The sequence below is a fragment of the Dasypus novemcinctus genome, chromosome 1, assembly GCF_030445035.2.
Source record: "Dasypus novemcinctus isolate mDasNov1 chromosome 1, mDasNov1.1.hap2, whole genome shotgun sequence".
NCBI classification, from domain to species: domain Eukaryota; kingdom Metazoa; phylum Chordata; class Mammalia; order Cingulata; family Dasypodidae; genus Dasypus; species Dasypus novemcinctus.
Window position 1 is genome coordinate 8,892,477 of NC_080673.1, and position 144,179 is coordinate 9,036,655.

Here is a 144,179-nt window from a genome sequence, read left to right on the forward strand (position 1 = left end):
CTGAGTCACTCATCCTCACTTGTTTTTAACTTTGCTACCTCAGGTAGCTCTCACAATTTTATCTCCTCCATCTCTAATTCTGTTAAATTTACTATTTAAGTAATTAATTAATTTTTACTTAAAATGACACAACTGGAGTGGGTGTAGCTCAGTGGTTGAATGCCTGCTTCATATGGACGAGGTCATTCCTTGGTACCTCTACAACAAAACAAAACAAAACAAGACAAACAAACAAACATAAAAAAGAAAATAGCATTAAATAGTAAATAAAAACACCATGGCAATTTGGAAGAGAGAGAGAGAGAGAAAGAAAGGCAAACATTAACATATTAATACTTTTGACAGCATTATTTTCCTGCTTTACAAAAAGAGTCTCCATATTTCCATTTTGCACTGGTTCCTAAAAATTATGCAGCGAGCCCTAGCCTTTGCTCCATTAAAGGAACTCAGCCATTTTTCAGATCTGGTACCCACTGACTGAAGAACTAGCTAGATATCAATGTGGATGAACCCTCCCATACACAGCAAGAGTAAACTATAAAATTCTTCCAGGCCTTAAATATAAACATATCCATTTATGTCAATGGCTACACACTGAGAAAAGGAGAATACCCAGACCATTTGTGAATTATGGGACGCAGAATGTGAGTTGACATTGAAAACAGGAGAACTGAAGCAACATAATTGCCTTCTAGTTAGAGTGGGAGGATAGAGGGCCGGATAATAAACGGAGTCCTGACTAAAATCTGGCTTACAATGGGTCCACTGCTACTGCGTATCCATGAGCTGGCCAACAAATAGCACTAATTCCCAAGTTTAAAATTTGTTCTTATGTAATTGGCACTTGGAGTAACTCCTTAATATTTTAAGGGTGAAAGCCTCTGAAATTCCTTTTCCAGCCAAGGTTGTATGTAGATCAAACGCAACGTCTCATCTCATCCCATTACGTGTATATGTTTATGGGGGAGGAAGAGTGGCAGAGATTAATATTCCCCTTAAAGATTTAAGATTCATGCATAGGTGAATGATCCCTATCATGTCTTTTTTTGATTCACCATATTGAGCCCAGAAGGAATCAGATAGATCATGGAGAATTCTTGTTGATTACTGCAAGCTCAATCAAATAATAGCTCTGGCTGTTTCTCACATAACAGAGGTGGTACTATTGCTGCAGAATAGTGACTCAGGTACTTGGTATATGAAAATTAATTGGGCGAATCCATTCTTTTCTATTACAATCAATAAAACAATCAAACAGTTAACTATCATGTGTAAAGAACAAGATTTACTCACAGTTTTTTCTTAGGGTTATATTAACTTTCCCGCCCTCTATCATAATAAAATTTGAAGAGTCCAGGCCATCGGAGCATCATGTAGTACTTCCTGTTGACCCATTATATTGATAAGATTATGTTGATAGGGCAGGAAGAGCAAGGTCTCATATGTTGAAGGATGTTGAAGGCTTGATAAGACACCTGAAGTCCAGAGAATGAAAGATAAACCTGAGCAAGATTCAAAGATACACAACGCGTAAGTCAAGTTGCTTTGGGTCCAGTGGTCAGGGATGTGCCAGAACATCTCCACCAATGTAAAAGTCAAATTGCTGCACATTGTATCTACTACAAGAAAAGGAAGAATAATCTCTGATGAGCTATTTGTTTCCTGGAGGCACTAAAGGAGAAACAGAATCATTTTTCAGAAACGGGTTCTTTTTTTACCCAATTTTTATGTGCTATATGTCAAAATGTTCCACGAGTCATTTAGTAAAAAAAAAAAAAGTTCATGTACATACACCAGTTACTTGGTGCATAATAAAGAAATGGGGAGGTAGAGAAAATGGTACAAAAGTAATAAAGATACAGAGGAATAAAATTATTTATTAATTGAAGATGTGTTTTTTCTGTAGAAACAAAATTATAAGGTATCAACATATATATATTTTTTGGTACACAAGCCTGCCTGCTACTGTAACAAATCAATTTTCCTTTTTTTTCATTCCTCCATTTCCCACTGTTCTGCTGTCCCCTTTACTGGATCACCACACACCAATTCGGAATCTGATCTGCCTCATTGGCAAATTGTCATTTATAAGAGACTTTCATTAGTTTACTAATTGCCACGCCTCTTAATCTTAAACTGCACCATAGAACCATTCTGTCCTGCCACCTGCACATTAACCATTTTTTCAGTCTTGAACACTTCCTTGTTTTTTCACAGTCCATGGCCAGCAACAGAGGCTTTTCCGCTGCTGCTTCCTGAGGAGGCACCAGATTTCCATGGAATGAGCATGCTAGCAGAATCATGGGAAGCAGAAAATGGAGGAAGTAGTGGGGAAGTCTAATTATTTTATCTTTTATGTAATTTGATCTTTTGCCTATCATTGGAGGATATTAACTTTGTCATTAACTTTGATAATTTTATTAAGATATATGCCAGGGTTGATCATTCCATAATTCCGGGTCAACTTTTATTTGGTCTTCATTTGTGAGATAGTTTTGTCTTTATCCTTAATTTTTTTTCTTACTTCAGTCAACTCTCATTGCACCTTTTCTTCTTTATCGTTCCATTTCTGGTCTTGGTTTTTGCATTTCTGATTCTAGTTAGTTATCTCCATATGCTTTTGATGAGGCTTTCATTAAGTTTGGAATGTTATGTTACAGCTTTCTTTGGCCTCTGTTTTATTTTATTTGAGGAGGGTAGAGAGAGAGAGGGTTAAATGTTATCAGTTACAATGCTTCAGTTCACATTTTCTGTTTTACTTCTCCTATAGTGGAGTTGCATCCTTTGAATTCGTTTTTGTTGTTGTTTGTTTTTCTAATGTCTGCACAAGTGGTAGAAAGGACATCCTTCACTGTACAATAGTGAAGTTAAGTTTTCTTAATGGAAGAAGTTGGTCTCAGAGGTGAAAGAGGAAGAAAGGTGGGCTTGGGGAATTCTTTTCCCCTTTTGGTTCCTCCCGAGTCTTCTTTTCTTTCACTGCCACGCCTTCAAGGATCATCCTCTCTGTCTGTGTCTCCTTCAGAAGATGTGCTTCGTTGTTGCTGGTACCTCAGTTCCTTCATTTTCAATCCCCTTCCCTTGTAGTCAGAATCGTGAACTACATGTCCCAGATCTGTGCTGAATATTCGGAGGCTCTTGAAATTGCGGGGGTGGGGTGGGGAGGATTTTCCCTTTGGTTTGTCATGTCATTTGTTTTCCTCTTCCCGTTGCCATGGCATCTCTTAAACTTCCTCTACACTTACAGACTTGAATTAGCAGGGAGACCTCTGTTGATTTAGAATTTATTTTTCTACTTACAGATCATTTGAATGTTGTGGTGCTCCCTTTCTCCTAGTAATTCTGAAGGTATGAATCACAAGGGTTCATTTGTCCTTTTTTGCTGAATTTATGGGATTCGGGGAGGATATGTGAAGAAATTTGGGTTCAAGTGGCTCCCATTATCTTTCACATCTGAAGCTCTATGTTTTCATATTGTCTGGCTAAGAATATTTGCCTTTGAGTGACTTGCATTTTCCTATATTTTTCTTAACTCTTTTGCCCTTAGAATTTTTCTTATTTATTGAGTCAAACTATTCTTGTACTAAAGATATTGACCCTTTGTTTGAAGTAGTTGCTATAAATGTGTTTACACAATATATTCTTTCCAATTTTAATTGGCTAAGTTCTCATTAGGTCATTAATTATTAAACAGCCTTTGACTTAGTAGTAACCTCTTGGGAACTATTTTTGCAAGGAAACAATGCTATGACTAAAGCATATTTATTATATCCATGGATTATTGGGAGGCACCTCAAAAGACAGAAAATATTTATTGCCTACCTGACTACCAAAATTTCCTAACTTCTCCCTCATGTATAAGCATTGGGAGTGTATTACAAAATTTATATGGCATTGCAGAATTTTAGAACGTTTTTTTAAGCAACTCAATTTTATTGATACATATTAATAAAGCATACAACTCATCCAAAGTGTACAATCAATGGTATTTCTATGATCCCAGAGTTGTACATTCATCACTTCAATCATTATTAGAACATTTTCATTATTTCATTAATAATAATAAGCAAAAACCAGACAAACAAACAAGCATACAAGAAAATTTTTCACCTCTTGATCATTCTGTTTTCCCTGCTGTATATAGCAACTATTTCTGGCTATTCTTGCACATTTTAAAAATTACTTAATTAATTTATAGGGAGGGCAGTATTATTGAGATACATTCACATAGCATACAATCTATCAGATGTGTATAATCGGTGGTTTTTAGTGTAATCACTGTGTTGTGCCTTCATCACCACAAAAAATTTTAGAACAATTTCTTTACTCCAAAAAGAAAAACTCCACACCCCCTAGCATTCACCTCTCAATCCCTCCACCCTTCCCCAGCCCTAAATAAGCACTAATCTAATTTCATCTTTGTAAATTGATATATATTTACATTTTATATAAATGCAATCATACAGTATGAAGTACTTTGTGTCTGGTTTCTTATATTTAGCATAATGTATTTTTTTGTCTAATATTATCATCTTGTAGTACTAACATATATTAGTACAGTTTGAAAGAAAAAGTGTCTTATACACACAATTTTACCTGTATGTATATTTCACAGTTGGTTTATTCTGCTCTACAGTCCCATGCTGTATTTTTTAGCATACCCTTTAGTAATATTTGTAACCTTAGACTTTCCCTTTATACCACTATCATACCCATATGACAGCACTGCTAGCTATAAACATTATGTTGGGCTTTCACCTTTTCTATTCATTTCCAAATATTAACACACATCCTTTTTACAATTCTGCACAGGTTAATCCTCGGCTTTCCATTCTCTAACATCATTTTATTTTCTGGTGACGCATACTCAAGTTATGAACTCCATGATTTTATACAACACGATATATTTTGTTCATAATAGTGTAATCATACTGTACTTGTCCTTTTGTGACTGGCTTGCTTCACTCAACATAATGTCCTCCAGGTTCATCCATACTGTCATACGCTTTAAAAATTCATTTCTTTATACAGCTGCATAATAGTGCATCAAGTGAATACACCACAGTCTGTTTATTCATTGGTTGATGGACACCTGGGCTGTTTCCATCTTTTGGCAATCATGAGTACTGTGGTGAATATCGGTGTGCAGATGTCTGTTTGTGTCACTGCTCTCAATTCTTCTGGGTATGTACCCAGTAGTGGTATTGCCGGTCACATGGCAAATCTGTATTCAACTTCTTTAGGAACTGTCAAATAGTGCTTCACAGTGCATGTACCAATCTATATACCCATAAACAGTGAATAAGTATTCTTAGTCTCTCCACATCCTCTCCAGCACTTATAGTTCTCTGTCTTTTTAATAGTGGCCATTCTAACAGGAGTGAAATGATATCTCCTTGTAGCTTTGATTGCATTTCTCTAATTGCCAGTGATGTTAAACAGTTTTTTCATGTGTTTTTTGTTGTTGTTGTTGTTGCCATTTTTATTTCTTTTTTGGACAAATGTCTATTTAAGTCTTTTGCCCACTTTTTAATCAGGTCATCAATCTCTTTATTGTTGAGTTGTAGGATCTCTTTATATATCATGGATAGTAAACCATTGTTGGATATGTGATTTCTAAATATTTTTCCCATTGAGTTGGCTGCCTCTTCACCCATTTGATAAAGACCTTTGAGGTACAAAAGTATTTGATTTTGAGGTGGTTCCATTTATCTATATTTTCTTTTGTTGCTCATGCTTTGGGTGTAAGGTCCAAGAAATCACCACCTAACACAGTCTTTAAGATATTTCCCTACATTTTCTTCCAGTTATTTTATAGTCATGGCTTTTATATTTGGGTCTTTGATCCATTTTGAGTTGATTCTTACATAGGGACTGAGATAGCAGTCCTCTTTCATTTTTTGGGGGCGGTGATGTTCTCCCAAATGGTTCTCTCAGCACCTTTTGTTGAAAAGACAGTTTTGTCCCATTAGCATGGCTTTGGTAGGTTCGTTTAAAACCAGTTAGTCATAAAGGTGAGGGTTTATTTCTGGACTCTCAATTCCATTCCACTGATGAATTTGTCTATCTTTATACCAACTACCATACTGATTTGACCACTGTAGATTTGTAATATATTTCAAGGTTAGGCAATGATAGTTCTCCCACATTGCTCTTCTTTTTAGAATGTGTTTGGCTATTCAGGTGCACTTTCCCTTCCAAATGAATTTGGTAATTATCTTTTTTATTTCTGTAAAGTAGGCTAATGGAATTTTGATTAACAATGCATGAAATCTATAAATCAGTTTAGGTAGGATTGACATCTTCACAATATTTAGTCTTCCAATCCATGACCATGGAATGTCTTTCCATGTTTAGGTCTTCGTTGATTTCTTGTAGCATTGTTTTGTAGTTTTCTGCATATAGGGACTATACTTCTCTGGTTAATTGACTCCTAGATATTTGAGTCTTTTTGTTGCTATTGTCGATGGAATTTTTTCCTGATTTCCTCTTCAGATTGTTCAGTATAAGTGTACGGAAACGTTACTGATTTTTGCATGTTGATCTTGTATTCTGCCATTTTGCTGAATTCATTTATTATATCAAGTTGCTTTGTTGTAGACATTTCAGGATTTTCAAAATATAGGTTCATGTCATCTGGGAATAGTGAGCTTTTTATATTTGGTGCCTTTTATTTATTTTTCTTGTCTAATTGCTCTACCTATAACTTCCAGCACAATGTTGAATAACAGTAACAGTAGGTATCCTTGTCTTTTTCCAGATCTTAGAAGGAAAACTTTCATCCTTTCCCTGATTAGTACCATGTTGACTATGGGTTTTTTGTATACATCCTTTATCATATTGAGGAAATTTCCTTCTATTCCTATTTTTCAAAGTGTTTTTATCAAGAAAGAATGCTGGAATTTGTTGAATGGCTTTACTGCATTGATTGAGATGATCATGCATTTTTTTCCCCTTCAATTTGTTAATGTGGTATATTATGTTAATTGATTTTCTAATGTTGAACCACCCTTAATACCAGAAATAAATCCCACTTGGTTGTGGTGTATAAATATTTTTATATGTTGTTGGATTCTATTTGCATGTATCTTGTTGAGAATTTTTTCATCTATGTTCATTAGGGAGATTGGTCTGTAATTTTCTTTTCTTATAGTGTCTTTGTCTGGCTTTGGTATTAGGGTGATGTTGGCTTCATGATGTGTATTAGGTAATTTTCCCTCCTCTTCAATTTTTTGGAAGAGTTTAAACAGGATTTGTGTTAATTGTTCTCAAAATGTTTGGCAGAATTCATCTGTGAAGCTATCTGGTCCTGGACTTTTCTTTCTTGGGAGATTTCTTTAAATGTGATTTTTTTTTGAGTTCTTGTACTACTTGTAGGGTCAATGTACGTTGTGCATTTTTAGGAATTTGTCCATTTCATGTAGGTTGTCTAGTTTGTTGGCATACAGATTCTCTTAATATCCCCTTATGATCCTTTTTATTTCTGTGGGATCAGTTGTAACTTCCCTCCTTTCATTCCTGTTTCTATTTATTTGTGACTTCTCTCTTTTTCTCTTTGCTAGTCTAGCAAAGTGTTTGTCAACTTTATTGATCTTCTCAAAGAACCAGCTTTTGGTTTCCTTTATTTTCTCTATTTTTTTTGTTCTCAATTTCATCATTTCTGCTGTAATCCATATTATTTCCTTCTTTCTCCTGGATTTGGAAATGGTTTGCTCTTCTTTTTCTAGGTTCTCCTGTTGTTCAGTTAGATCTATGGTTTTAGCTCCTTCATTTTTAACATAGGCATTTAGGACTATGAATTTCCCTCTCAGCATTGTTTTTACTATATCCCATAAGTTTTGATAAGCTGTATGCTCGTTTTCATTCATCTCAATATATTTATTATTTCACTTACAATTTCTCCTTTGACTCATTGATTATATAGGAGTGTGTTGTTCAACCTCTGCACATTTGCTATTTTACCTCTTTCCTGTATGTTATTATCCAGTTTCATTCCATTATGATCTAAGAAGGTGCTTTGTATAATTTCAATCTTTTTATATTTATTGAGACCTGCCTTGTGACCTAACATGTGATCTATCCTGGAGAAAGATCCATGAGTACCTGAGAAGAATGTATAACCCACTGAGTTCAGGTGCAACATTCTATTCATGTCTGTTATGTCTAGCTTGTTTATCATATTGTTCAAATTCTTTTTCTTTGTTGATCTTCTGTCTAGTTCTATCTAATGATGTGAGTAATGTGTTGAAGTCTCTAATGATTATTGTAGAGATGTCTATTTCTCCATTCTGTTTTGCTAGAATTTGCCACATGTATTTCGGGGCAACCCCGAAATAAATATTTATGACAGTTAATTTTTGCTGGTTTTATTAATATATAAAGGCTTTTTGTATCTCTTATACCTTTTTTTTTTTAAAATCTGTTCTGTCCAGTATTAATATAGCTATACCCCTGCTCTGTATTGGTTATGGTTCGCATGGAGTATCTTTTTTCAGACTTTCACTTTCAGCTGTTTTGTATCCCTGGGTTTAAGATGAGTCTCTTGTAGGCAGCATATAGATGGCTCTTTTTATTATTTTTATTTTTTTAATCCATTCTCTCAGCCTATATCTTATGATTGGGGAGTTTAATACATTCACATTCAATGATATGACTGTACATGCATTATTTACTTTACCATTTTATTCTTTGTTTTTCAAATGTCATATCTTATTTCTGTCTGTCATTTTACTCTTTTGGTTATCCTTTCTGCTATTCTTGTCTTCTGTACTCTCCTTCAAAGCTCTCTCTCTCTTTTATTTTTCTTTCCGGTTGTAAGGTTCTCTGTAATATTTCCTGCAAAGGTGGATTCTTTCTTAAGAAGTCTCTTAGTTTCTGTTTGTTTTTGAATATTTTATGCTCACTTTCATATTTGAAGGACAATTTTGCTGGATAAAGGATTCTCAACTGACAGTTTTCCTCTTTCAGTATCCTAATTGTATCACACCATTGTCCTCCTGCCTCTAGGGTATCTGATGTGAAATAATACTAAGCCTTACTCAGGGTCACTTATATATGTCTGTTTGCTTCTCCCTTGCTGCTCTCAGAAGTTTCTCTTTATTTTTGACATTTGACATTCTGAGTATTATGTGTCTTTAGTAGGTCTATTTGCATTTTTAAAAAAAGATTTATTTATCTATTTATTTCTCTCCCCTTCCCTGCCAACCCCACCCCCCCAACTGCCTGCTCTGTGTCCATTTGCTGTGTGTTCTTCTGTGTCAACTTGTATTCTTGTCAGCGGCACCTGGAATCTGTGTCTCTTTTTTGTCATGTCATCTTGCTGCATCAGCTCTCCCTGTGTGTGGCACCATTCCTGGGCAGTCCCCCAGTCCCGCACTGGGGGACTCTCCCCATGGGGTACACTCCCTGCACATGGGGCTCCCCCACACGGGGGACACCCTTGCTTGGCACAGCTTTCCCCACCTGCATCAGCACTGCATGTGGGCCAGCCCATTACACAGGTCAGGAGGCCCTGGGTTTGAACCTTGGACCTCGTATGTGGTACGCAGATGCCTTATCCACTGGGCCAAATCCACCTCCCTCTATTTGCATTTTTTGGGAGTACACTGCACTTCTTGGACATGTAAGTTTGTTTCTTTCATGAAAATAGGAAAACTTTAAGTCATTATTTCCTCAAAAACTCTTTCTGCCCTTTTTCCCTCCTCTTTTCCTCCTGGAACTCCCATGACATATATGTTGTTGCATTCAACTCTTTGTGCACCTGCTCTATTTTTACATTCTTTTCTCTCTTTGTTCTTTTCTCTCTTAAACTTCAGCTTTTCTGATTCTGTCTTACTTATTCTTTATTCTCTAGTTTAGTTTGCTGTTCTTGCCTCTAATGTGCTTTTGATCTCACTTATTGAGTGTTTCATTCCCATGAGCTCTATTAATTTTCTATTCAGGTTTTCAAATTCTTCTTTGTGGTCTCTCATTATGGCTAAGAACATAAGTCTTTTTGATGTCCTTTATCTCTTTAGCCATATTTTCTTTCAACCCATTAATTTGATTTTGGAAGTTTGTGTGCATCTTGTTAATTAGTTGCCTCAAATCCTGTGACTTTTCTGGAGCTCTGCTATATTCCTTTTCATGGGCCAGTTCTTCTATTTTCTTAGTATGGCTTGTAATTTTTTGCTGTTATCTAGGCATCTAAGCATCTGATTAGGATGGTGTGTTTACTCAGATGTTCAATTTCTCTCTCCTTTGTAAGGATTTAGTAGCAGGAGGCTATGTGTTAAAGCTGTCCTTTGATACTTGGTTCAACCTGTTCCGGATCTTTAAGATTGTCCCTGTTAGTTGCTCAAATCTGGGCCCTGGACCCAGTACTGTGTTACAGACCCACTTCCAAGGGTCTTGGAAAGGGAGGTCGTAAAGGATAAAGCCTCTCTTACTTATTTACTTTTAACTTCCTTACATGCCCTTCCTTGATCTACCAGCAGATGGCAATCATTAGCAGCTCCCGCAGTTCAAAGCCTGGTCAGAGCATTGAATTGAGGGACTGGCTCAATGTGATAGAGGCTCCTGCCTGGAGACAAAGAGCCTTGTAATTCAAACTTTGTCAAAGGCAGTTCTCCAATCTTTCCTTGCAGCCCCCTCCCTTTTGCACTCCTCTCTCTATCCTGGTCAGCAGAATGGGAGTTTGGGAGGGTCAGGTATCTTTAGTCCCTTGCTGGCCCTCAAGACAAAAAATGGTGCAGCTTCACCCAGCCTGGAAAGGCTCGTGGGACACGGCAGAACAAATTTGTGGGTCAAGAGCTGAATCAGCCTTAGTCTGTGACCCTTTCTCTCACCTTTCCTTGGGAGGTGGATCCCTGAGGCCCCTTTCGTCTGTAGCTTCCAGCCCCAAGGCCTGAAAATTCGAAAGTGTCTATAGGGGAGTAGATGGTGTAACTCAAGTGGTTGAGAGCCTACTTCCCGTGTACAAGACTTGGGGTTCAATCCCTGGTATCTCCTATAAACAAAACAAACAAATGAAGAAAACAACTCTCTTTGGGGTTGGTTGTAGCTCAGCTCCTTAAAAAAAAGTGTCTGCAGGGTGGGGAGAATGCCAGCAGTTACAGTTGCAACTTTTAACTCACAGTTTTACCATGGAGGATTCTTTGCCTTTACTCTTCTCTCTTCTAGGCAGTGTCAGACTTCCCCTGGTGTTCTAAAGCCTAGATTTCTTTCCAGCTTGTTTCCATCTATACCTCTAGCTATTTTTCTGGAGAGAAGAGAGTTCTGTGTCTTTCTACTCCACCATCTTCCTGGAAGTCCATAGAACTATTTTATACCACCAAAGTTGTATAATTCTTTTATAGAAGGTCCTCAAGAACAAAGAAAAAAATTAAGAGATATGTTTTTCACTTGACAGGAATTTGATGGTCTCGAAAGCATAAGGCAGTTAGCTATGCTGAAAGCAAGTTGCTTGTTAGGCTAACAATTTCTCTAAGTTACTGACAGAAATTCATTGTGTTACCAATTCTAGGGTTTTTTACTATTTCATGGTACCACTTTGAGGCTCAATTAACTCCAAGGAAAATCATTCATGTGCAGGCAATTTTAAAAACTGTAACTTAGAGAAAGTAAAGACATTCAAAGATCAGGATATTTTTATTTCCCTTCCAATCCCGACTCATGGGAAACGCCTATGCCATCTGGGTTTATGGCTTTTTCTTCCTATCTTCTTTCAGTCCTTCTCCTGACCCCCCACTCTCATGCTTGCTCTCAGATAGGAGCACATAATATATAACTTAGGGATAACAAAGCCTAATATTTTTTTAAATATTTTCAGCAAATTTTCTAGTTAATTTTGTATGCTTGGTTTTAAAGCCATATTTGGTAAAAAGTTGAGATCAAAATATTAGATCAAGGGGAAGACAATTCTGTATGGATTACGATAACAATAGCAAAATAATAATAGCAATAATGATAATGCTTTTCAAGTATCTAATATGTGTTAGTTGAAGACCTTTTCTTATATTATTTCCTTAGTAATAAAAAATACCTCTGTTTTGGCAGATGTTTGATTATTTCTGTCAGTGATAGATAAGAAAGCTTGACTAATGAGGTCCAGACTTCTACTAAAATAAGATGATCCAAGAAATATGTATATATTTTCTTTCAAGCATTCCCAAATCCTTTAGCTGTGCTGGCTTTTGCTATTTGATCATTTGTGGTCAAGGGACCATAAGAGGTACTGTCTTAGCCGCAGTTTGGTGCTTTGTGTTGACACAAGATGGCAGGTGATATCTGCGAAGGTTTAGCCTTCCACTTGCCTCTTTTTTTTTTTTTTTTTAAAGATTTATTTATTTATTTAATTTCCCCCCCTCCCCGGGTTGTCTGTTCTTGGTGTCTATTTGCTGCGTCTTGTTTCTTTGTCCACTTCTGTTGTCGTCAGCGGCACGGGAAGTGTGGGCGGCACCATTCCTGGGCAGGCTGCTCTTTCTTTTCATGCTGGGCGGCTCTCCTCACAGGCGCACTCCTTGCGCGTGGGGCTCCCCCACGCGGGGGACACCCCTGTGTGGCAGGGCAGTCCTTGCACGCATCAGCACTGCGCATGGGCCAGCTCCACACGGGTCAAGGAGGCCCGGGGTTTGAACCGCGGACCTCCCATATGGTAGACGGATGCCCTAACCACTGGGCCAAAGTCCGTTTCCCTCCACTTGCCTCTTAAGCCTCCATGTTTCTTCTCATCTCAGCTGTGGGCTGGCATTAGGCTTGTTACTTTTCCTGAGGCTCGTTCGTTTCTTTCTGGCTCAGCTGCTCTCTTCGCGCCACAAGGTCAGCTCTAGAATATCAGGCCTCTCTCTCTTCCTGGATTGGTGTCTATGGAGCCCTCTCTCTTCCTGCGTATCTGCTTCTGTGTGTCTACTTCTGTGTGAGTCTGTTTCATCAACCCAAGGGGGCTGGTATTTGACACTGAGTTGCGCTCTAATGACATGTTTGGATCAGAACTCTAAGCTTAACATAATTTAATCCAACATCGCAGCTAAATCTAATGCACTCAAAGGGTTATCACAGCAGAGGAACCAACCAGTTTACAAACATAATCTATACTTCTCTTTGGAATTCATAAATAATATCAAACTATTACAGATGTGAAAATAATTTAGTGTCTGGAAAGAAAATTAGCTCTTGCTAAGTTTTACTTTTCATAAAACGATATTAAACAGTATTAAGAGAATATGTGAATATAGGTAATTGGGAAGTCTAGTGCACTACTGTGGACATATGAATTTTTTTATCTTCTTTGGAACCATCTATAACACTAGTTTTAACTATGAAAAGCTCACATAATTTTGATGAAGTGTTTTAGTCTGTGGAGATCCCCAAAGCAATATACTAGAGATGGGTGGGTTTTACAATGGGGATTTATCAGCACATAAGCTTAGATTTCTGAGACCCTGAAATTCCAAATCAAGGCATCATCAGGCGATACTTTTTTCCTAAAACTGGCGCCAGCAATCCTTTGTCATATGGCAGGGCGTGTGATAGTGTTGGTGGATCTCTCCCTTCTCTTTAGGGTTTCTTTGCTTCAACTTCTTGCTTTGCTGTCTTTATTTATTTCTTTGTCTGAAACTCTTTCTCTTATAAAGGAACAAGAGTAAAAGGATGAAGACCCACCTCGGGTCAAACCTTACTGAAGTAGTTAATGAAAGACCCTACTTAAAAAAGGTATACCCACAGGAATGGGTAAGCATTAAGAACATTTTCTAGGGTACATAAAGCTTCAAACTATTACACTAAGCAATCCTAAGAATATTCACGAAAACATGGTATGTGATGTGTAGCCATTTATTTATTTATTTTAATAAAAGATTTATTAATTTTATTTGTTTCGCTTCCCTTCCCCCTCCTTCCCCTGCCATCATCTGCTCTCCATGTTCATTTGCTGCATGTTCTTCTGTGTCTGCTTGCATTCTCAGTGGCACCGGGAATCTGGGTTTCTCTTTTTGTTGCGTTATCTTGCTGCATCAGCTCTCTGTGTGTGCAGTGCCACTCCTGGCCAGGCTGCACACTTTTTGCGTGGGGCGGCTCTCCTTGCGGGGGTGCACTCCTTGTGCGTGGGGCTCCTCTACAGGGCGGACACCCCTGCGTGGCAGGGCACTCCTTGCACACATCATCATTGTGCGTGGACCAACTCACCACATAGGTCAGGAGGCCCTGGGTTTGAACCCTGGGCCTCCCATATGGTAGGTGAATGCTCTATCAGTTGAGCCAAATCTGCTTCCCTGTAGCCATTTAAATATCCATCAAAATGAGACATTTGAAAGCTTTTTAGTATCACTAACATGTGTAACTTGCATAAATTTTACTACGAGAATGGCTCTGTTCAAATGCATGCAATCATCACAACCATCTCTGTGGAGGTACTGTGATTATCTCCCTTTCACAGATGAATAAACAGAACCACAGGAAGATTAAGTAATTTGGCCAGGTTTATACAATTAATATATAGCAAATTAGAACTTAAAACAAGCCAGTCTGACTCTAGATCTCATTCCCTACATTACATTCTCTGGAGATCCTGATCAAAAGTTTCAAATAATTTCCTAGGACAAAAAAACACTATTTCAGTATAAGGAACTCGAAATAAAAATTAAGAACACTAACGAACTGAAGGAAAATCATTCTTCAAATGCACTCAATTTACATTATCAATAGAAAATTTAAGAATTCATTCTGAAATATCCAAATTTAGGTATGTTCTATGTCTTCAAGTTTCCTCAAGGGCAATGACATAAATTCATTCAATCTATCAGCTTAAGTGGGGGAGAGGCATTAATGAAGCATTTTCTCCCCAAATAAAGTACTTACAGTCCTTAAAAACCTTATGTGGAGGATTTTCAATTTTCAAAATGTAAAATTCAGGTTCGATTAGACATTCATTACCAGATCAAAGGTACTAATTTTTCTCAGTGTATTGCTTTGGGCATATTTCCTTAAATTTTAGAATGTACTATAATCACACAAAACCTGTCCTTCCTTTTGAATTGAGAAATTCGTTAACTAAAAAAATATCACAATGATTCCGTATTTCTTTGCTTCTCATTTTGTTATACAGTGTAGTTTTATTATTGTATCTGTAAAGTCACTTTTTGAGGTTTTCTTTATGCTTCGAGTCTAGTTTGGAACCACTTTTCTAAAAGCTAAATGACCATTTGAATAAGGCGTACCCCATTGATTTAGTGTGCATCCATTAAAAAGTGTGTATTGTCTTTATAGTATAAATACATTCAATATTATTGCTCCTGCTGTAAATTAAATATAATAAAAAATTGCATTAGGCTTCATCTGAAGAAATGTTTATTTACTTGTCCCTCTTTCATCCACTCAGTGAGTACCTTTGAGACAGAAGCTGTGCTAGCAATGAGGGTCCAAACCTTGGTAGAGTCAGACCCCTTCCTGGACCTCTTGTTCTTCACAGCCAGTGGAGAGGGGTCCACTCACCCTCAAAGGAGTTACATTTATCACATGGAGTAATGCTTCTCTGAGAGTAGGCAACAGAAACATCTAGTGAGGCTTCCTAGTGGACAAGGTTCTGAACTGTGGGATAACTGGGGGAGGCATTGGCAGTGTGGGCTGCCGTGGGCGTTTGCTTAGCTTTCCAGGCGGGGCCACCGTCGGTGTGGGTCATCGGAACTAGAAGGAAAGATCAGTGAGCTCAGATGAACGCTTGAAGGAAAACAATGTAAAGTAACACTGGAGAGGGACCTCGGGGCTAGATCATATGAGGTTTTCTATGTTGTTGTTGTTCATGGTAATAATTTTGTACTTTGTCTGTAAAAGAAATAGAAAGCTGTTAGAGGTGCTTACATAGAAAAGTGATCCCATACTATTTTAATTTCAAAATGAGTGCCCTGGTTGCAAAATATTTTTTCAGCTATCCGTCTCTTGCGAGCTTGACAAATAAAACAAATCTTTGTCTGATTCTAAATGACAATATCATTTAGAAATATTGACTCTGAAGATAAATAAATAAACAAATAAATAAACAAAACCTCTAAAACCAGAAGGCAGTGTGACAAGTGGGAAGACATCTACAGGAGTAGTGAAGGTGAAAGACAATGCAGTATGTGGAGAAAAACTAACATGAAAAAGCTATTTAGGAGGTAAACAAAATACAGTTTAATGGACTGGATATGGGGAAATGAAAATTTGAGTGTTTTCTGATATAGGTGGTAATCAAAGCAATGTGTGGATTATAGAGTGAGAAAGTCCTTGGAAGTATATTTGAGAGACTCCAAAATTTAATGGTAGGAGCAGATGTTGCTCAGTGGTTTGAGCAACTGCTTCCCATGTACAAGGTCCTGGGTTCAATCTTGGCAATTCCTAAAAAAAAAAAAAAAATTAATGGTCTCATAGGACTCAGGGAGGATGATTGCAGGAATAATGGGAATATTAAGACACAGCTCTGTTATGAGTCATTAAAGAAGAGAGCTTCAAGAAGAAAATGCATATTAATTTTTGAATAAAATTCAAATTATTTAAAATAAATTAGGATCAGTTATGGAAATTTGGATATGACTAGATATTAGAAGATCTTGAAGAATTATTACCAAGTGTCCAATATTGTTTTAGTTGTGCTCATTTTTTTTTTTTTGTAAATAATCATGCTATTTAGGAGCAGAATATCTTGGTATCTGTAAAGTACTTTAAAACCTTTCAGAATTTTATAAAGTAAAATTAGCTATTTTAAGGTAATGCTAAATAGCATCATATTCTCTTGTGAGTCTGAGTTAAGTGATGATTGGAAAGTGTCTTGGTTTAACAATATAGATGTAAATATTGGCTTTGATGGAATGACAAGGAAGGAAGCCATGTGAGTAGGTTGAAAAATGGATAGAATAAAAAAGTATTGGCAATGAAAAGTTGAGATAATGCTGTCAACCAGTTTAGATCTAAAGAGAAGAAAAGTAATTTTGTTAGTTTTGCTGATTTTTGTTAAAACGAAAAGGACCTGACACAATGGTCTGTCTTCCTTCACTAGGCGATGACCTTATACTCGGGCAATTCTTGCTGTCCTATTAGAGAACGTAGCAGAACTCCCCAGGATGGAAATTTAATGTTCTTTCAGTTATTGTGTGAATCTCCACCCACCAAGACTATGTCCCATGACAACTTGAACATATTTGTATGCCTTAGAGGCATGCCCCAAGTAAACCCCTTCCCATGAATTCACTTTTCCCTGGCACTGAGGGATTACTACCAAGTACTAACTACATGCAACTGGAAAAAGACCTCGCCAAGAGGGGAAAAGGGTAAGCACAAATGAATGTCTATGGCTAATACACTTGAAAGTGAGTCAGGAGGTCATTCCAGAGGTTACACTTATGCATGTCTTAGCAGGATCTCATGACTGCTACAGGAAATATTGCCTCAAATAGTAGCATTCCTGAGGTCTCTGGAGACATCCAGACGCTATAGGCAGGGTAGATAGTTCAGGAGTTTGGCACTTGGCCAGCAGACCCTACTTGGGAATTGATGTTCCCCCATGTGACAGAGTTGGACTCAGTCATGGTTTCCTACACGTGGCTCTTCCTCTTCTTCCCCTTCTACTTGAACTTACAGTTAGTACTAGAGTTGATGGGTATATGTCCAACAGACTTAAATCTTTGGTCCATTCATGTACCAGCTGGACTGTGAATCTCAGCAGAGTTGCAGTACCTACTCTCCAGTTCACTGGACTCACCCAGGACAACTAGCAAGGAGATGATGATTGACAACGACCATCCCAAGGGGCAGAGAGTCTGTATCGTCAAGCCAGATAGTCCCATCCATCTGCCCCATGCCTCAATTAGAGGTGGAGTGGGCATCACCATCCCAGAATTCTCAGGAATGGGAAATGAACGATGGACTAGAGGACACTTACTGTTATTCTGTTATAGACTTATTGTGATTCTAACAATGGAAGAAGTTTTATCATTGATGTGGAGGCAGTGGCCACTGGAGGTTTTGAGGGGACATAGAGGGAAAAACAGGTATAATATGGGGGCGTTTTTGGAACTTGGGTATTGTCCTGAATGACATTGCACTGACAGATACAAACCATTATATATCTTGTCATAACTTCCAAAACTGTGCGGGAGAGCGTGCAAACTACAATGTAAACTATAATCGACGCTTAGTGGCAATGCTTCAAAATGTGTTCATCAATTGTAACAAATGTATCACACTGATGAAGGATGTTGTTAGTGTGGGAAAATATGGGAGGGATAGGGAGTGGGGCATATGGGAATTCCTCATGATTTTTATTTAAAATTTATGTAATATAAGTATCTTTCTCAAAAAATAAAAAAATACATATACATTTCTTTTACTTTAAATCCATTAATCACTTTATTTTCTTTGGAAAATTTTATCTTTTTCAAATTTGCTTTAGCATTTCATGCTAGATAATGATATTACAAACAACTGCACAAACCCATACAGTGGCTCTTGGAATTGAATCATGTCCCCCACTAAAGACATGTTCAGGCCCCAACACCTGGTACTGTGGGTGTGAACCCTTTTGTAAATAGGACCTTTGAAAACATTATTGAAGTGTGCCCAAACTGAATGAGGGTGGACTTTAACCCAATATGGCTGAATTCTTAAAAGCAGAGGAAGTTGGATACAGATAAAGAAGCTACTGGAAAGTATTATTTAAATTCCAGTGCAATTCAAAGCTTTAGAAACCTGTTTTAAAAGGTTCAATCTTATTCCATTTTATTCACATTTCACTCTGAGCTTTAGGGAAAATAAGTGTTTTAAAATCAGGAAAGTCTGTTAGGTAGAGCATTTTTTTCTCTATTTCTGATTCAGGCATTTTCGTATGGGTGTTAGGTTCATATAATACCCTCAGGTAGTATCAACAGAATACCAAACTGATTATTTGAAAAGAACTGGAAATCCCTCAAATATACTCTCAAAAGAAGACCAGGATAATAGAAGGCATAGTACTTAGTTTAGATGGTGTTACTTATAGGTAAAAGAGGATGCTGATGAAAAGGGAGACCATGGACAAATACAGGCTTTATGGTTTTATTTAAAAATTTTCACCTTTCATTTTCATAAGCCAAAATACAGACCTAGCTTTTTGTTCATTTACATTTTTACTATTACCGTTATTTATTTTTGTCAAGGCAGTTTTGGTGTTGAACTTTCAATTTTTCAATGGTTTGGAATAAGTATAGATTCAGATATTCATTATATGGTGTTTCTATATTCCTTAATGTTATAGTAATAAAATTTTAAAAATAGAAAAAAAAAAAAGAAAAAAAAGAAGCCATGGGGAGCAGCCAGAAGCTAGCATCAACAGAACCAGCTGAGAAAAGAGAAGACATCACCATATGCATGGTCAGTTTCATTGCCTTGTCACGGAAAACCCACGGAAACCCAAAGATTGCTGACACTTCCGAAGATACTGTAGCAGGTGGAAGCAAGTCTTCCAGACTCTGAAACCATGGACCAATAAATTCCTGTTGTTAAGTCATCGCATTGTATGAGATTTGTTTTAGCAGCATAGAAACCGAATCAGAGTGGCATTTATTAAAGGTCCGTATACTTGGTGTAAAATAAACTTTGTCTACTAATTGTGGGGATCAAGAAAAATAAAGTAATCATTTAATTTTTATTAGTCATTCTACCTACATTTGCCTTAGCTGGCCTCAGTTCCTGCAAAGTGTATGTAGCATAAATTTCTCATCTTAAAGTGCCGTGTATATTAATAAGATATATATCTACATATTTTTATCCATTGATTGACTGATATACAGTTATAAATCATACACAAGCTTAGAAATGTGAACAAACTCTTTCAATTATAATATTTACAAAACTATAAAATACTACAGGGTAAATTTAATGAGAAGAGCCAGGAACTATTTGAAGAAAAGTATTAAAAAAAATGGAAGGTCATAAAATTTCTGAACAAAATTTCTGGGAATGTATTAATGAATTCTTTGATAGGAAGTCTTAAGATAATAAAAATGTTAGTTTACCCCAAATTAATATAGAAATGTAATCCAATTTCAATTAGAGTCCCAATAGGGATTACTTAATGGCTAAAATAATCTGAAAATATTTGTGGAAAGCTAAATACCTAAAAGTGATTAAGAAATGTATGAATAAAGAAGAGTAAAGGAGAACTTTCTTACCTGATTTTAGAACACACTATATAATTAAATACAATAAATTATATACTTTAAAACCAAATTGATGCAATATTGTTATAGGACTAGATAGAAATACATACGTACATATTATTAGTGATACATATGTACATATATATTTATATGGATAGATGTAAGAATGTAATTCATTTCCATTAATGTGAATTCTTAAATGTACTGACAAAACTGATACTCCATTTGCAATAAAGTAAAAATACACTAATTTTTACCATATTCAAAAATAAATTCCAGATAAATAAAGAACTTATTTTTTTTAAAACTTAAAGACTTGGAATAATTTCTAGAACACTATATATACAACCTAGCTATGAAAAGATATGCACATTATATGTAACAAAATGTTTGTTTGAAAAAGGATACTGTAAACCAACCAATGGATCAATGACGGACATGAAAAATATTATAAAAGAGATGTCAACAGAGTTTAAATATGTATAATATAAAGAAATTTATCAACATGAATGAGAAAAATTGGCAAAAACAACAATGAAAAAAAGAGGATTTGAATAGTTTTATCACCAAGGGCCAAATTCTCATGGACAATAAAACATATCATAAGTGGATCAAATTCATTTGTTGTCTGGGAATTGCTAATTAAAGTTACTAGGCAATCTCACAATATGACCATAAAACTGATAGAAAGTATAAAGAGCTACAACATCTACTGCTGTTGGGATATGAGGAAAAGATGGTTTTGGTTATTACCAGCAGAAATATGCAGGGCTATAGCCTTTTTGGAAAGACAACAGGCAATATCTAGTGTAATTAAAAATACATAGACCCTTTGATACAATCATGCAATTTTTTGGAATCCACCCCATAGAAATAACAGCCTCAGTACAAGGGACATGTGTACAAGGATGATTATTATAATATTACAGTATTTTTAAAAAATAAATGAAAATCTTTCTAATGTCCATGGATAATGCAATGGCTGGGAAAATTGTGGTAAATTTGAACTTTACGACATCATGAAGTGACAAAAAATAGTGAATTTATACTCTTTTCATTTATTTGGAGAGGTGTACAAAGGAATCATTTAATGCAGCAAGTGATATGCAGAGAAATGTGCATGATATGGCAAAACATGTATGTTTGTATATAAATACAAAACAAATATGTATGTATATATGATTTTATGTAACTATATTATCAGGTAATAAATATGGAAGAATGATTACTTGGGCAAATTTGAGTTACCTGATTCAAGGCAGCATGGGCTGGTGTGGGCAGTAGGACAAAGTCAGGGAAATGGTGGAGTCATATGAAAAGGAAAAGGGGAAATAAAGATGGCATTAAAAGAAAGGCATATATAAAATGAACCCCATAATGAAGTCATATAAAAGTATACAAAACTCAATAGTCACCAGGGAAATGCAAACCATGTCCACAATGAAATTCTACTTAACACCCACTAGAATGGGTAGAATCAAAAGACAGATAACAACATATTGGTGAGAATGAAGAGAAATTAGAACTGTCCTATACTGCTGATAGGAATGTAAAATAGTGCAACTCCTTTGGAAAACAGTCTGGCATTTCTTCAAATGTTTAAACATAGAGTTAACATATGATAAAGTAATTACCCTAGTTACATAACCAAGAGAACTAGAAACATATGTACACAAAAAACTTGTACACACATTTGCATAAAGTATTATTCATAATAGCCAAAATTTGAGACAGACCAAATAGCCATCAACTGATAAATAGTTATATAAAATGTAAAATATCCATACAATGGAATATTTATTTTGCAAAAAAGTACATTAGTGTTACAACATGGATGAACCTTCAGAGCATTATACTAGGTAAAAGAAGCTAGTCATAAAGGACTGCATAGTTATATACTATATGGTATATGTATATACACACACACATATAGTATATATATAGTACATACACAAAATATATATGCATAGCTACATACCATGTACATAGTGTATTATATACATGCATACATATATATACATAGTATATATATTTTATATATACATATATATACATAGTATATACATAGTTATATACTGTGGAATTTGTATATATTTTCCATTTATATGAAACATCAAGAATAGGCACATTTATAGAGGCAGAAAGTAGATTAGTGGTTGCCTAGAGTTTTGGGGAGAGACAATGATTAGGGAGAGGTAGCAGAGGGTACTGGTGTTTCATTTGGGAATAATGAAAATGTTTTAAAATTGGCTGTGATGATATAAGCACAACTCTGTGAATATACTAAAAGCCATTGAATTGTACATTGAAAATGCTGAATTGTATGGTATATGGGTTGATATCTCAATAAAGCTTTTAAAACTATATGTATACACAAAAAATGTATAAATCAATCTTTGTTAAGCCAGAAGTACCTATGTGTCATAATAAACTACCAGCTAAAGGAAAATTTTTTTTTGTTACACTTAAAATAAAAAGATAATTTAGCCAATATTTCTCTTGCTTGTCCATTTTCAAAATTTGTTCAGCTTTATATAGAGAACCACCAATACAAAATTTTAAGTCAAGATTTTAACCCATGAGAAAATATAGTGCTGATATCATTGCATATATGTTTAGTATCCTGATTCGTTCATTTGAGATATTGTTTATTGGATATGCAAAAATATCTGAGTGAATTTCTTATTGATCCATAGCTGCAGGCTATGATATGCCAGTGCTGGAAACTTCTGGCTCCCAAAAGCCAGTTGTGTGCCTTTCTTCCCAATTCTAAGTTTTCTGATATTACATTGATAGCTTAAAATAGATCTTATTGGGGCATTTACACCAGACATATTGCAAATGGTACAGGTCAGATCTCCACTCACACCCATTCCAGTGCTAACTTATTAGCACATTACTTGCTGCATGTAAGGCCCAAGAGTGAGAAACAAAAGGTTTCCAGTCTGCCACCAGTAGCTCACCCTGCAACTTCCCAGAAGGGCTTGCTGTACTCAACCATTTCCACCCACTGCATTTTTACCCCTGCCTCCCCCATGGAAAAGCCCATTGTGGGCTTTGCTCTTGTGGCAGGTGAGAGAGGCTCAGTCCTCCCTGAAACCAACCGAATGGAGGTCCAAGAGAATTCCTTGAAAACTTGATGTGCACCTCCTAAAACAAGATACTTAAATCTCCCTGCTTGCAAAGCTGCTGCATGCACATGTCCATCCTGGTGTCACCCCTGGAGCAAAGTGTGCTCAGAGATATCTTGAAAAGGTGCTTGGGGGAATTTCAGAGCATGGTACAGTTTCCTTTTCAGAGCTTCCATGAATATGAGGAAGATGTGGGGAGTTTTTTCACATACCCTGTGAATATGAGGTGAATACTCGCAAATAAAGATTGTCCGTTTCAGGGGAGGGTTCTGTATGTAGGAAGCCTTGTAGTATAATAAGTTCTGGCAGGCTGTGAGGACCCAAGGCTTATTGTTCCTGGGAGGAATTAGGAACAATCTCTGCATGTCTATTCTCTGTCATCCTCTAAGGGTATAGAAGAAAACCTCAGAGTTGCTTTCAACTCCATGAGTTAAAGCAAAAGTCTACCCAGTTGGCTATTGAGTCAAACTATGGCATGCCCAACCCAGGAACATGTTGAGGACTCATCTCTGGAGGGCTGAAGAGAGTCATGGCTGATCCACCAAAGGCATCAGCAACAGTAAGGGTGATGTGTAAAGGTGGATACCATTCCAAGATGATGTTGACTTAACCTACCGGGAACAAACAGAAGGGGAGAGGGGATGATGAATAGGCTTGAAGCAAGCCTTGTCTCCCTACAAGCAGCACTGCAGTCATGAAAGGAGACATCAGTCTCCTCTCTTCACCCACACCCCTTTCCTGGCTCCTAACAACACCACTTAGAAGGAAGAGTTGAAGTAATCTCAGAGAGAGATCCTGCCCTCCCACCTCATGACGCAAAGTTGCCAGGCTCACAGATGAAGTGTCCCTGGAAATTAAGCAGGGGCCGAGATTGAATCAAGATTGTGACTGAAGTTTTAAAAATGAATAGGACTGATACTTAAGAAAGATAATGAAACAGGATAAGTAATTGAAAGTGGCAGGAAATTTAAAGAACACAAAGAAACTATCATTAAGTAACCTATGATGAGGTGGGGAAGTGTAGGTTCCACAGCACAGTAAAAAGCTCCAGTTGGGCAAAATAATATTATTTCATATGACTGTCCCACAGAGTTGAGATTTTTCAATAAATTATCTACAGTATTTATTATTATTCTCTCTCCCCACCCCAACCTGGACCCTTTCCACAATCTTTTAAAGATGTACCTGTATTTTTAAATTTTTTTAAAAAGAAGCTTTAGATTACATAAATGTTACATAAAAAGTATAAGTGATTCTCACATTCCCCACTCCCACCCCTCCCCCACCTTCCAACATTTACAACCTCATTCTTTACTTTGGTAATTCGTTAAAATTGATGAACACATATTGAAGCATTGTTGCTAACCATGGACTACAGTCCACACCATAGTTACACTTTGTCCTGCACAATTCCAAAAGTCATGAAAAAATATACCAAGGCCTGTTTCCATCTGCAGTATTATGCAGGACAGATCCAGTGTCCTGTAAATGCCCCATATTCTACCTATTTTTCTCTCTCCCATCCTTGAGAACCTCTGGTAGCTACCACCTTAACATCAATGATAAGAGTTCTTCCATTGCTAGAATAATAAGTCTATAATAGAATAATAATGTCTACTTTAGCCCATTGTTCATTCCCCAATCTTGAGAATTTTGGGATGGTGATACCCACTCTGCTTCTAATTGAAATGGAGCTTAGATCCCATGGGGCAGGTGGCTGGAACTATCTTGCTTGCAGTTGCAGACACTCTCTGTTCCTTGGGACAGGTGATTGTTGTCCATGCATCTTCTCCTTGTTAGTTGTCCTGGGTGAGTCCAAAGAAATGGAGAGTAGGTGTTGCAACTCTGCTGAGATTCAGGGCTCAAATGGCACATGGATGGACCAAAGATTTAAGTCTCTGGGACATATATTCATTAAATATGGTGTTAATTATAGGTTCAAATAAAAGGATAAGAACCACGTGTAGAGAAACTATAAAGAGTCTAACTCTGTTATACTGGGGAGCGTAAACTTCAAAGTATGGCCTATTGACAGGGTGTTGAATTCCTGAGCTGTATGCCCTGCTTATAGTTTCTGGATGCCTCTAGAGCCCTCAGGAGCCCTGCTATTTGAGGCACTGTTTACTGTGGCAGTCAATGAGATCCTATTGAGACTTGCGTAAGCATAACCTGTGTAGTGACCTCCTGACTCACTTTGAAAGCTCTTAGCCATAAAAACTCATTTGTATTTACCATTTTCCCCTTTTGGTCAAGGTCTTTATCCAGATGCATTGATAGTTGGTGCTTGGTAATAATCCCTTAGTGCCAGGGAGGCTCATCCCCGTTAGTATGTCCCACTCTGGGGGGGTGGAGGGGAAGGTATTGTATTTGTATTCTGAGTTTGGCTTAAAGATTAGCTACATTTGAGCAAAAAAGAGCCTCTCAGGAGGTAACTCTTAGGCACCTTACAATACTAGGCTAAGTTTCAATTTCAAATGTAAAGGTTCATAAAAAAGGTCATCAATATCAATGGCTTGTTGTATTTCTTAATTGCATATGAAGTCTCCACAAATAAGAACTAATACTAAATTTTGGCAAAAAGACATTGGTATTGCTTGTTTTTTTTTTTTTGCATGAAAAGAGTTCATAATTCATTCATTTATTGAGTCAATCATTTATTTACATAACAAATAATTATTAAACAATTTTATGTGCAACATGAATGTCCTTGCTTTCTTGGAGCACTAATTTTAGCTCAGGTTTATAAGGGGAACTATATAATAAGCAAAATAAATAAATTTTGTTGAAGATAAGTGCTAAGGGGAAAAATAAAATAAGGTAGAGGATTGGAATGTAAGGAGCAGTAATATAGGAGTATCTTCCATAGGGTGTCTAGGAAAGTCTCACTGAGAAATTATTATTTGAGTGGAAGATCTGGTGAACCATGCTGATATGTGACTGGGAAAATTCTAAGGAGGGGAACCAGGAAGGGTAAACTATCATTTTTTGTATGAATATATGTTCACACTATTTATTAGTTCCATTTGTTTCTCTATAAAGCATTTTTTTCTTTTAGAGGAATTACTTGCAATGATTGTTTCCAGATGCTTTGACACTGGCTTAAATGTTTCAGTTTTTCCGCAAAGATTACACTAGGAAATTTACTGTAAAGTATTTGCTTATTCTATTGTATTGGAATCAGTGTCTGGTGAATCTTAATCTTTATGAAGCTGGAGGACAGGTAAATGCTGCTATAATTTTATGTATCTAGAGCTAGATGTTCAGTGTATCTTTGGCAGCCTTCCTTTTGTTTGGGGAAATAGCTCTTACTGTTATCCCTAAGATATGTAAACATCAAACCAGGAGCCTCATTGATCTTGGAGGAAAGTGTGAAGTCACCATTAACCAGAATTCAGTAATTCAAACTAGGCTTATTAACAGAAACATGTCACTGAAACACTGAAGATTTGTTTTTCTCTCTCGAATCTGAATTGAGGGTGCCCAGTACCTAAAATGTATTGTTATTGGTAAATGTCCATACTTTTTGTTTAATTGCTTGATCCCAAGACTTTGGAGACCAGACCAAGTGGCCTGTATTTCCTGATAGTCTTTTCTTCTCAAAATGGAGGAAAAATTAACCCAATGCAAATGACTGAGCTGGGTGCAAGCCTGCCTTTACAGAAGTGGCCACGTTTAGATCCGTTATAAATGTCAAATTTGATGCAGTTAAGAAATCTTGGGGAAGAGTGAGAGTGGCTACAGCTTGATCCTACACATATGACAGCTGCTGGTTCAAAAGTACCAGATGAGTATGCAGATATCATTAGGATCACTTGTTGCCAGAGGTCTACTCTGATCTGAAAACCACAACTCAATTACGTGCGCGCTAACCATTCTACTGTGGTTAAACCTTGGGGGTGATTACCCCCTCAGCAGGGCATGGGTGATATTTTGTGGCATAGTGAGGAGGTGCTAGTGAGGACGATAGATCCCCCTGGTTCGTCAAGTGTGACGAACATGAGGTGCAGTAGAAAGGTTGTTCACACAGAACCTGTACTTGTAGAAGGTTTATTAGCAACAACGATAAAGAAAGTTATAGCAACGTTTTTCATTTTCCCCTATTTTTTCACCATAAGAATTACTTTTCCTGGAAATACTATGTTATTCTTCGTACTCTGTCTTCTTATGCTTTTATTCAGGAGTTTTCTCCCTGGCACTTCAAATCTTCTTTCCAAGCTCTCCGATCAGATAGTCAATTTTCCTGGCAGTCTAGTCTCTCCTGAAGTAGAGAGAAATTACCTATCATTCTGTTATCATAAATCACAACCCAAAAAACAAATACTGCCTCCAATCTTATCTTCCCAGCCTATGCTCTTCTTACTGCCTTTTCTTCTAGAGTCTCACTACAATTTAAAGAAGAGTTAAAAATTCTTCTCTCTTTGACCCCCATACTTCAATATTTGTCTGCTTTCAAGATTCATTTCCAAGTGAAACAATATTAAAAATCCTCCTGATTCCACAAAGAACAAATTGTTTTACATGTAGATTTGTCTGGAAATGAGCCATTTTAGAATATCTCCGAAGGGGTATTTACTCTAACTCTAGACATGTGAAGAATAAACTTGAAATATAAATAACTTAAATACACATAAACTTGAAACAAAGATGAAATTAAGCATTTTCATTCTTTAAATTATGTTCTATTGTTTAGTACTATTCTGGTTCTAAAATTAAAATGGCAATAGAGACACATTGGCCTTTTCTGCTTCTGTCATAACTTCCCCTTTAATGTTTCCCTGTTTCCTTTCCATTTATGTTCACTTGCACTTGGGAAAAATACATTTCACAAAGAACTCCTTTGCATGTCTGTTTTCTTTGACTATCTTGGAATGGAAGCTCCTTGGAGGGAGGACCTATATCTTTTACATGTTAAAAACCTGACACAGATGAGCCCTAAATAAATGTTAAAACATCATTAGACCAAACACTTCAATCACTCTCTGTTTGAAACAAGGACTGGGGATGTGGTGACAGCTGGAGTCTACTTGAGATGTCAATACCTTTGGGTGCCTTTGTCAAACTACAGCCTGAGGCCCCTTCTGGTGAAGAGATAATAGAAAATATTAAATGTGCTGACAGGTATCTTAAACAAGAAAGGGAGAGAAATGAAGGAAAGGGCTTATGGGACAATACATTGAAAAATAGTTTATTGAGAAGAGAAGAAAGAAAAAGCATACAGTAGAAAACTACTTTTTAAAATTTCTGTGAAAAGTAAACAAAATAGTTTTGATGAAGTTTGAGTGCTTTTTAAAATAAAGACCAAAACTAAACCGAATACGATTTGACCTGCTCCCTTTGACATAAATGGGTCAAGATGACTGCATACCGGGACAAAAAGAATTTCTAAAATACTGAAAGCATTAATTGTGAGAGATGTCTGGGTATGTGAAATGTTATAATTCCTGAAATACTAGAAATGTGAACAGGATGAGGAAATTCTTGGTAACAAAAATAAAATTATGGGAGAAAAAAATGGTCCCTGTAATTTATTTATTAATTATTACAGGGCTAATCTAGTAGAGTTCCAAGACTGGAGAAAGTCAGTAATGGAAGAACAATTGAGGTTTCTTTTTAGAGAGAGGGAGAGCGATAAACATGTTTGTCAGCATATATACTTCTTTGCAATGTTTCTGTATTCTCTTGATTATTTTATCCCACAATATTGCAAATGAAATAAGCTAGGTTTTCTAATAAAAATTAAATACACAACCAATATCTAAGAATGAAAATTTAAGAATAATTTTAATCTTTAGACCAATCCTTTTTAAATCCAGAGTGTGACTATTTAACTAGCATTGAATGGATCCATGTATCAAAGATGAAGCACAGTCCTTCCCCTCCTTTAGTAAGATGGATCTTCATTATTTTGCTCTTGCAAAAGAAAATAACTTATTTCATTGTAAGTTAAGAGTAAGACTGAGAACCACAAAATAGGTGTGTTTTATACATATATACATACATGCATAAATACATCCATCCATATATATGTATGTGCATAACTAAAAATATAATGTTTTCTCATAATATTCAAAGCTTAGTTTTAAGAAAACAGGAAATAATTTTCATTAAGAGTGTTCTTGATTCTTTAGATTCTGTTATTTCTCATTACTTAAGATAGTTTTTACTGGTTAATGCCTTACTGATATTTCTTATCACACAAGGCCTTGCTGAAGGCAAGGCAAAACACAGAGACTGTTCTGATGATGTGTTTGGTGAGAATTTTTAAATTTGTATGCACACTTTGAGCCAGAACAAAATCATATCTGATGGCAAACTGCAAATTTTCATATTCTAAATTCAATTTTGCCACCAAATAAGTGTTAGGTCATTGTGAAAATACGGTTTTTAATGTATGTATTCCCTGTGGGGTAACATCCAATCTGGCATCAACAGGAAAAGGTAATGAGAAGTGTAATTACCTAATATCAATGAGCTCAGCAGTAGATGTTTTCCATTTGAAAATACCACCTGTTTCTATTAGTATTTACAGACTTCCCAGTTCTGATGCACTATCTGGAATTGAGAATATAGACAACATCTAACTGTAAACTTAGGAGCTATGCTGGTCTGCAACAATTCATAAACACAATAAAGATTATATAACTTAAAGTTAAATGATGAAGTTAATCTTCATTATGATGGAAAATGTGTATTTTATTCAGTGCCAAGAATTTTGTTACAATAGAAAATAGAAAGTCAAGTTTATAATGTACCTTAAAAAGAGGGATAAAACATGGTACTGTGAAGCCATGTGGTTAATAAGTACAATTGAGAACTTGATAAATTTCCCCTGTCAAATGAAAGTAGAATGCATATTCTTCAGGTTCCATACATTTTGCAGCATTTTAATTTCCCCTTGCACCTCTAAAAAGCAGAACTGTTTCATAATACTGTGTAATATATAGATGGTAGCTAGTGTGAATATAGACTAGATTTTCTAATAACAAATAAGTGGAAGGTACCCTTGAAATAAAAAATATATATATAGAGATTTTTTTTTACTTTTATCTTTTCTGTTAATAAGTTGAGCAACCATGCTTTGCCATTCCTTTAGAATAGCAAAATAATTGTTTTACAATATGGGGGTCAGAGTAAATATCTGTAATTCTTTAGTATATTTTTTATGGAAAACAGTTATGAACACAGAAAAGTCAAATTTATCACTGAATATACAATTTGGTGTGAATAAACTAATTAACATTCATGAAATCCAGCATATACATTTGTAATGCAGGGCATTTTCCTGTGGCTATGCTTTGATAGTCTTCTAACATTAAAATTCAACAAAGTAAATTGAGCACAATAGCAATAGTAAAATTTCACAGTTCAATTAGGTATCCGTTTATATATTTAGCTTGTCTGCCTCTCTGAAGAAACACTTTAGCAAAGTCCCTACCACATAGTCTTTTATGTTTTAAATGAATCTGAATATGAACTAAAAAATGAGTTAACTTTAGTAAATAACTTTAGAATAATAAACATGCTACTTCTAAAAGTTGAATATGAAAAGGTTATAAAGTTTTTCTGATGATATATTACTTTGGTATGGTCCCAGGCCAGTACATGGTCAATAGAAGCAATACCTGTGTGTGTGATAGTCCCATTTCTCAGATAAGTTCATTAAGTAGTCACTTACTGAATGTCTGAGAAAATGATTAATTTTGCTGACCCATGCCTCTACCTACCCTTTGAATCGTATCTCCTTCACATCAATTATTAACAACACTCTGTGGCATCAGTCTTTTTCTTTGCATTTCACAGATATATGCTCTACTTTTTGAAAATTTAAGCCATTCAACATTTTAACAATAATAAAAACAACTCACCCAACATTCCTCTCCAGTTACCACCTTTATCATTCTCTCCTTTCTCTTCCCCCTCCTCGTTTTTAAACAAGGGTCTTAGTTTCCCAGCTATTAAAACAAATACTATACAGTGGGTTGGCTTCAACAATGGTAATAGACTGGCTCACAATTTTGAGGCTAGGAGAAGATCCAAACTGGAGGCATCAGTAAGGCAATACCTTCTTCCCCCAAACGGTGCCATTCTGGGGCTGGCTGCTCTGGACTTCCTGTCCTTGGCTTTTCTGTCACAGGGTGATGCCCACCTTCCTCTTCTGGGTTCCATTGACGTCAGCTTCTCCTCCTCTAAGTGAGTTCTTTTTCACAAAGCCTCCAGTAATAGGATTAAGACCCAATGTCAATCATTTGGGTCACACCCTAACAAAAAATAACATCATCAAAGGATCTTATCTACAATGGGTTCACAACCACAAGAATGGATTAAGAACATTTTCTCTGGGGAACACAAACCAACCTACCAAACCAATCTTATTGAAAGATGTGTCTGTATTCACTATAGGTGAGTGCTTACTGACCACCCTGTCTCAACTCCTCAACCCCCATCAGTCTTCCATCCCCTGGAGATTTTCTCTTAAAATAATTTTCATAAGACTGGCTATGACTTTGATGACATTAAATTCAATGAACATTTTTCAAAACTCTTACTTGAAATGTTAAAATAATTCCAATATGTTTGCAGTTTTCTCGACAGACCCTCTTACACATGCTTTAGCTTTTCTTCCCATCTCTTTCTGCTTGATCCTTTTCAATCTCCTTTGCACATTCTCATTGCCTACCTGACCATTCAATTTTGGAAGTTTTGTATTATTTCTTGTCTTAAAGATATTTCCATAAGTACCCCCGTATGTACATTCATTTTTATTTTCCATCTATTGTATGTTGACTCTCAATTTTATATAGGAACCCCTGAATTCTCCCATGAACTTCCAATCTATTTATAATTTTATTTGATGTATGCTTCCATGGTACAACTCAAACTGAACATGTACTATACTTATATCTTTTTCTCCAAACCACAAGTACATCTTGTATTTCTAATCAAGAACAATACCACCATGGGTTAAAGTGACCAAGTCAGATACATAGTTATTATATGTGACACCACTGTCTCTCTCATTGACTGTAAATGGGTTCTAAATATATCTCTACAACGTCTACTACTTTCTTAGTTGAAGCTATTATCACCTGCAACCTGGACAATAAAAATACCCCGGTACCCTCACTTCTCCTCTACCATACCCCTAATTCCTTGTCCAATTTGCAATCAGAGTGACATTTTCAAAACACACATTTGATCATAAAATTCTTCAATGGCCTCCCATTGTTTATATAATAAAAACCCAAAATTGTTGTCAAGGTATTTCTGATCTGTGCTTTCTGACTTTACATCTATTTTTCCCTCTCCTCTCAATATCTGCTCTCCAGCCAAACTAGCCTTCTACCAGTTCCTTATCTCTTCCCTCTGAAATAGGGATTCTAAACAAGGGGTCCATGAGCTTGAATTTTAATGAAAAATAAACATTATTTTTGTGGGGGCATGTTAGTGCAGGTGTGATATATTTATTAAATAATACACAGTATACTGTGGACTTAGAAAGGGGTCCGTGGTTTTCACCTGATTGGCAAATGGGTCTGTGGAATGAAAAAGGTTAAGAACCTTTGCTCTCAAAGATCACACAATGGGGATTTGGACACTGGTGGAAGAATAAAAGTCTTTTCAAGTCTCCTAATTTACTAAAATCTTTGTACAGAGTCTAATCTGGGCCTCCTTCAAGATGATCAACTCTTAATAATTTCTGTTGGCTCAGTATTACCCCATTATTGTTGACCCTAAGAATGGGACCTAAATACTGTGGTCCTTTTGATTAGAAATCTCTCCCACCAGTCTTTTACTTGGTTAACTAACCATTCTACAAATCTCATAGGAGATACACTCTGTAAGGAAGTCTTCCCTGAAATCCCAGTTCTCTTTCCACAAGGAAAAAAATCAATCGAGATCATTTTCTTTTGTAATATGCTCTCAATGCATTTACCTTAGTTAGAAGCCTTACAAGTATTAATGGTGGTAATTTTATTATTATCATTCTCCTCCACTAAGTGTGTCGATATAATGAGATAAGGACTTAATCAGTTTTTATTTGCCATTGTATCCCTAGAGTCTAACACAAATCTTTGCACATAGTTGGTGCTTAATAAATATTTGTTTAGTGAATAATTGAATGAATCAATAAGGCAATTCATTACCAAGTGTAGGTGTCTGAGGCTGATAAGTAATCAGTTCTTTCTCTCCTTTAAATTCTAAACCAGTAGAAAAAAATGTACACAAGAGGAATAATAAAGATCAAGCAATCTGGAAAAGCTAGACTGTGGAATGAGACTTTGTCCTAGAGTCAAAACGTTCATCTCCTTACCTTCTTAGTTGAAATTCTCCGAAATCACGGAGAGAACAGAGCTAATACTCAGTTCTTTCTCTTTTCGGTCATTCTGTACCACTCAGGTTTTGCTGATGTGAACCACTATATTAACATTCCTCAGAATATAGGTGAAGAACAGGCATTCAATATCAAAATAAGTTGGATCATGGGATTTTTTTTAATATGTAAATTTTTATCATCCAAGACTGGGATTATGCATATTAAACGCCATACAAGAGATGATATTCCCTTCATAAACCAAGATGCTTTCACAGGTGGTCAGCAAAAAGTTAATGTCCTTTCTTTCTAGAAACATCCTATCAGGACATGTGGTTCCTAGTTATGGTCTAAATAAACCCAACTCTGTTTTTTTCTCACTAATTTAAAGGAATGCATATGGTCCTTATTATGGTCCTGAATTACACTACACTTAAATTAAAACTTCTTATGATGAAGTGAATACTTAATCAAGACCAGGAGAACTTCTTTATTATAGTACAAAATATGGATTAAAATGAAGAAAACATTATTCAGCATTTTGTTTAAATAAGTAAACATTGTACGGCCAAGAAACAAACAACAAAGCACATAGACGTGCAAATCCATTCAACACTATATACAAACTATGTGTTTCTCACTGACCTTTTAAGTTAAGGAAAATGATATTTGGAAAATCAATAAGAAAGGAAAGTGACAAGGCTACTAATGTTGATTATATCAGACCCAAGAGGGACTCTTAAGAAGTCATTAGCTAAAGAGTCAGCAAGCCTGCTTTCTTAGTCAGATTTACCTATCTGATATTTTAACATTCTAGTTAGCTTGGCAATTGATTACAAGGACACTGATGGCATATCTGAATTGTTTAGTTTACAGAAGGATGATTTTACCTGATACAGTGCAATCAGGCATCTATTTATACGCCTCCTCTCCCATAATCATATATAAAGCTGTAATTTTTTTTTTTAGTAAATTACAAATCTACAGAAGTAGGCATATTTCTGGGGGTAGCAAGAAGTAGTTACTTTCCCCTAGGTAAAATTCCCTTATACCTATGAGAGGTATAAAGGAAATTTTCCACCCTGAATATATTATAAAGTAACCTAAATTTAATTTGCATTCTGAAAATATTAAAGAGCTTCCAAAATAAACAAACAAACAAACAAAAAACAGAGGCATTTTCTGCCTATAATTTTCTTTGACATATCTACGCATATTTTTAATTTTGTCTAAATTAGTGAAGAATTACTTAAAAATATGAAATTGTAGACTCATAATATCCCTTATACTCTGGAAAATGTTCTTGATTTAGTAATTTTCAAATTACTATATAATCCTTTGGTACGATTTAGTCAGTTTAGGAGTCTGTAATTTCTCCTGAAATAAATGTATTTTAGATATTTTCTAACCTTCCTCATGTTGCTTCCCAGTTGCATTTTAACGTAGTTAGACATAAACTAGGAAACAAGGTCAGGTTCAGTTTTCTCCTGTTTATGAAAGTTTCTAAGACCATGAAACCGTGGTCTTTTTGGTTCTTCCCAAAAAGTGATGAGATTACAAAGAAAACACATCTCCAAGTTATCTTAGGTCATAATAATTCCTAGACACAACATTTGTATGAACAGTTGTCTAAATATAGATCCCAAAAGGGAGAAACTCAGCTATAAATATGTGAAGCAAAGGATTTCTTCTGGTACATGGTAACTGAACATAAGTGTGTTTTATATTCTAATGCAGTAAAATGAATGAGATTTATAATTTGGAAATTCCCAGCATTAGCTTTCTGAGCTATTGTGTGTATCAGATAGGATTCATTAAGTTTACAACTTTATATATATATATACATATATACATATATGTATATATATGTAAACCAAGGTGCTTTCACATGTGGTCAGCATAGAAATTGTCTAGGCTACAACAGATTAATTTCCTTTCCTTCCAGAAATATCCTATCAGGGACATAAATACAGTTTTACAAAGTTGTTGTGAACCCAAATTAGCAAATACTGAACCACTGATCCTAGGGAAAATACAGGGTTAGGTTTTTGTGAATCTCCAGTCATAATATTTTTTGTCAACTGATCAGTACATAATCTTCTGTAAAGCAACATAAGAGCCTTCTTGTGTTAGAAGCACTAGACAATACTTCCGATCTATACCTGGGGCCATTTTAAAAAATGACATTGTCAAAAAAGAACAAAAATGTGAAAAACATGGCACCAAAATACTCTTTAAAGAGTACATGTTTGTTGTATGAGAGCTGAAAAAAGAGGGTGGCACGTAGCCTTGTTAGACTCGAACCGAGAACTTACAGGTTGAGAGACTCAGGTTTATCACCACTCTGCACAAGTCCACAAATGACCATGCAAGTCATTACTTTTGGGGTTTAAAAATAAATTTTAACAAGTAGTTAAATTCAAAATACAAAGTCTGTGAATAATAAGAGTCCACTGCATATGAATTTGTTTCATTGGTGTTTAATCTTATGCAATTTTAGCAACTGGTTAAGGAGTCTTCTCATCTGATGCTGATACTGAAAGGCTGATACTTAGGAGGAGAAGATGAATGTTAGATGGTAAAGTGAGAACAATCTGGAGTCCACATGCACCAGTTAGAACCCAAGGAAATGAACTGAGTCCATGGCAATTCTTTGCCCATTCGTCTGGGTGGTATTAGTTTCATGGAGAAGCTGAGGGCTTTGTCATGAAGGCACACATGCATAGCTGGCCCAGGGGTGAGGAAAACAAAGGAACAGGAGAAGGTAGAGCAGTTTCAGCCCCCGTGAGGCAGGCCTGCAGATCAGCAACAGTGTGTAAGAGCAAGATTTCCATCCTCCAAATCTTCACAGTATTCTCATGTGAACTATCCTAATAAGAAACATACGGCAAAGGGAAATCTGCAAAATAATTTGATGCTTAGACATTAAATCCCTGCAATCTACCCCTTATCACCTTAGCGCCTATGTACATTTCTTTCAACCATGCTTAATCTCTAAAAAGACAGTAACATACTCAAGTTTCTGCTTAATATGAAAGTTATCCTGCATACAATTAAAAACATGTTACTCTTTCCCAGAGGAGGGGGTGAAGTTCACTCTTCTAGCTGAATTGCATCCCCCTTTTAATAACCTATAGCAAAATCGCTGATCACAGTATTTACTGAAAACATTAGTTACAGATAACATTAATTACTATCAATAGATCTTATTGTGCAAGAAGAGAAGAAAATAAAAATATTTGGTTTATATATATGTATATTTAAAAAACTATCAAACCTTCAAAATAGGAAGAAATAATCATAACTATTACAGTCTTCATTTCCGAAACGGATTACATGGTATTTATAACTACCTTCTTCCACTACCTATTCCAATTCCCTTTGCTCTTAACAACACACTGCTAATTCTTGTCAGTGGGATTACCCAAATCTTTATTTCCAAAGGACATTGGTCATTGTCAATATAACCTGAACTGGTTTGTTGTAATTTTCCATTTACTTTCATTACAATTATGAGAGTATTAGGTGGTATCCTAGAGGATCTTCTTGTTGCAGACATATTCCTTCGTATTCCTATTATACATTAGAAACCCAATATCCTGTGATATTCAGGACTAGTCCATACAGTAGCCCATTCATTTCCTGTTAATTCACTAGCAAGAAGTGCCCGAAAGAGCTAGGTAACTTTTTCAACTATCTTTTCGATGGAATTATTTTATGTCTCCAGGCAGCATTCCTCCTTTGGAACTAAGACCTCTAGGTAAGAAGATCCTGAAGACATGTGGATGATTAGCAAAACTTTTGCTAATGAATAAATAAGAATAATAATGAGGAAATCCCCTCCAATTTCCACCCTTTGATTCACAGACCCAAAAATTCTGGACATGGGAGAAATAGTACCACTTAATTGGAACATATACCACATCCTAGAAGACATTATACACTTAATTGGAACATATACCACATCCTAGAAGACATTACCACAACCACATGAGGAGTTGCCACTTTCATGATGCTGCAACCAGGCGTCAAGGAACCATTCTACCTTTCTATGAAGGCAGCTGCTTCAGGATCATGGAGAACATTGTAAAGTAGGTAAATTTCATTAGTGTGGGCTACTTACCATATTTAATTTGCTGTGAAATTAGTTTCTTGGTCAGAAGCAATAATGTCCGGAATATGAGGGTGGTGGATAAAGCATTATGTGATCCAAAGTTGACAGCTTAGTAGAAACATTATGGTTAGGTGAGGAAATGTCAGATCCAGAGCAAGCACCTATTCCAGTAAGAAAAAAACAAAACAAAAAACAAAACACAGCCCCTTCAATAAGAGAAGCTGTCTGATGTAATCAACCTGCCAATAGGTAGTTGGCTTGTCTCTCCATGGCATGGTGCCATATTGGGGGCTCAGGATTAGTTCTTACTGTTGGAAGAATAGGCACTTAGCAGGGACCGTAGCTACATGTGTCCTGGTGAATGGAAGTCCATGTTGTTGAGCCCCTTGCATAGCCTCCATCTACACCACATAGGTACTTTCTTCTTATGCTCTTCATACAATGACAGAAGCGACTAGGGGAAAAGGCTGCCTGGAATCATCTTATCTACTTGATTATTAAAATCTTCCTCTGTGGAAGTCATTATTTAATGAGCATTTCATGAGGAGTGCAAATATCTTTTGACCCAGTGTCCATTCAGAGATATATCCAGAGCTCTTCCCTACACTTCCTTTTTAACAATTATCTAATTATATTTCTCTCCAGTCCCTGACCATACAGCCAAAACATTCGCCATACTCCATGGATTGTTATAGATTCGTACCTTTGACCAGATATCTTTCCATCCAGGCCAAGTGATAACTGGGTACACTGTGCAAAGCTCTGCTCCTCTGGAAGGATTTTGCTTCACCTTTGCCTTTAGGGGAAATTCTGGAGTGTTAGTGTAGTGCTACACTGCCTACTTTTGTGTAATGCTTGCTTATCTTGCAGAACCATCTGTAAACCAAGCTCGAGGCTTTTCTTTCCAAAATTAACTGAACAAAGAGAATATCTCATGAGGCCATGATTGTATTTTGAGAGAGAAGGCTATGTACTAGTAACAGAGGACACAGGCATTTGTCTTACTCTCTTAACTTTCTCTTATTTGTGCCTTCAGGACCTGCCTGTGTCAGAACTCACAGAAACAACTTGCATTTGATGATGTAGTGTTTCTGTGCATGCCCAATTATTTACCATGCAACATTTACTTATTTAAATGCTCACTTCTCAAGTCAAATGGCAACTGGATGCCCCATGGTCAAGCATTCAATTTCTACTAAGTTCCATTAGGAAGCCACTTATCTTCCCAGTAGGAAGGTAAGAGTACTTATCCTCAGAGGATGGCTTTGTTTTGCTCCAAAACCCTAAGAGTTTCTATTCTGATGCACCAAAAGCTCCAAGCAGGCTCCCTATGCGCCACTGATCTTCCAGCCATGCAGTTTTCTGGGTCATATAGTCCAAGAGGCAGAGCCATTTGCATGGTAGCCTAGACCTGTTGCAGAGTCTTTTCTTGTTCTGGGTCCTACTCACAACTGGATGGCTTTCAGCACACTTAGTAAATGGACCAGAATAGCACATTTAAATAATGTTTATGTTGTCGCTAAATTTCAAAGAAATTCACTAAGCGCTGTGCCTCTATCTTAATAGTAGGAAGGACCAGACGCAGTAGATTATCCTGGAAGGGATATCTCGACATAACGCAGACCACAGGATTCCTTGACATTTCACCAATAGTATAGGCCCCCGTATTATTCTGGGCTTTATTTACCATTCTTTGGCATGCAAATATCATGCCACTGTGTCTAGAGTAGTTGCTAATTCCTGTTTATCAGGTCCCATCCGTCTAATATCACTGTAAGCGACTAGTGTGCTGTAGTGTGGAATGGACAGTCAGCAAGATGCCTTTAGAATGGAAAACGACATAGAGCTGGAGAGTTGGTGTGTCCCTGGGGTAGAACAGTGCAGGTGTATTACCAGAAGCAAACTGCTTCTGATGGTCTTTATTAACAGGTATAATTTAAAAACACTCCCCTGATCATTAGCCGAATGCCAAGTGCCAAGAAATGTTTTGATCTGCTCAAGCAATAAAACCATATCTGATCCAGTAGCTGCATTTAGAGGAATGACATAATAAATTTTTAAATAATCCACTCTCATTCTCCAAGATATATTTGTGTTCTGGAAAATCCAAACAGGTAAGTTGAAAGCGGATATGGTAGGAATGGCCCCCTGGCACTTTTTAAGTCCTTGTGGGTGGCACCCTGGAATCTCTACTGGCTTTTGGTTTAATATTTTCATAGGTAGAACCAGCCTAGGGGCTTCCACTTGGACTTTCCTACAGTAACAGCCCATACTCCGTGCATCACGGACATGTGTGCGGGCTCTGCAGGTTATGAATATTTCTGTTCCAATTATGCCTTCCATAACTAAGGACATAACCAAAGAGTAGGGTCCAAGGAACCACTGGGTTTATGGTGATATGGATGTGAGGCCCAACTCCATTCATCCCCTGAATTCCTCACACCCCTGTTCTGACTGGTAGACTATCGTGATGTCAAGAACTGGTGTCAATTCAGAGACAGTGTCTAGTAAATCCTGTAAACTTTGATTATTTCCCCCTCCTCAATAGAGCCACCCTGGTAAATGGCTGCAAGTTCCTTTGGAGAAACCTGGAACAAATATTAATGGTATAAATAATTGACAGTGTAGCAGGGTATTCTTCAAGGTAACCCAGCCTCTACTCCACATTTATGAATGGCCTAAATCTGGGAATTAATTGAGGGGCATTGACTCTCTGTTTTGGTGCTTCAAGTCAGATTTCTGATGGCTAGACATAGTGTCTTTTGGTTAATATGAATCAAGAAAGATCTTAGTAGGTTGTCCATCAATTTCAAATCTAGGAATACTATGATCAACCAGCCAAACCAAAAATTTCTGTGAGTCAGATTATTCTGACTATTGCTTTGACTCTCCTGTCCATTATGGTAACTGTTTTTGGCCGTTACATATTTCCATTTGCCCCTACCACACCAGATTCCATCAACGCACTGTGTTTAGGAAACACAATTTGATAGTAGCAGTCTCTGCTCTAATTTTTGATCTGAAGAGAAGATCTACCACAGAATTCTTTAGTAATGTGAAGGCTCTGTTCACAAGTTTATTTCTCCCTGCCGTGGTAAAAGGATTAGCCTCTGGACCTCTACCAGAGAAGGCAAACAGGTCTTATATGACAAATCCAATGTACAATTCCAATCTCCCTGTCATAGTCAAAATCCTAAATGGCTCTCTCCCAATGACCCTTAACCTTGTATAGTCTGATTCCTTTGAAAGCAAAGAGTACCTGAGACTATAATGAGATATCACTTGTGGTTATGTTACTTTATTTGGCAAAAGGGATTTTTTCAGATGTAATCAAGTTTCCAAGTCAGTTGACCTTGAGTAATCAAGGGGTGGATTTTTTTAATGGGCCTGATTTAATCAGATGGGTTCTTTAAAAGGAGACTATGTGCTCCTGCTAGACTGAGGAAGAGTAAAGTAAAAACAAACCAAGAAACAAAAAAACATGTTATTAAAATGCCTATGGAGAGGGAAGATCTCCAGGAGCTGAGAGAAATGTCCATTTGATACCTAGCAAGAAAACAGGGACCTCATTCATACAACCACAAGGAATGGAATTCTGTCAGTTATCTGAATGAGCACCAGATGAAAACCACAGCCCTGGGAAACACTTTGACTTTAATCTAGCAAAATCATGATCAGAAGACTCAACTAAACAATACTCAGGCTCTTGATCTATGGAAATAGATAATACATTTGTTCTGTTTTAAGTTTCCACTGTTTTGGTAATTTGTTGTGGCAACAATAGAAAATTAATATATTTCATTACCATTGGGATACATTCTTCTACAGTATACCAATGAAGTAAAAAAGACAAGTGTGGACTCAAGGGGAAGGGATTACATACATTTTTGAATAGAAGGAGGCAGGGATTACAGGAAACTATATGAGAGACTGCCTATCACATTGTGCACACAAAAAAAGTGTTAGTTTATATCAAAAAGTTTCAAGAAGTAAATTTTACCATCCCCTTAAATCAGTTGCCATTTTAAAATTTTCTCAAGTAAGGAAGTCCTAACTAAATTCACTTGAAAATCTATAATAGAGATTGCTTTTTTCTTTATTTTTAAAGATGTTTAAATCACATAAAAGTTATATTGAAAAAAGAAGGAATTCCCATATACCGCGCCCCTCTCCCAATACACATTATTTTTAATGATATTTATTCTTGTGTAAAACATGCATCTTTTAAGCAATTCCGACTCTTGTAGGTCTTTTGAAACTGGTAGAGAAGTAATAGGTAAAATTGGATGTAACTTACACAACAAGACCCAAAGATAAGGTTTCAAGTCCAGAAAACCTGGCTGTCCATAAACCCCCAAATTTCTTAAAACAAATGAACTAATAATACTTTTCTGGAAAGATATTTTGCTTACAGAAATTCTTAGTGTAGTTCTTGTAGTTTTAACTTAGCTTCCATCTGAGCCAAAATGTTTGGGATATATGTATCCTGTGTCAATTAAAAAGTATTTTTACTAGTGATTTGTTTTGCTAGGAACCCACTGTGATTTAACTTTGTACTTTCTAAGATTTTTTAAAAATCAAATGTACAAACATAAAATGTAGTTTTGGCTTTATGAATGTCACTTCTCCAAAATTTAATTTTGCTTTGTATACTCAAAGTATTAGCTACTGAATTATATCCCATCTCTGACAAAATAAAGAATCTGAGAAATAATTACATCCTTTGATTAGGAAAAGGGAAAAACAAATTAGTTTAAATCAAGTAGAAATTTCATAAAATCAAAATTGGTTAGAAGATAATATGTCCCCCGAGACAGCTGTTTGAAAGGAGTAAAGGTAGTGATGTAATTCTCCATTTAATTATGTGCCAAATTTGCAAATGTTTGTTATGGTAATTCTTAAATTGGTCCATATTATGCTTTTCTGGCTTTATATTTACAGGGCTATTCATCAGAGATTGAAAAAAAAGAGCTGAAATATATCCATGTTTTCAATAATGATGAGTAGTCTCTAATTTAGACATTAATTTTATTCCATATATTCTTTTTTATGTTCTTTTTTCTTTTTTTTTATTTTTAAAGAAACTTTAGATTATATAAATGTTACATTAAAATATAGAGGATTCCCATATGCCCTGCCCCTCCCCCTCTCACACCCTCCACAGCAAAATCTTTCATCAGTGTGACACATCTGTCACAATTAATGAACACATATTGAAGCACAGACATCAACCATGGACGATAGTTTACATTATAGTTTACACTATGTCCCACACAATTTTGTAGGTTATAACAAAATATATAATGGTCTGTATCCATCATTGCAATGTTGTGCAGGACAATTCCAATGTCCAGAAAATGCACCTATAATACACCTATTCTTCTCTCTCCCTCACTTCAGAAACTCTAGTGGCACTGCCTTTATATCAATGATAAAATTCTTCCATTGCTAGAATAATAATGTCTATAATAGAATAATAATAAGTCTACTTTAGTCCATTGTTCATTCCCCAATGTTGAGGATGTTGGGACCGTGATGCCCACTGTTTCTAACTGAGAGGTGGCTTAGATCCCAGGGACTGATAGATGGGACTGTCTTGCTTGCAGTTGCAGAATTTCTGTTCCTTGGGATGGGCATTGACCATCATCATCTTCTTGTCCTGGGTGAGTTCAATGAACTGGAGAGTAGCTGCTGCAACTCTGCTGTGATTCAGGGCTCAACTAACACAAGAATGGACCAAAGATTTAAGTCTCTGGGATATATTTAACATGTACCATGCTAATTATAGGATCAAGTAAAAGGGACAGAAGAGCCAAGTGTAGGGAAATTATAAATGAGTCTAACTCTGTTACATGGAAGAGCATCAATTCCAAAGTAAGGCCCCCTGACAAGGCGCTGAATTTCTGAACTCGTTTGGATATCTGTAGAGCCCTCAGGAGCAGCACTGTTTGAGGTACTGTTTACTGGGACAATCAATGAGATCCTGCTGAGATGTGGATAAGTGTAACTTTTGGAATGACCTCCGGACCCACTTTGAAATCTCTTAGGCATTAAAGCTCATTTGTATTTCATATTTCCCCCTTTTGGTCAAGGTCTTTCTCCAGATGCATTGCTTGTTGGCTTTTGGTAATAATCCAACCCTAAGCCTAACCCTAACTGTAACCCTATCCCAGGGAGTCATGTCCCAACCAGTGTAAGGTAGTGTGTTTATATGCTGGGTTTGGTTAGAGAGGGGCCACTTTTGAGCAACAATAGATGGAACATAGGACACTTTTAGGGCATTAGAATTGTTCTGCATTGTACTAGTCAGCCAAAGGGGTGCTGATGCAAAATACCAGAAATTAATTGGCTTTTATAAAGGATATTTATTTGGGGTAGGAGCTTACAGATACCAGGCCATAAAGCATAAGTTACTTCCCTCACCAAAGTCTATTTCCACAAGATGGCTGCTGACATCTGCCAGGGTTCAGGCTTCCTGGGTTCTTCCCTTACAGGGTCTTGCTTCTCTCTGGGTTCAAGGTTCCTTTCTTCCCAGGCCTTGCTTCTTCCTGGGCTCAGGGTACCTCTCTTCCAGGGGCTGACTTATTTTTCCTCTGCAAGTTTACTTTCTGGGGTTCCTGCTTAAGTCTTCAGCAGCAAACTCCAACATCAAAAACCCCCAAGCTCTCTCCTTTGCCATGCCTTTTATCTGTGAGTCCCCACCCTTGGTGGCTCTAATGACGTGGCCCAATCAAAGTCCCAATCCTAACTCAGTCATGCCCAGGTAGAGACCAGATTACAAACATAATCCGATATCTATTTTTGGAATTCATAACCATATCAAACTGCTACATGCATGATCTTGCAATAACAGATACAGGCCATTTTAAATTTCATCAAAACCTATATAACTGTAAGATCCAAAATATAAACCATTATGTAAACCATTCACCATGGTTAGTAGCAGTGCTTCAATATTTGTACATCAATTATAACGAATATACCATCTGCATGTAAAATGTTATTAAAAGGGAAGTGTGGAAAAGGGGGAGGGCATTGGTTATATGGGAATCCCCCATATTTAGTACACTACTTTTCTGTAACCTAGAGCTTCTTTGAAGATAAAATGAAGAAAATAAGACTCTGGGGGAATATTCAGAAGAAATTATCACTGCATAGACAAGACAACAGATCTTACAGTGATGAAAGATACATGTCTAAAAAATGTTTATATTATTCCAATTTTTTTCTTTTTTGTATTTTATTTGTTATTTTAAAAACCATTATTGTTACATTTTCTTATTAATTTTATTGGGTTATTTTGTTGGCTTCATTTTTGGAGGGTTTTGGATACAGAAGGTCACAACTATGGCAGGTAGGATCACTGGTGGTAGGATCACTGGTGGGGTGAGTTGGTAATGGCAGCATGTGTGGGGAAGGATGCGCTCGGGGCATGCCTTTTCAGCATATAAATACGTTCAAGTGATCATAGGGAATTATCACAGTGGATGGAGATCCACACAATTACCAAAAGAATATTGAATTCTCTCCTGGGGCGTTCTGCTCCATTCTCTAATAGAATGGCAAGAATCCCCTGAGTGCAAGGGCAGTGCCTAGTGAAGGAGGACAGACCCTTACACCAGCTGTTGATGTTGATGGTTGTACTTATGAGCCTTTCCTTGTGAAAGTGAAACTTAGCCTGGTATTATATATGGCCTAAGAGTTGCCTCCTGAGAGCCTCCACATATTCTTTATTTATTTGGCTTTGGGCAATAGCTTTCTTCCATACTTCTTATTTCTTCCCCACCTTCTTTGTTACACCTCTGTATGAAAATCTTTAGGAGTCTTCATTACTTACAGAGAGATTCTCCATCAATCCTTTGTGGCCCCGATCTACGCTTTAAAGAAAACCCTGATGTAGTTTTGATGCTGCTTTTGAGAAACGTTGATAAAATAAATCTGCTTTTGAAGGCATGCACCCTTTTCATGGTGTGTCACCTGTATACCTCATTGCCTCTCACCAGCACCTGCCCATTCTATATTTCCCATTCCAGATATATCAGACTATATGTCTTTCCCTAAGGAGATTTTTTCTCACACATCCTTATTTTTACACATGGTGCTCCCTTTCTGATTTAATACATAGATTGATTTGACTGTGTGTCATTTTACAAGCCTATCAGAAGAACACTACAATATATGCTACTTGGTTACTTGAGGCAATAGACTTCAGATCTATAAAAATTACTCATTTTATCAACTTGTAAATAGAATAATTGGGAGATTTACTAAAAGGTCATCTTTTATATGCTTTCTTCCCTGTCTTCTTACAACTCAATACTTGTTGATTGGTTGATTGATTTATATAATAAACTCTATGACCTTATAACTTGCAACACAATTTCTTTTTTATCCACATCAGTGCATCCAAATATAAATCTACTCAGTATTTGTACCTTCACACTTAGAAACCAAAAACAGTTCCACAAATGAATTTTCTAACTAGTAACTCAATTTACTATATTAATTTTGGTATTTTTACCCTTTGAAAATTTTATGACTGTTTTAATTTAAAAATTATATGTAAGTATTTTAGTCTCTTAGATTTATTTTTTAATTGATTTATGTGCTTATAATAAGTCTTAATATTTCACTTTTATCATCAGGAAAGGTGGGTAGTGCAGATTAAAATTTCTTAAACTAGAGATAAATTTAAACCTCTTGAAAAAAATGTAATATATATTTTTTTACAAGTCAATGGCATACTATTGATATTTGAATATCTCTTGGTATTTAGGTCTTTGCACTACTAATTGGAACAGGGTTGTATATATTCTTCATCTGTATTTGTCTTCCTCATGCATCTGTTTTCAGCCACATTCTATTAACTATGGTGCAAACTATTGGATATATACAGATTAGCATCATGATCTCTTCTCTTTGTGATTCGATGTGATTAAGAAGTGTAAGAGTAAAGGAGGTTAACTTTGTGGAGATCAGTTAACAGAGACAACAGGAAAGAACAGCATGCAAAGGGAGCATTTGGATGGATACCAAGACTCAATACCAAACTTGGAGTGCTGCAGAGCAGTGCTGACTATGATGTCCCAATCGCGTGGTCATGTTCTAGGGAAAGAGCTGTATGGGATAAATTAGAAATGCGATAATAACACTCAGATGTACAGCTCTAGTAGCCTAGAAGAGCTGAGGGCAGCCCTTATTGGAATATCTCCCCCAAGGAAATAGTCTACCCTCTCAGGATTGGGATGTGCATGGGAAAAGGTGTCATGGGCAGGATCTACCTCTAAATAGGTACCCAGGGTTTTAGCAGATCTACTGGAGGAGGGAAACTTGATTTAGCCAAAGAATAGACAAGATTCTCCTCAATGAGGAGTATTAGGTTACGGTCCCTAAAAGCAGAATCTGAAATGCAGATTTTTATGAATGTGACTTATTAAGAGAGTTTGGCGCAGTGGATAGGGCTTCTGTTTACCACATGGGAGGTCCAAGGTTCAAACCCAGGGCCTCCTTGACCCATGTGCAGCTGGCCCATGCACAGTGCTGATGCGCGCAAGGAGAACCCTGCCACACAGGGGTGTCCCCCGCATAGGGGAGCCCCACATCCCACATGCAAGGAGTGCACCCCGTAAAGAGAGCCGCCTGCCCAGGAGTGGCACTGCCCACATGGAGAGCTGATGCAGCAAGATGATGCAACAAAAACGAGACACAGATTCCGAGTGCCGCTGACACAAGTGGATACAGAAGAACACACAGTGAATGGACACAGAGAGCAGACAACTGGGGGCGGGGCGGGGCTGGGAAGGGGAGAGATATAAAGAAAAAAATCTTAACAACAACAACAAAAAAACAAGGTAGAGAAGGGGAGGAAGTCAAACAAAGAGGTGATCTGAGGATAGTTGTAGCCTAGTCCCACAGGGAGCTCTATAGCATGAATTTCATCATAAAAGTGGTCCCACCTTGAGGCAAGGGTGCTGGCCTTTTTGATCCCCATGTCCGGTATACTTTGTTTCCCGTCGAGGATCACTGAGTGCCAAGAGATTTCTTTTAGCTGGAGGGCCATTCTCTGCAGCTCTCAGGAGATGGAAATACCACCCTGGTGAGGAGGATATGGGCAAGGAGACCACAGAAACCAGGAACACGCAGCCCCAGACGTTCATCAGCACAGGAATCCTCAATGGCAGGGCCCCCTCCACTAGAGGAGCAGCATAGATTGGTCTCTTTCCCCCTGCCAAAGTGGGTGCACTGAGCCACCATCTATCCACTCAGACCTTCCCTCCACCCCGGAAGCCTAGCCCGTAAGGGACTTCTTTCCCTGCTCTTTTGGACTCTTTGCGCTGTGTAAGTGACAAGGAGATTGGTTTCCCTTTCTAGACTCTCTATTCTGTGCAATAACGGGATCATTTGCTGAAAGTTTCTGCTGTACCCTGGACTTGTGTTCCCATATGCACTGTTGCAGCAAGTACATCTCCAGTGAGGGCCAACTAACCACCATATTTTAAACTCCATGAGGGTGGAGTCTGTGTCAGAATCTGCTCATTAGTGTATTTCAAAAGCTTAATAAAGAGCCAGGCATGCAGTAGGTGCTCTGTAAATAACTACTGAATGAATCAAGGAATAAACATGGAGTACATAAAGGAAGCCATCATCAGAACTAATCTTTGCAGAACTTACATTTGAAAGAAAAGACAATTTTAATGAAACTCTTATAAATATATAGAAATCCCTTAATAATATTTCTATAATCCAACTATAATATTATTTTTCTGAGTCTTGGTATATTGCAATTTTCAATAATACCAGAATCCAAACCTGATTCTCAACTGTATAGTATGACGATTACTTGTCTCCTTTTTCTGTGCAGTTAAGAGTGTTTCCATATACCACTTAGAATAAATCTTTGAATGCAGCATAAATGACTCTGGAAATTTTTCTTTTTTCCATGTGAAATATTTCATAGCACAATCTCCAGAATGCTACCTTGAGAAATTGATATACTTGGTGTGTTTTCATTAAAATAGTGCCTTTGAGGATAATTTAAGAAAATGGCTGATATAAATAAAAGCCAATATTAAAAATTAATGTTGCAAATGGTGCTGGGAGAACTGGATATCCATCCAAAAGAATGAAAGAGGATCACTAGCTCATGCCCTACACAAAATAATTAACTCAAGAAGGATCAAAAACCTAAATATAAGAGCCAGAACCATACAATTCCTAGAAGATAATGTAAGGTAACATCTATAAGATCTTGTGGTAGCTAATGGTCTCATAATCTTTACACTTAATCCACAAACAATAAAAGAAAAAATAGATTAATAGGACTGTATTAGTCAGCCAAAGAGGTGCTAATGTAAAATACCAACCAGAAACTGGCTGGTTTTTATAAAGGGTATTTATCTGGGGTAGGAGCTTATAGATACCAGGCCATAAAGCCTAAGTTACTTCCCTCACCCTCATCAAAGTCTATTTGGAGCAAGATGGCTGCCGACGTCTGTGAGGGCTCAGGCTTCCTGGGTTCCTATGTTCCTGGGGCTTGCTTTTCTCTGGGTTCGAGGTTCCTTTCTTCCTGGTGCTGGCTTCTTTCCCTCTGCATGCTGACTTCCCAGGTCTTCAGCGTCAAACTGTAACATCAGAAATCCCCAGATCAAAAGCTCCAACTCTGTCCTTTGTCATGCCTTGTATCTGTGAGTCCCCACCCCACCAAGGGGTGGGGACTGGATGGGGACTCCATGCCCTAATGATAACTCAGTCATGCCCAGGTACAGATCAGATTACAAGCATAATTCAATGTATCTTTTTGAAATTCGTCAATTATATCAGGGACCTTTTCAAAGGTAAAAGAAACTTTTTTTTGTTTCAAAGGAGTTTGTCAAGAAAACCAAAAGACCTGAAGACTTTCTGAAGAAGAAATACAAATGGCTAAAAGCACATGAAAAGATGCTCAACTTGACTAGCTATTAAGGAAATGCATGTAAAAACTACGATGAGATATCATTTCAAACCTACAAGCCTGGATGCTATTGAAAAACCAGAAAACTACAAGTACTGGAGAGGATGTGGAGAAATAGGAACCCTCATTCATTGCTGGTGGGAATGTAGAATGTTGTATCTCCTGTGGAGGACTATTTCATGGTTCCTCAGAAAGTTAAGTATAGAATTACCATATGATCTGGCAATTCCACTACTAGGTATATATACCCAGAAGAATTGAAAGCAGGGACACGAACAGATATACACACACCAATATTCATAAAGGCTTTATTCACAATTGTCAAAAGATGGAAGCAACCCAAGTGTCCATCAACATATCAATGGAGGAAAAAAATGAATGGTATATGCATATTATGTAATATTATTCAACTATAAGAAGGAATGAAGTATGGACACATGCGACAACATGGATGAACCTTGAGGGCCTTAAGTTGAGTGAAATAAGACAGAAACAAAAAGACGAATATTGCATGATATTACTGATATGAACTAAGTATAGTGAGCAGACTTAGAGTTTGGAAGATATGTTCACAGGAGATAGAATGAGAGTAGAGATGATGAGCCGAGTTGTGCAGAATTTATGATTAGGTTGACTGTAATGGTTTGGAAATGAACAGAGGTGACGGTGGCACAGCAGTGTGAACAGTGTGTGTGAATGTGGTTGGAAGGGGAAGTTTTGAGTCCTACATGTTGCTATAAGGAAAGCTGGAGGATAACAGGGGAGGTATTTAGCACAGTAAATTCTGGGGTGGTGAAAGATTGTAGTTAATAATACAAATTGATACTATATACTGTATTTCATTTTCAAGCATGGTGACATCGGGAGTAATTGTGCCTTTGCGCATAGCTGAAGAGTCTGATACTCGTACATTTTTCCCATGTTCTTCTGCTACGATATGTGCCATAGGGGCCTGGTTTGCTTCTGCAACTCTTTGGCACCCGTGTTGTCATGTCTTATCCTTGCACTCTCTTCTTTGCAGTTTAAGAGTCGTGTTGTTTGCGGGCACTCACCTCTCTCCTTGTCTATTTTTCTTTACCGCAGTTTGGGACATTTTCTTCCCTTTTCTTCCTCTGCCTGATAACTTCTACTTTCATTTCCACCTGCACTTCCCTCAGGACACCAACTCTCTTTTATCTGGACTAGCTTAGATATCACCTCAGAATGCTCCCATAGTCACTTGTTATGCTATTTTTTTTTTTCAGGATGAAAAATATTTTTAAATATACAAAGACACTGACCATTAAATACCAGCAACAAAGTTATTCACCAAATGTTGACACGTGCTTTCTACGTACCAGGCCCTGTGTCAGATGAGAAAGAGGGAGAAAGAGGGAGAGGGAGAGAGAGAAAGAAACCTTATTATATTAGTGATAGTTATATGAGAAAATGAAAAAATCATTGGCCATGGTTAAATTTATTACGACAAAACACTTCATACATTGAGTTCTCTGGTATAGGAGTTAGAGAACAGTGAGCAGTGGAGGCAAAGAATTAATATTTTTGAACTTAAAATGACTTCCACTTTGGGCCATGTTCTCTATTACATCCTTTATTAACAGTACATTAGAGCAACCTGGTGAGAGAAATGTATGATTTTATATATTAGCAAGTATTTATAAACTATAAAACGCTGTGTAAATGTAAGATGCTCACTAGAATGTAAACTCCTTGATATTTGTTTCTTTTTCAACAATGTATAACCAATGCATAACACAATGCTTAATACATAATAGATAGTTAATAAATACTTGTCAAATGAAATGGTTGAATGAGTGTCTTGTAGATATATGGAAGAATTTAAGTCCTTGATCAAAAAAGTACTGATTTTACTGATTTGTCTACCAATAAAGTTTTGCCTGAGCACTTATCTTATATATTTACATATATGTACATTGAAATACTGATTTGGAGAAAATTTATTCTTTTAATAAATGAATAATCAACAAGATTATTTTAATAATATATGATCATATTAATACTATTTAAATAACTTCATTATTAATAATCTTAATAGTGAGAGCATTTTATTCATTTCAATTATCTAGTATTTGAATCATGATAGCCAAAAAAGTGAGAAAAGAAGTATCCTGGGGATGAGGAAGTCAGTGTTTAATCACTTTAAAATTTATCTAGGAAAAAATCATTCAGCAAAAACACTTACTGTTTTATCCTTCCAGTCCTATAATTAAGCATTCTACCTAAATATAGAACATTGCATATGTCTTAAATTAACTCATAAGTTTAAAAGAACAAAAATTTAAAGTCTATTTTATCTTCCATACATTTATTAATATGTATTTTATATTTATATGATTTTATTTTCTCCATCTCTTACTCCATGTTCCTCATGTAAAATCTATGTTACAATAGTGATGAAAAGTGGTATTGTTGCATTCATCATTTTTTTGCACCTTGTTCCAGTCAATCTGGTTCATGGCTGATGGTTGCGTCAACTTCAGTGTTTTCAATGTGTAAGAAAAAGTGAGATTAGTGTGCAGGTTCTGTTTTATCTTTATTCATGTCCCTTTGAGTGAATAACAGAGTCTCTTACATGTAACAGACATTTAATTAATATGTGTTGCATGGAAATAGTTTTAAGACTGGTAGAATTCCTATTTCTGAAATCAGTTATTCTCTGCTATTCAAATTGATTCTCACTTGTCAAAATATTATTTTTCAGAAAATTTCCCTCAGCTCATCAATTTTAACTAACCATGGTTTTAAGAAAATAAAAATACCTTATATTTCAGATGAGATGTATTTTAATAGTTTTACTACTTTATTTTTCATGATTTGCTGTTGTATTGCTTTGATCTGTGAATGTTAATGAGAGTAGTTCTGACAATGGTTATTTAAGTTGCTATTCTCAATCTAATTGTGCTGGAAGAGAACAACAAAATTACATGAGCTTTATAATATCAAAATATTTCAACAAAAGACTCAAGAACGAATTTGTTCTATCACAATGGACCTTATTGTGAGCTAGAGCCTTTCCTGTATAAAATTATGGGAAAAACTTAAATAAATGCATTTTAAAAAGTTACTCTTCTGTTTCATTAAGAAGAAATCTTATTCAATTAAGAAGAAATTTTAATTGAGAAGACTAATTTCTTGGGGTTTCTGAAATCACCCTAAAACTGCTTTGCCCCATGAGATAATTTGTGGAATGGTATTTTCCTTTAGACAAATTCAGAAAAGCAAAAGGATGTAAAGGATAAATCAGTAAAATTTGAAGCCAAATACAGTATCTTGTTAGTGTTTTGGTAAGAAAAGAAATTGACATTTTTATGTTTGCAATTTCCTGGATTTTTGTTTTAAATGTTTTTTTATTCCTTTCCACAATAACATGCTGTAATTGAGAATTTGTTGAGTATTTCTGTCTTAATGTGTTCCTTTGACTGGCATTGGTGTGAAATTACGCAAATTACATAGGGACTGGATGGGTTAAGCATCCTGCCTAAAACTAGATACATGGCTGTACAAAGACAGTATAATTGCTAACCAACCTCACCCCCCCAAGTACATATCTAGCTGTGTTAGGTCCAGTGGCTTTAAGTGAAAGAGGCACGTGTTCTTCATGATTGAAAAGATTCCCTTTGACTCTTAGGTAATCCATAAACCATCTGGGAACCACATCTGGAGGATGGCTTAACAGAATTTCTTCAAAAGCAAGTGACTATTCTCAAACTGTTTATTTTCAGTGAATTTCAAAGTTTCATTTTCCCAATTCAAAACGAACAAAATGAAACAAAAACTGTTTCAGATGTTCTCTGAAGGTTCTTCGGGTAATGAGGCGCAAACAGAGAGCCAGCCTGCCAAGCACATGAGAGGGCAGCTTCCTGAGACCAACGCCGGCAGGGGCAGGGCAGAGTGGGGCCCTGTCCTCCAGAGCCTGGACCCCCACTGGGAGCCCTGGGGGAGGCGAGGGGAGGAGCACAAGTGGGTCCTGGGCTCTGGCTCCACTGTGAGCCAGACGGGAGCCGTAGGGTTTTCCCACAGATACTGCAGGGTGGAGATTTCAAACAATCTGGTGTGAAAGGCAGAAGGGACGGCAGATTCCTGTCATCCAGACCAAATGGGAGCACCTGCCCTGCTAGTAAATCACTCGGCAGAAAGCGTAGAAGGGGCAGGGACGTTTCAGAAGGAAAAGGGTCAGGGGCCTGTGTTATACCAAATCATATGGAGGTGAAGGCCTGAGTGGTCAGGGGAGGGCTACCTGGGGTGGTCCCTTGGAAGGAAAACTTTATGACCAGTGCAGGCAGGAAGACGAGGCATCAAATGCAATTTCTTTTATGCCATTACACTAAGTTTGAACTCAGATAACTATTTCTTATATTACTAGGTGATCTGTTCTAAATTCAAACATAAGGAGCTCATTTGTATCTATGCATGTGTGTAAGCTAACATGTTAGCTCATGTATCGATTTACTAGAATGGGCCATATACACAGCAATGGTGCCTGTAAATCTGCTTTCCCAATCTAAATGCTCTTTTTCTTTTTTACTGATTGCACTGGTTAGGACGTGTACTATACTATTGAACACAAGTAAGGAGAGTATATATTGTTGCCATGTTCCTTACATTAGAGAGAAAACATTATGTCTATCATTCACCGTTAAATATCTTGTTAACTGTGTTATACGTAGTGGGTTTTTTTGGTAGACGCCCTTCATCAGGTTGAGGAAGTTCTCTTCTATTTATAACTTGCTAATAAATTTACTACAAATAGGTGCTGAATTTATCAAATGCTTTTTCTGCATTTGTTGAAATGATCATACGTTGTTTCTTTTTAGGACTGCTAATATGGTGCATTAGTGTGTTTGATTTTGGGATGTTAAACCAACTTTGCATTTCTACAATAAATTCATCTTGGTTATGGAGTATTATACTGTTTACATATTTTTTGGACTGGATTAACTAATATTCTGTAAAGGATGCTTGCGTCTATGTTTATAAGGTATACTGGTCTATATTGTCTTTTAAGTTGTACTTTTTCTTCTTTAAATGTTTGATCAAATTCACCAGTAAAGCTATCTGAAGCTGTAGCTTTTTTTGTAGAAATATTTCAAATTAAAATTAGATTTTAAAGTCTATGTTGTCAAACATAGTTTTTTTATAATGTTTTATTATCCTTTTAATATCTGTATGATCCATAATGATATCCCTTCATTCACTTCTGAAATGAGCAATTTGTGCATATCTTTTTTTGACCATTCTTGGTAGATAATTTATCAGTTTTATTGATCTTTTCCAAATGTAAAAAATTTTATTTTTATGGATTTACTCTAATATTTGTCTATTATTTAATTCTTGTTTATGCTCTTTTCCCTATTTCTTCCTCATATTTAAGTTTAAGCTGCTCTTATTTGTGTGCTTCTTAGCATGGAAACATAAATCCTCAATTTGAGTGATTTTATCTTCTTTTAAATATAAGCATTTAAAGCTTAAAATTTTCCTCTAACCAAAGAATGTACAGTATTCTGAAAGTTTCTAAGTTGGCTATTCATTATGCAATTTTTTTTTCTAATTTTTAAAATAATTTCTGCTTTGACCCATGTATTGTTTAGAAACGTGTTATTTAATATCTAAACATTTGAGGTTTTTCCTACTCATTGTTAGAAGCATAATTCCTCGGACAGTTTCAACAATAGATTTTTGCAGCACTTTTCCATGTCACAATCATATGGCAAAAGTGAATCCTTTATCCATGGTATATTTTTCAACGCACTTTATTGCAAGCTTACGCCAAAGGATATTTATGAATGAGATTAATGGGAAATTTGTAAAACAGCTAAATTTTTGGATTGATATCTCTTTATCTGTTCCTCTCCCACTCTCTCTCTCCTCCCCTTTCTCTTTCTCTCTCCCTGAACTTTGTTTCTCTCAACAAAATCTGAGGTAGCCGGCAGGAAATGTTTACTGATGTGTCCAAGTAGGAATATTTTCCTATTCCTGCCCAAATCCCGGTATAACTTTTTATCCTGTTCCAGTTAGAAAAATTTCTAGTTGCAGTTCTGATTGGTCTGACTTTAGTTGGTCTATCTGTACACATGTATCACATAGGAAACTCTAGTTTTAACCAGAATAACATAGTCATGCAGCACAAACTTGGTGAGTTATACTCTGGCTACCCCGGACCTTTCCCAGAGACTGGAGGTCATTTTGTCTTGGGCAACAACCACACAATCTGTCTTTTGCTATACAAAGACATTTAATATATTTTTTATTTTTAAAAAAGAAGCTTTATATTACATAAATGTTATATCAAAAGTATAGGGGATTCCCACATACCCCACATTAACAACTTTCATTAGCGTGGTACATTGTTATAATTGATGAACACACTGAAGTATTGTACTGACTGAGGACTATAGTTTACATTATAGTTTACACTTTGCCCCCCACAATTTTATAGGTTTTGACAAAATGTCTAATGACCTGTATCTGTCATTGCAATGTCATTCAGGACAACTCCAATGTCCGAAAAATGCCCCCGTGTTGCACCTATTCTTCCCTCTCTTTCCCTTCAGAACCTCTGGTGACCACTGCCTTTTTATCAGATACAAGTTCTTCCACTGCTAGAATAATAATGTGTACTTTAGTCCATATTGTTTCCCCCCCTTGTATTTGTTCATTCCTGTCTTGAGGGTTTAGGATGGTGATGCCCACCCTGCCTCCAAATGAGAGGGGGCTTAGATCCCACGGCGTAGAAGGATGGAACTGTCCTGCTTGTAATTTCAGACACTCTCTGCTTCCTGGGTTGGGCATTGTCCATCATCATCCTTTTGTTAGTTGTCCTGGGTGATTCTGATGAACTGAAGAGAAGGTGTTGCAACTCTGCTGGGATTCAGGGGTCAACTGGCATATGAACAGACCACAGACATAGGTATCTGGGGCATATATTTAACAAGTATTGTGCTAGTTATAGGTTCAAATAAAAGCAGCAGAAGAGCCATGTGGAAGGAAATTATAAATGAGTCTAACTCTGTTACACTGGCAAGCATATATTCCAAAGGAAGGCTCACTGACAGGCTACTGAATTCCTGGGATTGTCTGCCCTGCTTATAGTGTTTAGATGTCTCTAGAACCTTCAGGAGCCCCACTGGATATTTTATGGTTTATTTGCACATTTTCAAAAACTATCTAAAAGTCAAGGCCCACTTATTAGTTAAATTAAGCAAGAGAAAAGAGAATACAATTTATTTAGTGATATTTTATAATAACATTTGTATAGTACTTATCTCTTGAAAATCTATCTAAATTCACTTCTCCATAAAGCAAGCTGGCCTAGATTTTTGCTTTTCTCTAAGTTCTACCAATTATTCTTATCTATTCTGTATAAGACATTTTCAGAGTCATTAAAGACTGTCATGAGAAATGTCCCATGATCTTAGTGCTAAATTTCTAAAAAAGGAAAAAAGAAGTTTACATTAATAACATTATTCTCTATCTAAAATATGTCATTTATCCCCATCATGACTAGATTAAATACTTCTTTTTTGATTCCATAAGCCTATGTTTTGGAATATATTAGCAAGACTAAAATTTTGCATAGTGCATTTGTTTATTTATTTGAGTCTGCAATATACTCATTTAGTTATTCTTACTATGAATCTTTTTTTTTTGTCTTATATAAATCCATGTATGTATATTAATTGCTCTCTTACAGAGTTGGGGGGAGTTTCTGAGCTTACTGTTACTCCTTTTTTTCAGTCATTTAGCATTGGTGTTTCCCATCTTAATATTTGTTTTGAAAATTACATTGATTTTAATTTCTTGGAGTTTGTTTTCATTATCTTTGTTGATTCTACAGATTCTCCATCAACAAGACTGCAACTAGTGTTTGAAAGGCTCCACATTCTTCTATTATTCTAAAACTGTTTTTTTTTCACTGCTTTAAATACCTATTTTATAGTCATTTAAACACTACATTGATTGTATATATTGATTGTATACATTTTTATTTCATAAACATGGACACTAGTAAGATTGCTCATTTTAACAGGTTCAGATCATCAGATTTTCCTTCTTTTTCTTACAAATTTTAAAGTTTTAAAACTGCCTGCAATTTCTTTCCATGTGGATCACACACTGGAGGATGCCCACACTATGCATCCAGGTATAAATAAAGTAAAATTTGCAGGTTTATAATTGTACCATGGTTTTAAATCTGTTGTTTGCATTGAGTTTTATTAATGATTAAAAAGAATCATTTCTCTCAAGAGAACTAGATAAATTGCAATACCAATTACAGAATAATGATATACTACCAAACCCTAAATATATGGAATTAATATCTTATTTTCAGAATATCTCAAAAGCAAAAAATTGGAAGACTCTATGCAAACAATTAATATATTCTTCCATCCACCTTGCTTCACCTTTCCAGCACAATATACCACAAAATCAAAATGCTACTTGCAAAATCAAAATGCTACTTGTTTTGTGGTGGGTCTTAAACTTATTGTTCTAAATAGAATCACTTGAGTTTTAAAAATTCCCTTCCCTTTGTTCTTTCATCTGTGCTGCCATTTAATGGCACTTTAGACTTATGATCCACACGCATATTAGCATCTGATTTTTATCTAGACTGTGGGTCATACCCATGCTAACTGCAAATTGATCGGTATTTCTCTAAACTAAGTATTTAATTTAGACTTGAGGTTCTAACCCTAATCTAAAACATCTTACATGGTTAGTCACCTGAATATGCTTATGATTTGGTGTCTTTCTGGTCCTTAATGACTCTTCCTTACATACAGATCAACTTTACACTTGATCAAACATTAGCTGACATTTGGGAGGACAATTTTCTTTCTATGATTGCTTCATCTGAACATTATGTTTTGCAATCTGAAAGTTAGATAGGTACAGATACATCTAAAATATATATGAATTTGGGGAAAATATTCAGAGATTTATGTTTATTCAGCTCTTGTCTACTTATAATATGCTTATTTTCCTAGATTTTTGTGGCAGATATGTGGATACAGCCATGATAATTATAATTGCTAAATCTTTCTAAAATTAATGGGAGAGAGTTTATTAAAACTTCCCATTTACTTAATCAACATAAATTTTGAATTATGGTAGAGCCTGTTTAAATGTAATTATGATTTCTTAATGACTTCCAATTGATTTTTGTTATGCCTACCACAATTAGAGGCCACCTAATTAATTTATTTCACTAAATAAGTAAAACTGAGCATGAACAGTGTCAGACTACTGCAGTGCTTCTGTGTATTTATAGGAACAAAAACAAAGAATCAGTATATTTCAGAAATATCAGAGACTTTAAAGCTCATCCAACAAAATCCTTTCATTTTCACAAATAGGAAATGGAGACCTGAGAATTTACATGATTTGTCTGTCCCCAGACATAATAATGAAACAACTAGGAATAGAATCCAGTACACCTAATCCTTTCCACTACAACCAGCTCTTCCTAACCATATATATGGATTTACTATTTCATGTGAGAGGCTTATTTAGACTTACAGCTAAAGGTTGACTGTACATAGATGGTTATTCATTTGTTATTTTATTTTCCTTTTCTTAAACATACATGGCAGTGGAGAGATAGGTGGATCATGACATCTGATAACATTATATCTTTGCAATTTCATCATTGCTAATGAATCCAGTTGATACTGGAGTTGTTTATCATTTTGGGGGGCATAGGATATTCTACTGATTAATCCTTGAATCATATTTATGTACAAAACTTGGTTTATTAAAAATGTATTCTGCACTACACACAGAATGGATTTTAGGTGCAATATTTCCCAAATATTTCAAATTTGACAAATTTATTTGCCTGAGAAATATTAGGGACTGTGAAGTGATCTAAAATTTTGCATTTTCAATATTATGTCAGTCCTTGATTGAATAACTGATGTTATCTATTTAATCTGAGAAACAAAAAATGAGAATATCCCACTTTGAATGATAAACTTTAAAATAACTACATGATTATGGATATTTATTGTCATGTATTCTTTTCAAGGGTCAACTTTCCAGTGGTTCTCAAATCATGCTCCCCAGACCAGGAGAAACTGTTTAATCTGGTAACTTGTTAGAAATACTAATTATCTGGCCTCTGCCTAGCTCCCTTGATGAGTAATACATATTTTAACAAACCACCAGGTGATTTTGATGCACTCTAAAGTTTGAGAACCAGTGTTTTAAACTAATGATAAAAATAAGGTACGTGCACTTTCAACAGAAAAATTTCATGGGTAATGTAAAATTTTACACTGCTAATGAATGTGAAGGATTAAAACTATTATCCAGTAGGTGCTTGGAATTTGAGTTTTGAAATATTCTAAGCTGAATGAGATGTCCCATATATACCTCAGATTAAAAATAAATCACAAGAGGCATATGCAAATTTTGTTCAGTAGAGTTGGTGCATTAGGCAGGGTTCTCCAGGGATACAGAACCAACAGGAGATACCTGGAATAGTATGAGATTTTATAAAATTGTCTCATGACCGTGGGGACATTCATGTCCAAACTGCAAAGGGCAAGCTGTAAGCCAGGGACTCCAATGAAGGTCCTCGATGAGTTCCCAGGAGATGCTGACTGTTTGAAGTAGAATGGACATTCTCTCTCTGAATGCTGAAGTCACTTCTCCTTTTAAGACCTTCGACTGATTGGATGAGATGTCACTCATTGCTGAAGGCAATCTCCACATTTGACTCTAGACGTAACCAGTCATCTGTGCAATCAACTCACTGCTGATTAAAGTCCACAAAATGCCCTTGTATTACAATTAACCCAGTGCCTGCTTGAGCAAACAGCTGGGCACTATCACTTGGCCAAGTTGACACATTAGCTTATCCACCACAGTCGGCAAATTCAGTTTTGAAAATTTTTACAAATTCTTTCATTTCAGCATAAAAGATGAAGATCCAAAGGGTTACGATTATTAGATAAACTGTCTTAAATATCTCTAACCTAGGAAAAAATGATGTACCTCTTCAATACAGTACAAGTGAAAATATTATCAATTCTGTTTTCCCAAAACAATCTCCCTCTAAATTCTGGAAACTAGAATCTTCAGGATTGCCATAGTCCAGAAACCTGTTTAATTTTAACAACAAATTTCTTAAATTACTTTTTTACAAATAACTTACTAAGTAATACATTTTAACATTTCATAAAATCAGTGTTGTAGAGAAAATATTTTAAGAATTACCTAGCTAAACTTCATAGAAAGTCATAAACAATCAAATGCAATGATAGATATTCATAAATAGGCTCTCATAAATAGTAATATGTCTCCTTTATTGCAGCTACTGATCTTTGTACAAAGAACAGGAACAGAAATTCCCCAGTGAAATTTGTCCTTTAGTAAAAGTACAAATGCAGTGTCTTTTCATCACAATAGGTAGTTTTGCAGAGTGGTTAAAGACTTGGATTATGCTCTCAGCCTTACCTTCAGCAGCTGTGGAATCTTGTGCCTATTATTTATCATCTCTGTGCTTTTGCTAGTTCAAATATTAAATGTGAATGACCTTAGTACCTAACTCATAGAGATGATAAGAGATTTAAAGTAGTTTCTGGCACAGGGTACCATAGTTCCTGACATGCAATAGGTGTGGATGCATTGGAAGTTTTATTATTGTTGGTTTGACTAAATTTGTTGGCAGACCTACAAACCCTTACTTTATAGGAAAATGGGGGGAAGGGCATAGTTAGCCCTTACATAGTATTTTAAATGCTTTTCCGTCTTTATTTATACTTTCAGTTCTCCAAGAAAGAAACATGGAAAATATGATAAAATCTCTTTTTCTGTGTTTTTCTGATACAGAGAAAAGATATTGCCTATCTTTGTCAGAAGTCATAATAACGCAAGGCATTTTATTACCTGTTAATGCAGACTGTTAGGAGATTAGCTTTAAGAAAAATGAAATGAGAAATTCCAAGGTAATGAATAATTTAAAATATTAGAAACCTGATGCTAAATATTAGTAATGCAACAAATTGCAATGTACTTATCTGTAATATGAAAAACCAAAATGATTAATCTCTGTATACCTTAGGAACCATGCATTTTTTCCATTACTTGGAGTCCATCCCGAGCTCGCTTCTGAAGTTCTTGTCGAGGCTATGTTTCATTAGGATTGATGTGCAGTTGTCCCTGCGTTTTGGTTTGGCATAAACTGACACGAAAAAGGAGCGTTCACCAATTATTGGAAAAATAGTTGTAGCATGGGAAGTCACTGTAATAAAAGATCATAAGGAAAGGGAAAAATGGAATTTTTAAATTGGTCTTTCCTATTTATGTTTTCCTTAAAGCTAAGAATATATCCTGAATAGAATACCTCCTCAAGAATGATCTCTAAATGGGGAATAAGGATTTGAACTCTAAGCAACAAAACCCTTGCCTAAATGTATTAATCTTTTGGGATAACTATTGAGAATATTATCAAAAATGAAGCATCGGTTTAAATATCTGGTAAGAGCACACAGTCTTAGATGCACATGTATAAAGAACTACTCTGTTAAATGACTGTGTCACATTTCTTCACAGACAATGGTCACCTTTTCTTTTACATTGAGTAGAAATATTTGCTTAATTTACATATGTCTAAAATGGAAAATTCTTAAATATTTGAGTTATTAAATATGTAGGTATAAGTGAACAATTATGTCTGTCATTAGACAGTTCTAGACAAAATCTAGAGCATTCTGATGTGTGTTTTGTGCATATGCTTATAGTATATAAAGATCCAGGGAAACCGAAATTGCAAAATGAAGAGTTAAGCTTTTGCCATACTTGGCATCTTTTAAATTACCTGCAAGCAAATATAAGAAAAAAAAGAGAGAAAAGATTCAATAGAGAGCACCTAAGTTATTCATACAAACCTTATTATTTCTATTGATTTAGTAACTTGTAAACTTCATTTTCTACTCTGTGAACTGATAATGCCCCTGGCCACGAACTCTTTTATTTCAGAACTCTAATTTGAAATGTTTCAATCACCTCTGAAAGTTGCAGAATAATCCACATGCTGATCTCCCAGAAGGAATATCATAATGCACACGTGCTTTATTTTGCAAGTACAAACAGAATGTTAAAAGACCACGTTACCTCTCTTCCTGAAGGCTGCACTCCACCTAACATGTGAAATACAGCTTTTATTCGGCTGGAGGCTCTCAAGAGGTGCAGCTGCTGGTTGGCAATGCCATTAAGTAGGTTCAAGTTGGGAATGGAAGGTTAACAACAGTCTGTGTAATAGAAATGTAGACAAAAGTTAATCCAGGTTTCCAGCTTTCCAGGGATTCACCGGCGGTAGTGGACTGTGAGCTCTCAGCATTAAATCTAATAAAGTCCTCAGGCGAGCGGTGGTGGGGTTGTTACCTCTGAGAAATGGCACTGTGGTTTTCAGCATTTGAGGCAGAAATAGGCACCCCGGAAGATTTTCTGTTTTAAGGAAACCTGATCTGAAATCGAGATTTGTAATAATCTTATGGCTCCAGTGTTTATAAATGAACCACCATTTCCAGTATGAATGAAAATACCATTATGGCACTGCCGCCTCCAAGTTATTTTCCAAGTTATAAACTGATACAGACATTGATATATAAATTTTGCAACTGTACTTCATCAAACCAATCTTCTCTTCCATAATTTAATTTTCTCTTCGGCTAACGGGGTCATCACAGGAGGGATCTCTCATTTAAGTGCTAGTAATCACTTTGGATTTAATTTGAATATAAAGGAGAATATTAGAGAAGAAGAACCGGGTAGTGGGTCAAGGTTTAAAGGTGCAGTTAATCTGAAAGGTTCTGGTTTCAGTTTACTTTTTCAAGTTTCCCTTCATATGTTTCTTTCCAGTCATTGACAGGGAGTTAGTGCCTTGCAGATACTCCAGAATAATAGAGTGATGATGGAATTCTACGTCATTTTATCCAGGAGAGCTAAATTGGTACACTATATTCCTTGACAAGGGCTTAAAAGTCTCGCTGTGATTTCCTGCATTTGAAATCTTTACTTTTCATGAAGAATTTGCCTTACATTACCTTCACTTCTTATCTATTTTTTTTTTTAAAGAAGAGCAATCTGAGATCATCAAGAAAGATAGCACAGTATCAGCAGAACTGCAAGTTTTTAGGATAAAAATACAGACACAAACGAAAAATAAACAAACAGCGAGGGGAAAGGAGATCTTCTCCCCAACACAGCGCAGCGCAAACCCCGCTGCCACTGCCCTCTACGGGTCAATCGCCTGTGCTGCGTTCACTTTCAATTCCAAGACTTCTCTGCTATAAAAATTCTTTATGAAATGTAATTGATAGTTTAGCGCACCTTTAACAAGAGCTGGATTGAGATTTAGGGACCTTTTAAAATTTGCATTTAATCATTCTATCAAAAACTGGAGCAAAGGAAATCCATGGCAGTCCCTCTAATATGATGGAAAATGAAAATTTGATTTTCCAATGTAAATATGACAAAATCAGTGGAGAAGTCATGGAGAAAGAAAGATAACTAGACACACACACACACACACACACACACACACACACAAAAGGAAACTGTAAGGATTTCCTGAACAACGTCTGGGTCAGATAAATTAATCTTTGGTTTGTTTTACATTAGAGCCATTTTATGAACTGAGTACATTAACAAATACCTATCCAGGCCATCCTCTCGAGGCACGGCTTTTACACTAAATCAACCCAGGAGGAGTGTTCTCTGGTTCTCTGGTTCTCTTCAGCTCTGGTTGTCTATGAATCGGATGCTTTGCAAGCAGTAAAATACGTGGATTCCCTAGTTAGGGTATACATTGGAGGCAGAAGGCAATAGCAGGTGTGGAAATGCAAGGAATCCTCCCTCCCACCTCCTTTTTTTTGGCAATGAATCCTTTTAAAGGAGAATGTACTTACTTGCTATACTTATTTCTAATTCCTCACACATAATATATTGAAACAGAGCACATAAAAGATAGTAGAGAGCAAATAAGAAAGACTAATTTAAGATGATCCAAATTACTGCACTGCTTACACCCTGTATTGCTTGTATCAGGTACTGAGTGAAACAGCCTGCCTTCTTTCTTCATTGAGATGATATCTGGCAATATATACTCTAAGTCTAAGTCAGAAAATTGCTGATTTATAGCTCTGGTTTCACATCTGGCTGGTAGTTTGCACAAATATTCCCTAGAGAGAGCATATGGTCTTTGAAGACCTAGCTACTGTTGAAATTAATTGAATTTATATGACATCTGGATAAGCAGAAATATCGTGATAGCGCTAAATTGTCTTACTAAGCTTGCTCCATATATAGGTATCACAAAAAGATAAGGGCCAAGTGCACTTTGAAGATTTAATCACTGGCATTGTTCATATTAGCTCTATCATCTATGCCATGTTTTCATTGTCCTTTAAAAGTTCTCCTAATCTGACACATTTTTTGGGGCCAGGTTCTGACAAGGTCAGATCACTTTCTAATACAAATATAGAAAAACGTGTATGGCCCTACACAAAAGTGCAAGTTACGCTTTGCAACCAAAATGCCTTTCGTGATTATTTTACTGTTTAATTAATTGACTAAAGGAAAAGGAAAAATAAATGCTTCCATCCCAAAGCAAACAAAAGAACAAAGAATTAAACTCCAGTGAAACGGAAGGACCATTGACTGGATTCAGTTTTTGAAGGTTAAAAGGCAAAATCTTGGTTCCTCTAATTTTTTTCCTGCTTTCCTTCTGCAGACAGCAACTATTTGAAATAGAACACTGCCTCTACACAGCCATTTTTTGGCAAGGATAAGAAAGTCTATTGGATATTCAGTGATAGGACTGGGAGAAGTGGAAATATTTGTGTATATAAATGTTTTAAAGTATGTAGTGGTTTTTGATAAATTATAATATTCTTTGTTAAAATTGCAGAAACTTTAGGTTGAATTTAGCTTATTAAATATTCTGACAGCAGTTTTATCATGGTTCATGCTTCCAATATGCAAAAAATAGTTTAGCAAAAGACCTTTATTGGAGTGGGGTGGGGAGAATCACATGTGTAACTCAGTGGATGAGTGATCATTTTGACACTAATTTGGGCAATGCAAGACTAAGAAAAATATTTTCTACATTACTATCTAACAAAGGTATTGATGAAAAGGGAAATGGAAAGATTTATTAGTTCACCAAATTGTCTTTAACTGCAGAAGATAAATTTTTACAATCCATTTAAATATTTTGTGCTTAACAATGAAATTTCAAAATTTCAGAATTGAGGATGCTTTCTGAGTTTATTAAGAATTAAAAATCTTATTATTATCTAAAAACACTAGATATAAATTCCTCTTTTTAAAATTTAAGCATTTTAAATATTAACATGCTTCACAAACTTAACTATTGATATTCTGAAAACTGATCTGTATTTTATATTTAATACAGAATAATATCAATAAAAATGAGGGTCCTGTATTAATCCATTTGTAGGGGAAAAAGTGAAATCCATAAAACGATGTCACACCAACTAAAGCGCACCCACGAGGATGGATCATCTAAGTTGCCTGGGCTGGAGAGCCCCCAAGGAGATCATCTGCTTAACTCATTTTCTTTTGTTCGTTGGAAGATTTTTGCCATCAGCGTCTGCTCTTGCTAGAGATGTTATATCTTTCAATTCTGTTCAAACTGCTGGTAATCTCTTTGTTTTTCTTTTTTCCTTCCTCTTGTTTTTCCTCTTGGCTTTTTAAATTCACTGTTGTCTTCTATCACGTTGTTTAGCTTTTCTGTCAAAAATTCTTTCCCATTTTTAATAGACTTCATAAACCTGTAAGTGACTTCTTCCCCTTCTTTCGTGTTTGAAATAGGTCCTTTCTTTCTTTCCTCTTTTAGTGTTTTATTGACAGCAAAGCCAAAGAGGTTATCGGCTGTGTGTGAGGGGCAGTTTATAGTTGGTTTCTGAGATGTTCTAGAAAGCTGATCTTAAACTGAGATTTTACTACATTTACATAATAGGTGGCAATCCTTTGGTGCTTTTTTAAAAAAAAGTTGGTAAATGTTGAAAATATAAATTGATTCATAATTTTAGAATAATTCACAGAAAAACGTTTATTATAGTTCCACTATATATGACAACAATTTTTTTTTCATAGAAATGTTCCATTCCATTGTTACAATATTATTTTCCTAGGTGAATAGTAAGATCAGCAACTTATAATCATAACACAGGATTTAGTTTTATACTCTTCACATCTTTTGTGGTCATCACTGACCTTCTGCACTCCAAAAAAAGTTTAAGGTATTAGTACCCCTGTAAATAATTCAAGAATAACAGCTCGTATGCAAATGAAAAGTTCTACCAATATATCAGATGGTGACAACTTTTGAATTTGTTCCTCCAGAAGTAATTTATTTAACCTTTCCATTTAAATATATTTTCGCTTTTAATAGAATAGGCAATACTATGTTTTAAAGAAAAGTTAACCTATTTGATCTATGAATATATTGGGAATGGCTTGAACCTTGCATAATAACAGTTTTAATTGTTCCTGCTTATCTTATATTTTCTTTTTATCATGGAGTCTCTGATTCCCAGAAACGAGGAGTTAACTGCAAACTAAATTGCTTAAGGGGAGAAAAAAATGATGCTCTGAAATTGTTTTTAAATCAATCTGTATTGCACTTAGAATACAGTTAAGTGCTGAGGTGAGATACTTCCCTAGACGATCAGGTGAGACATGGCAAGAAGCCACGGCAGCTCTCAGGGTGCTCTGTGTACAGACATACCTCTATCCTTAACTAACACATTCAACCCATTGTCAAGTGATTAGTATATTTCCTCTCTACCTTGCCTGGAAATGTTTCCTCTTGGATTTGGCTACAAAATTTTTGTTTTGTTTTGCCTTTTGTTGCTGTGTTGTTTTGGTTACATCTTAAACAATTTCACAGAGTACATGAACGATTCTGAAGAAAAGATTTTGATATTTTAAAAATAGGTACTTATTTTAAGAAGCATCCAATATTCTAAGATTGAAGAGGAGTAGGTCTTTATTACTGTAAAATCCATTGTAGAAAATAAAATGTTATGTTTGCAGGAGAGGGTTTGAGGTTTCTTTATGATATAATTTTGAATCAACAGAATTGCTTGCAGGATGAGTAGGTAGAATATGCTTGCTAGATAAAATATATTTAAAAAAATAATTTTTCCTAAATTTTTTCTTAATCCCAAACTCCCTTCAAGTCTTAGGGTTGCTAGTATGGAACCAAGATTTCTACAATGAATTATTTAGGAGGATCAGTTATGTTTATTTCATATGAAGAAACGTCCTAAATGGTTAATAATTACGCTTTCATTCTGTAGTCAAAGTGAAAAAAACACCTCTCAAGCTATAATTTCTGGAACTGTGTAAACACTCTGAAAGAATCACTATTTTTTCCTTTCCTTTCCCACGAGCATCATTGCTGACAGTTACTCTCTTTGAGACATACACGTGTGACCTGTCCACTTCACGGAAGCGAACATAAATGCCGGTGGAGGGAGAAGCTGGCGGCCCACTCTGACTGTGGGACTTCCTGGGTTAGCCGTGCTTAGGCCTGAATTTTAGCAGGAGCCAAACAGGTGCTTTTTAATGTGCCTCAAGCACTCCAGGCTGAGAACAACAGATTGTTAAATACGTGCTTTTCAGAGACTTAATCTGAGGGTCGTTAAAGGTAGGAATAGGCTTCGGGGCTCGCAGTCTTGGTTGCTGGAGGCCCGTGTGGATGTAATGAGCTAGCCTGGGTGTTCCAGGAGCGCCTGGAGACTTAGACTCAGCATTTTCACGTACGCACATCCCCCTTCAGTTGTCAGAACAAGGCGGTGAAGCACACTATCTAGGTAGAAACTGAGGCTCAGAGAAGTTAAGCAACTTGCACCCAGTCGTGCACTTGGCAAGAAGCAGCCCAAGGAGAAGCTGGCTTTTCATCCAGGTGTATGGACCAAGTCTAACTTTACCCACCACCTTAAGTAATGCAGTCACGCCTAAGGGACTTTTAGACACCCATCTGGATCTAGAGTTCTGCTTTTTCGCGAAAATATTTCCAGTAACAGAAAAGAGAAGGCTTAAAATCTGTCCTAGGGACATTGTTCCCAGTTTAGGACTTATCCGCCATGTCTGCAAGTTATTTGATCCGTTAATCCTAGGTTTCTCCCGCTAAAAATAACGATAATGATATTTCAAACTACCGCCCCGGGATGTCGTGAATATTAATGTAATAATCATGGCCATACGTCATTTTGAGTTACTACAGAAAAGTTCTGACTGGTCAATAAATCCACGCATTCCATTTTTAGCTTCCTGCAGAGCCCCATCACAGGCCCCCGCCTACTCCCATTGTCCAAGATCACACCGGGAACTGGCAGAAGACACTGCGCTGAGGAACAACGTGGCCCGAAGGAAGCAGTAATGATGGAATGAATCTCGTTTTCGCTTTTGATGAACATTCTTCTTTGCCCGAAGCCTGGTTTCTTTTTATAATATACAGTGAATATGAGCCTAACTGACTCGTTTTTAATAATTTCTTTGAAAAATCATAGTTGTGAACTTCCATAGATCTAAATGTCCATACCAGTGTATGGATGTTATATGATCCTCATTAATATTTTGTCCAATGAATTTCAATGCTATCAATCTTAGGCTGGCTTTATTTTCAGAAGACTTCAGGCAAGAACAACTGTAAGGTTAGAAATTAGTATAGAAATTTTCATTGCTAAAAGTTTCTATACTTCAGATTAGAAGAAAGATTTAATTACTAAAAAAATAGCAAAAAACAAAAAAATTATCAAAAATAGTGTAATGAAACAAAGAACATGTGCTTTGAAACCTTGGAACTGTCTCCTAGTTCTCATGTGAATCAAGTAACTGAATCTCTCTTAGCGTCAATGTTCTTACTTGCTAAAATGGAACTAATCATAGCTTGTGTTGTGTGGGGAATGGGTTGGGCAATAAATAAGATGAAATCTTTAATATTAAATGTATTTTATTGGTTTCAAATCAAATTATTTTTTTTCAGTTAAATTCTAATGTTTAATCCACTTTTACTCTTTGTGCATTAATAATAATCAGTAGTCAGTTCTGTTACTGAAGCATTCATATTCATAATTATAGTGATTGTTTTATTTATCTCATTCAAAGTGAAAGCACAAAACTACAAGATATAACCTTTTTCCAGTTGTCTTTCATTTTGAGTACTTGTATCAATACAAACCCAAATATTAGATTGAAATATTAATAACAAATTTAAACTATACTAATATGTCATATTATCAGGTTTATCTGTTTCCCTAAAATATACACATTTGTTTTGCTGTTACAGTAAATTGAAGGTAAACTTCTACATCCTACTACCACTTTCTCTTTCAGTATATAATTTTACATCACAATTAAAACATGTTGCCATATATTCAAAATTGTATTTTGAGGTTAACCTTATAAACAGAGCATACCTGATTAAAATGGAGATCAAACAGGAAAAGGATAAGAATACATATTTTCCATATACTTTATTTGCAGAATTCAGAGAAAAAGCATAATATTTTTATAGGAATTTTTCCCTTTCAAAACAAAGTAAAGATAAAGATATATTCATTCAATCATTCATCTAAATTGGTTTCAATTTATTAGAGCATGTGTCATACAATTGAATTAAACAGCTTGTGGTTCATAAGAAATAAGGTTTAATACATTCTTGTGAACCTGTATTTGTATTTGCTTTTATTTCTTTGCTGTAATATGGGTGGATAAGATTATAGAAGCAGTCTAAAAGGAGGATATGCCTACCTAATATTTGATCTAATGCTGTACTTTGTATGTAACTACCTAGTTATGGAAATTATGAATCAAAATTAAAATGAGATTTAAAAAAAATAAAACTAAGAAAAATATTGTTTTTTCACTTTGTTGGATAACTGAAAGTCATTTTTTATATTTTGTTGTTTTTGGTATGCTGACAAGAGATCTCCATAGAACAACTCAAATTAGATTCACTTTTCTCTTATGAACAGAGATAAGATAACAAGCACAAATACTGAGTTTGAAAACTGCTATTCAATGAGTCATTATTCTTCAATGGTACATACTTTTAAAAGCATAAAACAGGCATATAACTGACTGCTTAAGTGGTATAAACAAGCACATAGACTGGATTTTGGAATGTTTAAAGTATCTCCTATTATCTTTCTTAATTAGGATATAAAAGCATTAAATTCAATGTAAATACTGGTAAAAAGATTTTTTTTTTGTTCTTTCATCACCTTACATTTTGTTGCGGGGGGATTGCAAAATAAGGGGGAAATCAATTTAAACTAGTTGTGAATATTGTAAACTCCTAGAGAGCAAGGTTTACATCTTAGATATTCTCCATGTTTCATAATATATAAAACTTAGACTTAAATAGATTTTCTTTGTTAATAATGAGCATCTCAAACTGAAAATAAAGTATAGTGCTATAAAACATGATAGTGCTTACTCAAACATTATTAAGGAAAATGGAGAACTCAAAGTAAATTGAAAGACAATAATAAGGGAGAGAAAGAGTGACTTTATTCTAATCACCTGTGAAAGTTTTAGAATATAAGAAAATGCATTATAGAACATTCAGATCTAGGAAGGAAAGTGAGACACTATGCTTATATTAGGTGTCAGCTGAAGGCCATTTTTAACTGTATTAATTTAGAAATATATTAGAAAAAATGAATTTCCCATTGCTAACTGAGATACAATATATGCACAAGAGGTACAATTAGATATGGTTGGAGATCCTGTTTGGACACCTTCTTAATTATCTTCAATAAAAATGAAATTTTAGAAATGAAATTAATTCAACAAATCAATTGATAATGATTAATTAATTAATGCCAGTTATCATTTATAAAACAGTATGAAAATGGAACATGCTATGAGTGTTAAATAGTACTATTAAGATTATAATGAATGATGAAGAATGTGGATAAAGAATCTGGCATGGTTAATGTTTTAAAGAACCATTTATATTAAGGACATTATAAAAAATGGCACAGTATTTAGTAAAAGATGTACAGTTATGATTTTTAAGGCTTCTTTTTCTCTTCTACAATCAAAGGTGTCTAATTTGTTCTCTTGCTTCATTTCTAATATCTTTCAGTTAATCAAAAATTATGTATTCAGCCCCTAGCATGAGTCCGATGTTATTCTGAGCACTGAAAATTTAGTGGTGAACAAAATAAGAAAAATTCCTGCCTTCAAGGAACTTATATTCTGGGGGGATTGAGTAAAAGTAAAGACATAAAGAACAATTCAGAGAATAATAAATGCTATGGAGATATAAACAAGTATAAAGTGATAGAGTGTATTTGGTAGTTGGATAGAGCTCTATTTTGTAAGGTCTTCTGAGCTCTTCTAGATGTCTGACCTTAGGGCTGTATAATGAGAAGGAACCAAACAGGGAGTCAAAGAAAAAAGAAATGTGAGAGCCCAAGTTAAAAACAAGAGTGGTGAGTTCAAGAAACAAAAAATGTACTAAAACCAGGTATAGCTGGGGTACAGTGGAGAAGGAGTAGAAAGTGAAAGCAGAGATGTAGGCAAGGCATTAGTATTATATTGTAATGGTGATAAGAAACTATTAGAATACTGACAGAAGGAAACCACTGCTCTAATTTTTACTGTGGTTGGTAGTAGAGAATGCATTCTGAAAGGGGGGAATTAGAAAAAAGAGGAACCAGTTAAGAGTTTTATTTGTTTTTACAACAAATTCATTATTGAAACATATTTTACATCTCATAAAACTGATCTACTTCAAGTGTACCATTCAATGATTTTTAGTAATTTTACCAAATTGTGGATCCATACCATTGTTAGATTTCAAACATTTTCACCCTCCTCCACCAACATCCTTTATGCCCACTTACAGTTAATTTCTGTTCTCACTCCTTGCACCAGACAAGCACTAATCTATTTTCTATCTCTATAAATTTGCCTTTTGTGAACATTTAACGTAGATGGACTAATATTATATGCTGTCTGAGAGCTGATAGCAGTATAGACAGGGTAATAGAAGTAGAAATGTTGAGGAGTGGTCTGGTTTGTGGTTCATTTTAAAAATAAACTTGATAGAACTCTGTTGAAATTGAGTCTTAGGGGAATGAAATGGTAAATAAAATGATTCTTAGATTTTTTTCATTTTGATATGCATAATTAGGTAGAAGGTAAAAACATTGTTATGATGAAAAGTCTTCAGGGAGAATAATCTATGCCCTTTTATCATATAATATTTCAGATTTCCATTAGATGTGAGAATGAAGATGTAACATCCATGACTGGGTGTAGTAGAACTGTGAGTCATAGAGGGGATATTGTTAAGCAGTAGACATGTATGAGACCTCCTAGGCAGATAAGAGACAGAGTGATCGAGTAAAAGAGCATAACTCAGGAAAGAACCTCTGAGACCCTAACAATTTAGTATACATATTTTGTGGGGCCAAGAAAAAAATTAAATGTGGATCTGCTTATTCAAAACATTATTAAGGCAGAGAGGAGGAACTTTGGGAAAGAAGACAGAGTAGAGAGCTATAGGACTAAGGCCTTCCACCAAAACAACTATTAATATTAAACCGGAGGGAACTGGCTGAAACAACTAACTTGGAACTCTGGAGAATACAAGAACACTGCATATATTCCAGGGAAAACCAGGAGGAAGAGGCTGATAAATTATGGTAAAGAATGTTGAATTGCTTTCTCTGCACAGTGGCTACCAGCTCCTATCCCTAACTCTCATGGCAGGTTGCCACACGGTCCAGTCCCTGCTGGTTGCTGGTGACAGAAAGGCGGACGTAAAAATCCTCTTCCCTAAGAACAGGTATGGGCAAGACTGATCACTCATCGTGGTTTTTGATTAGTGAATTCAGATCACTGGGTCTCAGCTCTCAGGGCAGCCACTGTTTCCACCCCACACTGGGCACACATTGTTTCAACCCTCTCTGGACAGTGGTCGGGCAGTGGGGATTTAAAGGCACAGCATTTCCTCAGAGCTGTATAGGAGAGTCAGCTGAAGGCTTGCACTTGCTGGGCAGACTAGGAAAGCTCAGCTTTGTGGACCTGTTGGAGAAGATTTTGGCGCCCTTCCTTATCCCCTCCCAGGACACTTTGAGGCCAGTTTACAACACCTTCATGGGTTCCTGGCCAAGTTTTGGCTGGAGAAGACTGACCTGGGAAAGTCCTCTCCAGGGGGACCATTCTCCCAGAATTTGACCTCCAGGCAAAAGCAGAATGAGCCAAGGAAGTCTAAAAAACTATAGAGGCAGAGAGTATGGGACAAAGGCCTGTAAGCTTCAAATACCAGGGAGTGGGAAGTCTGTCTCTTGGGAAACAGAGGTGACAACCAAACTCCTATAAATGGTGGAATTGCAAAACAACTCTCAAACTAAGGCCTAGGACAAGATAGAGTCCCAGAAAGACAGGGAAAATCTTACACACTGTATTTGCCTTGGGAATATGTTCCTGATAGGAAGGTGAAGCTCCAGAAAATCTCTGCCTTATCACCAGCTGGTTACAAAACCAAGAAACAGACATCCCAGAGAGTAAATCATTCTCCAAGATAGACCATATGTTAGGTCACAGAAGAGGTTTCAATAAATTTTAAAAAATATTGAAATCATACAGTGTATATTCTCTGAATACAATGGGAGGAAGCTAGGAATCAATAACAGAGGCAAAAAATGGAAAACTAAGAAATGTGTGGAAATTAAGCAACATACTCTTAAACATCCAATAGGTTAAAGAAGAAATCACAAATGAAAATAGGAAATATCTTGAGGTATGAAAATGAAAACAGAACATACCTAAATTTATGAGATGCATCAGAGGCAGTGCTGAGAGAGAGAAATACAGCTCTAAATGCTTAAATTAAAAAAGAAGAAAGACTTCAAATCAGAGACTTGACCTCAAAACTGGAAGAACTAAAGACAGAAGAGGAAATTAAGCAAAAGCAAACAGAAGGAAGGAAATAACATGGATTAGAGCAGAGAGAAATGAAAAAGAAAATTTGAAAAAGAGAGAATCAACAAACCAAAAGTAGGTTGTTTGAAAGGATCAATAAAATTGACAAACTTTTAGTTAGACTGAAAAAGAAAAAAAGAGAGGGCACAAATACCAAAAATGCAAAAATGAAAAGTCAGATATTACTATCAACCCCACTAAAATAAAAAGGACTATGAGAGGAGACTATAATAAATTAGATAACCTAGATGGAATGTACAAATTCTTAGAAACACACAAGCTATCTACAATGACTCAAGAAGAAATAGAAGATCTCAACAAACCAATTACAAGGAAAGAGATTGAATTAGTAATCATAAACCTCTCCACAAAGAAAAGTCCAAGACCAAATTGCCTCACAAGGGAATTCTACCAATCATTCCAAGAAAGCTTGACTCCAGTTCTGCTCAAATTTTTCCAGAAAATTGTAGAGGAGGGAAAACTTCCCAACTCATTCTATAAGGCCAACATACCACCTCATAACAAAGCTGGATGAAGATACCATGAAAGAATAAACCATGGATCACTATTTCTTGTAGCAGATAACATCCTATTTAATGATGGAAGACTGAAAGCTTTCCCTCTAAGATCAGAAACAAGATAAGGGTGCCTGCTCTCACTACTGTTATTCAACATTATACTAGAAATTCTTAGTAGAGCAATTAGGTAAGAAGAAAAAGTAAAAGGCATCCAGATTGGAAAGGAAGAAGCAGAACTTTCCCTATTTGCAGATGATATGATTCTAAATTAAGAAAATACTGAAGAAATACACAACAAAGTTACTAGAGCTAATAAATGAATTTAGCAAAGTGATGGGGTACAATATTAACACCCAAACTTCAACAGTATTTACATACACAACCAATTAACCATCAGAATAAATCAAGAAAAAATTTCAATTCACTATAGCAACTGAAAAAATCAAATATTTAGGAATAAATCTAACCAAGGATGTAAAGGCCTTGAACATGGAACCTACAAAACATTGCTAAAAGAGATCAAAGAAGACCTAAATAAATGGGAAGACAGTCCATGTTCATGGATCGGAAGACTAAATACTGTTAGATATCAATACTACCGAAAAGCAAATTTATAGATTCAATGCAATACCAATCAAACCCCAACAACCCTCTTTGTAAAAATGGAAAAGGCAGTCACCAAATTTATATGGAAGTGTAAGGGGCCCCAAATAGATAAAGCCATCTTGAAAACGCAGAACAAAGTTGAAGTACTCACACATTCTTAAAACTTATTGCAAAACCATAATAAACAAAAGAGCATGACACTAGCACAAGGACAGACATGTAGAAAAATGGGCTAGAATTGAGAGCTCAGAAATCATCTCTCATATTTATGGCCAAATGAATTTTGATAAGGTGGCAATCGTCAAAGAATACAACAAATGGTACTATTAAAACTGGATTTCTGGGAAGCACCTGTGGCTTAATCGATTGGGTTCCCATCTACCATATGGGAGGCCCTGGGTTCACATCCTGGGGCCTCCTTGTGAAGGCAAGCTGGCCCGTGCTCCGTGGAGAGCTGATGGCCCGTGCATCAGATAGGTGACAGTCCGCGCCCATGCCACTGAGAGCTGATGCAGCAAGATGACTCAACAAAGGGAGACAAGCAAACACAGGAAAAAAAAAACCCCACAAAACCCGCAGTGAATGGACACAGAGAACAGACAGCAAAACAAGCTGCAAGGGGTGGGGAATAAATAAAAATAAAAATAAAAATAAAAATAAATAAAACTGGATCTCCATTTGCCAAAATGAGGAGGACCACATCCTCACACCACTTAAAAAATCAACTCAAAATGAACCAAAGAGGCTAATATAAGATCTAGAACTATCAAACTTCTGGAAGAAAACATAGATAGGTAAGCTATGTATGTTGTTTCTGTTAGGCAACGGTTTCTTAGATTCTATATCCAAAACACAAGCAACAAAAGAAAAAATAGATAAATGTGACCTCATCAAAATTAAAACTTTTTTTCCTCAAAGAACTTTATCATGAAAGCAAAATGACAACCTATACAATGGCAGAAAATATTTGGAAACCATATTTTCCATAAAAAGTTAATATCCAGAATATACAAAGAAACCCCTCAGTGTACCAACAAAAATACAAATAATGCAATGAAATATGCACAAAGTACTGGAGCAGACATCTCTCCAAAGAAGATATACAAATGACCAGAAAGCACATGAAAATATGCTCAACATCATTAGCCATCAGGGAAAAGCAAATGAAAACCACAGTGCAATACCATTTCATGCCCATTAGAATGGCTGCTATTAAAAAAATGGAAAATAATAAATGTTAGTGGAAAGGATGTGGAGAAATAGGAACACTCATTTACTATTTATGGCAATGTAAAATGGTGCAGCTAGTGTGGAAGACAGTTTGGCAGTCCCTCAGAAAGCTTAGTATAGAACTACCATATGATCTGGCAATTTCACAACTAGGTGTATACCCAAAAGAATTGAAAGCAGAGAATCAAACAGATATTTGCATACCAATGTTCAGAGAAGCATTATTCAAAATTGCTAAAAGGTGGAAGAAACCAAAGTGTATATCAACTGGTGAATGGATAAATAAAATGTGGCATACACATACAATAGAATATTATTCAGCCTTAAAAATAATATGCTAAAACATGGATGAAGCTTGAAGACATCCTGTTGAGTGAAATAAGCCAGACCCCAAAGGACAAGTATTGTATGAGCTCACTGCTATGAATCAATTAGAATAAGCAAACTCATGGAGTCATAATCTAAAATATAGTCTACCAGAAGATGGGGTGGGAATTGGGCACATTTAAGTTAATACTTAAAATATTCAGGGTTTCTATCTGGAATTATGGAAATGTTTTGGTAATGGATGGTGGTGATGGTGGCACAACATTGGTAATGTAATTAACAGCATTGAAATATTATCTGAATATGATTAAAAGGGGAAATATTATATTGTATATATGGAAAAAAAAAGTTTCAAAAACCATTAAGCAAAAAAATTATTAGAACTTCAGAATTGCAACTATACTAGTTGCACACCCATGACCTATCCCTAAGGTCTGGGGAAAGGAAAGAAGATATCAAAGGAGACTGTTGTTAAAGAAACCTAAAAGTTGAAGGTTTCATATGGACAGTCCAGAGATTCAAGTCTCCGAGCATACACCAACCCCAGCGCCAACCATGGATTCAGTAAAAGTAACAGAAGAGGCATGTGTAGAGAGGTCACATCTCCAACTCCATCATGCTCAGGAGCACAAATTTCAAAGTAGCACCCACTGGCAAGGCACTGGACTCCAGAGCCATCTGCCATGACCATAGGACCTGGATGTCCCGTAGCCCTCAGGAACACCAGTACCTGGGATTGTATCTACTTTGGCTGTCTCTGGGATCCTGCTGAGATGTGCGCAAGCGCGACCCCTCTGATGACCTCCCAACTCATTTTGAAGTCTCTTAGAGTTGCAACACCTACTCTCCAGTTCTTGGGACTTACCCAGGTCAGCTAACAGGGAAGTGAGGATGGTCAACCACCACAGCAGGGAACTGAGAGAGTCTACAACTGCAAGCAGGAGAATCCCGCCCATCAGCCATGTGGGGTCTAAGGCCCCTCTCGATTCAGAGATGGAATGAACATTGTCCTCCCAGGGTCCTCAGGATGGAGGAATAAAATATGACTGGTATTCTATTTTGGAATTATTGTGACTCTAGTAATGGAAAAAATTATACCATTGATGTGGAGACAGTGGACACAGGAGTTGCTGAGAACAGAGAGAGGCAAGAAGAGGTGTGATATGGGGGCATTTTGGGGACTTGGAGTTGTCTTGAATGATATTGCAGAGACAGGTGCAAGACATTATACATCCTGCCATAACCCACTGAATGGAGTGGGGGAGAGTGTAAATTACGATGTAAACCATGATCCATGTGGTGTAGCAGTGCCCCAAAATGTATTCACCAAATGCAGTGAATGTGCCACATTGATGAAAGAGGTTGTTGATGTGGGAGTATTCTGTGTGGGGGTTAGGGAGTGGGGTATAAGGGAAACTCTTATATTTTTTAGTGCAATATTTTGTGTGATCTATGTATCTTAAAAAAAAGACAATAAATAAATAGATAGATAAATAAATGGAAGATTTCAAGGAGAGAATAGTCACCTTGTCTAATGTTGCTGGAAGTAGAACAGGAAGAGTAGTGAGTTTTGATCACTAGCTCTGGGGAATTTAAGTCATTGTGAGTTCTGTAAAAGCTCTTTTATTTTAATTAGAAGGATGAAAGTCTGTTCGGAATATTTTAAGAAGACAATAAATTTGAAGAAATGGAGACAATCAGTTATCAGCTTGCAGTTGATTGTAAAATATTTCTTTATAAGGGTCAACATATTACTCTTTTCTTATCATTTCCCAATGCCATGATTACTAAATCAGAATCTTTGTTCTTTTGATTCATTCTGCAATTCTCTACCAAATTTAACTTCTTAAAATGAAAATGTTCATGCATTTCCTATAGTCAAATCTTTTGTTTTTGAGATAAAGTCTAAATATTCAGCCCAGGGATGTAAAACCCACGTAATTGATCCCACTTATTTGGTACTATTCATTCTTTACAAATCCATAAAATAGACTCTGCCCCTACAATTGGGATTCCTGAGAACTTCCTCAGGCTCAACAATCTGCTAGAAGGATCACAGGACTCAGAACGAGCTGTTGTGCTCACAGTTTATTACAGTGAAAAGATACAGATTAAAACAAGCGAAGGCGAAAGACACATGAGATTAAGCCAAGGAGAAATCAGGTGCAAGCTTCTATGTATCCCTTCTTGCTGGAATCACATGTATGCACCCTACTATTTGAGAAATGATGTTTGACACGTGAGAAGTGTTGTCAACGAGAGGAGCTCCCCTGAGCCCTGCTGCCCAGGGCTTCTACTGGTGGTCAGTTAGGTGAGCATGCAGGGTCCGTGTGACTGACCTTAGGTCCTCAGACTCCATCCCTCCAGAGAAAAGATAGGGGTTCACCATATATCGCTTCGGTAGCATGAGCTATCTGAGAAAACTGGTACTGCATGGCCCAAAGCCTCAGACATATACCAACAGGCATTAACCTTAAACCATTCGGTTAGCATGAAATAGCTGATCAAATGGATACCATATGACCCCAGGGCCTCAGACATAAAACAAACAAACAAATATAGCAAAAAACAAACAAACAAACTCTGACACTCTTATAGCACAAGGTTCCAAGGTCTCATAGCTCAGCTTCCAGGAGCCAGCCAAGGACCAGTCCTGAAAATTGAATGCAGATCTTTCTTGAGAATTTGCAAGCCTGCTGAATTAATGCTTTCTGTCCAGTAATCCAAAAGGAATTTCCTTACATGATTCTAAATTGATGGGGAATGTTGGAACATTATATTTTTAATTCTCACTACCACATTTCAAGTTGTTAATGATTCATTTACTTAACAAACTTGACATAACATTATTTACTGAAGGGCTACTAAATGCAGAATACTTCTAGTCAATGTCTAGAAGGATTTTGTGAATTCTTAGTTAAAATCTTTAGTGAGCAACTTACCCAAAGTTCATAACTGAGACCATTCTATTTAATTCAACAAACGTTTATTTAATACTCATTATATACTGTGCTGAGTTCATTCAAGTTTACATTCTACAATCATGATTTCTATAACTCTAGAATTGCAGAAGAGATAGCATTCTCTTATATTGAATTTTCCATATTAGGTTTCTCTTAAAATTCAATGTCATATCTATATAATTTTTACATCATTCAATTTGCTAACTAAAATAAATTTCATGATTGCTATAAAAGTACTCAGAAAATACAGGAGTATAAAGATAATATAAAAAATTAAAATGAATTAACTTATAATTACACCTGATCTTAAAATTTATGACTTATTTCTTTATCACAACACATATTATTACCATATATGTAGTTGCAATCTTCCTTCTTAACAGATATGCCATGAGATCTCTATATGTTCTATATTAGTATATACAGTGACAGGAACTAACATTTTTCCATTGTTACCACAATTTTAATGTTGATAATATGCCAGCCATTATATAAAGTACTTTACATTCATTTATCAGTTAATTCTTGGAATATTTGCTTCTATTTCCATTACACAGATGAAGCTCTGAGGATTAAGATATTCAAGTAATGTGCACAAGGTTGCTTAATTAGAAGCTGTGGTTGTAAGTTTTATACCCAGGTCACTCCTATTCCAAAGTTATGATTTATATTTTTCTTTAATTATTTATCTTTTATCTTTAATGATATTTTATGCATCTGGAAATCATATCCTGTTCCCTGTGTTCCTTTGTTTGCCCCTCAATATTTAATATACTGCTAAGCACATTTTTGTTTCTAATTTAATTCTTAATTAATTTAATTGAATTTACCATATGGTCTTTGCTACTTCATCATTAATTTATTTCAGCTATTGATTTGAACTCTTGGCAAAAATATACATGATCTCAATTGATAAAAACATTAAGATTTATGATTTATATGGCTTAGTCAAGGTTTTACTTTAATAAAACACTCTGGTTTATATAAGCAAGAACAGAGTTTCCTGTAATTGGGTCTTTTTTTTTTTTTTTTTTTTACCAAAATATCTGTCTAAAATTTAAAGATAAAATGACTGATTAGTGTTTAATGTTATTTATCAAGTGACAACAAAATACAGAAATATAGATCAAATAAATATGTGCTTATAAAATCCACATTTTCTCTTCAGAACTTAGTGGATAATAAATGGTAAAAATCATTGTAGCATAATTTCTATCTCCACCCTCTCTCAACTTTCTGTGTGTAAGCCTTCAAGCCACAGCCTCTTTTTGTACTAATTCTTACAGTGACACTGGTGAAAATAATTTTAAAATAATATCTTTACTCTATAAACTTTTTCAAAATTTTATTTCCTTTGGACATGTGTTCTGATGTGGCACAAAACTGTTAAATGGGCCAAGACAAACAATCTGCTATGAGAAAAGAATTTAGAAGAAAAATGATCATCAAAGGACAAATATGGAAGTATTGTCTTTTTGAAACAAGGAGTATAATATTTGTTCAAATATTCTGTGAAAATTCAAAAAATAACACCAGAGAAAAATAAACTTTTAAAAATCCTCAGTAAATGACTAACACTTTTAAATTTTCAAATCATTAGTATAAATATTGGCCAAAATTAAGTTTGAACCAAATGTCTAATAATCAAATACAATTTCATTTGAAATGTGTATTAATTTCAAAATTTTAGAGGTTAGTAATGCTTAGAAGACTGAAAAGGGATTTTTACTTAAAAGAAGATTTCAAGAACTTTTATGCCAAGGACTATGCAAGTACATAATTCTAACCTAAATTGAAGTGGGCACTGCTGGTTGAGTTTTCATACCCATTTAAGTGTATTTGAGGGCAACTAGCAGGTATTTTGAATTTCTGAAAGTCACTGAAAGAAAAAAGAATTCTACAAATTCTGTGATTTAGCACATTTAGCTAAATAAATAGTCTTTCTCCCTCACTCTCTATCTCAGGGGGCAGCCCCATCCTTTACAAATGCTTGTTCAGCAAGCCATGCTCTCCCTGAAACCGGGGTGCTACTGTGCCCAAAGAGTGTAACGCAGGTTCCACCCTCATCAAGCGCTGGAATGGTGGCAAGACTCACTGCAATCCTCCAGGCATATGAGAAAAATGGGTAGTAACAGTCTTCCTGAACAAGGGGTGGAAGACCCGTCTGCTCCAAGTGTTGGGGCATACTCACCCTATCCACACACATGGGTGGGATCGATCTTTTGGTTCAGGAAGATGTCTTTGGTCCAGGCTTTCAGCGTCTATGGTTCTGCCTTTGAAGTCATCTTCCCTTCAATCTGTCCCTTTTTTGTCCCTTGTAGTCCAGGCTGGCAGTGGCTCTGTTCATTCGGTTCTCTCAAAACCCTTGTCATCTCACACATAGTACACAGGGTTCCAAACCATCAAAAGAGCTTTCCACAAGCCCTTTCTGGATAACTGCATTTTCAAATCTGTCTTGTACCAAAATGGCTGACTCTTTCCATGTTCAGTTAAAACCTCCCATGCAGCACTATTTTCTGAAGACTCGCTTTCCAGAAGCTCCGAATTTTCCAAACCACCAATTTCTGGTTTCTTGTGTCCCGAAGTTTAGTTCTCAACTTACCCTTTCTTCTAGCATTTTACTATAAGATACAAGGGGAAACCAGGCTGCACTTTGCACATTTAGCTTGGAAATCTTCTCAGCTAAATATCCAAGTTTGTCACTTTCAAATTCTGCCTTACATTTGACATCAGGATTCAATTTTGCCAAGTTCTCTGTGACTTTAAAACAAGGATCACCTTCCCTCCAGTTCACAATGACACATTCATCATTTCTGTCGAAGCCTTCATCAGAAGGAATGTTAGCATCCATATTTCTACCAACAATTTCTTCAGAGTAATCAAGGCCTTTTCTATCAAGACCCTCACAATCCTTCCAGCCTCTACCCATTACCCAATTCCAAAGCTACTTTCCCATTTTTGATATTTGCAATAGCAGCATTCCCCAAAAACCTGTTTTAGTCTCCTAAGGTGCACAAAGCAGACCCCTGGGCTCCTCTGCCGTGTGGTAAGGCACATGGCAGTGTTTGCAGGTGTTTCCCTTCTCTTCCAGGTTTTTTTAATTTCAGCTTTTTGCTTCTCTGGCACTTTCTCTCTTTGCTTGAATTTGATTATCTTATAAAGGACTCTGGTAAGAATACTAAGACCCCTCTGGGCCATACCTTAACTGAAGTAACCTCATCAAAATGTCCTATGAAGAAAATAAAATTATTTATGACTTTGTGTGGAGACACTAAACAAAATTGTATTTACATATAGATACATTTAAACATACATTTATATATATGTGTGTGTGGTACAACTTCTGCAGATGATTTTACTTCCTTATGTTGCCTTACTTCTGAAAAAAATTAGTAGGAAGGGATAAAATAGTTCACAAGGCTATTGGGATGAAGAAAATGTTAATTTTAGCATCTTTTGACTATCTGTTAATTTATTATCTTCCTGGTCTGGAAATAGGTATACTGTCCAACATAATTTCTACAAATTATAGTTTCATAGAATTTTAATCAAAGGATATTTTGCTGACTACCATTTTTAACTTTGACTGGATCATTAAGAAAACTGTAGAGCAAAAAAAATTAATAATGATTATTTCAAAGAATATAATGGTGCAAAACAATGAAACACTACTCCATAGAGGTATGTCATTAGAGCCAAAAGAGGAAGAGGAAAAGTGAGAGAGAAAAAGATGGCTAGAGGAAAGAGAGGAGTGAGCTACTTAAGTCCCTGGGATTTCTCTTGTGAGAGGCTATTATTACTTGTATTGATTTTAGTTTGCAAGTTCTCCTTTTCCCCCTCTCTGCTGGCCCACTATATAATCCATAAATAATAAATAGAGTAGCAGTGAGTCATTCTTTATACTGCAAGCATACAACAATCACAACACATTAGTACAGACTGACCATCACATCATCTCTGTCGTAAAATGCTGTTCATTGTGAAATGAAGACCCTAGAACTGTTAAACCCCCTGAACAGGCGGAGTACAGCATGAAAGAATTTCTACTTGCCTACTGTATCAGCTTGTATTATCACTTGTGCTTTAATTCATGTGCTTACTTCTTTGCCCTTTGAAACTTGACCTAAGTAGTGAAGGCAAGAGCTGTTATTACATTAACAAATTACCAACGATTGCCTCTTCCTGTGTGTTTTTATGGGAATCATAAAATTTTCTCCACATCACATAGTTTTGTTTGTTGTTCATCATGTAAATCTGTGAGAAATGGAAAGTTTCAGATTGTAATCAGGTAACTAAACGGTTAGGTTACAAACTCAATGAAGAGAGGAATGAAGTAATTTATGTCAGTTAAACAACTCTATAGAAAGTAACCTAAATAAAGGTAATTGAGAATAATAATAAGTAAGTGAGTAATATAATCTCAGGGTGCTCTGGAGAATTGGACAGGCATATCATATATTACATTTGTGAAGATCGCTCTCATTTTATAGAGGACGAGGATATTTTTGTGATTATTTTTTAAACTTTTCCTGGTGGAATAACATCCAGGAAAGTCTAAAAATCCTAAGTGTGCAGCCCAACGAATGTCGAGCATGTTTGTCAAGTTATCGCCCTGGTGATGAACATCCTATCATCATCTCCGAAGCCCCCTACTACCCCTGCCTACTTTCTACAACTACTACCACTAAAGCTGACTTCTAAGTAGGCGCTCTTTGGCTTCTTGAAGGTGGAATAATTTGGTATTTCTCATTTCTGTATAGTCCTGGGTGGTGGATGTATCAAATCACATTCTCACTAACAGTTTATGAGCACTCCAGTTGCTGCACACCCTTGCAATTACCTGATGTTGTCTGTCATTTTACTTTTGTTTTATCTATTCTGCCTGGGGTAGTGGTAACACACTTGGGCTTGAGTTGATAATTCTCTGATGATTAATGAATTTCCAGCGTCTACAGTTTCTGTGTATGTGGTCAGACTTTACTAGCATGACAAGCCCTCTAGACCATACATTTATCTTATGAGGTAGAGTGAATTATGTGCCCGAATTTAGACAAAATCTTAATCTTAGTCTGCATTCTTGAGGGTATGAGCCCATTGAGCATAGGGCTTCTTGAAGATGTTATTTAGGTTAAGGTGTGGCTCAAATGAATGAGGTCGGAGCTTACTCAAGAAGGACTGGAAGCCTTCAAAGTAGAAGAAATTCAGAGTCAGAGAAGGCCACAGGGAGAAGTTAAAAATCAAAGGAGCCTGGAAAAGAAAGGAGAACACAACACCATGTCACATGAAGCGGGATACAAGACAAGGAACCCAAGGATTGCAGGTACCAGAATGTCACAGACTTTGTGAGAAAGTCTTGTCTTGTTAATGCCTCAATTTCAGATTTCTCCTAGCCTCAAAACTGTAAGCCAAAAAAATCCCATTGCTTAATTCAACACATTGTATAGTATTTTTCATAACAGCCTGTAAACCAAGATACCTTATAAGCCAAGTTATGGATACAACTTAGTGAAGTGCATAGGATTTATTTTTAAAAAATAACTTTCCAAATTATCCATCAAAGAAGGCATCAAATTTAATAAAATCTTTGGTTGATGATGGTAATGTCACTTCTCTGCTTAAAATTATATAATTGTTTAAAGTGTAATTTAAAGAAAATATACTGGTTAACAAGTATCACTTCCATAAACACCTTTATTTTTATTTGTTTATTTTTTTTGCAAATGGTATACTGCTAATCTTTATTTATTTATTTATTTATTCCCATTTTCCCCTCTATTTTAAAAAAAAGTTACATAAAAAAAAAATGAGGTCCCCACATACCTCCCCATCCCCCTCACCCCACTCCTCCCACATCAACAACCTCTTTCATCATGATAAGACATTCATTGCATTTGGTGAATACATTTTGGAGCACTGCTGCACCACATGGATAATGGTTTACACTGTAGCTTACACTCTACCCCAGTCCACCCAGTGGGTCATGGCAGGACATACATTGTCCAGCATCTGTCCCTGCAGTACCACCCAGGACAACTCCAAGTCCTGAAAATGTCCCCACATCATATCTCTTCTTCCCTCTCCCTACCCTCAGCAGCTACCTGTGGCCACTGTCTCCACATCAATGCTACAATTTCTTCCATTACTAATCACAATAGTTCCATAGTAGAATATCAGTAAGTCCACTCTAATCCATACTCTATTCCTCCATCCTGTAGACCTTGGGATGGTTATGTCCACTGCACCTCTTTATCGAGAGGGGTCTTAGATTCCACATGGATGATGGATGCAATTCTCCTACTTGCAGTTGTAGGCTCTTGGCTCCCTGGTATGGTGGTTGACCTTCTTCACCTCCCTGTTCGCTGACTGGGGTGAGTCCAATAAACCAGAGGGCAGGAGTTGCAAGTCTGCTGAGGCTCAGGGCCTGGCTGTCACATGGACAATCCAGAGATTTATGGCTCCTGAGTATATACAAACGCAGGGCCAACCATAAGTATGGTAAAAGTGACAGAGGAGGCATGTGTAGAAAGGTCACATCTGAGTCCAACTCCATCATATTCAGGAACACAAACTCCAAAGAGGGCCAACGGACATGGTTAATTTTCTCTACATATAGGCATCCATGGCTTTATTTTTCTGAACTTCTACTTCAGATTGAAGACTTCATTTACCTGTATTAAATTAAATTCTCTTAGTCTTTTCTCTGTCTTTTATAATTTCTTTTCTATATTTTCTCTTCCCCCAATACCTAAAAACCAGTTATTTCTCAACATTCTGCCTTTGGTTCATTTTTTTCCTTTTTTTTCATTCTTTTCCTTTAAAATTCCACCTATGTCTTTATCTGTCTGTATCTACAACCCTGATGTCATCTTAAAGATTTGAGAGTCATAAATTTCCAAATATCTGTAAACCAGTCATGTCTTACTGCCTTGCCAACAACTCAGTTTCAACATAACCATAAATGTGTTCCCACCTAGATTTCAAAATTCTTATTAATAGTAAAATCAATTGTCTATTCACCCATGCTCAATATTTTCTAGCCATTCATGCTCAACTTTTTATTTTTACCTTCTACCACTTCCTAGCCTATCATATCCATTACAATCTAAGTTTCACAGATTTTCTATCTGTTCTCTCTCTTTTATCCTATAGTCTTATTCCCACTTTCTATTTCTGAAACTGCAGGGATACAAAGAAAAGAGACATGGTGTTTATAATAAATAACTGATTTATTGAGTATTTAGTGTAAAAGCTAAAGGAGTTGAAGATTCTGCAGACTATTGCTAATAAACTCACGATATTTAACAAAATGCTACAGAATGGTTGTATGTTAACAGCTCATGAAGTCAACATGCAGGTTTACATCACAGAGTGATGTAACTAAGTGTTACAAACCGAGGTTAAGTTTAGGTAAAGGAGCAGGACAGAATAAATGTCTCATTAAAAGTCTCACTTAAAAGAGAGAAAGCAAAATTGACATAGAAAGAAAAGTTGGAAAATACTGAAAGAGTATCCTAAGGTAAAACAAGGAGTCATGAAAATGTTTAATCTTGCTAGAAAAATGATCATGATGGCAAGAAAGTGTAACTCCAAAGCAGAAAATAATTTTAAAAAATATTACTGAGATGTTTTAGTTTGTTAAAAGCTGCTGGGAAAAATGTACCAGAAATATGTTGGCTTATGTAATGGGAATGTACTGTTTTAAAAGCTTACAGTTCTGAGACAGTAAAAGGAACCAAATTAAGGCATCATCAGAGATGGCACTTCACTGCAGGTCGACTGCTGGTGATCCTGGATTCCTTCCACGTGGCAAGGCACATGGAGGCATTTGCTCTTCTGGGCTTCTCCTTTGGGCTTACTTTCTTCATGAGCTCAGTTCTGCGCAATCAAGCATATTCCTCCTCTCTTCCCTCTCCTCTAAGTCTCAAGCTCCAGGACAACATTTGAGTCTCTCAGGGGCCTCTTTTTGATCCTTTGTGCTCCCCTGATTCCAGTCTCTGGCCTCCAGGACCTCTCTCTCAGCTCCTCACAGTTTCTCTGTCTCTACCATCCTTTTTTTTTCAGTGTGTCTGCTGCTTTCAGTTTTCTTTATAAAGGAAACCAATGAGAGGACCAAGACCTACCCTGGGCCATGCCTCACTGAAATAATCCAATCAAAAGCCCTCAGCTGAATATAATCCAGTCAAAAGGTCCCATGCTCACAGAAATGGATTAGCATCAAGAACATGATCTTTTCTGGGATCCATAAAAAGCCTCAAACTATCACAGATTGTAAAACCAAATTTGAAGGTCATATATTAGATTTCAGAATTTAAGAATAAGTCATTGCAAGTCTCAGAAAATATTAAATCAGACCTGGTGTTCAAAAAAATGAGCCTATAAATGGCTTAGGATCCAGATTTCCTGTTTATCTAATTCCTTTCATCAATTTTTTAAGGTACTGTTGAAGCTGCACAGAAAAACATTGAAAAAAACATGTACCTACAAGAGACTTGATTCCCAGGAGGATAAATGAGCTCTTCATGTCAAGCATAGTTCTAGAAATCTATGAGTGTGGAATCTTTTATTTACTTCTCTCTGAGTTGCCTCCTGAACTTATATGAGAATTATTTATTTTCCTTTTTCAGATGTGGGAACTGAGAGAAGGTTAAGTGAATTTACCATAATGTAAGAGCAGTTCAATAAGAGAATTCTGAGTGGAGTTCTAGAATCTCTAGTAAATCACTAATGTTTAAAATTAGATGCAGCCCTTTAGCAAATTTTGAGTGAGTGATTCTACTCATTGTATTAGGTTGATATAAAATGAAAATAAAATAATTTCATTATTAATATAATTATTAGATTCATTTTATTTTTGTAAGTGAACAAAAACTCTCAGTGTTCTTAAGAATAATGCCCAGTTGCATGCATTTTAATAATAAAATTTTAATGATGATATACATTATTTTAAGCCTATTTGACCTCAGGAATTATTATTTGATCAATATTTATCAAGTTCCTATTATTTTCATAATATTACAATAATATTACACCTAAGATTGTGAGGATTATAAGGAGATATAGTATAGCAGCTAGGAGCATGGGTTTTAGAATCTAACAGTCTAGATTGGAATCCTTACCTTACTAGTTTGTATTAGTAAACTTGGAGAAATTATTTAATTTCTTTTCTCATATGTAAAATGGGGATGAAAAGAATACTTCCCTTATCAGGTTATTATAAGTATTAAATGAATTCACATATTTTGAAATAACGAAACATTACCTGACAGAAAATAATTTCTTAATAACTGTCAGTTATTAAAAATAAGATTTAGCCTAGTAAATGAAGATGATACAAGAGATCAGATATACTGTACTGTGATCTTGTATTATCGTGCTATCTTGGTTTTTGACTGGTTTGAGAATCCCTCTACAATGCAGAAATAAAGGAGAGGAAAACTATTCTGAAGAGAAAGATGATTAGGTAGTAAGTGATGGGGACATCAGCTGGTTTCAAAAATGACCTGAGGAACCCATATATGCATACATCCACCAAATAGTTCTAGTTGGTTTTCTTTACCTATTTTCCTCTCTACTGCCAGAACTGCCATGAGTTCTCTGTGTCACAAGAGACGTTTGATCCCAGTGTCCTTATATCACAACACCACTGATTACAAAGAGAGTTCTTGGATGGAGCTCATGGACACTTGACCAATTTACAATGAGTTACAACTCATTCCACATACGTATTCTCATAATGATAGAAAAGAGCATTTGTGTTTTCAAAATAAAAAGAAGACTGTTGAGTCCACCTTTTGGCTAATGTTGTGCTTTCAATTCCTTTTCCCACAAGCAGATTTTAATAAATGACATTAAAATGTGCATCTGTTGTCCTTATTGATAAAACAAGTCTTGGTTGGCCTTGTAGCAACATGGACAACAGAGCTATGTACTGTAGGAGGAGTAACAACATCACTCAGTTGTTTAGTTTCTCCGTTTCTTCCCTTTCATTCTTTCTGCTGTCTAAGACTTCTATGACTGGCTTGGAACTTGAAAACATATAACAGTTTGTCTATTTTATCAGTCTGTCAAGCCTCTGTTTCACCTGTCCTCTCTGTCTCTTATTGGAAAAAGAATTTTTAAAATATCATGACCTTACCTTAGGATTAGATGGGGACACCCAGTTCTATTTTACTTTATTATAGAAATAGACCGTTAGGATTCCTGGCCCGTAACTTAATTGGAATAGCAGAAATGACCTCAAATCCTAGTGGATTCTGAGGATATTTTCCCTGAGATTTCTAAGGAAAAAATACAAAAAAACTCCCATTCTAGTCACAAGATGGTATGGTGTGTGCATAAATATGAGGCTAGTCACAATACTTACTACATATCATAATACAAAATAAAAGACCGCAAGTGAAAACTGAAGAATATTTCTAAGGGGTAAAGAGCCCTTATAACTTGTTCTATTGCTTTCTCTGAGTTTGGGCCTTGAGATTCAATCCAGGCTTTTTCTACCTTCATTGGAGCCAAAGAAGTTATATTGTTAGTTTTCTTCTATCCTCTGCTTCTGGAGTCAACTAAAGACATCCTTAAATCCATCCTTAAAATTATTTCATGCAAACATATGTTTCACACTTGAAAATGTCAGGATCCTCTCTATCTGGAAACTTTCTATAACTCTGCCTTAAAAGATTCAGTAATCTTTTAATTTTTTTCTTTAAATTAGAGAAGTTGTGAGCTTACAAAATACTCATGCATAAACGACAGGAATTTTGTATACCACGCCACCTTGCATCAGTGTGGAACACTTGCTACAACCAAAAATAGAATGTTTTTAAAAACATTTTAAATAGTAGTGACCTTACTACTACTGATGAAAGATTATTAAAATAGTTCTATTTATTATCCATTATTTATATTAGGTGTAATTCCCATATACTACCCTATTATTACCACCTTGTATTAGTATTGTACATTTGTAATAATTCATGAAAGAACATTCTTATACTGTACTTTTAACCATAGTCTATGGTGTGCAAAAGTTTAACCATGTTGTACAACCCTATGTTTTATCTTTTAATTTTTATTCTAGATGCATAGGCATCTTAAACTTTCCTCTTTTAACCACATATACCTATATAGTTCAGTGCTCTTGAATACACTTGCAAAAAAATGTCACCATCTCCATCATCTATTTCCAAACCTCCACCATCATCCCACAGAAATTCTGCATGAACCCGCCATTCCCAAATCCCAATCTATTTCTTGGCAATCCAGATTCCAGATTCTAATGCTATGAGATTTTTTGTTATGATTAGTTCAGAAGAGTGAAATCATACAATACTTGGCCTTTTGTGTCTGGCTTATTTCCCTCAACATGTCTTGAAGTTTCATTCACACTGTGGCCTGCATCAGGACTTCATTCTATTTTTATGGCTGAATAAAATTCCATCATAGATATACACCACATTTTATTTATCCATTCATCAGTTGATGGACACCTTGGGTTTCTTCCATCTTTTGGCAGCTGTGAATATTGCCACTGTGAACATTGGTGTGCAAATATCTGTTTGAGTCCCTACTTTCAATTATTTTGAGTGTATACCTACTAGTGGGATTGCCAGGTCATATGGTAATTCTATACTTAGCTTCCTGAAGAACTGGCTTGCCAGTTTGAAATTATTTTATGAATAATAAATTATGTTTTTGAACGAATCCATTCCTGTGGGTATGAGACCCTGTTGATTGGAGTACATTAGTGAGGCATGACTCTGCCTTCTTGCTAGGTGTAATATACATGTGTGTGATATAAATGAAGACACACAGAGAGACACAAACAGGAAAAGGATTGATCCTGCAATGTGAGAAAAAGAACTGCAGTTTCACCCACAGCTGAACTGTAAGGGGAGAAGCCCCCAAGAGTCTCAAAGAGCCGAGACCCAAGGAGAGATGAGCCACATGTCTGATGGTTAGCAGCTGAACTCAAGAAAGCAGAGCAGCCAAAACTGATAGAAGAGCCCTGGAAAGAGACAAGCCCTATGCCTCGGTATCCACAGTAGAACTCTGGGAGATGGTAGATTCTGGAGAGGAAGGCAGAGACCGCAGCAGAGATCAGTGGTCATCTTGCTTCTCCACATGGCCAGACAACAAGATTGACAGTTGCTGGCTCAAATGAGAGAGCACCTCTGATGGTTTCTTGAATTGGACACTTTGTGGCCACAGAACTGTAAGCTTTTACCCCAAATAAATCCCCTTTATAAAAGGCAACATAGAGGAGCAGATGTAGTTCCAGGAGCTGAGTGCCTGCTTCTCATGTCGGAGGTCCTGGGGTTCAATCCCAGGGACCTACTAAAAAAAAATAAAGCCAACACATTTCTAGTACTGTGTATCTGCAGGCCTCTGGCAAAATAAAACACTAGCAAACTATCTTTCACAGTGGCTGCTTCATTTTGCATTCTTATTATCAGTAATGAATGAGTGTTCCCCTTTCTTCACATCCTTACAAATGCTTATATTTTTCTATTTTTTTAATGGTGGCTCTTTTAATGAGTGTGAAATGATATCTCATTGTGGTTTTGATTTGCGTTTCCCTAATGGCTACTGATGTTGAACATCTTTTCATGTGCTTTTTAGCCATTCATATTTTTCCATTGGAGAAATGTCTATTCAAGTTTTTTGTCCATGTTTTAATTGGTATATTTGTATTTTTATTGTTGAGTTGTAGGATTTCTCTATATATTCTGCGAATCAAACCCTTGTCAGATACATGGTTTCCAAATATTTCCTTCTGTTGAATATGTTGTCTTTTCACTTTATTGTCACAGGAGTTTTAGTTTTTAGGAGGTCCCATTTATCTATTTTTTCTTTTATTGTTTGTGGATTGGGTATAATGTCTAAGAAACCATTGCCTACCACAAATCTTGAAGATGCTCCTCTATATTTTTTTCAACGTGTTTTATAATCCTGGTTCTTATATTTCTGTTTTTGATCCATTCTCAATTAATTTTTAATATGATGTAAGATATGGGTCTTCTTTCATTTTCTGCATATAGATATTCAGTTCTTGCAGAACCATTTATTTACTGAGGAGACCATTCTCAGTTGAGTAGACTTGGCAGTTCTGTAAAAAATCAATTGATATATTGTGGCAGTTTGAAATTATTTTATGAATCTTAAAAAGAGAACTATTATGTATATAAACTAATCTATTCCTCTGGGTGTTATACCCTTCGAATTTAATTCAGTTCAGGGACCTTTGGTTAGATTACTTGACAAGATCACTTTAGGGCTTTTGATTGGACTACATCAGTGAGACATGACTCAGGTTGAATCTCCACCTCCTTGCTGGGTCTATATAAACAGATAGACAGAGAGACACAGGCAGGAAAAGGGAGCTGCCATGTTTGATATTGTCAGAGAGACAGAACTGCAGGAAAACAGAAACCCCCAAGAGGCTCAAAGAGCTGAGACCCAGAAAGAGACAAGCCTTATGTCTGGTTGCTTGCAGCTGAGCTCCAAGAGATGGTAGATTCTGGAGGGGAAGGCAGAGATATCCAAAGAGAATGATGACCAACTTGCTTCACCATCTGGCAACAATGCCAGGATCAACAGTAGCTGTTTTTGGTGAGAATCATTCCTGCTGATGCCTGAATTTGGACATTTCATGGCCTTTTACCTCAAATAAATCTCCATTATAAAATCCAACAGATTTCTGGTAGTTTGCATTGGCACCCTTTTGGCAAACTAAAACCATAGATTTGAGAGTCTATTTCTGAGTTCTCAATTTGTTTCTGTTGATCAGTATATCTATCTTTCCACCAGTACCATGCTGTCTTGGCCTTTGAAGCTTTGTAATATGCTTTAAAATCAGGAATGGGAGTCCTCCAACTTCATTCTTCTTTTACAAGATGTTTTTGTTTATTCAGGGCCCCAACCTTCCCTAATTAATTTGATAATTGACTTTTCAATTTCTGCAAAGTAGGCTGCTGGAAATTTGATTGGGATTGCATCGAATCTGTAAATCAATTTAGGTAGATTTGACATCTTAATGATATTTAGCCTTCTATTTCATTATCATGAATGCCCTCCCATTTATTCAGGTCATCTTTGATTTTTTTTTAAAATAATATTTTGTAGTTTTCTGTTTGCAGGTCCTTTACATCATTTATCAATATTTATTCCTATATGTTTGATTCTTTTAGTTGCTATTGCAAACGGAATTTTTTAAAAAATCTCCTCCTCAGTTTGCTCATTACTAGTGTATAGAAATCCTACTGATTTTTCATGTTGATCTTATGTCCTGCCACTTTGCTGAACTTCTTTATTAGCTCTAGTAGCTTTGTTGTAGATTTTTTTGATCTCTCTCTCTATAGGAACATGTCATCTGCAAATAGTGAAACTTTTACTTTTTATTTTACAATTTGGATGCATTTTTTTTCCCTTTTTCTTCCCTAACTGCTCTGATTCGAACTTCTAGCACATGGTTGAATAACAGTGGTGACAATGGGCATCCTTGCTTAGTTCCAGATCTTAGAGGGAAAGCTTTTAGTGTTCCACCATTGAGTACAATGTTTGCTATATTTTTTCCCCATAAACCCTATAACATGTTGAGGATGCTTCCTTTTATTCCTATTTTTATTTTATTTTTAATTGTCTTTTTTTAAAGTTAATAGATCCCATAAAACTCTGGTTCCTTGGACTTACCCAGGTCAGCTAACAGGGTAGTGAAAGTGGTCAACCATCACACCAGGGAACCGAGAATGGCTACAACTGCAAGCATGAGAATTGCATCCATCATCCATGTGGGATCTAAGCCTCCTCTCCATATAGAGGTGGAGTGGACATCACTATCCCAGGGTCCACAGGATGGATGAATAAACTATGGATTAGAGTAGACTTACTGATATTCTCCTATAGAACTATTGTAACTAGTAATGGAAGAAATTGAAGCACTGATGTGGAGAAAGTGGCCACAGTAGTTGCTGAGGGCAGGGAGAGGGAAGAAGAGATGTGATGTGGGGGCATTTTTGGGACTTTGAGTTGTCCTAAATGATATTGCAGGGTCAGATGCTGGACTTTATATATCCTGCCATAACTTACTGAATGTACTGGGGTAGAGTGTGAACTACAGGGTAAACTATTATCCATGTGGTGCAGCGGTGTTCCAAAATATGTTCACTTGAGTACAATGAGTGTGCCGCAATAATAGGGAAGGTTGTTGGTGTGGGAGGAGTGGGGTGAGGAGGTGGAGGGTATACAGGAGCTTCTTATATTTTTTATAATGTAAACTTTTTTGTGATGTATGTATTTTCAAAAAATACAATTTACAAAACCAATGGGGGTGGAGGGGTGTGGAGTAGGGTATATGGGAAACTCTTATGTTTTTTAATGTAACATACTATGTGATCTACTAACTTTAATAAAAAAAAGTTAATTAAAAAAAACATAAGAGGTCCCCATATACCCCACTCCACACCCTCCACCCCCATATATTTTTTCATTGTATTTTTTTGAAGATATGTAGATCACAAAAAATGTTACATTAAAAAATATAGGAGGTTCCCATATACCCGACATTCCCCCCCCACTCCACTCCTTCCACATCAACAACCTCTTTCATCATTATGGAACATTCATTACATTTGGTCAATACATTTTGGAGCACTGCTGCACCACATGAATAATAGTTACATTGTAGTTTACACTCTCCCCCAGGACATTCAGTGGGTTACGGCAGGATATATAGTGTCCAGCATCTGTCCCTGCAATATCATTTAGGACAACTCCAAGTCCAAAAATGCCCCCACCTCACATCACTTCTTCCATCTATCTACCCTCAGAAAACTATCATGGCCACTTTCTCCACATCAATGCTACAATTTCTTTTGTTACTAGTTACAATAGTTCTATAGGAGAAGAGACTACTCTAATCCATAGTTTATTCGTCCATCCTGTGGATCCTGGGATGGTGATGTCCACTCCACCTCTATATGGAGAGGGGGCTTAGATCCCACATGGATGATGGATGCAATTCTCATGTTTGCAGTTGTAGCCACTCTCGGTTCCCTGGTATGATGGTTGACCACCTTCACTTCCCTGTTAGCTGACCTGGGTAAGTCCAATGAACCAGAGAGTAGGAGTTGCAACTCTGCTAAGGCTCAGGACCCAGCTGGCACATGGCCAGTACAGAGATTCAAGTCTCTTGCCATGACCATGGAAACTGTGTTTCTCCACAGCCCTCAGGAGCACCAGTATCTGGGGTTGTATCTACTTTGGCTGTCTCTGGGATCCTGTGAGGTGTGTGTAAGCATGACCCTTCTGATGACCTCCTGACTCTTTTTTGAAGACTCTTAGCCATATAAACTCATCTGTCTTTGCCAATTCCCCCTTTTATTCAAGGTCATAAAGCAGTTTTTAACACATGATCCTACATGTAGACTGAGATATTCTGCTGGTCTGAGTTGACCATTTTATTCAAGGTCTCTTTCTAGTTGCATCACCAGTTAGTGATTGGTAGTAATTCCTCAGTGCCAGGGGGGCTCATCCCTGGGAGTCGTATCCCACACTGAGAGGAAGTAATGCATTCATATACTGAGCTTGGCTTAGAGGGTGGCCACATTTGAGCAACATGGAGACTCTCAGGGGTAACTCTTAGGCACCCTGCAGCTCTAGACCTAGTACATATTTCAGGCACACAGGCTTACAAGCGTAGTCATCAGTATCAAGGGCTCATCATTGGTCCATCCTTCTTCATTGGTCTTTGGCATTGCATTTGGGGACTTGTTGCTGTTCCATTGGGGAACATGACAGAGTTCCCCTGGGTAGGAACTCAGCACTCCCTCAGTTGTCATTTGTAACTGTAGCTACTATGAAAATACCCAACATATATCCAGACATTTTTATGTACCCTTTATACATGCCCTGGAGAACTCCCTCCCAACCATGTACTCCCCCATCAATAACATTCCACACCAGCGTTCCTCCCCTGCCAAAACTTCTTCAAAAATGAAGTCTAATACATTGTCAAAGATTTGTTCTTATTTTTATAAGTTTTTTTTTTTTTTTGCAATCAAGAAATGCTGTTGAATTTTGTCAAATGCATTTTTTGCATCAATAGAGATAAGGATGTGCTTTTTCACCCTCATATTTTCAAGGTGTTTTTTACATTAATTGATTTATTTGTGTTGAATCACCTTTGCATACCTGAGATAAAAGCCACTAGGTCCTGGTGGATAATTATTTTGGTGCACTGTTGGATTCAATTTGTAAGTATTTTGTTGAGGATTTCAGCTTCTGTATTCATTAGAGATTTGGGTATGTAATTTTCTTTTTTTGTAGTATCTTTATCTGGCTTTAGTACTAGCGTGATGGTGACCTCAGAATAAATTAGGATGTTTTCTCTGCTCTTCAATTTTTTGGAAGAGTTTGAGCAGGATTGCTATTAATTTTCTTGGAATGATAGGAAATATTCACATGTGCGACTATCTGGTCCAAGGCTTTTCTTGTTGGAATTGATTCAATCTCTCTAATTGTAATTGTTCTGTTGAAGTCATTTATTTCTTCTAGAGTCAGTGTAGAGCATGGTTTATTTCTAGGTGTCCATTTCATCTAAATAGTCTAATTAGTTCAAATACATTTGTTTATAGTATCCTCTTATGAGACTTTTTATTTCTGTGAGGTCATTAATAATATACCCCCTCTCATTTTTCTCTTTTTTTCCCTTTGTCAGTCTAGTTAATGGTTTGTTGATTTTAATGATCTTCACAAAGAACCAGTTTTTTCTTTTGTGAATATTTTTATTCTCATCATTTATTTCTGCTCTATCTTTCTTTTACTTTTAAAGGCAGTTCCAGGGATTGAACCCAGGACATTGTGAATGGGAAGCAGGCACTCAAACACTTGAGCAGCATAACTCCCTGCTTTAGTCTTTGTTATTTATATCCTTCTGCTTGACTTGGGAATAGATTGTTGTTCTTTTTCTGGTTTCTTCAGGTGGGTAATTAGTTCTTTGATTACAGCTTTTTCTTCTTTTTCATTGTAAGCATTTGGGGCTATACATTTCCCCCTCAGGATTGTCTGTGATGCATCTCATAAATTTTAATAAGTTGTGGTCTTATTTTTTTCTTCTTTATTTTCTTTTAAATGTTACATTAAAAAAAAATGAGGTCTCCATATACCCCCCACACCATCCACGCCACCCCTCCCACATCAACAAACTCTTCCATCATTGCAGCACATCACTGCACCTGGCGAATACATTCTAAAGAAATGCAGACTACAATGTGGATCACTGTCCATGTGCTGCAGTGGTCTTATTTTTATTCTTCTCAAGATATTTACTGATTTCTTTTGCAATATCTTCTTTGATCCACTGACTGTTTGAGTGTGTTGCTTAACATTCATATATTTGTGAGTTTTCCAGTTTTCTACCTGTTATTGATTTTTAGCTTCATTCCACTATGGTCAGAGAAAGTGCTATGTAAAATTTAAATCTTTCTACATTTATTGAAACTTGTTTTTTGATCTAACATATGGTCTAACCTGGAGAATGTTCTATGTGCACTTGAAAAGAATGTATATCCTGCTGTTTGGGGGTACAGTATTCTGTAAAATCTATTTCATTTACCATAGTGTTCATATTCTCTGTTTCCTTATTGTTTTTCTCTCTAGATGTTCTATGCATTGACAAGAGTGCAATATTGAAGTCTTCAAATATTATTATAGAGGTGTCTATTTCTCCCTTCAGTTTGTGAGTGTATGCCTCATATATTTTGGGCACTGTGGTTAGGTGTATAAATATTTATAATTTTCTTTTCTTCTTGGTGGGTTGCCACTTTTAAATAGTTAATGATGCCTTTGTCTCTTATAGCCATTTTGCATTTAAAGTCTATTTTGTCCAATATTGGTCTAACTACCCTAGCTGTGTTTTTTGGTTACTATTTCAGTGGATATCTTTTTCCTTTCACTTTCAACCTATTTGTATCTTTGGGTCTAAGGTGAGTGTCTTGTAAGCAGCATATAATTGGACAATGCCTTTATATCCATTCTGCCAAGCTATCTTTTGATTGGAAAGTTTAATCCATTAACATTCAAAGTTATTATGCAAAGGCAGTATTTATGTCAGGTATTTTATCATTTGTTTTTCATATCTCATATCCTTTTATTTTTGGTCTCTCTTGTTATCATTTTAATTACACTTACTGATAATTTTCATTTCTTCATCCTACTCCAAACCCCTCTCTCCTATCTTTTCCTTTCAAGCACAGAACTGTATTTCTTATAGGGTGTGTCTCTTGTTGATGATCTCTCTCAGTTTCTGTTTACCTGTGAATATTTTAAACTGTCCATCATTTTTGAAGGACAATTTTGCCAGATAAAGAATTTTTGGTTTGCAGCTTTTCTCTTTTCAGTTCCTTAAATACAGTATACCACTGCCTTCTGGCCTTCGTGATTTCTGATAAGAAATGGACAGTCTAATTGTGGATCAGTTACATGTGATAAGTAGCTTTCCTCTTGCTGCTTTCAGAATTTTCTTTATCTTTGGCATTTGATATTCTCATTAGTATGTGTCTCAGAGTAGGTCTGCTAGGATTTATTCTGTTTAGTATATGTTGTGTTTCTTGGATATGTACATTTATGTCTTTCATAAGAGTTGGGGAATTTTGGGCCCTTATTTCCTCAAATATTCTTTATATCCATTTTCCCTGATCTTCCCCTTCTGGACTGCCTATGACACATATTTTTGTGCACTTCATGCTTTCATTCAAATAACCCTGTCAATTTTTTTTCCATTCTTTACTCTAACTGTTCTTCTGTCTCTAAGTTTTCAATTATTCCATTTTCTGGCTCACTGATTCTTTCTTCTGCCTGTTCAAATCTGCTGTTATATGCCTTTAGTGCATTTTTAAAATCTCTACTATTGTGCTGTTCATGCCCATAATTTCTGTTGTTTCTTTTTATATTTTCAGATCCTACTTTAGGAACACATATTGCCTTCTTAATATCCTTTATCTCTCTTTCTCTTTTTTCATGGTGTTGATAGGAATGCATCCTCTCTAGAGAATCTAGTAGAGGATGTTTTTTTTTTAAAGCAATTATTTTATTGTCTTTTTTTAAAGATACATAGACCACACAAAATGTTACATCAAAAAATATAAGAGGTTCCCATATACCCCACTCCCCACCCCTCACTCCTCCCACATCAACAACCTCTTTCATCAGTATGGCAAACTTACTGCATTTGGTGAATACATTTTGGAACACTGCCACATTGCATGGATTATAGTTTACATTGTGGTTCATACTCTCCCTCAGTCCATTCAGTGGGTTATGGCATGACATAAAGTCCCTGCCTCTTTCCCTGTGATATCATTCAGGACAACTCCAAGTCCCCAAAATGCCCCCATATCACAACTCTCCTCCCTCTCTCTGGCCTTGGCAACTCCCATGGCCACTGTCTTCACATCAGTGATACAATTTCTTCCATTGCTACAGTCACAATAGTTCTATAGCAGAATATCAGCAAGTCCATTCAAATCCACCTTGTGGATTCTATTTCTCCACCTTGTGGACCCTGGGATGGTGAAGTCCACTCCACCTCTAAATCAAGAGGGGGCTTAGATCCCACATGCCTGATGGATGCAACTATTCTGCTTGCAGTTGTAGACTCTCTCAGTTCTCTGGTGTGGTAGTTGACCATCCTCACCTCCCTGTTAGCTGACCTGGGTAAGTCCAATGAACTAGAGAGTAAGTGTTACAACTCTGCTGAGGCTCAGGGTCCAGCTGGCACATGGCTTGTCCAGAGAGTCAAGTCTCCTGAGCATATACCAATCCCAGCACCAACCACAGGTTCAATAGAAGTGACAGAAGTGGCATGTGTAGAGAGGTCACATCTGAGTCCAACTCCATTACACTCAGGAGCAAAATTTTTGAAGTAGGTCCACTGGAAAGGCAGAACCATCTGCCATGACTGTAGAACCTGTGTCTCCATAGCCCTCAGGAGCACCTGCACCTGGGATTGTATCTACTTTGGCTGTCTCTGGGATACTGCTGAGATGTGCATAAGCGTGACTCCTCTGATGACCTCTCAACTCATTTTGAAGTCTCTTAGCCATATAAACTCATTTGTCTTTACCATTTCCCCCTTTAATCAAGGTCTTTTCCTAGTTGCATCACCAGCTGGTGATTGGTAGTAATCCCTTGGCACCAGGGAGGCTCATCCCCTGGGAGTCATGTCCCATGCTGTGAGGAAGGTAATGCATTTATATGCTGAATTTGGCTTAGAGAGTGGCCACGTTTGAGCAACACGGAGGCTCTCAGGAGGTAACTCTCTTAGGCACCCTGCAGCTCTAGGCCTAGTTGGAATTTCAAGCACACAGGCTCATAAGCATAGTCATCAGTATTGAGGTCTCATTGTTGGACCATCCTTCTTTATTGGTCTTTGCCCTTGCACTTGGGGGATTGTTGCTATTCCATTGGGGAATGTGACAGAGGTTCCCCGGCTAGAAATGAGCACTTCCTCAGTTGTCATGTGTAACTATACCTACTATGACAATACCCAATGAATATCCAAACATATTTGTATCCCCTATTTACATGCCCTAGAGAACTCCCTCCCACCTTATGTGACCCCTGTCAAGGACACCCCACACCAGTGCTCCTCCCCTGCCATAGTTGAATCCCTCTGTAATCCAAAACTTCTTAAAAAATGATGCCTAATATATTGTCAAATTCAATTAGTAGGAAAATGAAATAGTAATTATAGGTTTAAATATTAGAAATATAATAAATAATAATTTAGGAAAACTAAAATAAAGTAAAAATAAATTGGGGTATTAAAAGTGAAAAATATCAAAACTTTGTTGTTGATGTTTTGTCTTTCATTACTGTAATAGATATTCCCCTGTATGTACAGTGGCAAGGCAATCTCTTCCATTCATTCCTCAGCGTCTACATCCTCTGTTTTTAAAAATTTTAATTGTCTTCAAAGAAGTTTTAGATCACTGTAAAGTCACATGTACAATGTAGGGGACTCCTATATACCCAACATCAAACCCTTTTTCCCCTTCCCCAGCAATGACCTTTTTACATGTTGATGTTAAATTTGCTACAGCTGATGTACAGATATTGAAACATAGCTAGTAACCATAACTGTACACTTTTCTAAATTTGGCGAAATTTAACAGGGCCTATATCCATCATTGTATGCTCTTGTGGAATACTTCCACTGTCCCCCTGTTACCCGCTCTTCCATCTATTCTAGTCCTCTTTCCCCATCCCCTCAGGGCCCACAGGGACAACCAAGCTTCACTGCTTAAAGGACAAGATTTATAGGTACTTGCAACAATGCTGAAAGGTTGACACCCTAGTCTGTCCTCCCCCATTGGGAGCAACCCATGTCTGGAGAGACTCACTCTTCCCTGTTTGAGAACATCAGACCTCCCTACAGGAGGGTACAACACCTTCCCACTCATTGTATGGGTCTCCACCCACTGATATAATACACCATGACAAGATGAGCACTCACACCCTCCCTAGAAGCCTGTCCCAGGTGCGCCCTGTGCCAGAAGCCCCCCATCAAACACCTTAAATGAATAAACCTTCCTTATTATATTTTCCAAAGAGTTTCTCAACACTATACTTTCAACCATGTACCTGATAATCTTCTGTATTCACCTGTACCCTCCCAAACCCTCCCCCCAATTCCTTGGACCATCTGAACTATCCTCCCATCCCTAGCCCTCCTCAAGCATGCAAATCCCCTTCAATAGTATCCCTATGCCCCCATCTATCTATTCTTTGCACATCTACTTACCTCCACTTTATCATAGATTTCATCCATTTGGGCATCAGTTCACAACCTTCCTCTTACCTCCTATTTCCTGTAAGCCTATCATCCAGTCTCTAGCTCTCTGAGACAACTTGATCTGCTTAATTCATATCCAAGAGGTCATGTAGTATTTGTCAAAGAGGCCATTCTCTCCCCCTTGAGTGTGCTTGGTGGCCTTGTCAAACATCAGATGAAAGGATATGCAAGGATCAATATCAGAACTCTCAGTTCAGTTCCATTGGTCAGTATGTCTATCTTTCTGCCAATACCATGTGATCTTAACCACTATAACTTTGTGTTATGTTTTAAAGTCAGGTAGTGTGATTCCTCTGATTACATTTTTCTTTTTCAATATGTCTTTGGCCATTCAGGGCCTATTTCTCTTCCAAATAAATTTCATAGTTAGTTTGTCCAGTTCATTCAAAAATGCTGAGTTGATTTTTATTGGGATTGCCTTTAATCTTTTTTTGTAGGATAGACAATAGGCATCCTAATGATATTTAGTCTTCCCATACATGAACAGGGAATATTCTTCCATTTATTTAAGTTTTCTTTGATTTCTTTTAACAGTGTTGTGTAGTTTTCTGTGTATAAGTCTTTTACATCTTTCATTAAATTTGTTCCTAGGTATTTGATTTTTTAATTTAGTATTGTAAATGGTATTTTTTTCTTGATTTCCTCCTCAGATTGCTCATCATTGGTGTACAGAAGTGCTACTCATTTTTGTGCATTGATCTTACAACCTGTGACTTTACTGAATTCATTTATAAGTTCTAGAAACCTTGTTGTAGATTTCTCAGGGCTTTCTATATATAGTATCATATCATCTGCAAATAGTGAAATTTTGAATTCTTCCTTTCCAATTTGGATGCCTTTTATATATGGTTCTTCCCTCAGTGCTCAAGCAAGTACGTCTAACACAACATTAAATAGGAGGGGTGATAGTGGGCATCCTTGTTTTGTTCCTGATTTTAGAGGGAAATATTTTAGGATTTCACCATTGTAAATGATGTTAACTGTGGGTTTTCAGTTTTACCCTTTATCATGTTTAGAAAGTTTCCTTCTATTCCTACCTTTTGCAGTGTTTTTTATCAGGAAAGGTTGCTGTATTTTGTCAAATGGTTTTTCTCCATCTATAGAGATGATCATGTGATTTTTTTCTTTTGATCTGTTTATGTGGTGTATTACATTGATTGATTTTCTTATGTTGAACCATCCTTGCATACCAGGGATGAAAGTCACTTGGTGATGGTGTATAATTCATTTGATGTATTGTTGAATATGATTAGCAAATATTTTATTAAGGATTTTAGCATCTAGGTTCATTAGAGAGATTGGTCTGTAATTTTCCTTTCTAGTGTCATTTTTGTTTGGCTTTGGTTTTAGGGTACTGTTGACATCATAGAATGAGTTAGGCACTGTTCCTCCTATTTCAATTTTTTGGAAGAGTTTAAGCCATATTGGTGTTATTTCTTTCTGGAATGTTTGCTAGAATTTACCTGTGAAGCTGTCTTGCCTGGGGCTCATCTTAGTTGGAAGGTTTTTAATGACTGATTCTATCTCTTTACTTGTGATTGGTTTGTTGAGATCATCTATTTCTTCTTTCATCAATGTAGGCTGTTTATTTGTTTCTAGGAATTTGCCCGTTTCCTCTAAACTGTCCTTCTTGTTGGCATATAGTTTTTCAAAGTATCCTCTTATGATAGCCTCTATTTCTGTGGAGTCAGTGGTGATATCCCCTTTCTCGTTTAGTATTTTGTGTATTTACATCTTCTCTCTTTTTTTCTTTGTTAGTCTAGCAAAGGGCTTGTCAATTTTATTGATCTTCTCAAAGAACCAGCTCTTTGTTTTTTTATTTTTTCAAGTGCTTTCTTATTTTCTATTTCATTTAGTTCTGCTCTGATCTTTGTTCTTTCTTTCTTTCTTCTTCCTTTGAGGTTAGTTTCTTGTTTTGTGTTTTTTTTTACTAATTCCTTCAAGTGTGTGATTAGGTCTTTGATTTTAGCTCTTTCTTCTTTTTTGATGAATGAATTTATTGCTATGAATTTTCCTGTCAGTACAGTTTTTGCTGCATCCCATAAGTTTTGATATGTTGTGTTGCCATTTTTATTGGTTTCAAGGTAGTTACTGATTTCTTTTGAGATTTCCTCCTTGACCCACTGTTTGTCTAAGAGTATTGCTCAAATTCTATATTTTTGTGCCTAATCTGGTCCTCTGCCCCTTGCAGATTTCTAGGTTCATTCCACTGTGGCCTGAGAAATTATTTCATATGATTTCAATCTTTCTGAATTAATTGAGACTTTCTCTGTTACCTAGAATGTAATCTACCTTGGAGAATGAAACATATTTGCTTGAGAAGAATGTATAGCTTGCATTATTTGGGTGTAATGTTCTGTATATGTATATTAGGTCCAGATCCTCTAATATATTATTCAAAATCTTTGTTTTTTTATTGATTCTCTGTTGGCATGTTCTGTTTAATGGTGATAATTGTGTATTAAAGTCCCCCACTATAATTGTAGAGGCACTTATTCTCTCACTTAGTTTTTCCAGTGTTTGCCTCCAATATTTAGAAGTACTCTGGTTAGGTGCATAAATGTTAATGATTGTTCTTTCTTCTTGAAAGATTACTCCTTTTAATAATACGTAGTGTCCATCTTTGTCTCTCAAATCTTTGCATTTAAAGTCTGATTTGTTTGATAGTAATATAACTACCCTGCCCTTTTTTGGTTATTGTTTGCTTGTAAGATTGTTCTTGCACCATTCACTTTCAACCTCCTTGAATCCCTGGGTCTAAGATGGGTTTCATGTAGACAGCATATAGATGGATCATATTTCCTTATCCAGTCTGCCAGCCTGTGTCTCTTGATAGGTGAGTTTAATCCATTAACATTTAGTGTTATTACTCTCAAGGTATTACTTACATTAGTCATTTTTCCTTTGGATTTGTATGTGTTTATATTTCTCTCTTTGTTCTTAAACTCTCCTCCAACTCTGTTGGTTTTTTTCTTTCCTCCTGCAGAACATCCTTTAGTATTTCTTGAAGGGCAGGTTTCTTCTTGGCATGCTCTCTTAGTTTCTGTTTATCTGTGAATATTTTGAACTCTCCATCATTTTTCAATGCCAGTTTTGCTGGATAGAGTATTCTTGGCTAGAAATTTTTTCTTTCAGTACCTTGACTATGTCATACCGCTGCCATCTTGCCTCTCCATGGTTTCTGATGGGAAATCACACTTAATCTTTTGAGCTTCCCTTGTATGTGATGGTTCTCTTTTCTCTTGCTGTCTTCAGTATTTTATCTTTGTCCTGAGCACTGGATAATTTTATGGCTTTTAGTTTGATCATTGGATTGGGCCATGTCTTCCTGATTATTGGTATGGTTTTATTTAGGTGTTTTGTGTGTGTGTGTGTGTTAAGTCTTCTCTTTGACACTTTGTTCTTCTTATTCTATTTCCTTGTTGTTATCCAAGTTCCCTTAAAGGAAAAAGATTAGGGCCAGGGAAAGCAAAAGAGTTAAGAAAATAAGAAGTTTAATAGTAGTATTGATAGTAAATGTTAGCAGAAGAATCATATAAGACCTAGGAGAATGAATATTGAACTCATGTAAGCTGTATAGAGTTATAAGAATAAAAATGTGGAGTACCTACAATGAGACCAGAAACTGAATATGGAAAAGAATATAGTATGAATTAAAAGGCCAGTGTGACAAGGGTAGAAAGAAAGTAAAAAGAAAGGACAATAACATAAAAAGTGAATAAAAAGAAAGATATCAGAATAGAGGCGTTAGAAATAAAAAGTCAGAAAAAATGGGGGCTAAACAAAGAGATATAATGCAAGATCAACAACAGAAGATGGAAGATAGAAAGATGTAAAGGAAAGGAGATAGCATTGGTAGCCAAAATCAGTACACATAGAAAAGAGGAATGTGAGTATGAGGAAGGGCAGCAAACAAGGAACACAACCAGTAGCATGTAATAGAAAAAAAGGAAAAAAAAAAAAGGTAGGTTGGGGGGATAAAGAAGAAGGAAAGACAAGAAAAAAACAAACAAACAAAACACTAGACAAGCCCTCCAGCTAGGAGTCCTCTTTGCAATTGAATAAACTGATTAGGAGTCTGTTCTTCCCCCTCTCTCCTTTCCTCACTTCTCTCTCTCCCAGGGCAGCAGGAAGCCTGTGTGAGAGTTCCCCACCCCAAGATTCAAATGGGACCCTGGTGAACCATCTCACCACAGAAAATAATGACTCTCAGGCTCTTTGAGAGAGCACCCACACCTTGCTGGGAACCCTAAATATGCTATTGGAAGCCTGCTGAGCACTTCCTACTGTCCCGCTCCCTTAGGTGTGTTGCACAGGACTAGTTAGTTGCCTGACTCCATCTTCTCCCAGACCAATTTTCCCTATCCCAGGGCTTTTAGTTAAATCAGGCTGCCTCAGCAGATTCTCCTCTCATATCTCTTAGCCTCTCCCCAAGCCAGCTGTCATGCTCCTCCAAGCTCAAAATAGGGGGTCCAGAAAATCAAACCCACACTCCTTGAGTCCCTCTGCACCCCTCACAAGAACCCTCCCACTCTCAGAGTTTCTCTGAGACTGGCGGGCTTGGGAATGCTGAGGTTTGGGGAGTGCTGGTTTCAGGGAATAGAGACTTAGGGAATGTGGCATTCAGAGAATGCAGGGTTCAGGGAATGTGGGGTTTGGGTAATGCGGGTTTGGGGATGATGGGTTTGGGGAATGCGGGGCTCAGGGAATGCCACCATGCAACTGGTGGTGGTTGGTATTCTGGGAATGCTGTGGCCACCAGCCCTAGGGCAAGGGTTTATCCTTCCCACAGCTTTGGGCACAAGTGCCAGAAACCCATGGTTTTACCTTGAGCAATCACTCCTTTTGTCTCACTCTTTCCAGATCAATGTCCAGAAGCCTCCTGCTTTGTTGATTCCCAAAACAGTTCACTCAGGCAGGATTCTCTCCCTACTCAGCCAGTTTTTTGCAGAAGAGATGATGAGGGTGCACTCACTCAGACACCATCTTGTCCCACTGTCTCAGATGCCATCTTTTCCTTTATCTCTTAGGGCATATCTTCCTTCATCTCCTTGAATTGATTTGGTAGAATCTTTTGAAAATTTTTATTAGTTCTTCCAAAATCTGGGTCTCCACTGATTTTTTAATTTGTTCCCTTGACTGGGTCATATCTTCCTGTTTCTTAGTATGCCTTGTAATGTTTTGCTTGTGTCTTAGATTTGGATTAGAATAGCCCATTTAACAGACCATATATTTTTAGCTCTTCTTCATTTGATTTTTGCCCAAGATACGCAGTACAATTTTTAATAATGCAACTTTTGTGCAATTGTTTCATCTCCAGGAGAGAACTCCCTTTCCTCTGTTTCTTTTTCAGGAATCTTGATCCCTTCTCTCTGTTTTTGTTTTGCTTCTATAGTTTTTTACATACCTATCAATATCTCTAGCTGCTTTTTCCCGGAGGGCAAATCTGGAAGGAGTGATAACTAGAAGATACTTTTCCAAATCAGTATTTATCTGCCTAAACAAAGCCAGGGACCCACAAAGGGGACATAGCCTTACTGCAAACTGCCCTGGGGAGCGCATCAAGAAAGATGCCAAAGCTTCTTTGATGGCTCCCTGAAGCTCTGCTCCCCTGCTCTGGCAACAAATGCAGTCCTTCAGCTAAACAGTCCTTTGTAACCCTGAGAAAGCACTGTGTCTTTAAGTCTCCACCCCTTTCACCCATGGCCAGGGTGAGGAAGAAATAATGGCTGCCATTGCCTTTTTTGGATGAACAAAAGCTCTGAGTTGGCACCCAGCTATCCAAATTCATTAATCAAATGCTGTGATCAGTATTCATCAACACCCACCCCCGGTTTTGGATCAGAGGATTTTTATATCCCAAAGTGGTACACTGCGAGGGGGGGGATGGGCATTAACATACACCATGTGGAGAGAGCAACATGCTGTTCTTTTCCATAGTTTATCAGCCTCATCCTCCTGCTCTTTGTTGGGTACTGAACAGTGTTCTTCTGGCCTCTGGAGTCCAGAACAGTTGTTTCAGATAGCTCCTTCCTGTTTAATTGCTGCTTTGGTGGAAACACTGAATACTGGATCTCCCTACTCCACTGTCTTCTCTGGAAGTTCCTCAAGATTCAGTACTCTTGCCTTATCGTTATAAAAAATTTCATGATCCTCACATCCATGCTTTAGATAACAGACACTAGGCAACTTGATCAAAAGAAATTTAGTACTCCAGTGGAAACTGTTAAACCATTCTCCCATGACAGAAATCTATTTCACTAAAAACAACCCCTCAATTTCCCATACTTTTAAAGTTTATCAAAATATAAAAATGAAGTGACAATTTCCATGACTAAGTATACACTTGCAAATTAGTGAGAGCATAGAAGAATTATTTACATTTTAAATGAAGAACCTTAGTTTAGCAATAGAGTAGAGTAGCAATAGAGTAGAGATAGCAATATTTGACAACGAATAAGAAAATCATCTTTAGCGTGTGTATTAGTCAGGGTTCTCTAGGGAAACAGAGAATCAACAAGAGATATCTGTTGATAGTAAGAGGTTTATCAGAATTTCTCATGCAGCCGTGGGGATGCACAAGTCCAGGTTCCACAGGCAGGCTGCAACCAGGGGCTCCGCTGAAAATCCAATGAAGATTCTTGATGAGTTCTGGGAGATGCAGGCTGTCCAAAGAAAAGTTGGGAAATTCTCTCTCAATGCTGGAATCACTTCCCATTTTAAGGGATTCAACTGATTGGGTTAAACATCACTCATTGCTGATGGCAATCTCCCCAATTTGATGTAATTATAACCAGCTGTCTAAGATTTACCACTGCAATAAAGTCTATGGTGACTAAAACCCATAAATGCCCTTGTATTACAGTTAGCCCAGTGCTTGCTTGACCAAACAACTGGGCACAATTACCTGGCTGAGTTGACACAATAGCCTAACCATCACAGCATGTATTATGGCTTTGTTTACACTCAATAATATACCTTCTTTCAAAACAAGAGTGGAACATTTTTATCCAAACGGAAGACTATTGAATTAATATGCTTATTTGGGGACCTGCCCTTCATTCATGAAGGAGTATCCTCTATGAGATATGCACACCTGCCACAAACAACTAGACTTTTGAACAAACAATAGGAAACACCAGGTTTTAGTCTCTGGACAACAGGCAGTGCAGGAACATAATCCCTGAGAGAAATGAAACAAAGAAATGACCTTTATGGTGGCAAGGTTTTCTGCTTAGAGACAATTTGCAGACTATATATTGGGGAGGGAAACCCAAATTGAACCCAGTCAATTCCTTAGGTTGAAGAAACTAAAATTGGTGTTCAAAGAGGTTAAGCAATTGGAATTTGGGGACTAGAGAACTTGAGAGGAAGGAGACTCAGAGGAACAAAGGAAATACTCCAGAATTAAACTTCTGTTTAGTCTTGTAATTTCCCTAAATGGGATTAACAGCAGATTAACCCCAAAGATAGATGAAAGTGAACTTGAAAACACAGAAATAGAAAATATCTGATGCACAGAGAAAAAGAAGAGAGAAAGAAAGAAAAGGAAGGAAATCTCAATGACTTGTGGAACTCTCATGCACATATAAATGAAGTGTTAGAAAAGGACAGGTGGCAGAAAGTGTATTGAAGAAATCATGCCCGAAAAGATTTTAAATTTGATAGAAACCATACACCTAGAACTTTTAAAAGCAGTTCAAATCAGAAGCAATATAAAAATAAAAAATGCACCGTCTTATCATAATCAAAGTGTTGAAAATACGTGATGAAGCAGCCATACACGCACATACTATGTACAGAGGAGAGCATTAAATATAGTTGAATATTAAGAGCCAAAGATCCAGCATAACCAAAAAAGACATAGACCAGTAACCTCTTACTTCTTCAGAGAAAAGTATTATCATGTGATTTGTAATTTTTCCAAACATTTACACTAATTTTGGGAATATTTTAAAATGTCAGAAGTTGATTAAAACATTTCATAATCAGTGAAATTTTAACATTTTAATCTTTACTTTAAAGCCAGTAAGTTTGTGGCATGTTATGATGATGAATGTGGTCACTATTGAAAGAAAAAATTTAATATTGATCACATACTGTTTAGTTTGAATATAAGAATATGGATGTTTGTGCTAAAATAATAATAATTAAAGCTTTACTAAATTAATATAAATATTCAATTTTAAATATAATATATTCAAGTTGAATTGTATATCATTTATATTAACTGGTGTCATTTAGGAATGGAATTTTAGTAAAAGGTAGAAAATCTAAATTTTTTCTGAATCTATTAACGAATCTGTCACAAACGCTATAGTAAAATCTGAATGTATAGCTGCAACATTTTTCTGAAAGTGGTGTATTGATTTAATTGAATTGTATTTTGATATATACATGTAAATACATACGCTTTTTATTTTTATAACTTGTGAAAATCTGATTTGCTACTCAAATATTTCTCCATCAATTTGGCTCCCATTTAAAAGTAACAGAACTTAATAACCAGATATATAAAGGAACAGATGAGTATTAGCTTGTGAGTAAAGAGAACATCTCTGACATATCTTAAAATACGCTTGTATAATATATTGAACCTGCTAGGATAGGCTAGTTTATGTTGCTGTCGCAGTTAATAACCCACCCTAAAATCTTAGGGGCCTGAACAGAGATTAATTTCTTGCACTTGCTTTGTGTCTATCACAAGTGGACCCAGGCTATTCATAACTCAGGGACTTGGGCTGACAGAGCAGCAACCATTTTGAAGGCTGCCAGTCACCATGCCAAAAGTAAAAGAGAGCTCTGTAGGTAGGACTTGCATCACCAAATAAGTGCCGCATTTCAGAAGTGATATACATTATTTCTGCTTGAAGTTCATTGACTGGAACTAGACATATGGCTCACACAGCTACCAGGGGACCAAGAAGCCCAATTGCATCATGTGGTTAGAGGACAGAGTCCAGAAATATTTGACATGCAGCAGCAGTGACTCCTAAAGAACATATCCTTCCTAGAAATCATAGAAATCCAAGAGAGTGAGGCCATTCCTTAAAACATATCTTATGGAAAATTATAATTGTTTTCCATTCAAACTGATCTATACCGATTTTGTCTTGTAAAAATGTTAAATTGTTTTATGCTATAATGATAGTGATTAATAGACAAGATTAAGCAAGAATTTTTATTTTGCCCTTCAACAGGATACTGGGTTTTATTAAAAGGAGGTCTCACCAAACATTTATAATCAAGCAAGCAAACTAATAATAAAAATAATATAGTACGATATTAATGATTCTTAACCTTTTCCTTAATTGTGATGAAACCCTAATCTCTATAAATATTCCGATATCTTCCATGAAAAATTTATTTGAGGTAAACACTACAATATTCTAGGTGCAAGATTCAGTTAACCTCATAGTCCTCCTGAGGTAATGAGAATATCCCAATTTGGGGATTAAGTGTAGGGATGTTATGACCATTCGGAACCAAGAAGAAGAATTTTGGGTGAATGGTCATTATCTACAGTACTGTATTGCTCTGAGGTTTGTTTCATTCAGACTTTTGGTAAACTTTATGCCCAGCTGCTACAATTTCGTGGTGCAAATATGAACAAGCTGGGAATTCACATCTGAATTAGCAACTTCCAAATTAAAATGATATCATTCCCTATTTAAGAATTGGTAAAACTATAATTTGTATTACATAAACATGTGTTGAATCAGAATAATTTAAGCAAAACATCTGGTGTTAATCAGAGATAAAGCATGTTGATGTGCTTGTAGTAGTCACCTTTGGAGTCTTTCTCAAGTAACTCACCCTTCCTTGGATTTAAAGTCTCAGTTATAAAAACTAACTGAATCATGGCTTAATTTAAATTAATCTGCATAATCCTAATATAACATTGCATATGATGAAATATTGTAAAATAAATTGCAGTCAAATCAAATTTGAACACCAGTACTCAGTAATACGAATAGAGACATTCATTATATTTATGCCCAGTAAATCTAGAATATAAACAAAAGAACATGTTATACTAACTGAAGAAATGCAGCGTATGTTTAAAAGAAAAACAGAGTTCTGAAAAGGAGGGTGTACTGGTTTAGATTTAGGTAGCGCAGAAAAGCACGTTCTTAATCTTAATCTGTTCCTGTGCATGTGAACCTGCTGTAAATAAGACTTTTGAAGATGTTATTTTCAGCTAAGATGTGGCCAATCGAATTGATTTGGACTTTATTCTGGTTAACTGGAGTTCCTCATAAATAGAATGAAATTCAGACATAGAAGAAAGTTATAGGAGAAACTAGAATTCAAAGGAACCCAGAGGAGAGAGGAGAAGTCGTTGCCATATGGATTTCCATGAGACAGAAATCCAAAGACCCAAGGATGGCCAGCAGCCAGCACCAGGATCTTATATTTCTTTGGAAGAAAACATCACCTTGCTGATGCCTCGATTTTGGACTTCTAGCCTCAAAACTGTCAGCCAATAAATTCCCGTTTTTTAAGATAATCTTTTGTACGGTATTTTGTTTTAGCAACCAGGAAACTAAAATAGAGAGGGAAACATTTTAAAGTTTTAAGAGAAGATTGGGCTAAATAAAGAAGATTTAATCAAATAAAGGAAACAAGTAGATTCCTACTTTCTTAAAATTCATTGGAAATCAGATTAGTTTCTCCCACTGAGAAAATCAATTGCTTTATAATTCCCCCCACACGCTCCACCCAATCCCCTGCCACCACTGACCCTAGCAGATAATCTAAGGCTGAAAACAAGGACTGATTTCTACCTCTTTTTCCAGGAACTATCATAGATAGCACTTGTTATCTTGCTTTGTGTCTATCATATAGACACAGAAGCAAAGACCTATATTTGACCCAAGAACCTGACCCTGTTGGTACGCCAACACCCTTAAATTGAATAGGAATGGAAACAAATATACCTAAGAATTTATTTAGTAACACAGAATGAGAGATTATGAGTGATTCCAGACAAAGTGATTTGGGCACCTGTCTTAATGGAATGTTTTCCAAGGAAAAAGTGCTTTAGAAGAACATAAAGAACTTGCCGTAACATTATATGGGTATTAACATTAATATGGTTATTATATAATACCCATTATATGGATATTAACATTAATATGGTTATTATTTTTAGTAATTTTTGTGGTCAAATAGAAAATAAGTAATTATGATTATTTTGTCAAAATTCACTAAGACAAAATGAATTTCAATTATAGAATATAGAATAAAAAGCTGTAGGAACACTAAGGTTAGGATAAAATAGAATTATAAGTAATATACCCCTTAAAATAAAATGTATTTTTTCCAAATATAAAATTGAAATGGCAGAAGCAATGGCAAATTTAATGCATAAACCTAATATAGAATCTTAGTTACTACATTGTAGTATCTAATATTAACTTTCAACCTTGGAAAAATGACCAATTCTAGGCTTGGCAAAATTATCATATCATACCAAAAAAAGAGAGGAAGATTTCAAAAATTAATAGGATCATGTCAAAACCATAGAAAAGTCAATCTAACTGGACTCCTAATGAATAAAGTTGTTAAAATTTTAGATTCAATAAGTGAAAAATAATAACTTTACATCACATTTGACTTTATGAAAAAATCATAAATTCATTTGATTTACATAATGGTGAAGTTAGTACTATATAATTAAGAAGGTGAAGATATTTTTGTCTAAGCATATTTATATTTGCATCCCATTTAGGGTGTCAGTAAAAATATGGAAATTAGGTTAGCATTAAATTACATAATTTATGATGCATTTTATGATACAAGAGTGGATATTGAAAGACATAAATAATGACCACAAATGAGATAATCATTTGAAATATTGAAAGTCAGTTGATATCATTTGGATATCTAACTTTTTAATGATATTAGTGAGACCATTCATCTTTCCATCAAAATATAAAGTCTTTAAATGTAAATGAATGACATTATTTATTAATTTCAGTATACCATCAAATTTTAACAAATATTTAGATTTAGAATGGGAAGAAATGATTACATATGTTCATGTTGGAAATGAAAGTTACATTGTGATCAATCTGGATGGAAATGTCAAATATATTTTAAAAATTGGATAAAAGAATTAACTTATTTTATGTGAATTGAAATCAGTTATAGTCTAAGTGAATTATGTTAATAATATTTTGTATTATGAGATAAATATATGCATATTTGGCATTTTTCGTTCATTTTTTGTTTAAGATTGTTTGACCTCTTTTCTCATGGTTGCCAGAAGGTTCTTCTGAAAGCTTTAGGCTAGAAATTTGTTCACCCATGAAGAAAGCTGGTCTCAGAGCTTCATGGATAGGACTATGCTAAGTACACTTAACTACAAGGAAAGGAAAGGCCAGTTGTATAGGATTCTGCCCTGTTTCCTAGACATATGACAGATTGTGCTAGGGGACTGGGTCGGCAATTGCAGAACTTATTTTAATCCAGATGCAGAAGACTTTATGAAAGTAGACTTCAGACCTATCAACTGCTGGACCAAGAATCAATTAATTTGCCAAGAAATGACGAAGAAACTCTAACTGTGGTTATTTGTTTTAATACTGTTGATGCTGTTCTTGAATATTTTTCTTCATTTTTTAAAGGATGCCCTTTTCCCCTTCTTTCTTCAGTTGGATATTCTTTAAATGGTACAGTATTCCCATTATCCCTTAAATTTCAAACAAATACATTTAGTGATTTTTACCATTTTAATAACACTAATTGTTCATATAGGCCAACAGGAATCAATTCTTTTTAAAAATGAAAATGTAATTTAAGAATTTAAACTCAAGCAGTGTTTAAATTTTCTGGAGTGTCATATTTGAGAATATAGTTTACTTAATCAGGTTTGATAAGCAAACTCTTAAGGAACAGGTGTCATACTTTATGTCTGGAATTGATTTCTAGAACACTCTCATAGACAAATGGATAGGTAACCATTCTAGCACCAACAGTTCCCAAACCTCACATGTAGTAAGAAAAATAAATGACTTGCTGGTAGGTTAGCTATTTATCAGAATTTGAAGGGACCAGTCGTCTCTCTACATTTATTGATATTGATGATAAAACCTTGGAAATGAATTTTTGGAAATGAGTTCCTAGACGTGGAATAGAATGACAAATAAAGTAGTAATAGTAATAATAGTAGTAATAATAGTAGTTGTCGTCATTGTTGTAAATCATCCCTGGGGTGAAGAAGCATATTAAAATACAATCCTAATTTCCTTTCAAAATTTCATAATGGAAATGAACTTTTCAGTCTTAGTAGTTGTGATGGTTAAGTGGATGTGTCAACTTGTCTAGGTTATAATGTCTAGTTGTTTGGTCCAACAAGCCCTGGTCTGATTGTTATTGTAAGGATAATACAAAGCATCAGTAAGATGATTGCATGAATGACTAATTCCTTCACAATCAAATAAGGAGACTGACTTTAATAATGAGAGGAGTCTCATCTAATCAGTTGAGGAACTTAAAAGGAAATCTGATGATTTGAGCAGTTGGAAGGAAGACTTTCCTTCTTTATTTCAGCCAGCTTGGTTCTCCCAGTGAATTCATTGAAAACACTCAATGGAGTGTGCAGCTTGTGCCCTGCGCTATAGAATTTGTACTTGCCCATTCCCACAGTCATGAAAAACAATTCCTATAATAAATATCGTAAGTTTCAGGGACCTTTATGTGCACAGGCTCATAGATATTGGAAAATGAAAGAATTTTTAATTGTAATCTGTTAAGGCCACAGTCTCATTACACTCAGGCTTACCCTTTGTCAATCGTATATTCTTACCTTTAAGATAGTGATGGGTATTTTGAGAATCCTGCTAAGGAAAAGTGAGGTTCGGGTTATATTTTGTTTGGGTTAAGTGGAATTATATTTATGTAACTCAAAGATACTTGGAGTATATTCATTACCCACTACACAACTCAGTGGGAAAACATAGTAAAGTACTATGTCCTATAGCATGCATTACAGAATTGGTTTCAAATAAACAAGGTTTGAAATTTATGAAGAAAAAAAAACACAACAAAAACCCAAAAAGCAAAACCAAAAAACACCTCACGAAAAACCCTAACTAATACAGTCATTTAACATTGTTTGACTCTAAATTTGCTGACCACAATGTATGGAGTGTCAACCAGCACCTTCTGCTGCACATGTGTAAATAATTCAGCTCAAAATGCAATGAAACAAGGCCCTTTTATGATAAAATTAATTTTTGAAGATTATTTGACATCATTAGGAGTAGAAGGCTATTAGGGAAAAAAATCTGAAACTCAGACATAGGCAAAAGGATGAATATATTGTTTAATGTCTAAGTCCTCATCATTCCCAACCATGTGTTCTTCTCTCTCAAATAACCAATACTTTCTCTGTGGCAGTGATCGCTATCACCTTTCCTGCAAGCCTCATCTGCAATCATCATGCAGCACCCAGCATGTGGTTGAACAACCGTTGTTTTAAACTCACTGGTGAGCTGGTTATACCAGGAATCATGCCATATGTGGCATATAAAGCTATAAGGAGCAACTCAGAAGGAGTCACAAAGGGGAAGTTGCAAAGACTCCACTAATCCTATCCTACCAGACTGCCCTTGGGGCGCTCTGTCACATGACAGTCCTATCCATTTTCTCTTGACCCTTGACTATAGGTGATCCTAAATATCAAAAACAGACTCTTGGCATTTCCTCATGATTCTAAGCTATGCCAGCACATTTGTTCCACACAAAAATACAACTGCACATTCGTACCTTCACAGAACTAAGGAGGCTGCTGAATTCAGGCTCTCGCCCCGGGCTGTCCATGTGCTTCCCTATTTCTTTCCATATGTTGACTACAGTAAATTAAAGTCTGAGGACTGGGATGTTTTGTTTTTTCTTAGCACTATCACATTTTTCACGGATGTTCCTTTTTGCCACATGTGGTTTGTAGTGTTTTGTATCCTCCTTTTTCCCCATCTACTCTGGAGAATGGTTATAATTTGGCCCAGACTTACAGCATTGAATGGAGGGTCTTCAGGTAGACACTGAGATAGTCCATTACAACAACCCCAGCCCACTCATCCTGTTTAGTATTTGTTTCATTCTAGTAGCAAGTCCTTTGAGGCCAGAGACCAGGTATTCCATTATTTTTAGATTTCACAGACTGCCTAACGAAGAGACTGGCATGCACTAGGCAAAAGCAATGCATACAATCAATGAATAATTGATTGATTCTGATGCTCTAATACACATCCATATTTGCTTCCGGGAAGTAGTTGAGTTGTTCAAGGATCAAGTTCTAGAATGAATAATTAATCATTTATCAAATGCTTCCACAAGGCAAGGTCAAATGTGATAGATAGGATAAAGGCCATTAGGAGATTGTTGATATGCTCACTAATCCATTTCAGAAGTCAGTTTGTATTTGTTGGTGGTTAGATGGTAGAGCAGTGCAGATTGCAGCTTTATCAGAAGATGTACTTTTCAACACCTCAAGAATAGGGACTAGATAAGTACAGGCTCCCAGCAAACACTATACAATGTGACATCTTCCTTCTCTGAGATCCTGGGGGATCTTTTCTTGTTACTCATCTATTTAAGGTGATTGCCTGGCTCCCACCTGTAGTAGAGGCTGCTGGTGGTCTCTCAATACCTATTCTCCTCTTCTTGCATGATAATAGGAATTTTGGCTAAATACAGAGCTGACCAAAATGAAGCACCATTTGTTGTACCACTTTGCAGGGAGGTATGTCCCTAAGACTAAATTATGCAAATGACATAGAGTTGCAAATGAAAGATGCCTCTTCTTAATTGTGCTCTTAAATGTAAGGGGTGTTCCTTTTCCCTTATCCTCTTCCTGCTGACTAAAACACCAATCTGGAGGTTGTGACATCTTGGATAACAGCTTTAAAAAACATCACAATAATAATGGAGGAGTAAGATAGAAGGTGACTGGTCGCTGGATAAATTTATGAAACAGAGCCTCCATATCAGCCCTGCATTTCTATCTGTGGAGTATTACATTAAAAATAAAAGTCAGTTGAACTACCTGAAAAAAAAAAACAACAGCAAAATACTTATTTTGTATAAGCTGCTATTGATTTGGTCTTTTATAAGCAGCCAGATATATTCTCTTAATGAATTATTGGACAAATAGACCATCAAGATAGGGTTTGAATCCAACGATTATTTCTGACTAGAGAGAAGGAGCTCCAATGATTGACTCTGGAGATATTGTCAAGTATCTGATGATGATTTTTTTCTAGAAAAATAAACGCTGCATGATAGCTGTGGTGGTTTGGAACTGTACTTACCCCAGAAAAGCACGTTCTTAAGCATAATTCTTTCCTGTGGGTGTGAACCCATTGGTAGAAGGAACTTTGATGAGGTTACTTCTATTAAAGTATGGCCCAGCATGGGCCTCAATCCTATTACTAGAGTCCTTTATAAACATATGAAACTCAGGCAGGGAGAGAGAGAGCCACAGAGAGACCAGCCAGAAACTGAACGGCAGGCAATGGAATCCAGAAGAGAAGCAAGAGTTAGGGGACGCTCCCAAGTGCATTGCCTTGTGCAGGGGGGGCCGGGGCCAAGGATGCCCTCAGCCAGCCCCAGAGTTCCACAGTCTTCGGAGAGAAACCATTGCCTTGAGGATGCTTTTATTTGGACGTTTTCCTGACCTCAAAAGCATGAGTCATTAAACTCCCATTGTTTAAGTCCGTCCATGCATGGTATTTGCTTGAACAGTCAAGGAAACTAAAACAATGTATTTTACTATGAAAAATTAATCAACATCTAGGTATTTTAATATAGAATATCTATAAACCCTTTATAAACTGTATTGTGATCAATATAATTGATAGTTTTAGTGTTTCTAGCATAACGGAACAGAAATCTATTTATTCATGTATTATTTGTTGCTTTCATATTATGCTAATGTCTTTTACCCATGGCTGCTGAGGTCTTTGTCTTTATTTCAGTTAAGGATCTAATGATAGATGGTGTTTTGCAGGGAGCTTGATGAATCAGGCAAGTATATGAGAAGCATATCTGTATAGTTCTAGAAACTGCACAACATAATCGGTGAAAACGAGTCCACTAGATGCACGTCACTTCAGGAATCAAATCCACCCCCTCCTGTGTGCCGCTTGGTGAAATTATCATTCAGGGGAACTGAATGCTACAAGAAGATAATTCCACAATGGCGTCACCTGATCGAAAATGAATTGAGCTTTTTTCTTCCTCTGTTCCAGTTGGTTAGTTTGCTCAGTTCACTGCTTTCTAAGTCTGCTTATAAAAAGAAAGGAAAAAACATTTTCTGAATGTAATTAAGGCCATATCATGGTGGCTTGAATATTAAGACAAAAAATTACTTGTTCCAGATCATTTTTAACTTTTTAAAAATTAATTTAGCTACCCTGATTTAAAAACAAGTCTACAAGTCATTGCACTAACAGGCTGGATCATAAATTTATTTCTAATGTCTTTATGACCCCAGAAAGCAGAGATGAATTGAACTGGCTTAATTGGCTGAAGCACTGTTGAAATGTAATGTGGGTGATTCAATCAGCCTATGGCTCTAATGGAGTTAAGCACTTTGTCCACTAGGAAACAGTATGATCTTTCACTGAGTTTCTAAGTGTCTGCTTATTGCTATATGGAAGGCACTTCCTTTTGTATTTGCACATGGCCTTGTGTGGTAAATTAAAGGGAATAAAAATCAGTTTACAGAGCACACATTTAAAAAATGGAACAGTGACAGTTTTTAATCAACTGTAATGTTGAGGAAAGAACTGAATTGCATTTTACCCTTTGTTGCAGAATACTTTCTATATTACCTGTCGGTATTCACCAAATTGAGACCACTTTGTACCCGTTTCTTTAAATTGTAAATGTAAGCTATTCCTTGGGCAGTGTAAGAAGGGGGTGGGAAAAAGGCAAAAAACACCATAAGTATTAACGACTAGTCATCTTGCCTAAAGTTAGGGCAGGGTAGTATCATATTCCAGTGGCAATATTGCATGGTAGTTACGAGCAAGGTCTCTAAAATTAGATGGTTCCGGTCACTCCCCTGTCTGTTCTCCAACTAGCTGTGTTGCTTTGGATAAATTACTTAATCTTGAAATATTCTTAGATCTGAAACGGGTTTCACAGCAGCATCTAAACTATGATATGTGTCCTGCAGCGGCTCTCTTGGTTGACTAAAGTTTATTGTTCTCCGCATCATCATGTACCAGCAGTCACTTCTGCCCAGCAGAACCAGACCTGATCCAGGGTGGACCCCCTTCTCCAAGACTGGCCCATCAAAAACAGACTGAACTTCCGACAGTTCTTTTCTTCCTAAAAGCCATTTGGGGAAGTTGGTTCAAATAAATTACCTACCTTAGTAATTCAAGTTTGGAAATAATGTAAATCAAAACATTTCTCTGACCGGCATTGTGAACAAGTTATTGTACATTAACCAAATTACTCATTAGCTGATCTGTTTTATCCCTCATTTATAAAGAGAGATAATCATAGTTATATCCTATAGAAAAATTCATTTTGCAAAGACTGCTTTACCTTTTTCTTTCCTGCAAATTTGGTAACTCTAATAAAGTTCTCTTAGGTGAGATAAATTAATATAAAAATAGGTTTTAAACTAACTCTCAAGAAAATCTAGCAAAACTGTACCTAATATAATTACAAAACAATCTATTTTCTTACCGTTCTGTATGAATTATTGCTGCTTTGAATGAGTACTAAGAAATTGCCAAGTTTAAAATGAGGAAAGGTGACATATTCTGGCTAAGGTGGGAATAGCAATTCTTGTCAGTTGATCCTGTTGCTTGTGTTGAGAAGTTTGCTGAGCCAGGGTACAGATCCAGCAGAGCTAGAGCAACATGATTAGCTGGCAGCGCCTGGTAGGGCAGGCACTGTACGGCAGTCGATTTCACACGCTTGCTCATAGACTTTGTAGAGGTGCTCGCACGCTTCATGTCATGCATGTCATATCCCAAGTTCAGGTTTGCTGAACTTCCTGGCTCGCTTCTAACCCAGAATTCCAAATGCATTCTTATTCCCAAAAGAAGGCGGTGAAGTTTTAAATTTGATGTGACAAATCTTGATATATTTATTTTCTTTAAAAATTGTCAATGCTTATTATACACATGTGTTTCTTCTTCCGCTGTGTAGCAGAGGAAACAAATTGCTTTTGTTTGAAAATCTGTTTTGGCCTTAGGTCAGGGAGATTTATAGTTAAATATATGGATGCAATTTTAATTTGGGGGGATAATCCAATGGTGCCTGAGAATAGGACAGATGATCTAGGAAGTATACTTGAGGAGAGAGTGGAAAAATTGGAGAAAAATACATTTTGAAAATATTGATGAATTTTGATTAATGTGGGTGTGAGAAAGGAAGAAGGTGAAGAAAAGGGATATGCAGCTTGATACAATGAACAATATCAGAATTGGGTTTATTTAAATATTTTTATTTTTCCTTCCGTTTCCTAGATGTTTAATCACGTTCAGCTTTTTAGCCAGCAACATTTTCATACTGTGGTCATCCTTTAGGCATGTAGAAGATTTTTGTGACAGTCATATTTATAATAATAATGGATAAGATTTACTGAGAATTTATTTTATGCCAGGAATTTTGTTATATAAGTGTATTTTCTCATTGGATCCTCACAACAAACCTATAGCAAGTATTATTACAATTTCCATATTTTAGGTGAGGTAAGAGACTTTGAGAAGTTGATTGACTTGGAAATATAATAAATCAGTAATAGCAAAATCAGAACTCAAATCAAGTCCTGTAGTTTTCTTTGATGGCCATACTTTTAACTACCATGTAAACTGCTGATGATGTACCTATTGTCAGTGAAAAAGAGACATTGTTTTCTGCCAACACAAAATATTATGTAAATAGTCAAAGACAGAGTAGTTGGATGATGTGACAGTTTGAAGCTTTTGTAGACCCCCCAAAATTAGGTCCTTATAGTTAACTCATTCCTGTGCATGTAAACCTATTGTAGGTGGGGACTTTCAATTAAATTACTTCAGATAAGGGCTTTGGTTGGATTGCGGAACCCAGGATTTTTCTTCTCCTACTGGAGTCCTCCATAAACAGAGGAATAAAAAACTGCTGACATAGAAAAAAGCTGCAGAGATGGAGAAAAAAGCTGAGAAGCTGAGAGAGAAGGTCCTGGAAGCTAGTAGCTGAAAGCAGCCAGGTCCAGAAGAGAGGGCATGGACCACATGGGGCAGATGCCACCATTGCGCCCTGTCACACAGTCCAGGACCATCAGCAGCCAGTCCTCAGGGAGAAAAGCATCGCCTGACGAAGCCTTGATTAGGACATTTTCACAGTTTCAGAACTGTGAGCTTATAAGGTAATAAATCTCCATTGTAAAAGTTAACTCAAATCTGGTATATTGCCTGGAAGCTTTTAGGAAACCAAAACAGATGATTTTGAAAACATTTTATTTTCATTATCCATATCAGCCAGCATATGATTACACATAGCATGTAGTTTTTCCTATTCAGAGAAAGATGATGGCTTAATCCAGTCAAAAAATATTGTTTATAATGGTGAATGAGATCACGTTTTTCATTAACAAATTACAGAGACATTTAATGTCCTAGATTAAAAATTAAGTTAACTGTTACTTTAAATTGAGACTATAGCATATAGATATAGGCATTGTGATAGATAATTTCATGAGTCACCTTGTCTGGTTTATGGTATCTAAATTTTTGGTCAGACAAGCATGGATTATTAACATAATTATTTTGTAGGTAGATTTTTATCTATAATAAGTTGATTGCATCTATGGCTGGTTGCATCTACAATCAACAAAAGTGATTGCTATCAGCAATATTGGGAGTCTCCTCATCTAATCTGTTGGGGTTTTTAAAGCCAGAACCGATGATTTCAGAAATCAGAATGGAGATTTTCTGCCTCACTCACTTTAGTCAGTCAGCTCTTCCTGGGGAATTTGGATTCAACTTTAACCTTACCTTTATTGGAGTTTCCAGTTTATGAACTGCCCCACATAATTCAGACTTGCCAGAACCCTGGTTGAGTTTCTCTAGAGAACCCTGATTATTTCATGCTCACGTGTACACATAAAACTTTACAAAGGAACACACCACATTTACCAAAGAGGCTAATGTGAGAAAGCAACTTTCATCATTTTTTGCATGGGCTAATCTTTCTTTTCTAGTAAACTTATTTTTGCAAATTGCTTCTGAGATTGATTTTATTTTTATTGATTTTACAGGAATTAAATGTCTATATTCCTGTGTAAAATATAAAATTTCATTTTTCACTATTGAAATCAAAAGCATTATTTTCATGCTGTTTCCAAAAGAAATTATTCTGAATATTGAGATAGTTTAAAAGTAGTTTGGTTCAACTCACTTCAACATTTATTAAAAACTTGTAACATATTCAGTTCTGGAAATCTCTATAATTACTAATTAAACTAGGAAAATTGTACTGTTTTTTTTCTTAAAAATTTGCATTGGTGGATTTGTAAATTGAACAATGAATTATGAATTTGGATGTTAGCGCTATCTTGGATTCTGATTTGCAATATAACTTTTGCAAATAATTAAACCTCATCTCCTCAGTCTCATTTGTAACATATGGGGGTTAGATTTAATGACCTTTGAGGTCATTCCTAATTAAAAATGTGGTGATTGCATAAAATAATTGGTGAGATTCTTTCTCTGGAGTTTTGAATATACTTGCTACTCAGTTATTTTTAATGCAAATAGTAAAGGTGATGTAGTAAGAGTCTACATCTTATTTTGCCAAAGTATATAAAAAACATGAACATTTTAGTAGTAAATACCAGGTTTAGTTGCTACAATTTTTTTTTTTACTATAAAGAAAATGCTTCATTATGTCAGCTCAATTCAAATTTAGTGTAGTTAGAAACCATTATGCTTCTTTTCCAACTAATTCTGATTGATTTTTATATGAAAACTATTAACAAAAATAGTGACATTAACAATTATTTGATTCTCCTCCTAATTAAATTTGTTTTAACTTAGATGCAATATATGTAATAAGAATAATCAACACAAAATAGTAACTATCCTGTGTTCATTGGCTTATGTACTATCTTATTAAAATGGAATGCAACAAAATGAATTTAATATTTGAAAAATATATATACCTTTCTTTGCCCACTTCAAATTACATCTAAATAGAATTAGAAATGAAGTGATCAGAACATTTGAATTGTGTTTATAGACACTTTTAAGGAATTACTTTTATTTTTCAGAAAGACCATTAAACTTCATACAAGGAAACAGTGTAACAAAATAAAATTTCCCAACATACGAGATTGAGAAACTTGCAGGAGAGGAATGCATCCATTAAATATAACTGTATTTTCAGGTTGCATATTTTCCCACATTTCCTGTAGTTATTTATAGCATATAGACTTTTTATTTTGCTTATTATTGTCAATCACTCATATTTAGAAATGAAAATACCTGTAATTTTCCTTTGGTTTTCTGTTAAAGTTAATAAATCATTCTCTTTCTAAAATAAAGTAATAATAGGGTAGTTATTTGCTTTTTCTATTTATAATAAAGTAATCCAAGCTTATGGGCAAAGCTTTTGACAAAACTCAAGGAATAAAAGTGACATTCAATTTATCCATAATCTCAATTCCAAGAGTAAAATATTTTTTGTTTATCTATCTTGCTTTTTTCTCTAATGATTATTTTCAAACCATTTTCACATTTTCCTAAAATTTTTATAAACATAAGTTTAAGGACTACATAACTGCAGAGAACATTACTTAATCATTCACTTCATTTTGGACTTTCACATTGTTAAATTGTTTTCAATTACTTAAAATGCTATATGGAGAACCTATTAACATCTTGCAAGTTTCCAAGACACGACTTGAAACACAAAAATTTGTAACTCTTCAAATTTGCTTTGTTAATATAGAGTGGTTTATTAAGATGCCTAATTAACAATACCTTTACCATGTTAAAGATCTCATCTATTTTGAAAGCTTAAAATGGAATTTCATTTTTTTTTTAGTTTTAATTTGGATTTCTATGATTACTGGTAAAGCAAAAAGTTTTCCGTATTTAATTTTCATTTAAATTCTCTCCTTTTTGAATTTTGGACTGTGCTCAGGTGTCTGTGGTACTAGCAGTGTTATCTTCATTCTGTGCTCATTATTTGTTAAGGGTTTTGTAATTATGAGGGTTCTCTAGAGAACCAGAACCCACAGGAGCTATCTGTCTCTATGAGATCTTATAAAATTGTCTCCTGTGACTGCGAGGATGCACAAGTCCAAATTCCCTAGGGCAGGCTGCCAAACAGGGCTCTGATGAAGGTTCTCGTTGAGTTCTCCAGGAGAGGCTGACTGTCTGAAGACGAGAAGGAAATTCTCTCTCTGAATGCTGAAGTCACTTCTTTTTTAAGGCCTCTAACTGATTAGGTGAGACTTCACTGATCAGCCATCTATGCAATCAACCCACTGATGATTACATTCCACGAAACCCCCTTGTATTAAAATTAACCCAGTACTTGCTTGACCAAAAAAACTGGGAACCATTACCTGGCCGAGCTGAACACATTAGTCTAACCATCACAGATATGAATCCTTTGTAATATTTGCTGGAAGTTTTTTTCATTGCATATTCCTTTTAATTTTATCATATAGAACAGCAAAATATATTTTAAAAGTCTTTATATAGGAAAACAATTAGTGTTTTGTTTTCTTTCTGTCACTGATTATAAATTTAACAATCATTATAAATCCAGATTTCTTTCAGTTTCAATATTCCACTTAGAATTAATGTGGCTTTTGATATACACTGCAAATATAAAGTGAATACTTTCTACTCCAATGACTAAAGGGTGGTTTATTTTTAAAGCATTCCAATTTATAAAGAATATTGCAAAGGTCACCACAGCTAGTAAAATAGCCCTCTGATATGAAAACTTATGAGTGCTTTAAACCCTTTTCATATGAAATCAATAGAGTAAACATGCCAATCATGATAATCTATAACATGCTCTGATAACAAAGAACTACTAAATTTTGGTGGCTTAACAACAAAGGCTTATTTCTCGTTCACGCTACACATACATCTCAGATTAGCTCAGGCTCACTCTTCCATGTTGTCTTAATTCCTGAACTTCACTTGAAAAGCAGCCACCATCTGGTTATTGTAGAGGGAAGGAAATTGTGGCAGAGGGAAAGAAAGTGTAACAAATGCACAGGTGTTCTTAAAATTTCCATTTGCAAGAAATGCATGTCAATTCTTTTCACGTTTCAGTTACGAGTCGAATGGTCTCTCTTAACTTCAAGGTGGGTCTCACTTAACTGGAAGGTGATAGGAAAGGCAAGACTCACATGTGCTCAGGAGAAGAATTTGAAATATTAAGTATAGCACTAATGACTACTATAACCTGACTTGTTAGTCATGAAATATTCAATGTATTCTTTTTCCTATGTGCTAACCCCATTCACATCCTATCTTGTCCAAAATTTCCATTCAGGCACTTAATCCAGCTCAATATGTAGGAATTAGATTGACAAGTAGTATTTTTCATCATCTACACCGCATGCGGCTCCTTTCATCTTGAAATCTATGAACAGAAAAAGAAAAGTTGGATGAGTACACAACCAATATAAAATAATTTAACCAGGACAGGTATGTTTAACAATCACAATGGGAAAGATACAGCATGGGAGATCAACATTAGTTGATCAGTCCCTGACTCACAGCAATTCTGATATCCCTTGGACATTGTTGGGAAAGTCTTTGACTTGGGGCTGAATAATATTTTCCAATTACATCACAAGTTTTTCTCCTGGAAGAGACTCCCCAGTTTATTTTTTGCTAAGGCCCTTGATGCTCTGCTTACTCTCTACCTACATTATTTTCTTTATCCATATGCAATGGACACTGGAGAATATATCCTCCCTGGGACTGAGTAGCTTTCTCAGTCTCTTTTCTGACCATTGAAGGTTTGAAGTTCAAAGTCTTTTGAATTCTTCAGCAGTTACAGACATTCTTAGAAATGACTTGTGGTTTATTAATTAATTTACTGTCTTCGTTTGCCAGTCTGCTATCTCAAATACCATACAGTCAGCTGACTTAAAAGACAAGCATTCATTGGCTCACAGTTTGGAAGGCCAGAAGTTCAAAATCAAGCACTGGCAAGGCTATACTTTCTCCCCAAATCTGTGATGCTCTGATGGTGTCTCAGCTGCAGTTCTTGGGTTCCTTGGCTTGTGTATTAGTCAGCCAAAGGGGTGCTGATGCAAAATACCAGAGATTCGTTGGTTTTTATAAAGGGTATATATTTGGGGTAGGAGTTTACAGATACCAGGCCATAAAGCATAGGTTACTTCACTCACCAAAGTCTATTTTCACATGTTGAAGCAAAATGGCTGCAGACATCTGCAAGGGGTCAGGCTTCCCAGGTTCCTCCCTTCCTGGGGCTTGCTTCTGTTTCCTCTGTGGGCTTATTTCCTGGGGCACCAGCTTAAGGTTTCAGCATCAAACTCCATCATCAAAACTCCAACATCAAAAACTCTCAACTCTGTCCTTTGCCATGCCTTTTATCTGTGAGTTCCCACCCACCAAGGGGTAGGACTCAATGCCCTACTGACTTGATTACTAAATCAAGTAAACCTCTGAATCCAATATAATCTCATATGCCTAGAGGAAAAGACCAGTTTACAAACGTAATCCAATATTTCTTTTGGAATTCATCAATAATATCAAATCACGACAGCTTGCATCTCTGTCTCCTATCACATGGGGATTTCTCTTTCCTTGTGTTTCTTCTTCAGGTTTCCACTGACTTCCATGTTCTGGCATTTTCCTGTGTGATCTGCTCTGACTTACTTTATTAAAATTTCTTCTGTAAAAAGGACTAAGGTCTACATTGATTCAGTGGTGCCACACCATGACTAAAAATATCATCTTAAAAAAGTCTGATCTATATATGGGTTCACACCCACAGTAATACAGATTAAGATAGCTCAGGGACTGCCAAAGTAAATATTACCTCAAACAGCAGGGCTCCTGAGTGCTCTGGGGATATCCATATACATTAGGTAGAACATATAGCTCAGGAGTTTGGCACCCTGCCAGTGGGCCCTACTTTGGAATTTATGCTCCCCAATGTGACAGAGTTGGACTCAGTCATGGTTTCCCTACACATGGCTCTTCTGCCCCTTCTATCTGAACCTATAGTTAGTACTAGGCTTGAAAGGTGTGTGTTCAAGAGATTTAAATTTTTGGACCATCCACGTGACAGTTGGGTCCTAAATCTCAACGGAGTTGCAACACCTAGTCTCCAATTCCTTTGACTCACACAGGACAATTAACCAGGAGATGATGACAGTTAATGACCATCCCGAGGAGCAGAGAGTCTGTAACTGCAAGGAAAATAGTCCCATCCATCTTCCCCATAGGATCTAAGGCCCCTCTCAATTAGAGGCAGAGTGGGCACCACCATCCCAGAATCCTCAGGATTGGGGAATGAATGATGGACGAGTAAACTTACTGTTATGCTACTATAGATTTATTGTGCTCCTAGCAATGGAAGAACTTTTATAATTGATGTGGAAGGGGTGGCCACTGGAAGTTCTGGGGGGAAGGAGAGGGAAAAATAGGTGTAATATGGGGGCAATTTCAGGACTTGAGAATTGTCCTGAATAACATTGCAATGACAGATACAGGCCATTTATATATCTCACCATAACTTGCAAAATTGTGTGGGAGAGTGTTAACTACAATGTAAACTATAACCCATGCTTAGTGGCAATGTTCCAAAATTTGTTCATCGCTTTTAACAAATGTATACCACAGTAATGAAGGATGTTGCTAATGTGGGAAAATGTGGGAGGGGTAGTGAGTGGAGCATATGGGAATACTCCCCACCCCTTTTTAATAGCATTTATGTAATCTAAGTATCTTTAAACAAAATAAAAAAATATATTAAAAAATGAACCTATTTTTTTAGGGAGTATGAATTCAATCTACCTCAAATTTTTAACATTGCAATTCTATTAAAACTTACTTGGTTCCTTATATATTTTATTCCATTGATCTCCATATCCAAAAGCCAATCCAAAGTTATCTCAAAACAGGGGTTTAGTGTATCCCAGGGGACCTGAATCTCTGGACTGACCATGTGATAACCAGGCACTGAGCCTCAACAGACTTGCAACTCCTACACTCTGGTTTATTGGACTTACTCCACTTAGCTAACATGGAGGTGAAGAAGGTCAACCACTACACCAGGGAGCCAAGAGTGCCTACACCTGAAAGCAGAAAATGCATCCAGCATCCATGTGGAATCTAAGCCCCCTCTTGATATAGATGTGGAGTGGACACAACCATTCTAAGGTCCACAAGATGGAGAAATAGAGTATGGATTAGAGTGGACTTACTGATATTCTATTCATGAACTATTGTGATTAATAATCAAAGAAAATGTGGCATTGATGTGGAGAAAGCAGCCATGGTGGTTGCTGGGGTAGGGAGTGGGAGGAAGAGATGTGATATGGGGGCATTTTCGGGGGTTGGAGTTGTCCTGGGTTGTGCTGCAGGGACAGTTACTGGACATTGTATGTCCTCCCATGGCCCACTGGGTGGAATGTGGGAGAGTGTGGGCTATGGTGTGGACCATTGACCATGAGGTGCAGCGGTGCTCAGAGATGTATTCACCAAGAGCAATGAATGTCTCATGATGATGGAGGAGGTTATTGTTATGGGGGCAGGAGTGGGGTGAGAGGGGTGGGGGGTATATGGGGACCTCATATTTTTTTAATGTAACATTAAAAAAACAAATAAAGACAAAAAAAACAATTCTAAGATTTGCTACATTTATTGCTATCTTTTCTCTACACTTTTTATCATGGATTAGTTGTGGTTGCTTAGACTTCATCAGTCTTAGTTTTGAGAACACCTATATTGTGTGTTTTTCCCAAGTTATTTCTTAAATTCAAAGAATTTACTGGGTGCCACAATCAAAATTGAGTCTATGCTTTGCAGCATCTGTTTTTTCTTTCTTCCCCTTCCCCATCCTACCCTGCTGTTTTTGCTGTGTCCATTTGCTGTGTGATTTTCTGTATCTATTTCTCTTTTTGTCTTCTTTCCTCATCTTTCTCCTCTAGGTTTCACCATGATTCTATTTATGGACCTCTGATATGGAGAGAGGTTCCTTGACAATTGTGCCACCTCAGTTCCTGGTCTCTGCTGTGCTGTATCTTGACTCTCCCCTTCCTCTCTCTTTTGTTGCATCATCATCTTGCTGTGTGACTCACTTGTGCAGGCACTGGCTCACTCTGTGGTCACTTGGATTGCTGCACAGGGACTCAGCTCGCCATGTGGGCACTGGCTTGCTGCGAGGGCACTGGCTCACCACGCGTGCACTCATTTGGGCACTCAGCTTGCCATGTGGGCACTCAGCTTGCCACGCAGGCACTTGGTTCACCACAAGGATACTCGACTTGCTGCACAGACATTTGGCTTGCCACGTAGGCACTCACGTGGGCACTCAGCTCACTACATGGGCACTTGTCTTGCCATGCAGGCACTTAGCTCACCATGTGGGCATTGGCTCGCTGCACAGGCACTCTTTCTCTTCTTCTTTTTCACCGTAAGGCCCCAGGGAATGAAACTGGGTCCTCCCATATGGTAGGCAGAGGCCTTATCACTTGAGCCACATCCACTTTCCTGAAGCATCTTAATTTAGATATTTTACCAAGAGATTTGATGATGTAGAATTGATTTAATTTTTGCCACAAGAGTTAGTTTTTAATTGACTTTAACTCTCAAGTGGTCTTTTTAGTTTTCTCATTTATCATTTGGGATTGAGAATTCTATTAGTTGGCCAAAGGGGTGCTGATACAAAGTACCAGAAATCTGTTGGCTATTATAAAGGGTATTTATTTGGAGTAAAAGTTTACAATTACACAGCTCTAAAGAGTCCAGCTCAAGGCTGCTTTCTCACCAAACTCTTTTGCCCTGTGTTGAAGCAAGATGGCGGGCTATCTCTGCCTGGTTTTTCCTTCCTTCTTCCTCTTAAGGCTCCGTGGGCCCAGCTTCTTCTCAGCTGTAGCCTGGCATAGGGCTCATCTCTCTTTCCAGGACTTTAGGTGTTTGAGCCTTCTCCTTTCGTCACATGGCAGCACTGAAGTAACCAAGTTTTCTCCTCTTCTATATCTTCTTCAGTGTGTATTTTTGAGTTCGTGCCCATTTAAAGCAGCCCACCAAGAGCAGGGGGACTCAATCCTGAGCCACGCCTTACTGACTTGGTCACATCAAAGCCCTAATCTTAACTGGTAATATAATTAAGACATGCCAGCTGAATCTAGTACATGGAAAGTATATCACATCCAGAGGAACAGACCAATATACAAACATAATCTTTTCTTTTTGGGGAAATAACATCACACTGACACAAGGAATATTTGCCCCTTCAAATCCTCAAAGTCTGCCAATTTTTTCACTTTCTTCTCTTTTATTCCTGTTTTTAAACCACACACTTCTTTTCCTAGGTTGCCTCTTTTTATACTGCATTATCCAAATGTAGCCTTATTTATCAATACACGGAATCAGCATTCTACTTTTTTTGTAAACTCTTCCCCTAGAGCTACAAATTCATTAGGAACATGATCTCCTTCCCAGGTTAATAGAAGCAATGGTTTACCAAATCTGTTGCCAATGAATGATCTGGGTCACTGCCTTGATATCTGGCAATATTTGTTTTTTCCCTTCTTTGCAATAGATCACTTGGCAGGTGCCACTTTTAAAATTCTTTGTTATGGCTACCAGTTAAGATACTCTAGCCTATGCTGCAGCAACAAACACACCACAACAAATGTTTATTTCTTTCTCATGCTTTATGAATAACTTGGTTGGGGAGGGTTTCCATTCTGCTCCAGGACACACTACAGGCTCAGAGTAATGGAGAAGCCAGGATATAGCAGGGCACTGTGGAAGAAAGAGATTTAACAAATCCTTCCTTAGCTCTTCAATCCTCTGTGTGGAGGTAGTACACATCACTTCTTCTACTCATGGATAATTGATGAAGGTCAGTCATATAGTCATTTCTGACTTCCAGATAGTAGAAAACAACAACTCAACCATATGTTTGGAGCAGAACTTGAATGACTTTCAAAGAACATTTGAATAATTAATAACTTTAAATTATTTTTATAACTTTGTATTGCCCTGTATTTAGCACCATCCACAATAGTCAAGGTTAAGAAAATGATCTCATATACATTAAAAATTACAATAAATTTGTGGGTTATGTTTAGCAATTTTATATCTCAGATTAAGGTGGAACATTTAGAGCATGTTTGAAATAGTCTTTCTGACCACGTTGGTTGTTATATATTGAAATGTAGGTTGATGGTTGACCCTGCTTATTTAGATTACTTCTTCAGTTATGAAAAATTCCATCTCTTTTGTATTACTGATTTTGAACAGTAAAGCAATGCTACATAATAATTAGAAAAAAATACCTTAACTAAAGTTTCACTCCAGTTTTATGCATAGTGAACTCATCAACACTTTATTTTTAGTGCTACTGTGTTCTTCCCTTGTCTGTAATGTTCTATTGGAAAATTCTCATGCTATAAAACCAAACAATAATGCTCTCCCAAAATAAAAGTCACCCTATGTTTGCAGTTATGTCCTATACCCAGCTGTGCCACTCTTTCAGAGAAAGATGACAGGACACGATTATGTTCTTAAAAAATTCTTTAAACTCAAGTGTTTCTCTCTGGGTGACAGATTACTCAGAGAAAGGATAATTTGGGTACATGTCCTGTTTTGTTAGTTTACATAGGAACAGCATCCAATGGAACCATTTGACATATTCTCTTAAAGAGGACACTAGGGACCTTTTGTAACCCTGTCTTAAAGTACCACATCTACAGTCAGTAAAACATTTCATTAGTTATCCTGATACATGGGTGTGCTGAGGCTTTGTGGCTAGCATTATTTAGTATTATTTCCATATGTTCATAGGCACATAGTTTAATGGGCATTATGATATACAGTAAAGTAGTCTAGGTGACATCTGATACTAATCTTTGAGTCAATAAAGGGAACGGTGTTTTGAGAAAAGAATGAGCAAACCCTTGCTGTAGAAGCAAGAAAAAGAACATTATAAAAGATTTAAAAGCAAGGTACATGTTTTCTGGTCCAGAAGCCATTCACTACAGCAATAAAATCTATTCTCAACCCTATTGTAAAGATTTGTCTATGGACAATAGTGCAGTAATTTGTTTAGGTAGACGGCATAATATTATCACTTAAGGATGATTTTCCCAGGTTATATATCTTGAATATTGCAAAAGAAATAAATTGAAAAGTGAATATTAATAATATAGAATTAACATATCTCTGCCATATCATTTTTTTCATAAAGAGTTTTCTCCTGATCAATCACAGGGTTAAGTGAGGATAATGAACTCCATAAATAATTCCTATTTACATGGTCACTCATGCTTTCGTTTATTGTGAATGGCAGTTTTTTCCACTTTTAATTTTTCTTCTTCTCAGAATACACATTACGTACCTAAATCGTTTTGTAAGTCCCCTAGTAAAAGAGCAAAATAAAACTCCGAGAAGTATTTTTTCAACCATTCTTGACTGAGAGACTAAAATTTGTTGCATAATTTTATTCTAAACCACTTTTTAAAAGAATGTGTCTTTACGAGACAACTGCCTTTACAAGAGGTTGAGGGGCCTCTAGCTCTCATGGGCGCCAGCCTCGGCTGCCAGGCCTACTCCAGCTGGAGTCCCGGGACCTCTGGCCTTAACTCTTCCTGGTCATGGATGGAGGGCCCCTTGGGACGGGCAGAGCCCTGGCTATCACCTTGGCTCAACGAGGCCGACCTCTCTGTGCTTGGAAAGTCAGGCATCATTCGTCCAGGCTGTGACCTCAACAGAAGTAAGAGCCGCTCTCAGATGGACCGTATGGGGGAGCTGAGGGACAAGGAGGCTCCCAGGGATTGGGCTGGACCTTGGGTGTCTGTCTGCTGCTGGTTGGCAAGGCCTTGTCTGCAGAGACCTCTAGGGGTACAGCACCCCAAAACCTGACCCCTTTGGGCAGCATGTCTTTCTGAACTTGGTAGACTAGCCCCAGAAGCTGCTGTTTTCGCCTAACACCTGGGCGGAGGCTTAGTTTTTAAAATAGCTGTTTAATATTTCAGTATTTATGATGTACTGATAAACCGTCTGTAGACTTCAAAACCACTATGTAATTCAACTTTTGCACTATTAATCATTAACATTTCATTTAATATTAATTTTCAGTGTTTGCTTTAAAAGTATTGAAAAGTCATGCTTATTACAAGGTAATTCAGTAGGTTTAAACATGAAAGAAATTAGATTACTTTGTTGGAAAAAGGTGGTAAGGACTGGATATAAAAAGGATAGCAACAAGTAAAGATACCAGCATTGTTTCGGGATCTATTAAACTATTATAAAGATCTACTTCCATGTTTAAACCCAACAAAGTTTGTGACACATTATGGAAAGACTTCCTCTGAGAACTATGTTTGTGTCACTTTAAGGAGAAATAAGTGAACAATGCACTGTTTTTTCTTGTGTCTTGTAAGACAAACTTTTTGAGTATGTTTTATATTTAATTCCTTAATGTTTTAAGCTGAATTTCTTAGAACATATATGAAATGTAATTTAAATTAAACCAATACTTTATCATTTTTGGTAAACTCCCCTACTTTGTCAATAAAAGAGAGTTTTTACTCATAAAAATAGAGAGCAAAGAAATAAGCACTGAATATCTGATTAGCAAATTGAACCCATCACATCATTGTCTGAGTATGATGTGATAAGTACTGAGTTCTTTTTAGTAACGCATAATAATGTCTCTAATAGTCAGCCGACAGAATTGTTTTCCTTTAACATATGTCTAGAGTTCAGTATGGGTAATGATGTTGAACAAGCAAAAAGATCACTTTTTTTATTGGAATAAGTGTCAAGCAAAGCCTCTCAGGAGAAAATGCTCTTTGAGGTTCAAGATTATTTCCAAAATGGTTTATTGCATTTCAATATAGAATAACATTACTTATGATGAATAACATCCCCAAAGTTTAAAGTCTAAAAAAAAACTTATTTTTAGAAATGGTTATATAAATATAATTAAACCTTCCCAAGTATGGAGGATGATAATAAATATTATTTTTTGCTATTTAATTGCTGTGAATACAGCACAAGAGATAACATTATTTTGTGTATCAAAGTTATTTTATTGCAACAAAAATTACTCTTGTTTTATATGTAAGAGGCTTTTCTACTCAGATCAAATTATAGTTGTTTTGTATATGCAATAAGTACTGGAATATTTTTTTTGCTCATGGTCTGCTCATTGTTATTTTGCTTTTTTTTTTTCACTTGTCGTTCACACATCATTTTTTCTTGTCATCTGCTAGTTGTCTTCTCGTTGTTTGTTTGTTTGTTTTCTTCAGGAGGCACCAGACCTCCCATGTGGGAGGTGTGTGCTCAACTGCTTGAGCCACATCCACTCCCAGAATTTTTTTAATGATATATTCATATATCTCAGACATCTGATTAGTCCTTTTCTCAGTTGCCAAGGAACACTGTAAAGTGTTTCAATAATTTTTAGTGTTTTGACTTCATAAATGACATTATTCCTTTAATATTATCATTCTGGGAAAAATATAGATTTAGTGGTCTATCCTGTCATTGGCTAAACAATATTCTTGACCAACAAAGATAAATATCCTCTTATTGCAAATCGAATGTCAGATTGATACACCTCAAACCTATTTGTGCAAAAAATTAATAATTTAAGCACTTAGATTTAAGCACATCTAATAATACAGCTTGCTTCATTCAATGATCAGTGCGTTTCCCTTTCTATCAACAGAGAAGGCTTTCAGGTATATCAAACAATGAATATGCCATCCTTCTTCTGGGCATTAGTCCAATAACCAGATGGTTGGCTAAGTCCAAATAAATTTGATTGCTACTACAAACAGTTCCTGATTATGATTTTTTAATTGGGGCGCTGACCAAAAAAATGTATACCTCCAATAGGAAAAAACAAAAAACATACTGCATTCATACTTACCTAATTTTCATTAATTCAATTAATATTCAACAAGTCTAATAAGTGGTAAGTGATATTATAGAACCATATTAGTCCATAATGAATAGTAAAGAGAGACCCCACATTTTACATTCGAAAAACTGAACCTCAGAAGGATTTAACGATTAGCCCAAAGTTAGACGCTAACATGTAATGAAACTGGAATTAATCCTAAATCCTGCTTCAAATATTAAGCCAATTCCCTGTGCCTCACTGCCATCCAATTCTTATATAAGTTGAACTGTGAGTTCTGCTAGTCATCTCTCTTACCTTCTCTATGTTAAATCTCTTTTCTCATTGTCAATATTTCTGTCTTCCCCTTGCTTTTCTGTGTGCTCACATCTCTCTTTTTCTCTTTTAAGCTGCACTCTTACAATTTTGCATCACTAGTATTTTGCAGAGCACTAGCTGTCACAATGTTCTGTTTTGCTCAATTAAGCATTTAAAATATTTTTAAAGTTCATATACCCCTTTGTATATTTTTACCTTAACATCTGAAATGTCTGTCACAATTTAAATAAATGTTAATGATCTAAAACCTGACAAATTTTAAATATTGACACTTTAAAATGAAAGTGCACATTACCATTTTAAGTGCATCTACTGGAATGAAAAAATAACAGGCTTTTAATACTTTTATCAATTCAAAGACATATATGAACAGGAGCTCCTTTAAGAGCCTGGAATTTCACATTTCTCATTATTCTCCCTCACTATTTCCATTTCACTTCCTCCACAGAATTTTGTCATCACGAAGTATATTTTTATGCTTAAATGTCTTTTATTGATTACACTGTCATACTTTCCTGAGCCAAAAATAAGAACTTAAATTACATATATTTTAAGAAAATATCCTATGATGATAAATTTTAAATTTCTCTTCTAGATTTGTACTGCATTTAATAAAAAGATGAAAAGGGTTGATTTTCTTCTTTTCAAATTAATTTTTATATCTACTTATGAATAGTACTTACTATTTGAAAAAGATGCTATTTAACATAACTTCTATTCCTTTTATTTTTCATAAATATAGGTGCTGGGAAGGATTTTTCATTGAAACAGATGAAAATGTAAGTTTTTTGTAACAATGCAATGAAGCTCCTTGAACTCCTCCAAAGTTATACCCAAAAAAATCATATGGTAATTTATGGTAAACATGATTTTTAATCCTCTGCCAGCTGAAAACTCAATTAAATCTTCATTCGACTTTTTTAAAGAAAAGAAACGAATTGGTTTGCAAAAGAGTATATGTCACTCAGTTTTTAAAGGCCTTCATTTTTCAATCCCAATAGAAATATTTTTTGGGCTGTCCATTTGTTAGATACAAAGGAGATATTTTAAAATCCCAGTTGTTTTCGTTTGTTAAAAGCTGTCAGAAGCAATACACCAGAAAAGGAATGGCTTTTACAACAAGGGTTTATCGGATTGCAAGCTTAATTACAGTTTTGCGGCCATGAAAATAGCCAAATCAAGGCTTTCGCAGGCAATGCTTTCCCCCAGAAGACCAGCACTTATAGGCATCTGCTGGTCTCTCTTCTCTTCCAGGTTTCCTTGTTTCAGCCTCTCACTTCCTCTCTCTTGGTTCTGTTGATTTCATCTCCTTACTCTCACGGTTTTTTCTCCCTGCTCCTGTGGTTTTTTCTGTCTGTCTCTCTCTTTATTCATTCCATTTTTAAAGGACTCCAGTAAAAGGAGTAAGACCTATCTTGGGCTATTCCTTATTAAAATAACCTAATCAAAAGAAGGTTGCATTTATAATAGGTGTGCACCCACAGGAATGAATTAGCCCTAAAGACATGATATTCCTGGGTCCACAAAAATTCAACAGACCAATGAGGAGGGAATGCACTTTTCACTGAAAAGAATTTTGAAAGTCTAAGTGACTCAGAATTATTTCAGTTGTTACTCAACTATCTCTATCCCCATTATTTCCTCTTTTTGTACATTTTTTGTCTACTCAAGGAATAAAATTCTCAACAATGCAGCACATTTTTGGTCAAAAGAAGCTAAATTTGCCAATGCGTACATGGTAATCTTCAATCAGCAAGTGTCTCCTGTGGGTATTTGGCATTTCATGCAATGGTTTTGGTTTGGGGAGAATCACAGATAACTTCCTATCATCAATAATGCATCCTTCTTGCTAATAAATTTATTTTTCAGACCATTGACCCACACTATAGTAATGACTAACAAGATCAGAATTTTGAAGAAGGATCAAGTACTTCAATTAAATTGTTTATTAAATAGCAGATGGATATTTAAAAATGAATAGCAATATTATGGGAAGAAAAATGAATTAAACTGCTGTATTTCACAGGTAAACAACAGTCTTTTGCAGACCACTTCTCATTCAGAAGATGAAAAATTAGGTGAAAATAAACATGGGGACTATAAAATACTATTAAAATTAAAAGAAACAGGAATATATCCAAGGAAAAGTAATATCAATAATAAAATAGAGAAGACAAAAATTAAAAAACAAAAACAACAAAACAAAACACAACCTAATTTATTGAAGAGATTTGGCGGTGTGAAGCTTAGTCCAACGTGTCAACCCAGCCAGGTAATTGTGCCCAGTTGTTTGGTCAAGCAAGCACGGGGCTAACTGAAATACAAGGGCATTTATGGTCTTTAGTCATCAGTGAGTTTACTGCAAAGATAGCTGATTTCATCTACATCAACCAGGGAGACTGCTGTCAGCAATGAATGATGCTTTATCCAATCAGCTGAATGCCTTAAAAGGGGAAGTAATTTCAGTATTCAGAGAGAATTTCCCAGCTGGTCTTTGGACAGCCAACATCTCCCAGAAACTCATCACGGACCCTCACTGGGCTTTTATTGGAGCCCCTGGCTGCAGCCTGCTTGGGACACCTGGACTTGTGCATTCCCATGGTCACATGAGAGACTCTTATATAATTCCATACTATTGACAGATATCTCCTGTTGATTCTGTTTCCCTAGAGAACCGTGACTAAGACCAGGGTTCTCTTCTGAACATACATTCTCACTCTTGTCCACAAATTTTGCATGAGCTGTTGCTGCCTTTGTTCCCTTCCCCACCCTCCTTTATCTAACTACTCTTATTTAGCTTTCGAGTTTCCTTTTAGCCATCACATTTTCCAGAAACATTTCTAAAGAACTAGGTTGGTGTGGCCCCCCTATGTGCTGGTTTATTTCACCATAATTACTCTGTTGTAGTGAGCAACATACTGTAATCCCCTCTACTTCTCTGCACTGCTCCCTCCTGGATTGTCAAGCCCTTCCGTTGGAGAACAGTTCTTTATTCACTGCTGTACCCCAAGTATGTAGCACAGTATGAGGAATAACAACTTAACTAATATATAGTGAGCAATAGGCAGTCTTCTAGATATTAAACAAAGCAGCCAAGAATCTCACATGGAGATGATAATATAGAAAGCAAAGACAGAAAATAACTAAGTAAATTATATAGAAACAAAATTAGCTTTCTTTTATATTCACCATTACAATTTATAAAATATAAGTGAGGAACTACCTTTTAAAACACAACAGTAATATAAATTCCTAGTACTTATGAAGGAAATTCTAAAGTCTTTCTGACACTGCAAGACAACCTGAAAAAACTTATGCAATTAAAACAATGATAATTAGAGCACCAATTGGATACTTCCACTTATTGGATCAAGGGAGTCCCAATTTCATTTCAAATAAGTATTACGTGGGTAGATCTTAAGAACTGTATTGTTGAGGGGCAAAACGTGAAAAATAAAATGGTATTCATAGCACGATAACCTTCAAATGAATGAAAAACAGAATTGAAACCAGCCCTGCCTATTTTTTAAGGATATATATCTAAAGCTATATAATAAGGATATTAGAGTGGGAGCCTTTAGGTAGAGGGGGATGAATGGAGAATGAGGGGAAAATGATTAAATAATATAAGTGATGGGCCTTGTACCAATGATGACCAGGTGATCAGTGCTGACCCTGGACACCTAGGCAGATCCAGGGTGAACGCATCCAAGAGAATGCGGCACCCAAGGCCATGTTTTGGCATGTGTTCCATCGGATAGTAACATTTAATAGTGTTAAAATAGCTACATCTGCCCAATGCTGTCAATGGATGGAGTGGAAGAGATGAGATAACCCAGAAATAAACCTTATTGTATAAAATATGACAGAATGGTATTAAAATATATAACCTCACCCTCCTCCTCCACCCCAAACACATGCTTTATTTGTTCTTGTGGGATTTTGGAAGTTTAATTGTTTTTCCTTCCTGGCTCACTTCAATAAAAAGTGGTTTGAGAAAATTTCTGATTGGTACTAAAACACAGATTTTTAAATACACACTTGTGGAGTCATTTTTTCTCTCTTAGGCAAATGGGTCTGATGAGGAGGAAAAGTTGGACACATAAGAGGGGAAAGAACAGTTGGATGGACTTACTGAAAGGAGAGGAGATTTTTAACCTTGAAAGAGGGGAGAAAGCACCTTTACTTATTCAAGAACAAGCTGTGAGGTAGAGCGCACTATAAGGATTAGCTGTCCTCTCGCATAATTAATGCTTACTGCTGGAACAAAGAAACTCAAGTATCTCAATAGCTTAATACCAGAGGAATTTACTTCTCTTTTGTGTCACAGTTCAATATCATCCAGGAACTCTTTAGGTCTCAGTTGTCCAATATGGAAGCCATTGCTGCAAATGACTCCTCAGCACTTGAAAGGCATGTAGTTCAAACTGGATTTTGAATAGTATTAAAAGAAAACCTTCAAAAATATCTCAGTGGTTTCTTTTAATATTGAAACTTATTAAAGTGATAAAGTGCATAGATTCATTTAAATACAATATAATGTCAAAATCATTACAACTTTTCCTTTTGCTTTTGTATGTGGCTATTAAATATTGAAAATTGCATCTGTGCTTACATTATATTTCCTTAGGGCAGCACTGCTCTAGGGTCTTTTTCCTAAGTAGTGACTCAAAGTTATGAACTTCCTCAATCTATATTTTTTCCTGAGTTCCGCTGGAGCCCATCTCTCTGGAGAGTTGATAAAGAAAGTGAGCCAGTTGTCTTCTGGCAGATTTTAGGAACTAGACCAGAAAGAGATTATGTATCATTCTATCTATTCATATCTATCTATCTATCTATCTATCTATCTATCTATCTATCTATCTATCTACCTACCTACCTACCTACCTACCTACCTATCACTACTGGCCACATTTTGTTGGCCAGAAATAGTGAAGTAACCAAATTACATAGAAGAAGGCAGAAAATTGCAAACTCCCTATGTAAAAATATAAACAAAATGGAACTTTGAGCATTTGTTCATTTTATGCTGCAAGAGAAATACATGATTGGTGAGAAAATAAAGTCAAAATCACTAAATTGTGTTGGGGAATTTGTTTAATTTGTAAACTGTCTGGGAATGAAATCACTTGGAATTCATACCAAATTAACTTTCATATGGTTTAAACATAAATGTAAGAGATCAAACCTTAAAAGATCTATAAAAATAATGGTACATGTTTCTTATTTTTGGTTCATGGCAAACATTATTGAAAGAAAGGAAAATAAGATAAAAGAATATTTTGAAGTACTAAGTTGTGTAACAAAGGAATGTATTACTAAATAATTAAAGTTGATCATGAATGAAACTTAATCATAAATCTCAAGAAAACATGTAAACCATATATGAAAGATAAACATACTGAGATAAGTAAAAGCCAAAAGCCCTTTATAATATATATGATAAGCAACATGATAAAATAATTCACAAACTATAAGGAGAAGAATCTGTGGGATAAATGGCCAAATTGCATGAACACACAACTCATGACAGGAAAATATGTAGCTGACAAACATAATTTTTTAAATGTTAAATAAAAAAGTTTATGCAGGTACAAAAATACAATTTTCATTGTAAAATTCTTAAAAATGGAAATCTTGGCAATGATACATGAGAGTCAATATGTCTTGAGAGAAATATTTTCAGAGACAATTAGTGTTAAATATTTGGACATTTGTGAAGCAATTTGATTTTATATATGAAAAGTCTTAATCAAGTTTGTAGAATTTGAGATAGTATTTCTACTCTAATACTTGTTACCTGAGGAAATCATCAATTTTCAAGAATGCTCATTGTATATAATCAATCATATAATTGCATAACACAGAAGATGTCCTAATGCCACCATCTTTTTCCAGAAGTAGCCAGCATGGAACCAACATCTCAGCCATTTATTTCCTAAGGAGATGCACATGAAGACAGTACTTTTGTTGGAAAGATGAAGCACAGCCTGTGTTTATGTATGGATACATGTTTACACGTTTCTATATTCTAGCTAGTTCCTAGAAGAGTGATGGCAGAGTTACAGAACAGTACACTGTGTTTTTGGATTTTGTTTTTGGATTGCGTGGCTGGATTTTGTTTCAATCAATAACAATATTTTGTAGAGGCCATTTATTGTCAGTCTTATTTCCACGTGGTAATCCAAGAGGGCTGCCTGCATGTTGGACCTCTGGCCCTTATAGAAACTTTTTTAAGAGTGAGGTATATGCATGTAATGTTTATTTCATGCTTGTTTATTTGTTTTTGGCTCATGTATATAGCAGAAAGAGTTGCTAAGAACACTCATTGGTAAGGGATTGTGGGAAGAGTAGGGAGCTCCAGGTCTCAGTCCTTCTATGAGAACAACTATTAAACAGGCAGGGACTGTGTAAATCAATTATTTCAAAACTCTGGAGGTCAGAAGAACACTTTATAGCCATAAGTGAAGAGTGGGAGAAGAGGATGATAAATTTCAATAAATGACAGTAAATTTTTCTCTTCCTACAGCAACTGCTGGTGATCTTCCATCTCATGGCAGTCCTCTGTGTTGTCCAGCCCCTGGCAAGCTCACTACAGA